The sequence below is a fragment of the Oncorhynchus masou genome, chromosome 1, assembly GCF_036934945.1.
Source record: "Oncorhynchus masou masou isolate Uvic2021 chromosome 1, UVic_Omas_1.1, whole genome shotgun sequence".
NCBI classification, from domain to species: Eukaryota; Metazoa; Chordata; class Actinopteri; order Salmoniformes; family Salmonidae; genus Oncorhynchus; species Oncorhynchus masou.
Genome location: NC_088212.1, coordinates 59,001,192 through 59,145,370, shown reverse-complemented (window position 1 = coordinate 59,145,370; position 144,179 = coordinate 59,001,192). Strand labels below are relative to the sequence as shown.

General features: G+C 44.3%; 2 protein-coding genes and 1 pseudogene across 6 annotated transcripts; 2 read left to right on the top strand and 1 right to left on the bottom strand.

Moving 5' to 3' along the window:
* The first annotated feature begins 47,424 nt into the window (after positions 1–47,424).
* Positions 47,425–54,391, top strand: LOC135547308 (adhesion G protein-coupled receptor G3-like). 4 transcript variants are annotated; one of them, XM_064976181.1, is made up of 15 exons: positions 47,425–47,495; positions 47,705–47,815; positions 48,403–48,471; positions 48,611–48,781; positions 49,055–49,358; positions 49,598–49,724; positions 49,822–49,950; positions 50,817–50,936; positions 51,136–51,178; positions 51,278–51,378; positions 51,693–51,817; positions 52,092–52,360; positions 52,541–52,631; positions 52,779–53,059; positions 53,508–54,391. In XM_064976181.1, the coding sequence occupies exons 1-15, from the start codon at positions 47,489–47,491 to the stop codon at positions 53,588–53,590; spliced, it is 2,031 nt and encodes a 676-aa protein (XP_064832253.1). In that variant the 5' UTR covers positions 47,425–47,488; the 3' UTR covers positions 53,591–54,391. The 4 variants fall into 4 exon arrangements, with proteins under 4 accessions (XP_064832253.1, XP_064832242.1, XP_064832273.1 ...); XM_064976170.1 differs by having other exon boundaries at positions 52,092–52,369; XM_064976201.1 differs by lacking the exon at positions 48,611–48,781 and having other exon boundaries at positions 48,782–49,358; positions 52,092–52,369.
* Positions 54,392–70,291: 15,900 nt separating this feature from the next.
* Positions 70,292–74,323, top strand: LOC135539924 (adhesion G protein-coupled receptor G3-like; annotated as a pseudogene).
* Positions 74,324–83,422: 9,099 nt separating this feature from the next.
* On the bottom strand, positions 83,423–135,392 carry LOC135547295 (docking protein 4-like). 2 transcript variants are annotated; one of them, XM_064976149.1, is made up of 9 exons: positions 135,104–135,392; positions 103,550–103,854; positions 94,770–94,877; positions 94,323–94,437; positions 94,093–94,212; positions 86,288–86,477; positions 85,445–85,583; positions 84,931–85,045; positions 83,423–84,732 (listed from the first exon to the last, which is right to left on the bottom strand). In XM_064976149.1, exons 2-9 carry the CDS (start codon positions 103,613–103,615, stop codon positions 84,590–84,592), a joined length of 996 nt encoding a protein of 331 aa, XP_064832221.1. In that variant the 5' UTR covers positions 103,616–103,854; positions 135,104–135,392; the 3' UTR covers positions 83,423–84,589. The 2 variants fall into 2 exon arrangements, with proteins under 2 accessions (XP_064832221.1, XP_064832230.1); XM_064976158.1 differs by lacking the exon at positions 135,104–135,392 and adding an exon at positions 122,408–122,493.
* Between the last annotated feature and the right edge of the window lie 8,787 nt (positions 135,393–144,179).

The following is a 144,179-nucleotide window of genomic DNA, read 5'->3' as shown; positions in this document are numbered from 1 at the left end:
ATGGTAGTATAGTTAGAGAACCAGAGGATATGGTCAGGGTGACAACTGATCATTTCCAAGATTTATTTAAGGAAAGGGAAATAGATGTAGAGCAGGGAAATGTGTTTTTAGAACACTTGTCCAGGCGGTTGCCGGAGGACATTAGAGAAGTGATGGAGGCCCAGATTTCACTAGAAGAGGTTGAGAGCACTCTTAGGAGGATGGGAAAAGGGAAGGTGCCTGGGATGGATGGGCTGCCGGCTGAGTTTTATCTCAAGTTTTGGGGTATACTTGGACCAGTGGTCCTCGAAGTCTTGAAGGCCATCCTTGAGACGGGGTCCCGGGGGGATCAATGGCTGTTGGTGTGCTGTCACTTTTATATAAGAAGGGGAAGTAACTGACCTTGGCAACTGGCGGCCGTTGACCATGCTGTGTGTAGATTACAAGCTACTTGCAAAGGTTTTAGCAGACCGGTTGCGCACAGCCCTTCCCTACGTCGTTCATGAGGATCAGACGTGCGGGGTAGAGGGCCGCTCTATTAGATGGAACCTACAGTTAATCAGGGACTCCATCGCTTGGGTTGAAGATAGAGGACTGCCTTTTATGGTAGCAGCGCTAGATCAGGAGAAAGCCTTTGATCGCGTGAATAGATCCTTTTTATTCAGAGTGTTAGGTCGATTAGGATTTGGGGAGAAGTTTATAGGATGGATTCGTACATTATATGTCGGAGCGGGGTGCCGAGTTAGTGTAAATAGTCACTTGGGTGACGTTTTGACCTCTCGTCTGGGGTCAGGCAGGGGTGCCCACTCTCGGCTCTCCTCTTCGTTCTGTACATGGAGCCTCTGGGGGCTGCCATTAGGGCAGACACAGGGGTGGAAGGTCTGCTGATCCCTGGAAGTGGTGGACTGCGTGTTAAGATGACGCAGTACGCCGACGACACTTCCTTGTTGTTGTGCAAGGACTCGTGCCTGACAAGGTCCCTTGCCATCTTTGGGGATTTCACTCGAGCGTCGCGAGCAGTTCTGAACCATGCAAAGTCTTCCGTCAAGTTTTTCGGAAGATGGCGCGGTAGAACGGATGTGCCTGGGGGCTTTTCTCTCTGTGAGGGGGCCCTGAGGATTCTTGGGGTCCATTTTGAGACCTCCGGCTCAGCGACGCTAAACTGGAACATGCGTATTGCAGTGGTACAGAGGAAGCTAGCAATGTGGAAAGCTAGGTATTTGTCTTTTATGGGCAAAGTCCTGGTCCTAAAGGTGGATGTGTTGCCGTCGCTTTTGTATTTGGCATACATCTACCCATTGCCGGCTTGTCTGAGAAGGCCTCTAGTGAAGCTTGTGTTTCAGTTTATGTGGAGTGGCAGGTATGAGTGGGTCGCCAGGGCACGCATGATCTGTCCCATCGGGGAGGGAGGTAGGGGGGTACCACATTTCCTCCTCAAGCTGGACACAATTTTTGTTTCATTCTTGTTAACGGAGCTTGCTCAGCCAGTGATACACCCGTCCGGTGACCTTCTGCGGGTATTTTTCTCGTATCAGGCGAGAAGCATAATGGTGTGGTCTAACACGGGTCCACGGGCGGAACAGCTGCCGTGGCACTTTGGTCATGTGGCCAAGTGGCTGCGTGCGCACCCAGAGGTTGAAGTTGCCCGAGTAGGTTTAGATCGTAGGCACCTGTACGAGGAGGTCAGAAAGGCAGAGAGTCCGGCGCCTGTAGTAGGCATCTCGGAAGTGGTCTGGGAGGGAGTGCAGGTGAGGGGTCTGGACAACAGGCTCAAGGACCTGAATTGGTTGAGCCTTCATAAGTGTTTGCCGGTACGTTCCATCTTGTACCGGTATAGTTTAGTGCAATCTCCCACCTGTCCAAGATCCTCTTGTGGCAGGGAGGAGACTGTGCGCCATGTCTTTTGGGACTGTGCCTTTGCTGGAGTAGTATGGGCTAGGGCACGGGTGTTGTTAGGTTTGGTAAAGGGGGATTTTGTATTGACGTGAGCCAGGTTAGAGAGGGGTGTAGGGAGAGCGAGAGGGACGGATAGGGACAGGTTTCTGCTCTGGCTTCTCATTAGTCTCTTTAAACGGGGGCTGTGGGAAGCAAGGCTGAACATGGAGAAGAAAGGGAGAGATTGGGGGTGGAACGGATAGTGAGGAGAGTGGAAGGAGATTTGAGGGGGAGGATGAAGAGGGAGGAGAGGAAGTGGGCCATCATGCTGCTCGGGAGAGGTGGAAGGGGGTTTTAGGGCTGGGTGTCATTTAGATTTGTAAGAGGATAGATTAGGGACAGGGAGATAGGGGAAGGTATTTTGTTGGGTGACGGGGAGGGAAGATGCTCCCCTGAGGTTTTGTTTGGGGTTTATGTTTAGTTTAATTTAATTAGTTTAATTAAAAATACCATTATTTGAGTATGTATGTAAATTATGAGTTGTAAAGAATGAATGGTTTTGATGATAATAAATTAATTTTTGTTAAAAAAAAGACAGGCTGTATAGGTTTTTCACGTTCCGTTTGTTGTTTTTGTATTTATAAGTTATTTCATGTATCGTCATTTGTTTCATTAAAGACATGAGTAACCAACACGCTGCATTTCGGTCCGACTTTCTTGCGACAAACGAAGAACGCCGTTACAGAATCACCCACCACACATGGACCGAGCAGCGTGTTAACAGGCAGGAGCCACAGGAGAGGCAACAGAAGCAGCTTCAGTGGGAGAGGCTACACCACAGAATTGGACATGGGAGGAAGAACTGGACGGAAAAGTACCCTGGGCTCAGCCTGGTGAATATCGCCGCCCCAAGGAGGAACTAGAAGCGGATAAAGTGGAGAGGCGCTGGTATGAGGAGGCAGCACGGCGATGTGGATGGAAGCCCGGGAATCAGCCCCAAAAATTTATTGGGGGGGGGGCTATCAGGGAGTATGGCTACGCCAGGTAGGAGACCTGCGCAAACTCCCTGTGCTTACCGGGGGGCTAGAGAGACCGGGCAGGCACCGTGTTATGCAGTGGTGCGCACGGTGTCGCCAGTGCGGGTGCATAGCCCGGTGCGGTATATTTCAGCTCTGCGTATCGGCCGGGCTAGATTGAGCGTCGAGCCAAATGCCATGAAGCCGGCTCTACGCATCTGGTCCCCAGTGCGTCTTCTTGGGCCGGCTTACATGGCACCAGCCTTGCGCTCAGTGTCTCCGGTTCGCCTACATAGCCCAGTGCGGGCTATTCCACCTCGCAGCACTGGCAGGGCGACCGAGAGTATTCAACCGGGTAAGGTTGGGCAGGGCAGGCTCGGTGCTCAAGAGCTCCAGTGCGCCTGCACGGTCCGGTCTATCCAGTACCACCTCCACACCCCAGCCCTCCGGTAGCGTCTCGCCACACCAGGCTTCCTGTGCGTGTCTTCGGCCAAATACCACCAGTGCCAGCACCACGCATCAGGCCTACAGTGCGCCTCGCCTCTCCTGCCCTGTCGGAGCCTTTCTTCTCTCCAGCGCTGTCGTAGCCTCCTGCCTGTTCGGAGCAGCCTGAGCTGCTAGTCTGCATGGAGCAGCTATAGCTGCCAGTCTGCATGGAGCTGCCAGTCTGCATGGAGCTGCCAGTCTGCATAGAGCTGCCAGTCTGCATGGAGCAGCTAGAGCTGCCAGTCTGTTTGGAGCAGCCTGAGCTGCCAGTCTGCATGGAGCAGCTAGAGCTGCCAGTCTGCATGGAGCAGCTAGAGCTGCTAGTCTGCATGGAGTAGCTAGAACTGCCAGTCTGCATGGAGCTGCCAGTCTGCATGGAGCTGCCAGTCTGCATGGAGCAGCCAGAGCTGCCAGTCTGCATGGAGCAGCTAGAGCTGCCAGTCTGCATAGAGCTGCCAGTCTGCAAGGAGCTGCCAGTCTGCAAGGAGCTTCCAGATCTGCCAGTCAGCCAGACTCTTCCAGATCTGCCAGTCAGCCAGACTCTTCCAGATCTGCCAGTCAGCCAGACTCTTCCAGATCTGCCAGTCAGCCACACTCTTCCAGATCTGCTATTCAGCCAGACTCTTCCAGATCTGCCAGACAACCAGACTCTTCCAGATCCGCCAGTCAGCCAGGATCTGCCGGATTCAACTGCCTGGCTGGGCTTCATCTCAGTACTGGGCTTCCTCTCAGTACTGGGCTTCCTCTCAGTACTGGGCTTCCTCTCAGTGCTGAGCTGCCTCTCAGTGCTGAGCTGCCCCTCAGTCCCGAGCTTCCCCTCAGTCCCGAGCTTCCCCTCAGTCCCGAGCTTCCCCTCAGTCCCGAGCTTCCCCTCAGTCCCGAGCTTCCTCTCAGTCCCGAGCTGCCCCTCAGTCCCGAGCTGCCCCTCAGTCCCGAGCTTCCCTTCAGTCACGAGCTGCTCCTCAGTTCAGTGGGGTTCTGGGTGAGGACTATTAGGCCATGGTCGGCGGCGAGGGTGGATCATCCCAGGACGCGAAGGGGAGGAACTATGACATTTATGGAGTGGGGTCCACGTCCCGAGCCGGAACTACCACCATGGACAGACGCCCACCCGGACCCTCCCTATGGTTTTGAGGTGCGTCCTGGAGTCCGCACCTTGGGGGGGGGGGGTTCTGTCACGCCTTGGTCATTGTATTTTGTGTTTTCATTATATATTTGGTCAGGCCAGGGGTTTATATATTGTATTTTCGTATTGGGGTTTGTAGTATTTGGGATTGCGGGTGAGTAGGGGTGTTGTATAGGCTTGGCTGCCTGAGGCGGTTCTCAATCAGAGTCAGGTGATTCTCGTTGTCTCTGATTGGGAACCGTATTTAGGTAGCCTGGGTTTCACTTTGTATTTCGTGGGTGATTGTTCCTGTCTCTGTGTTAGTGTTCACCAGACAGGCTGTATAGGTTTTTCACGTTCCGTTTGTTGTTTTTGTATTTATAAGTTATTTCATGTATCGTCATTTGTTTCATTAAAGACAGTATCCAACACGCTGCATTTCGGTCCGACTTTCTTGCGACAAACGAAGAGCGCCGTTACACAAGGTCCGATAGGAATTCAGGGAACTCAATGAGGAACGATGTATATGGCCCAGGAGGCCCTTAAGCCATTTTCACAACGTAGGACGTATCCTTGGGGTCATTGTCCATTTGGAAGACCCCATTTGCGACCAAGCTTTAACTTCCTAACTGATGTCGAGATGTTTTTTCAATATATACACATAATTTTCCTACCTCATGATGCCATCTATTTTGTGAAGTGCACCAGTCCCTCCTGCAGCAAAGCACCCCTGCAACATAATGCTGCCACCCCTGTGCTTCACAGTTGGGATGGTGTTCTTCAGCTTGCAAGCTTCCCCCTTTTTCTTCCAAACATGACGATGGTCATCATGGTCAAACAGTTCTATTTTTGTTTCATCAGACCAGAGGACATTTCTCCAAAAAGTACAATCTTTGTCCCCATGTGCAGTTGCAAACCAACTTTTTATGGCGGTTTTGGAGCAGTGGCCTTTCAGGTTTATACTTTTGTACTTGTTTCCTCCAGCATCTTCACAAGGTCCTTTGCTGTTCTGGAATTGATTTGCACTTTTCGCACCAAAGTACATTCATCTCTAGGAGCCCGAACGCGTCTCCTTCCTGAACGGTATGATGGCTGCGTGGTCCCATGGTGTTTATTCTTGCATACTATTTTTTGTACAGATGAACATGGTACCTTCTGGCATTTAGAAATTGCTCCCAAGGATGAACCAGACTTGTGGAGGTCTATAATCTTTTTTCTGAGTCCTTGGCGGATTTCTTCTGATTTTCCCATGATGTCAAGCAAAGAGGCACTGAGTTTGAAGGTAGTCCTTGAAACACATCCACAGGTACACCTCCAAGTGACTCAGATTATATTAGAAGCTTCTAAAGCCATGACATCATTTTCTGGAATTTTCCAAGCTGTTTAAAGGCACAGTCAACTTAGTGTATGTGAACTTCTGACCCACTGGAATTGTGATACAGTGAATTCTAAGTGAAATAATCTGTCTGTAAACATTTTTTTGAAAAATTGCTTGTGTCATGCACAAAGTAGATGTCCTAACCAACTTGTCAAAACTATAGTTTGTTAACAAGACATTTGTGGAGTGGTTGAAAAACAAGTTTTAATGACTCCAATCTAAGTGTATGGAAACTTCCGACTTCAACTGTATGAAACACACCCAGCCCAAAGCGGGAGGTTTAATACTTAGTAGTTGCCAACGTTCTGGAGCATGTCTTTAAGAAGAGGTATGATGATAGATTAAGCTGACTAACCTATGACAGTAACAGCTTCATAGTGCAATTACAGTGTATACACATTCATTTGTGGCATGTACGAATGTGATTCCTGCAGGTAACTTAACTTAACTTAACTTAATCAACTATTGTATCTTTAAAGAGTAAAAAATAATATTGAACTAAAGAGAGATAGAGTCCAACAGAGCAGCTGGTGAACGGCACAGGAAAGGAGAGTGTTCCTGTGATATCATGCAGTGTCACAGTAAACTGTGAGTTGAAAGAAGTGTCTTTCCTCATGTCTGTTCCTTTGAGCAAATGATGACACGAGCACAGGGACATTACACAATCAGGAACGGGACTAAAATGAGCACACTTCGACAAAACTGTCACATCCTCCAAATAGAGGCTTCAAGGGATTCAGAGGGAGAACAGTAGTAACTTACGCCAGTCTGAAAAACGAATCAAAGTTATTGGTCGCTTACACAGATTTGCAGATGATATCGCCGGTGCAGTGAAATGCTTACGTTTCTAACCAACAGTGCAGTAATAGCTAGCAATACAATAACAATACACACACATAATCCAAAAGTCTGGAGACAGTAGGGATGTGCATCTTTCCCTTTCAAGAATGTTCTATACGTATCTAGATACGTGGGCTCCAATATGATACAGGAACAATACATTTTAATTTGAAACGATTCGGCGAGATTCGGGTTGATAAGAGGAACGAATCAATGCGATTTGGTTACGATGCGATACAATTAGTTTCCCTAACATTTGTTGCATAAAAGCACGCTCCTTTTCCATCGTAAATTACAATCTGCTGCTGATGGAGCTCATGAACTGGGCTTCTCTCAGCTGGATCTGTCTGAGCTGACTTCTCTCTGTGTGTGTGTGTGTGTGTGTGTGTGTGTGTGTGTGTGTGTGTGTGTGTGTGTGTGTGTGTGTGTGTGTGTGTGTGTGTGTGTGTGTGTGTGTGTGTGTGTGTGTGTGTGTGTGTGTGTGTGTGTGTGTGTGTGTGTGTGTGTTGAATGGTTTAGACCATTTGGAAGTTGATGGAATTGGAGTGAGTTTCTCTTCTCCTTTCGCTTCAACCATGCAATGCCGGTAGCAGAAGTGATTTCCATCCTCGCTATGAAATGATCAACTTTACCATGTACTGGATATCTAAAAATGACCATAATATATACTGATTTTTTCCCATTATACATACTGATTGTTTCAAGCAGAACTATCAAAACTATTGCTGATGGTGAAGCTGAACAATCATAATAATTTCTAACGTAGCATGTAGCCTACCTACATATCCAGATAAGAGTTGTCTCCAGCGGTAGCTTAAGCTACTTTCATTCCGGTAAAACACCCTTTTCAAAAGAGCATTGGATAGAAAATGACCTAGCAAATTACATTGGTTGAATCTCAACTAATAAAGCTTATAATTGCGCAAGCCATTTTACAAACATTTGAATGCTGAAGGTGACACACAGATGTGCCAGATCAGGAATAGGAATAGCTGCACACAGCGCGCAGTATGACTAGGCTACTGATATTGCCTGGGTTTATTTGTCATGTTAGGCAGACACGAGGAGGAATTGTCTGCTGCTCAACATGCCGTTGAGACCCTGGCCGTCCAAGTCTCCGACCTCACAAGACGGGTTCACCAACTCCACCTCGATCCACCGCCCACTTCCAGGGTTTCCGAGTCTCCGGAGCCCAGGATCAACAACCCGCCGTGTTACTCTGGGGAGCCCACTGAGTGCCGCTCATTCCTCACTCAGTGTGATGTGGTGTTCTCTCTCCAGCCCAACACTTACTCCAGGAGCGCAGCCCGCATCGCCACGTCATTTCTCTCCTTACCGGACGGGCGCGTGAGTGGGGCACGGCAGTCTGGGAGGCGAGGGCTGAGTGTATTAACCAGTATCAGGACTTTAAGGAGGAGATGATACGGGTTTTGACCGTTCTGTTTTTGGCGAGGAGGCTTCCAGGGCCCTGTCTTCCCTATGTCAGGGGAATAGATCCATAACGGATTATTCTATTGAGTTTCGCACTCTCGCTGCCTCTAGTGACTGGAACGAGCATTTGCTCGCTCGTTTTCTGGAGGGTCTCCACGTCGAGGTTAAGGATGAGATCCTCTCCCGGGAGGTTCCTTCCAGTCTGGACTCCTTAATAGCTCTCGCTATTCGCATAGAGCGACGGTTTGATCTTCGTCGCCGAGCTCGTGGAAAGGAGCTCACGTTCTCCGTTGCTCCCCTCTCCACATCACTGCCACCTGCCGCATCACTGCCACCCTCCTCCGCCGGCTCGGATGCTGAGCCTATGCAGCTGGGGGGTATTCGCATCTCGGCCAAGGAGAGGGAACGGAGAATCACCAATCGCCTCTGTCTCTACTGCGGCTCCGCTGGTCATTTTGTCTCCTCATGTCCAGTAAAAGCCAGAGCTCATCAGTAAGAGGAGGGCTACTGGTGAGCGCAACTACTCAGGCCTCTCCTTCTGGATCACGCACTACCTTTCCGGTCCATCTCCGCTGGCCCGGTTCATCTGCTTCCTGCAGTGCCTTGATAGACTCTGGGGCGGAGGGCTGTTTTATGGACGAGACCTGGGCTCGGGAACATGACATTCCTCTCAGACAGTTAGGGAGCCCAGGGCCTTGTTCGCTTTAGATGGTAGTTCTCTCCCCAAGATTCAGCGTGAGACGCTGCCTTTAACCCTCACTGTCTCTGGTAATCATAGCGAAACCATTTCTTTTTTAATTTTTCGTTCACCTTTTACACCTGTTGTTTTGGGTCATCCCTGGCTAGTGCGCCATAACCCTTCTATTAATTGGTCTAGTAATACTATCCTATCCTGGAATGTTTCTTGTCATGTAACCTGTTTAATGTCTGCTATCCCTCCTGTTTCCTCTGTCTCTTCTTCACAGGAGGAGCCTGGCGATTTGACAGGGGTGCCGGAGGAGTATCACGATCTGCGCACGGTGTTCAGTCGTTCCAAGGCCACTTCTCTCCCTCCACACCGGTCGTATGACTGTAGTATTGATCTCCTTCCGGGAACTACTCCCCCGGGGTAGATTATACTCTCTGTCGGCTCCCGAACGTAAGGCTCTCGAGGATTATTTGTCGGTTTCGCTCGACGCCGGTACCATAGTCTCCTCCTCCTCCCCCCGCCGGAGCGGGGTTTTTTTGTTCAGAAGAAGGACGGGTCCCTGCGCCCATGCGTGGATTATCGAGGGCTGAATGACATAACAGTTAAGAATCGTTATCCGCTTCCTCTTATGTCTTCAGCCTTCGAGATCCTGCAGGGAGCCAGGTTTTTCACCAAATTGGACCTTCGTAACGCCTTCTCGTGCGCATCAGGGAGGGGGACGAGTGGAAGACGGCGTTTAACACTCCATTAGGGCACTTTGAATACCGGGTTCTTCCTTTCGGCCTCGTTAACGCTCCAGCTGTCTTTCAGGCACTAGTTAACGACGTCCTGAGAGACATGCTGAACATTTTTGTTTTCGTTTACATGGACGATATCCTGATTTTTTCTCCGTCTCTCTCGATTCATGTTCAGCACGTGCGGCCCACGCGTCCTCCAGCGCCTTTTGGAGAACTGTCTTTATGTGAAGGCTGAGAAGTGCATTTTTCATGCCGCCTCTGTCCCTTTTCTCGGTTCCGTTATTTCCGCTGAGGGCATTAAGATGGATCCCGCTAAGGTCCAGGCTGTCATTGATTGGCCCGTTCCTAAGTCACGCGTCGAGCTGCAGCGCTTTCTGGGCTTCGCTAATTTCTATCGTCGTTTCATCCGTAATTTCGGTCAGGTGGCAGCTCCCCTCACAGCTCCTTACTTCTGTTAAGACGTGCTTTAAGTGGTCCGTTTCCGCCCAGGAGCTTTTGATCTTCTTAAGAATCGTTTTACATCCGCACCTATTCTTGTTACACCTGACATCTCTAGTCAGTTTGTTGTTGAGGTTGACGCGTCAGAGGTGGGCGTGGGAGCCATTCTTTCTCAGCGCTCTCTCTCTGACGGCAAGGTCCATCCTTGCGCGTTTTTCTCTCATCGCTTATCGCCGTCAGAACGTAACTATGATGTTGGTAATCGCGAACTGCTCGCCATCCGCTTAGCCCTAGGCGAATGGCGACAGTGGTTGGAGGGGGCGACCGTTCCTTTTGTCGTTTGGACTGACCATAGGAACCTTGAGTACATCCGTTCAGCCAAACGACTTAATGCGCGTCAGGCTCGTTGGGCTCTGTTTTTCGCTCGTTTCGAGTTTGTTATTTCTTATCGTCCGGGCTCAAAAACACCAAGCCTGATGCTTTATCTCGTCTCTTCAGTTCTTCTGAGGTCTCCACCGACCCGGGGGATTCTCCTGACGGGCGTGTTGTCGGGTTGACTGTCTGGGGAATTGAGAGGCAGGTAAAGCAAGCACTCGCTCACACTCCGTCGCCGCGAGCTTGTCCTAGGAACCTTCTGTTCGTTCCCGTTCCTATTCGTCCGGCCGTTCTTCAGTGGGCCCACTCTGCCAAGTTAGCCGGCCACCCCGGCGTTCGGGGTACGCTCGCTTCCATTCGCCAGCGTTTCTGGTGGCCCACTCGGGAACGTGACGCGCGTCGATTTGTCGCCGCTTGTTCGGTCTGCGCGCAGACTAAATCTGGGAACTCTCCTCCTGCCGGCCGTCTCAGACCGCTTCCCATTCCCTCTCGACCGTGGTCTCACATCGCTTTAGATTTTATCACCGGACTGCCTTCATCAGCGGGGAAGACAGTTATTCTTACGGTTGTCGATAGATTCTCTAAGGCGGCTCATTTCATTCCTCTCGATAAGCTCCCTTCTGCTAAGGCTCAGATCATTATCGAGAATGTTTTCCGAATTCATGGCCTTCCGTCTGACGTCGTTTCCGACAGAGGCCCGCAGTTCACGTCTCAATTTTGGAGGGAGTTTTGCCGTTTGATTGGGGCTTCCGTCAGTCTCTCGTCCGGCTTTCATCCCCAGTCTAACGGGTCAAGCCGAACGGGCCAATCAGACTGTTGGTCGCATTTTACGCAGTCTTTCTTTTCGTAACCCTGCGTCTTGGTCAGAACAGCTCCCCTGGGCAGAGTGCCCACAACTCGCTTCCTCGTCTGCTACCGGTCTATCCCCTTTTCAGTGTAGCCTCGGGTACCAGCCTCCGCTGTTCTCATCTCAGCTCGCAGCGCACCTGGAAGGGTCAGGTCGGCACTTTGCCGTAATAGGGCGCAGACTGTGAGGGCCGCTAATAGCGTAGGACCAAGAGTCCTAGATATTGTTGCGGTCAGAGAGTATGGCTCTCCACTCAGAACCTTCCCCTTAAGACAGCTTCTCGCAAGTTGGCCCCGCGGTTCATTGGTCCGTTCCGTATTTCCCAGGTCATTAATCCTGTCGCAGTGCGACTTCTTCTCCCGCGCTATCTTCGTCGCGTTCACCCGGTCTTCCATGTCTCCTGTGTTAAGCCCGTTCTTCGCGCCCCCGTCGTCCCTCCCCCCATCCTTGTCGAGGGCGCACCCATCTACAGGGTTCGTAAGATTTTGGACATGCGCCCTCGGGGCCGTGGTCATCAGTACCTAGTGGATTGGGAGGGGTACGGTCCTGAGGAGAGGAGTTGGGTTCCCTCTCGGGACGTGCTGGACCGTTCGCTGATCGATGATTTCCTCCGTTTCCTCCTCGAGTGCGCCAGGAGGCGCTCGGTGAGTGGGGGTACTGTCATGTCTTGTTATGTCTGTTCCTGTCCTTTCTCTTCACTGCTGGTCTTTTTAGGTTACCTTCTCTGTCTCTCATTCCTCAGCTGTTCTACATCTGCCCTAACTAGCTCTTTCACTCTTCCCCACCTGTTCTCTCTTCCCCCTCTGATTAGGTCTCTATTTCTCTCTCTGTTCCTGCTACTTTCAGTGTCTGATTCTTGTTTGTGTTTTTTGATGCCAGAAGCAAGCTGTCGTCTCGTTTGCTTCCACCTTGTCCTGTCCTGTCGGAGTCTGCCTGGCAGGAGCATCCTGCACTATACTAACGTTCTTTTTGTTCCGCTGACAACGTTGGAAGAGGATTTATGCCATTCCTGTATTTTCATTAAAGAACTCTGTTTTCTGTTAAAACCGCTTTTGGGTCTTCACTCAAGTTCATAACATTATTAGGCATGCAAAATGAATATAATTACATGCTTACATGACAAGTATTTTCAGAAGGTAGAAAGAAAGTCATTTGAGCAAAAAACATTTGTGAACCTACAATTCATAACGTTTCAAACGATTTTCTGACCATGCATTGATGACCAGGTTGTGACCAGGTTGTGGATCGGGTGGCTGAGGTACTTGATGAGGCACTTATGGACCAAGCTGAATTTCTTCAGCCTCCTGAGGTTCTTCACCACACTGAAGCCATGGAGGGACCATTTCAGGTCTTCAATGATGTGCACGCCATGGCACCTGAAGATTTTAATCCTCTCCAATGTGGCCCCATCAGTATGGATAGGTGTGTGCGCTCTCAGCTGTCTCCTGTAGTCTCTGCCATCTCCTGTAGCCCACGATCAGCTCCTTCATTTTGTTGATGTTGAGTTAGAGTTTATTTTCCAGGCACCACTCCGCCAAGGCCTTGTGCAGAGCAATGGGGATTGCGTAATCTGTGGATCTATTGGGGCGTTATGCAAATTGTATTGAGTCTAGGGTGTCGGGTAAGGTGGAGGTGATGTGATCAAATCGAATCAAAGTTTATTTGTCACGTGCTCCGAATAAAACAAGTGTAAACCTTACAGTGAAATGCTTACTTACAGGCTCTAACCAATGGTGCCAAAAAAAGTGTGTGTGTGTGTGTGTGTGTGTGTGTGTGTGGGCAAGTAAAGAAATAAAACAACAGTAGAGAGACATTTGATAAAAGAGTAGCAATGCTATATACAGACACCTGTTAGTCAGGCTCATTGAGGTAGTATGTACATGTAGGTATCGTTAAAGTGAAAGATAATGAACAGAGAGTAGCAGAAGCGTAAAAAGAGGGGTTGGCGGGTGGTGGGACACAATGCAGATAACCCGGTTAGCCAATGTGCAGGAGCACTGATTTGTCGGGCCAATTGCGGTAGTATGTACATGAATGTACAGTTAAAGTGACTATGCATATAAGATAAACAGAGAGTAGCAGCAGCGTAAAAGAGGGGTTGGAGGGGGGCACACAATGCAAATAGTCCATGGGTTACCTGTTCAGGAGTCTTATGGCTTGGGGGTAAAAACTGTTGAGAAGCCTTTTTGTCCTAGACTTGGCACTCCGGTACTTAACAACCCTCTCAAATCACTTCACGATGAAAGAAGGTAGTGCTATGGGGCGATAGTCATTTAGTTCAGGTTCCTTTGCTTTCTTGGGTACAGGAAAAATGGTGGACATTTTAAAGTGGGGACAACATACAAGATACTGGGATAGGGAGAGATTGAATATGTCCGTAAACACTCCGGCCAGCTGTTCTGCTGGTCTGAACATGTCTTGGAGATGATAGGTGGAAATTGCCAACAACACACGTCATCTGGATTCTTTCCCCCCAAATGTAACACCAGCACTTTGAGGGTTAAAGTAGACTTCAGGTATCACACTCAATATCCCCCCTTGATAAATCAAAATTCACAGGTCTCTCTGAATTCCTTTACAGTGAATTGGCTTCTTCAAGGGGATATTTTAAAAGGTTGAGTTCCTGAAAGGTCAGTAGAAAGTGGTAGAAGTATGTTGGAATGTGCTGGAACAGGCAGAAACTGACACCTAACCTTTATATCAAAAGTGAAATACTTGAATATGAATCACTTGATAATTAGATTTAAGAAGGGAAAATACATTAGAACAATGCAACATTGTACTGTATGTTTTTCATCCATCAAATTATCATAATTTTACTGATATTATCAGCATGAAGACAGTCAATTTAGAACCCTTTTTGAACATGGTTTAGCCAAAAATGTCTGCGTCTTAAAAAAGGTTATTTTAGGCTTTGGGGTCAGGTTTAAGGTCATGGATAGATTTAAGGATAGGGTTAGAAGTTAAGGTTAGGTTTAGTTTGTTGTGCTATTGCGCATGTGTGCGTGACAATTTTCCAGAGCGGTGTTTTTAAATCCTGGTCCTGGGGACCCAAATGGGTGCACCATTTTTTATGTTGTCTTAGCACTGCACACCTGATTCAAATAACCAAAGCTTGATGCAGAGACGGAGGAGGAAGCCAGACATCTCCCTCGCTCTTTTTTTTTCGGATGGAAAAAGAACTAAGCAGACCAGACCCATCTTCTATGGCATTGGTACCTCTGGGTGAGCCACAACTTAAGCAGACCGGAACTGATTTTTTTTCTAATGTTAAACAGCATTTATCCACCATCTATCCTTGTTGATGAAATGATCATTTAAATCAGTTGTCTAGTACTAGGTAATAAATAAAACAAACATGCACCCCTTTGAGTGCCCAGGACCAGATTATGAAACACTGATCTACAGACTGCGTGAAGCGTCTTCCCAAGAATCTGTCAAATAATCAATTACTTCATGAAATCTACTTATCTTGTTAAGTCCCATGAGAATCCACTGAACACCTCATCTCTTTTTCATACACATCGATCACACATATTCACTTACACACAAACAGAGTGTGCGGAGTTGAGTCAGATCAATTCTGACTGCAAAAAAACACCATCTCCAGAACATTCCGATGTCCCTAACCCGTTGAAAGACCGCATTAAATGGATGGGGAAAAGTAATATAAAAACGATTTAATATATCAAGTATTTCTGGGAAACGGTTCAGTATGAGCAAGCCAAAGCAAACCTCAGACTCATTTTGAGGGTCGTTACCACAGTCTGTGTGACACTACACAGACAGGTCACAGACTGGCTTCTAGCAAGCAGACTATTTATGGAATATAATACCACACAAGCTATGATGATAATTTCTCCCATCTTATTTCCCAGCAACACTTACAGTGCATTCGGAAAGCATTTAGATCCCTTGACTTTTTCTACATTTTGTTACGTGACAGCCTTATTATCCCCCCCCCCTCATCAATCTACACACAATACCCCATAATGACAAAGCAAAAACTATTTTTTAGATTGTTTTGCAACAAATGTATCACATTTACATAACTATTCAGACCGTTTACTCAGTACTTTGTTGAAGCACCTTTGGTAGTGATTACAGCCTCAAGTCTCCTTGGGTATGACACTACAAGCTGGCACACCTGTATTTGGGGAATTTCTCCCATTCTTCTCTACAGATCCTTTCATTCTCTTTTAGGTTGGACGTGCATCGTCATTGCACAGCTATTTTCAAGTCTCTCCAAAGATGTTTTATCGGGTTCAAGTCCAGGCTCTGGCTGGGCCACTCAAGTACATTCAGAGACTTGTCCTGAAGCCAATCCTGCATCCTCTTGGCTGTGTGCTTAGGGTCGTTGTCCTGTTGGAAGGTGAACCTTCGCCCCAGTCTGAGGTCCTGAGCACTCCAGAGCAGGTTTGCTCTGTTTATCTTTCACTCAATCCTGATTAGTCTTCCAGTCCCTGCCGCTGAAAAACATCCACACAGCATGATGCTGCCACCACCATGCTTCACCGTAAGGAGGGTGCCAGGTTTCCTCCAGAAGTGATACTTGGCATCCAGTCCTTTAGGTGTCTTTTGGCAAACTCAAAGCAGGCGGTCATGTGCCTTTTGCTGAGGAGTGGCATCCGTCTGGCCACTCTACCATAAAGGCCTGATTGGTGGAGTGCTGCAGAGACGGTCGTCCTTCAGGATGATTCTGCCATCTCCACAGAGGAGCTCTGGAGCTCTGTCAGAGTGACCATCACCTCCCTGACCAAGGCCCTTCTCCCCGATTGCTCAGTTTGGCTGGGCGGCTAGCTCGAGGAATAGTCCGGGTGGTTCCAAACTTCTTCCATTTAAGAATGATGGAGGCCACTTTGTTCTTGGGGACCTTCAATGCTGCATACATTTTTTGGTAAAGGTCAGTGTTTCGAAAACAATCCTGTCTCGGAGCTGAATTTACCACAGGTGGTCGGTCTCCAATCAAGTTGTAGAAACATCTCAAGGATGATCAATGGAAACAGGATGCACCTGAGCTCAATTCCAAGTCACATAACAAAGGGTCTGAACACCTATGTACACTTTTTAACTGTGTATACATTTGCAAACATTTCAAAAAACCTGTTTTCCCTTTGTCATTGTGGGGTATTGTGTGTAGATTGATGAGCATTTATTTTAATTTTTTAAAATCATTTTAGAATAAGGCTCTAACGTAACAAAATGTGGAAAAGTCAAGGGGTCTATTTGCCAAATGCACCATATTATATTATTATTGTGCTCATCAGGCAGTTTATGTGTTATAATGTAATGGTTTTTGCTCCCTGGTTTTACCACAACCCAATTTGTGGTTCTGGACGAGTGACGAGAGCAGTAAGGTGGCACCTTGGCAGGGTCTTTGCTCTGCTCTTGCCTTCGTGTCTCTCTTCTGTTTACGTTTGGATTCCTATTTTTGGAGAGTGAAGTGACAGACCAAATCAGCAAGGGTCCTCTAGGAACTTTAAGAATGCTTCAGATATACACGGACATACAGTGTCATGTGCAAAACCAATGGTAAGAAAGAACGGCTTCAATTTCGAACCATTCGGCCATTTAGAAGGAAATGGTCGTAAAAGAGAATGGCTGTGAGTCAGTTGCAGCTCATCATGTGTACTTTAGAAGAATGGAAACTCTGTGTCCCTTCTATCTGTATGAGTAGAAAACAGGCTGTATTACCATATTTCAGCATTAGCCCAGCTTACCCACCTCACCATTTTAAGTGGGTCAAGATGAGTCACCCCACCAACCAACCCTCTCCTCTCCCCTCCCCTCCCGTCTCCTTTCCTCTCTCTAAGGCTCGGTGGATCCCTGGAGGAGGCAGCATTAGAGAGCCAGCCAGCCAGACAACACACACACACCCACAGCCCCCTGGCTCAGAGTGGCAAGTAAAACCCACAACAGAGGGGCCACTCCATTGAGACAGTCGCTATGTTTACTGTCTAATGGAATCGATCAGCAAAATGCATAAACTATAGTGTCTTAGGTATACATAGAAATCGGCTGGGGATGCTCAACCTCGTGTAAATTCTATGGTTCAAAACAAGTGATGACAATAGTGGTGTTACTATTTCACCACTGCATCCATATTACTTTACTCCAAGCACCAAATTCCAACAATTGCAGTACATTAGCCATATGAAACTCAGACCTGTATGACCTCTGAACCCTGTTTTGAAGGTGGTGGTAGTGATGGTGGGGGCTAAAACAGGAGCAATACAGAAGACCTCACCGGAAATGCAGATTTACAGTCCGTACACCAAATGTTAATGTCTCACTAGACCAAAGCCCACAACCAGTGGTTTCCTATTCCTCAACACTAGGCAGCTATGGAAAAACATTCATGGAATTAAGACTTTTTCTAACAACTCAGTCAGTCACTCAATCAGCATGTCTCAGCTGCACTGTGTGCATCAGAAAGTGCAGGCCTATGCCGACACTGTGAGTGAAATGATACAGTATGTCAAAGATTCCTTATGTAATTGTTTGAGTGTATATTTGAATTCATTTTGTGTGTCATAACACCTTATGAGATGTACTATATCTGTTTCAACAAGTACCACTGCTAGTCCCACAGAGTGAACGATAAAAGATTTGTATTTCTGCGAAATAGGAGCAAAACATGTTTTGTGAAAATATAGTCCCCCACTTTCCCTCTGCCAGCCAGGAACCCTGAATGATTTTGTTTACTTGTTATTTTGGATAAGTAAGCACGTTGGATTTCCTTAATGAGGACGCAGGGTCTTTACTTTGTTCTCATGCTGTCAACAAAATTAATTCTTCAGTAATGTATTGAACATGATGGATTTTTTTCAGGTTCAAAAGCTCTTCAAACGATCTGTCTGTACCAGAAGATTGTAAAAGTGATTGCCATTCATTATATTTGAACCTGAAGTTAAAAATCTGAAATCAGACAAGCAACAAAACCCCTCATTGACCTTGATTGACCTTGAAGGGCTCCTACATTGGCCAGTTAGAATAATTCACCAACTTTGCCACTTTGATCTCTATACTAACTCTCTGACCTCTGACCCAGTGTTGACATCTGTAACTCACATCAGAGTCACCTTATAGGGCAAGACAAACATCAATTGAAGATACTGAGGGTGAAAGGTCAGAAGACAGCTGGCCCCAAAACCCATGACTTAACAATTCCTCTGAGGGAAAGATATTACATTATTTGACACATCTAAAAGCGATGGAAGTGGTACTCTAAACACACCAAAAGGGGCTGAAGTAAGATGCTATGGCTGACCATCTGTCCATCTGACCCCTAAGATAACATGTGATAATCTCTGACAGGAAGTGACATCACCGGAGGAGAGGTGGCGCAATGGGTTCCATCCTGTCGTGGGCTGGGTTGGCAGGGACTCACAAGGAGAGGAGTACTTGGAAGAATGAACAGATTTACTCAGCCCAGGGGGTAACAGACACAACGCCCTCTACAGGACAGGAGGCAGAGTCACCTTCATACTGCAAGTCCCCTGGGACAATTGGACAGATAAACTCTCTCCTTCTTCACCCATTTCCTATTACACCTTTTTCTTTGCATCAACTACACCGTCTAGCTGCTGTTCTCTGAGTCTGAAGTACCTACATCCTCTCCTGTTTTCTGCTTTCCTGTTTGTCCTGATCTTTAATGTGTCGGCTACACCTGTGAGTCATAGTCCTGTTTATTAATTCTGAGAATAGAAGTGGACAGGGGCGCAAGTTTCACTGGGGATGGAGGGTACATGCATTTATGTCCCTCTCCCCAGTTTTACCATTGGGATGTGATACAAAACGAGGTAACATGTGCTTTAGGACCATGCGTACGCCTCCGAGTGTCGGGTAGGCTGTTTGGAATGTTTATCTGACTGGATAAAAACAATATTTATACAGTACCAATCAAATGTTTGGACACATGGACTCATTCAAGGGTTTTTCTTACTTGACTATTTTCTACATTGTAGAATAATAGTGAAGGCATCAAAACTATGAAATAACATATATGTAATCATGTAGTAACCAAAAAAAGTGTTAAACAAATCAAAATATATTTGAGATTCTTCAAAGTAGCAACCCTTTGTCTTGATGGCAGCTTTGCACACTCTTGGCATTCTCTCAACCAGCTTCATGAGGTATTCACCTGGAAAATATTTAAATTAACAGGTGTGCCTTGTTAAAAGTTCATTTGTGTTATTTCTTTCCTTCTTAATGCGTTTTAGCCAGTCAGCTGTGTTGTTACAAGGTAGTGGTGGTATAGAGAAGATAGCCCTATTTGGTAAAAGACCAAGTACATATTATGGCAAGAACAGCTCAAATAAGCAAAGATAAATTTACAGTCCATCATTACTTTAAGACATGAAGTTCAGTCAATACTGGACATTTCAAGAACTTTGACAGTTGTGCAGTCACAAAAACCATCAAGGGCTATGATGAAACTGGCTCTCACAAGAACCGCCACAGGAAAGGAAGACCCAGAGTTACCTCTGCTGCAGAGGATATGTTCATTAGAGTTACCAGTCTCAGAAATTGCAGCCCACATAAATGCTTCACAGAGTTCAAATAACAGACACATCTCGACATCAAATGTTCAGAGGAGACTGCGTTTTTGTGAGATGCAGAGTGAGTAAATGGATTATCTCCACATGTGTGGTTCCCACCATGAAGCATGGAGGAGGTGGTGTGATGGTGTGGGGGTGCTTTGCTGGTGACACTGTAAGTGATTTATTTAGAGGCACACTTAACCAGCATGAATACCACAGCATTCTGCAGCGATACTCCAACCCATCTGGTTTGTGCTTAGTGGGACTACCATTTGTTTTTCAACAGGACAATGACCCAACACACCTCCAAACTGTGCAAGGGGTATTTGATCAAGAATGAGAGTGATGGAGTGCTGCATCAGATGACCTGGCCTCCACAATCACCCGACCTCAACCCAATTGAGATGGTTTGGGATGAGTTGGATGGCAGAGTGAAGGAAAAGCAGCTAACAAGTGTTCAGCACATGTGGGAACTCCTTCAATACTGTTGGAAAAGCATTCCAGGTGAAGCTTGTTGAGAGAATGCCAAGAGTGTGCAAAGTTGTCATAAAAGCAAAGTGTGGCTACATTGAAGAATCACAAATATAAAATATATTTTGATTTGTTTAACACTTTTTTTGGTTACTACATTTTCCATATGTGTTATTTCATAGTTTTAAGTTATTCACTATTATTCTACAATGTAGAACAGAGTAAAAATAAATAAAAACCCTTGAATGAGTAGGTGTGTCCCAACTTTTGACTGGTACTGTATATTGAGGCAGATGGCAGGGAGAGGTGAGGGGAGTGATGATTGAAGGGAGATATCTTGCAGCCCACTGGCTCGACCCTCAAGCCTTATATGGACTTCCTGCCCCAAAGAGGCAAGCCTGTGCTTCATTAAGCCATGGAGTGATTGGGGATAAAAGAGGAAACGGGCTGCACAAACAGGGAGAGGACTGTGAGGGAGACATGTGTTATGGAGAGTGTGAGAAGCGGGAGAATTATCTGTGTGATTATCTATTGTGACCTGGACTGTCTGATTACCCCCACTGTGTACCGAACCAGTTTGGCTGTTTTAGGATTACCCCTGGAGAATGGAATGGATTATGGACTGTGAACTGGTTGCTGAATTCCCCCCTTTCCCACAGTGTGCAAATCTCCCTAATAAATTCCCCATTTGTATTATAGTTGTGCTTTGTGTGGGTCTTTGGTTATTGAGCTTGGTGACGTGGAAACCCTAACCTCTTGAGCCTGCTACAATATATATTATGCCCCCCCACTTCTAAAACCAAAGTTCCACCCCTGGAAATGGAGAAGTACTGCCAATCTACATGTATAATTATGTCTGATATGAGTTGCACATATAGGTTGTGCCCTATGATTGACATAAGAGTGCATCTTTCTCTATCTCTCCCCCCTAGCTCTGTCTCTCTGTCTCCCTCTCGCTGCCTGCTGAGTAAGTCCCCCAACCCCTCGGACAGTCAGCCGGACATTGTGTGGAGGAGTGGAAAAGAGGCAGGAAGTACTCCCCCCGTGTTTGGTCTCTGCAGAATGTAGGTCTCTGCTCGCCTACAGCCATCAGCAGCAATCAGTTCTGCCCCAGTTACTGACGCATCACAGAGACCAAACACATACAAACACACACACACACACACACACACACACACACACACACACACACACACACACACACACACACACACACACACACACACACACACACACACACACACACACACACATACACATACACATACACATACACATACACACACACACACAGACAAGCAGCAGACACAAATATATAATCATTAACATCCTGTGCACACATTCATGCCCATGGCCTAAGCTCATTCATATATCACACATCTCGCAGCGCATAAACTCTCATAGACACACACAGAGACACAACACAATCACTCACACACTAGGAAACTGATTATGCACAGTCAGGAAAAACCACAGTGTCAGAGACAATATCATGTGTTCATGTGGACAATATACATATATATATATATGTATATATATATATACAGTGTATACATATATACACACACACACACACACACACACACACACATATATAGAGATATATATACAGCCTAATACAGCAGTGCAGGAATATCCTTTACTGAGCAGTTGTACCAGAAACACACATAGCTTTTGAACTGTGATAGAAAGATACAGGCAAAACAGGAGTTTTCACAAAGACATACACAGGCAGATGCATTGAAACTCAGCTATACAACAGAATATGGTTCTGTTTACGATGTATCCCTGCAGGTCACTGTCCTGGTTTGGCCCTTCGTGTGACTGTCTGGGTCGGTCCAGTTCAGGTATCCAAAACAAGGACCATGTATTTCTGACCAGCCAATTGGTCTGAGGAAGGAGTCATGAGGTTATGATGCGTGTATCCCCCTCGGTCCGCAAATGGATGTTTCTTTCACTTCCAGGTCACTGCTGATTGGACTGGGTAAAGGGTCAGCCCATGTGGTCACGACTCACCAAGCATGACAATAATAAGACTACTCGGGCTATTTTTTTTAACTTGGCAAGTCAGTTAAGAACATATTGTTATTTACAAGGACGGCATAGGAACAATGCGTTAACTGCCTTGTTCAGGGCAGAACGACAGATTTATACCTTGTCAGCTCGGGTTTCAATCTCGCAACCTTGCGGTTACTGGCCCAATGCTCTAACCACTAGGCTACCTGCTGCCCAATTGATGCAGGTCATACATTTCAGAGTAGTAGATCAATCATTCTAAAGTATAATATAACCATCTGCCTAGGCCTTAGGCTACAAGAACATACTGGAGAATATGCACTCTTTTCCCAAAAAGCATAGAATATTCCAGGCATCTGTGATTTAGCACCATTATTTAAGCAAATCACATTTATTTGAACGCTACATATTGCGTCACTATCTCCGAGGCTTTGCTCAATGCAAAACACATCACTCTGGCAGATCGAAAGAACTGCTGTTGAACCTCTAAGTTCGAGCCAGAAACAACACAGTATTTACTAACACTGGCTCTATACAGCCACCTCATAGGGAGTGTGAGTGCTCTTGAGCCAGAGTGACAGGCAGCAGTTTGGGGGGGATCCGTGGACGCAAAGACAACACAAAGAGGGGGAGAAGAGGAGGAGGAGCATTGCAGAGAAACTGCACTCATTAATCTTTCACTTTCATTCACCCTGAATTATTTAACAACCCCCAGTCAGTTGTTTTATGTTGCAGTGCAATCTGGGCTCCTTTCTTTGATAAAGCAGCCCCATCCAGCCCTAATCTGGACGGGCCACTCCTGAGGTATCTCTCCTGGGATCCAGCCCTCTCAGATGGGATACGCTGCCAGCCTGCCCCCCCCCCCTTACTCGCTCTCTCTGTGCCCCCATCTTACTTGAGCAGATTAAAGGGTAAGAGGTGTCAAAGCCACCACACCGCCCCCCCCCCCACACACACACCACATCCTCTCCCCCCAAATTCTGACACATCGTTATATTTTGAGATGGTTATTCATTCTGATAAATAGTATATTTGATGTATATTTTTACACAGCAGCGCTACACATGTTTAAAACACACACAAGGTCATATCATGTTAACGCAAAGCTCCCAGGGCAATTCCATCGAATGATATTCTACTCAAGTTCCACATTATTAGACATGTATACTAAACGTGTCGATTCACTCGTTCGCATGCATAAAAACCCGTTCTGTCAGCTCGACTCGACATACCGTAGGCCTGTCCATGGAGGGAACATGTCATAACCTGTGGTCTGTTCAGATCGCCGTCGGTGGACTGTCCTATAATGTCACGCTCGGACTTCATACAGTCCTTACAGTGAGTTATAGCAGGGGAGACCTCATCTGTACCAACCTCAACTCATCTTACACATGCATGCACACACACACTGTACAGGCACACACACACACACACACACACACACGCGCACACACGCACACACACACACACACACACACACACACACACACACACACACACACACACACACACACACACAGAAGAATATTAGAATACATAAAATAGGAGGAGCATATAGACGGGTTGGTTGCTTATTAACAAACCTGATGCGTGAGCAGCCGGATTGGCTCAGATTTTTGACAGCTATATTTTGTCTCCAATGTTGATTGACAACACACTCTAAGTACATTTGCACAATAAGCACTTGTTTCTCAAATGCAATGTTACAGTTGTTGGTTAGCTAGAGAGTGATTTGTAGCCACATAACGTTGACATGAACTCGGTCAAAATACCTCAAAACAAGACAGGGTATCAAGATCAAGCTACACCTAGCTGAAACGAGCCACTTACGATTTAACACATGTTGCTAGCTATCTGGCCATCCAGTATCACAACAGACAGATTTCTGCCCCATTGAAGTGTGTGCATTGTTTTCGTGACATTGTCAGGTAATCCATCTATGAGACAGAGGACAGAGAGAATAAGATGGTGATGAGAGAGGATGAGAGGGTAACTGGCAGACAAATGCCCACTGCTTTTGTAGGCATTTGAGCAATACTGTCATATTTCTTTTGACATAGTCATTTGAACCGATCCACAGTATTGTATAAGCTAACATTGTATACCAGCCTTTTTTTTACCATCCCCTGCAGCATTTTGGGATAGTGTGTGGGTTGTGATGCAGAAACGTGTACAGTTCCAAGAAGGCTGTAGAATTAAAAGCAAAAACACCTTGCTCAGATGTCTGCAGCGTGGCCTAGATAAATCTCTGCTTCTTGATATCAAATGGGAGCATGGGATCGGATCAAAGCATTCTGAGAGAGAGAGGAAAGGAGAGAGAGCATACAAAAGACTAAGAAGAAATAGAGGGAGAAAGAAATGAAAAGTTGACAGAAAAGGCAGGCAACATCTTAAGAGTGAGAGAGAGAGAGATAGAGAGAGAGAGAGAGAGAGGGGGAGAGTGAGAGAGAGAGAGAGAGAGAGAGAGAGGGTGAGAGAAAGAAATGGGAGATCGAAAGGGTGATATAGAAAACAACAGGCAAAAGAGTAAAGAGGGCACTCTAGTCCACAACTTTAAAGGAGCTCTCAAGTTTGGAACAAAGCCTCCACCTCCGTCTCTCAGTCCATCACAGCCATGTTAATGAGCCCGGCTTGATGGCCTGTGACATTCCTCCTTGTTCAGTCAACTAAGAAATGAGAACGCAGAAAACCTCCACCTTGGCCTATCCTCTTCAGTCTCCTCTCTCTCTTAGTGTGAGAAAACCTGAAGCATCTCTATGTGTCCACTCAGGAGAGGAGACTCTATTTAGCTTCCTGAGGGCTGGAAGAGGAGGCTGCTCTAAATTGGTCCACAGAAAGAACGTTATTCTCTCAGTGTATCCCAGAGAGGAGTCTAGAGGGGAGGACCCTTTCACTGAATGAAATCCACAGGGAAGTACAGTTTAATTAGTGGAACACATCTATTTCAGAGTAGAGACAGATTATCCCAGGTCTGACTCAAAGCCAAGAAAGATCAGGAGTGGGACCTATTTTGTTTAACTTACCAGTATTGCTGTATTCTCATTACCTGCTAATATGGAATGTATAAATCAGGGATCACCAACTAGATTCAGCCGCAGGCCAACGTTTTCTTCGCCACAGGGTTGAGGGGCTGGAACATAATTGACACACCAGCTTTCGCTTTGGCTCCCCCTCCTGTCCAGCTCAGGCATTCGGCATGGCCGGCCTTCTCGCTGCTGCTGAACCTACTGCTGGCAAACGCCCTTCACTCATCAACCCCAGGCTTGTCTAGTCATCATTACACAAACCTGGTTCTAATCCCCACTCTATCACTGTATGTACAGTTAAAGTTGGAAGTTCACATACAATTTAGCCAAATACATTTATACTCCTTTTTACACAATTCCTGACATTTAATCCCAGTAAAAATTAACTTTTAGGTCAGTTAGGACCACCACTTTATTTTAAGAATGTGAAATGTCAGAATAATAGTAGAGTGAATGATTTATTTCAGCTTTTATTTCTTTCATCACATTCCCAGTGAGTCAGAAGTTTACATACACTCAAATAGTATTTGGTAGCATTGCCTTTAAATTGTTTAACTTGGGTCAAAGGTTTCGGGTAGCCTATCCACAAGCATCCAACAATAAATTGGGTGAATTTTGGCCCATTCCTTCCGACATTCCTGGTGAACACTGATATGACATTTCCCACTGAAAAGGCACAGGTGAGCCCTCGTGGACACCACATATTTAATCTTGAAGTATTTTATCCATCAACTTGATTGATTTGCTTACAGAGCCCACATACCAGGGAAGGCACAATGATTGACCTTAGGCTTCTCCAGTGTCCTGGTGTCCTTTATGCAGGTGAAGAGCAGGTTATATGACAGCATCAACTATCTCCTCCTGGATACACTCAGGGTCAGACTCAAGTCAACGTGACTGTTAGTAAGACAGCATCCAGTATGATGTCACTCCATACACACAATCCCTTCCCGCTAGGGAGTGACTGAGGGTTCCTAACCCTATGTCACGCCCTGTTCTGTTTCACCTGTCTTTGTGCTTGTCTCCACCCCCCTCCAGGTGTCGACTATTCTCCTTCATCCCCTTTGTATTTATACCTGTGTTCTCTGTTTGTCTGTTGCCAGTTTGTTTCGTTTTGTCAAGCCTACCAGCATTTCCCCCTCTGTTCTTGTATCTCGATTGTTCCTGTTTTCTATCTTTTCCCCCGGTATTGACCTTTTCTGCCCGCCCTGAGCCTGCCTGCCGTCCTGTACTTTTGCCCCACTGTTCTGGATTACCGACCTCTGCTTGACCTGACCCTGAGCTTGCCTACCGTCCTGTACCTTTGCCCCAGTTCTCTAGATTATCGATCCCTTTCTGCCTTGACCTGTCGTTTGCCTGCCCCTGTTGCTGTAATAAACATTGTTACTACAACACAGTCTGCATTTTGGTCTTACCTTGAAACATGATACCCTAAGCAGAGACCATGGGAAAGAGGTTACACAGACAAGGACTGAGAAGGCTTTAGCCTGGGACTTAACTAACCTGGCTGCTGGGGCAACTCTCTGTTCAAGCCTAGAACACATGGACGAACCCCTGGAGAAGCAGATGAAAGTAACTTTAGTTTCTAATGGTAAAACGTCTAATTAAAGGTCTCATTAGGAGTTGAAGTCTCTTATTGCACAGTAGAACCTTGAAGCATAACCTTGGCAGCAGCCACAAGCTTTATTTAACTGAGAGAGGTGTGGGCTGCTGACTGTCAGGGGGTGGAGGAGCTTAAGACGGCATCCTGCCCTTTCCAGTCTCTTCACAATCTCGTTCATCACATTAGTAGTTGTTCTATGTAAAAAAAAAAAGTTAGGATAAAGAAGGGATGCTCAGGGATAGAAAGGTTAAAGCCTGTATTTGGATACATTCATTATGGAAATAGAGAAACAGAGAATACTAGAACCAATGAGTCAAAAAAGCCACTAAATGCCATTTAAGAATGAGGACTTCAATAAACTTACCAAACTCTCTATCAGAGCCAAAGCCTTCACAAGGAAGAGGAAAAATATGTCCTTAATCAAGAGTTCACATTTCGAGACATGCGGTTTTCCTGTATACCCATACACCGTCTCCTATTTCTGCTCAAAGTCACTCTGACCTCCGAGTTCAAATATTTAGCAGGAGTGAGACCTATTTACTGCACCCTGCACCACAGACTATGTAGAGAGGTATTTAACAAAAAACTGTCTAAAAAAGGGATGATCATCCCCAAATGAACACACCTCATGGAGATACAGAAAAATTCAGACAGTGACAGGATGAAAACAACTGCCTGCAGAGAAGAGCAGTGCTCTGTCAAGGAACCAGTAGCATCTTCTGGGGATGTCCCTCATATAGTAGTCAGGGGACAGTTATTATTCTGGAGAAAGAGAGAGAGAGAGAGAAAGTGAGAGAGAGAGAGAGAGAGAGAGAGAGAGAGAGAGAGAGAGAGAGAGAGAGAGCAAGAGAGAGCACCAACAGAGCAAGGTCTACAGGAACATCTTAGCATGCATTGGGAACACAGCATCAACTGGGCAATCAACATCAACATTCAGAAAACCAGAGTCGTGATCTCCCAGAAAAAGTCCAGGAATCAGAGCAGCAGACACTCCTTCAAATGAGGAAATGCCATGGTTGAACATGCCCAATGGTGCAACTACCTGGGACAAAACAAATATGTGCCTCTGGTGAGTTTGTTCTGGCAGTGTATGCAGTAAAGAAAAAGCTTGCAAAGCAATGAACATTCTCAAAAATAAATAGAAAATATGCAAAAACATCTGCAGAATAAACCTGAATGTCTAAAAGACAGTACCAAATAACGCATGCAGAGCGGAACTCAGAAGATTTCCTTTAATTGGAAATATGAAGAAAAGTCCCCAAAATATCCTTATATTTCAAAGCACTGGAAACCCAAGAGCTGAACCCTGAAAGGAGACCCATATGTCTGTCTGCTGTTAAAAACACTAAACAACCATGTTTTCCAAAAACAAAGGGAAATCAATCAAATTGTTACAGAAATGAAAACCTCCTGTTTGACAAAACAAATTGGGATACTGAAACAAAAGAGAATAAACTACATTTATATTTGGCCCTTAAAGGAGAATACAAGTTGGCATAAAAACTCTACTCAGTCAGAGATCTAAAAGCGAGATAGATCCTGACCAAATACAGGCTCAGTGACCACCAATTGGCTACAGAAAAAGGGAGACACAAAAAGACATTCCTATCCAAAGAGGAGCATCTATGTGGTCACTGCACGACAGGGGAGGAAGAGACAGAGATGCACTTTTTCCTCTACTGTGAGAAATACTCATACTTTTTTCAACAAAAAATCTCAATCAATTCCCAACTTCTGTGCATTTACTAATGACATAAAGCTGGGAATTATTCTGGGTGAGGTAGAAACCACAAATATTACTGCCAGATATGCGTATGATTGCCATAGCCTGAGGGACATCTCATGACCATTAATTCCTTCAAGTGTTCACATTGTATATAACTTCCAAGTAATATATGTAAAAAAATGTTGTTTATTTGTAAGCTATTCTTTCTTTTTCTGTTTCTAATCTTTTTCTTTAATTAAATGTATCGACCAAAGATTACACAATACTGTACAACAGCAGTAGTGTTATACCTGTATACATGATTATATGTACTATTATTATTATTATTAATATTACTATTACTTCTACTGAAATTATTTGTATTTCATTAATTTCATTGCATTGTACTGTATTTACTGAAATTCTGTACCACTACACTCTTAGAAAAAATGGTTCCAAAAGTGTTCTTCCAAAAGGATTCTTCTTTTTGGTTCCAGGTAGAACCCTTTTTGGTTCCAGGTAGAACTTGTTTGGGTTCCATGTAGAACCCTCTGTGTAAAGATTTCTACATGGAACTCAAAAGGGTTCTGCTTGGAACCAAAAAATAGTTATCCCAAGGGTTCTCCTATGGGGACAGCGAGAGAGAGAGAGAGAGAGAGAGAGAGACTGTTGTCAGACCAGCTCCTTGTGGACAAAGAGAACATGGCTCTGGGTAGATCCATGGGGAAAGTTCATTGCATGTGTAATAATGGCTGCGGGCCTAAACACTTAAAAGACACACCCTATCCCCTCAGCCCTCAAATTAGGGCTAGGCATCCTGCTAGCGGGACAACTTCCGGTGAAACTAGAGGGCGCGCAATTCAAATAAATAGTCATAAATATTATGGATATTAAACAATTAGGTACATATAAGTGTCTTACATCGGTTGAAAGCTGAATTTCTTGTTAATCTAACTGCACTGTCCGATTTACAGTAGCTATTACAGCAAAAGCATGCCATGCGATTGTTTGTGGACTACGCCCCACATCAAAATATTTTTCCACTGGCACAGGTTTCATAAATTCACAAACAGCGATTAAATATTCACTTACTTTTTTGAAAATCTTCCTCTGATTTGTCATCCAAAGTGTCCCAGTTATAACATGTAGTGTCGTTTTGTTAGATAAAATCCTTCTTTATATCCCAAAAAGTCTGTTTAGTAGGCGCCGTCGATTTGAGTAACCCACTCGTTCAACATGCAGAGAAAGGAATACAAAAACCTACCCCTAAACTTTGTTTCAACAAGTCAAAAAATACATTTCTATTTACTCCTCAGATACCCTAAAATGTAATCAAACTATAATATTTCTTACGGAAAGAAGTATGTTCAATAGGAAACCGATTTTAGCAGGTGCGTCCTGTCTTCATGTTGTTGAATTTCCAAGACTGTCCATGTACTAAAACTGACATTTCTTATTTGTTTTGAAAGTCACAAGCCTGAAACCTTGAACATAGACTGCTGACTCCATGTGGAAGCCATAGGAATTGCATCCCGGGAGCTAATTTTCAATATGCCCTTATACATGTCATTGTAAGAGCATGGTCTCTCTCCAAGAAAAAAATATGGTTGGTTTTTCTTTGGATTTTCTCCTACCATATCTATTGTGTTATATTCTCCTACATTATTTCAACATTTCTACAAACGTCAGTGTTTTCTTTCCAATGGTACCAATTATATACATATCCTGGCTTCAGGGCCTGAGCAACAGGCAGTTAACTTTGGGTACATCATTCAGGCGGAAATTGAGAAAAAAGGGGCTTAGCCCTAAGAAGTTAAGTGGACACTTCTGATGACGTATCATGACGTCTGACGAGTATACACTTGCAGGGCAATTGGCGAGGGAGGAAGGAATGATTTTTAAATGGACCAGCCTTGTTCGGAAATTTGTCACTAGTTCATTCCGCGATGATTGTGTTTTCAGCCACTGGTAGCTTGAGGCTGCTTTTATATGCGCTACAGTCAATTATGAGTGCATGTCTACTTCTATTCAATATGTTCAATTATTAATATATGCCTACTGTATGATAGCTAACAATTGAATTAGCCAACTAACATTAGCCAGCCTAGCTGGAACTTCTGAAGAGGAAAATGTTTTATTTCTACAATTTCCATAAGATAACCAAACAAAAACATAGTTATATTTTACGAGATGTGTTTGTGACGTCATGTGCACTAGAAGAACAATTTCTAACTTATTTGCATTCATTTTTACTTATGTTGACTTCTCCATTGATGTTGTTTTTAAGTTTTCGCTGACTTTTCTTAGCGGATGTACAATCATCGCAAATTGATTTATGGGGAGTTTCAGGCCCCGGAGTGAACATAATTGTACACTCGCATAGCCGACTGAAACGAGGGCTGAGGGGCTTACGTTGCAAACTTCCCTTGCTTGGCTAATCATTTGGAGCGCCCTCCAAGAATGCGACAATGATTCTCCAAGGGCATAAGGCGAGGGTAAGTGGACGAGGGTGTCTTTTAAGTGTTTGGACCGCATCCAATGATTCACAGATATTTTGAATTTGAATATGTTTCCTGTGCTAACATGGCCATGATGTTTTAATAAGTCCCCTGCATTTCGTGGTAACGTTTCACTTTAAAGGATAGTGAATATTGAATGTTTCTTACATTGGCTGGGAAGGTCAATAGGCGGGTCCAAAACACCCAGTTTGTTGCCACACACACGTAACAGTATAGCTTCCATCCCTCTCCTCACCCCGACCTGGGCTCGAACCAGGGACCCTCTGCACACATCAACAACAGTCACCCACAAAGCATCGTTACCCATCATGCCACAAAAGCTACGGCCCTTGGAGAGCAAGGGGAACAACTACTTCAGGTCTCAGAGCGAGTGACGTCACCGATTGAAACGCTATTAGCGCGCACCACCGCTAACTAGCTAGCCATTTCACATCGGTTACACTCACACACATGCATGCACGCACACACACACACACACACACATACACACACACACACACACACACACACACACACACACACACACACACACACAGGTGAACGTGACAAACGACATATAGCCTCCGTTAACCGATCCATGACTAAGACGGGAAGAGAGGTGGAGGCCAACCAGCTTTCTGCTGAAGCCAGGATTTCCTTTCAACCCCAGCTACATCATCCCCTTCTTCTCCTCTCATCTCCCTTTCATTCACTTCCTCCACATCACACTCTCTGTGTCTCTGTATCAGCTCAGAGAGGATGGCGAAGGATGTGGCTTCTTTCATAAGAACACCAACACTCATCTGCACCACGAAAGACCAGAAACACTGCTGCTCAGTGCTCAGTTTAACATTCCAACCAGCAGACCCTCGTAGAACAAACACACAGTGTCTCTCATGCGGCCAAGCACTTCCTCTCACCCTGACACACACACATCGTACCGCATGCAGCTAGGCCAAGGAAGCAGTGCAGTGTCGTCATGACAACTGGCAAGAAAGTGAAGGCCATCATCAGCATGCGTGTCAACGTCTCTGTCTCTATATTTCTCTCCCTTTCTCTGCCTCTTGGATCCCTGCATGTACTACGATCCCTCAAGCCTTTAAGAGCTTAATAATATGTCTGTCAGATGAGGACTGAATATTGCTTGTCGATGTGTCTGTGTGTTTAGACGTGCACTGAAGTGAATTTGAGTGTCCATTATTGCCCATTAGTGTGTGTGTGTGTGTGTGTGTGTGTGTGTGTGTGTGTGTGTGTGTGTGTGTGTGTGTGTGTGTGTGTGTGTGTGTGTGTGTGTGTGTGTGTGTGTGGGAGCAGAGCCCCCCCCCCCCCCACCACCACCTGCCCCCTTATTCTCACAATCATTTAATGGACTCTTTTCTCAACTGCAGTGAGACACTAGTGAACTCTGAACCCCTTAGCCCACCACTTCCTACCAGAGCTGAAGTTTGCAAACAGTTGAGGAGCCGGAATAGGGGCACTTCACTTCCACAACACAGCCATCCTTTCCTTCTACCCTACAGAATGAAATATGTTTGAGGCGGGAATATAATAAAGATGTACAGTGGCTCTTCCTGTAAACGTTGCGTAATTCTGCAGCACACCTTGCGGACTGCAAGGACAGAATTCTATGGTACGTTATTTAAGTGTCAGCCAATGTTGCCATTAATGCTAGTTAGTGCTAGTTTGACCCCCAGAGGGCATCTTTGAGAAGCATTTGACCGTTTTAATTTTTATGTAAGAACATAGTATATGGGATTGATTTTAAGAAATGTAGCTTAATTAATTTGATTAATATTATGGTGTTTCTAGTCCAAGAAAAACCAAAAATGACACCCTCAGTGTTTATGTCACTGTACAATGTGACCGGTCGTGAGTAGGCTACAGTTATAAGAGCAGAATAATGCTAACATTTCCACACCCTAATTGTCATCTATCCAATACCCAAATGGAGATTCAGTGAAAATAAAAATCGCATTGATTTATCAAGATCAGTCCCCATGCTTACAAAAAATAAATGTATTTTTTTATTTGCATTATCTTTTGCCAGATCTAATGTGTTGTATCCTCCTACATTAATTTCACATTTACACAAACTTCAAAGTGTTTCCTTTCAAATGGTATCAAGCATACGCATATCCTTGCTTCAGGTCCTGAGCTACAGGCAGTTAGATTAATGTAACGGTTCTCGTCTGGTGAAGGAGAAGCGGACCAAAATGCAGCGTGGTATTTTTGATACATGTTTAATGACGATGAAAAAACACGAACAATAAAAAAAAAACAAACGGAACGTGAAAACCTATACAGCCTATCTGGTGACAACAAACACAGAGACAGGAACAATCACCCACGAGGAGTAGCTCGGGACTGAGGGGAAGCTCGGCACTGAGGGGAAGCTCGGCACTGAGGGGAAGCTCGGGACTGAGGGGAAGCTCAGGCAGGTAGTTGGATCCGGCAGATCCTGGCTGGCTGGCGGTTCTGGCAGATCCTGGCTGACTGGCGGATCTGGAAGAGTCTGGTTGACTGGCGGATCTGGAAGAGTCTGGTTGACTGGCGGATCTGGAAGAGTCTGGTTGACTGGCGGATCTGGAAGAGTCTGGTTGACTGGCGGATCTGGAAGAGTCTGGCTGACTGGCGGATCTGGAAGAGTCTGGCTGACTGGCGGATCTGGAAGAGTCTGGCTGACTGGCAGATCTGGAAGAGTCTGGCAGACTGACGGATCTGGCTGCTCCATGCTGACTGGCGGCTCTGGCTGCTCCATGCTGACTGGCCGCTCTGGCTGCTCCATGAAGACTGACAGCTCTGGCGGCTTCTTGCAGACTGGCAGCTCTGGCGGCTCCTTGCAGACTAGCAGCTCCTTGCAGACTGGCAGCTCCTTGCAGACTGGCAGCTCTTTGCAGACTGGCAGCTCTTTGCAGACTGGCAGTTCCTTGCAGACTGACAGCTCCTTGCAGACTGACAGCTCCTTGCAGACTGGCAGCTCCTTGCAGACTGGCAGATCCTTGCAGACTGGCAGCTCTTTGCAGACTGGCAGCTCCTTGCAGACTGGCAGCTCCTTGCAGACTGACAGCTCCTTGCAGACTGACAGCTCCTTGCAGACTGACAGCTCTGGCTGCTCCATGCAGACTGACAGCTCTGGATGCTCCATGCAGACTGACAGCTCTGGCTGCTCCATGCAGACTGACAGCTCTGGCTGCTCCATGCAGACTGGCAGCTCTGGCTGCTCCATGCAGACTGGCAGCTCTGGCTGCTCCATGCAGACTGGCAGTTCTGGCTGCTCCATGCAGACTGACAGCTCTAGCTGCTCCATGCAGACTGGCAGCTCTAGCTGCTCCATGCAGACTGGCAGCTCTGGCTGCGCTGAACAGGCAGGACACTCCAGCAGCGCTGTAGAGGAGGAAGGCTCGGGCAGCGCTGGAGAGGCGAGGTGCGCTGTAGGCCTGATGCGTGGTGCTGGCACTGGTGGTACTGGGCCGAGGACAGGCACAGGAAGCCTGGTGCGGAGAGCTGCCACCGGAGGGCTGGTGTGTGGAGGTGGTACTGGGTAGACCGGACCGTGCAGGCGCACTGGAGCTCTTGAGCACCGAGCCTGCCCAACCTTACCCGGTTGAATACTCCCGGTTGCTCTGCCAGTGCAGCGAGGTGGAATAGCCCGCACTGGGCTATGCAGATGAACCAGGGACACCGTGCGCAAGGCTGGTGCCATGTAAGCCGGCCCAAGGAGACGCACTGGGGACCAGATGCGTTGAGCCGGCTTCATGGCATTTGGCTCGACGTTCAATCTAGCCCGGCCGATACGCGGAGCTGGAATATACCGCACCAGGCTATGCACCCGCACTGGAGACACCGTGCGCACCACAGCATAACACGGTGCCTGCCCGGTCTCTCTAGCCCACCGGTAACCACAGGAAGTTGGCGTAGGTCTCCTACCTAGCGTCGCCATACTCCCTGTGAGCCCCCTCCCAAGAAATGTTTGGGGCTGACTCTCAGGCTTCCATCCGCGTCGCCGTGCTGCCTCCTCATACCAGCGCCGCCTCCAGTTCTTCTTTGGGGCGGCGATATTCTCCAGGCTGATCCCAGGGTCCTTCTCCGAACAATTCGTCCTCCCATGTCCATTCCTCTCTTTGTTGCTCCTGCTGTTGCTGTTGCCTGTTACCACACCGCTTGGTCCTGTTAGGGTGGGTGATTCTGTAACGGTTCTCGTCTGGTGAAGGAGAAGCGGACCAAAATGCAGCGTGGTATTTTTGATACATGTTTAATGACGACGAAAAAACACAAACAATACAAAAACAACAAACGGACCGTGAAAACCTATACAGCCTATCTGGTGACAATAAACACAGAGACAGGAACAATCACCCACGAAATACTCAAAGAATATGGCTGCCTAAATATGGTTCCCAATCAGAGACAACAAGACACATCTGCCTCTGATTGAGAACCACTCCAGACAGCAATAGACTTTGCTAGATAACCCCACTAAGCCACACACCTAACACCCCACAAAACCACAAGACAAAACACACCACAATAAACCCATGTCACACCCTGGCCTGACCAAATAAATGAAGACAAACACAAATTATTACGACCAGGGCGTGACAATTAGGGTATTTTAGGCAAAAATGTTAAAAAAGATGCCACAATGTCACAAATAATTGAACACAAACAATTCTTAAAACTCTGAGAAAGGTAATACAAGGTTATCTGCACTGCATATTAAACAGACATTCTTACTGCTATATTCCATGTGTTACTGTGTGTTTCAATTCTCTCTTCTTCTCTCTCTCTCTCTCTCTCTCTCTCTCTCTCTCTCTCTCTCATGCACACGCACACGCACATGCACACGCACATGCACACGCACATGCACACACACTTGCTGTCTTGACCTCTGAGTGCTCGGCTATGAAAAGCCAACTGGCATTTACTCCTAAGGTGTTGAACGGTTGCACCCTCTATTACCACTGTTTATATTATTTGACCCTGCTGGTCATCTATGAATGTTTGAACAGCTTGAAAAATGATCTAGCCTTTATGGCCAGGTACTCTTATAGTCTCCAACCAGTTCGGATTTAAGTATAACTTTTGTATGACTGACGCCTTTAGTGAGATGTCTAATACTTTAATATTTAGTCATTTCTGCCCTCCGAATTCATATTCATTGTATAAATAGGCTCATGTGCACCTTGATGTTTATATATACACTACCGGTCAAACTCTTTAGGACACCTACTCATTCAAGGGTTTACTATTTTCTACAATGCAGAATAATAGTGAAGACATCAAAACTATTAAATAACACATATGGAATCATGTTGATTTGTTTAACACTTTTTCTGGTTACTACATGATTCCATATGTGTTATTTAATAGTTTTGATGTCTTCACTATTATTCTGCAATGTAGAAAATAGTAAAAAATAAAGACAAACCCTTGAATGAGTAGGTGTCCTAAAGAGTTTGACCGGTAGTGTATATTAGTCATATTGGTCATATCTCCTGAGGGGCACATTACTCGATGGCACTGCATCTCAGTGCAAAAGGCATCACTAAAGTCCCTGGTTCAAATCCAGGCTATAAAGAAAACCCTTGAATGAGTAGGAGTCCTAACACTTTTAACCGGTAGTGTAAATATTGTTTTTCTTCTTCAGAACATTAACCATGTGTGTCCTCTTGTTTTGTACTGTTCTGTAGTTTTCGACCCAATGATTCATCTGATAAACAAAGAACTTTGCTTAAAGATGTTGATGAAGAAGCCACATTTGCCTCAGGGTTTATCCCAGTTGATATTCTGTGGAACCATGCGTTTTTCTTCGGTGCGGCCCATTGTCTAGCCCTTTGTCCACTGATCTCCACGGATGGTTGTTGGCACGGTTGTATGCTCTGCAAAAACACATTCACATTTTTAGTACACAATTATCTATATTATTACACAGTATGCCTACACATTGATAGGCTAAATATATATTTTTTAAAGAAAATGTACTGAAACCAAAATGCCTCTAGTTTTAGTGATCCTCTCAGCCCCGGCTCATTTTCAAGTCCTCTGGTGGTTACAGTCCTAACCCTATTGAATGAATGCATTAATTATAGTCATTTACCATTCTCATTCTCGGACTGGAAACGTTGTTGCAGAGTTCACAATCTCATTTTCAAGCCCTTGTTTAAAAATAAAGTTTTGGGGATGATTTCGTTTTCAAATAACCAAAGAGAGCGGTTATAATCTGAATAAAGGGGAAAAGGCCATTATTGAACATGGGGTGAGACAATAGGCCCTTTTTATTTTGTCTGGCTTGCCATTCCAAATAAAATGTAATCCGCCAATGCAGCCTGGCAATCAACCAAAAACACATCATCTACCGGGGTATTCCATTTCCAGCCATACTATTCAAGCCATCGACTCACTGATGGAAAATGAGCGATCGGCAAAGGCGATCTGGAATCTGCATGCTGCAAAACCAGTTCGGATTTAAGTATAACTTTTGTATGACTGACGCCTTTAGTGAGAGGTCTAATGTTTTAATATTTAATCATTTCTTACTTCCGAATTCATATTCATTATATAAATAGGCCCATGTGCACCTGTATATAATACAGTTGCAGCCAACTATATTGGCACCATTCCACTTTTCTTTAATAATTCCCTATTTCTTCCAAAATAAGTAAAAAACATAAATAAAATCATCTTTTGGCCACCACACCTTGTTATTGGATATTCAACATTGCAGAACCGATTTTATTTTTGTAAACTTAAGTTTACAATTTTTGTTTCGATAATTAAGAGAAAAGGCATGGACAAAATGATTGACACCCCGGAGCTAGAACTTAGTTGCACGGTCTTTGGCCAAGATGCTTATTGTAGCCATCAATGACCTTGCTGCACCTTTCTAATGGCAAGTTGGCTCCTGAGTGGTGCAGAGGTCTAAGGCACTGCATCTCAGTGCTTGAGGCATCACTACATACACTCTCCCATAGGTCAATACACAATTGTCCAGGTTTGGTGGGTGTAGGTTTCATTGTAAATAAGAATTTTTTGTTTGTTTTATTTGTTGGTCACACTAAAAGTAAACTGACAAAAATAAATTAAACCTGATTTAAGATGTCAGTAAATTAAATTCCACAAGGGAATCCAATCAGTAGCATTGTTGTTTATCTTGTTTGTCTGTGGGTTTGGTCATGCTAGTCGTCATGCTGACACTCCCTATGCACTTGCATTGACACACCACTAGAGGACAATGCTAACTTGCAACGGAACAGTTTCTTCCTTAACGGTTTCTGTTTTCTATCTCAACAGACACCACTAGTCAAATTTCTCTCTCTTGACTTCACAGTCTGCACCTTTAAGACCTCACCTGTGAGGTGGAAAGTGTTGGAGATGTGGAGAGAGCAAAGATGTAGAGAATAAACAGTCATAGCCGTGTCACTTATTTGAAAAGGACATACAAAGAGAATCAGCCAGTCTGGTGAATCACAGGTGTGGGTGGAACAAAAGATTAGTAATTGTTTTAGAAAATCCAACATCCACTAACGGGCCATCTACCTACAGAGAGGTGATAACAGGTGACAAATAATAATTTGATTGTCTTTATTAAGACATCCTCTTTATAAAATTTCTGCCAGTCCGTCCAGCCAGCCCGAGCCGCCTGCATGCTCGACCACCACCAGTCTAGTCAATAACCCTACTCTCTCCCAACACAATTTCCTTCCCACTTTATAAAAAAAAAAGTTTAATAAAAACACTCATTTTTTCGTACTGTATTCAATATACGGCATCCAGACTACAGTTGCCCAGTATACCCTAAATCCTGTAAAAATCTAGTGATACATAACCTTCCAACCTTCCAATTAATGGCAATGCATTTCTGAACACTATAAATACTACGTTACACAGTTTTCTTTGATAACAGTCTCCTGTATCAGAATTTCCATACAAACAAAAACAGGGAGAAGGGATAATCTTTGTAGACATGCTGAGATAAAAGAAGAAGAATTGAGCTCAGGTGCATCCTGTTTCCATTGATCATCCTTGAGATGTTTCTACAACTCGATCGGAGTTCACCTGTGGTAAATTCAATTGATTGAATATGATTTGGAAAGGCACACACCTGTCTATATAAGGTCCCATAGTTGACAGTGAATGTCAGAGCAGAAACCAAACCATGAGATCAAAGGAATTGTCTATAGTGCTCCGAGACAGGATTCTGTCAAGGCACAGATCTGGAGAAGGGTACCAAAAAATGTCTGCAACATTGAAGGTCCCCAAGAACACATTGGCCTCCATCATTCTTAAATGGAAGAAGTTTGGAACCACCGAGACTCTTCCTAGAGCTGGCTGCCCAGCCAAACTGAGCAATCGGGGGAGAAGGGTCTTGGTCATGGAGGTGACCAAGAAGCCGATGGTCACTCTGACAGAGCTCCAGAGTTCCTCAGTGTTGATGTGGAAAAAAGCAATTGAATCCATTTTAGAATAAGGCTATAACGTAACAAAATGTAGAAAAAGTCAAGGGGTCTGAATACCTTCCGGTTACACTGTAATGTATTGTGCCACTTTTGTTGTAAAAAGGAATAGAATATGTAATGTATTGTGTCACTTTTGTTGTAAATAAGAATAGAATATGTAATGTATTGTGTCACTTTTGTTGTAAATAAGAATAGAATATGTTTCTAAACACTTCTACATTAATTTGGATGCTACCATGAATATGGATAATCCTGAAAGAATCGCAAATATTGATGAGTGAGAAAGTTACATAGGCATAAATATCAAACCACCCCCCTCCCCCCAAAAATGCTTACCTCCCCTGTTATTTTAATGGTGAGAGGTTAGCATGTCTTGGGGCAAAAATAAATTTCACAATGTGGGGGACCCCCCCATCCCCATATAAATTTGCATCCCTGCATTCAATGTAGACCCACTTGCACACCTGCTCCCCCCCCCCCCTCCCTGGCACTCTATGGCACCAGGCTGCCCATCATTACGCAAACCTGTCATCATCATTACGCTCATCAGCGCTCATTGCACTCACCTGGACTCCTTCACTTTGTTGATTGCCCCCTCTATATCTGTCTGTTCCTTAGTTTGTTACCTGTGTCAGCATTATTTTCGTATTGTTGTTTTGTTACCCCTTTCCAGATGCTGTTCTTGTTTTTGCTAAATGTCCTTTTATCCATTAAATGTTCACTCCCTGTATTTGCTTCTCGTCTCCCAGCATCTGTCCTTACAGAATGCTGACAACACTATTTGTTTTTTTGTTGGGGTTCGTGACGTTTGGTCCGGGTGCCGCTGCCGAAAGAACCGGGGGTGCCTCAGCTGGCCTATGGGCTTCCATCCCTTAGCTGGCTCGGTTGGCTCGGCAGGTTCCCATCCCACGTCATGCCTCAACCGGCTCGTCGGGCTCCCACGCCTCAGCCGGTTCATCAGGCTCCCATCCACCGCCTCAGCGGTATCGTCAGGCTCTCACGCCTCAGCCGGCTCGTCAGGCTCGCCCAGGTGGGATGCCAGGTGGCGCCCCTAGAGGGGGGTACTGTCAAGCCTGCTCCGCTCCCCCTCCCTGCCGCTCGAGTGCGCCAAGATGCCCATCCTTACACACACATGTCACCATCATTGCATGCATGAGCGCTCATTGGACTCACATTCACTTTGTTGATTGCCCCCTCTATATCTGTCTCCTTAGTTTGTTCCCTGTGCCAGCAGTATTGTTGTATTGTCATTTCGTTACCCCTGTCCAGACGCTGTTCTTGTTTTTGTTATATGTCTGTCTATCCATTAAATGTTCACTCCCTGTATTTGCTTCTCATTTCCCAGCGTCTGTCCTTACACCCACACACTTTCTGAGTGGTTATGATGTTGCTTAGGGGAGGATGTTTCCACCCAGAAAGGAGATGGGGTGGGTTTTCTCTTGCTGCTTATACTTTTAATAGCTTGCACTCTACATGTACAACATTATTGATATACTTTATACTAATAATGAGACATGTATTGTAATTTAATTATGTTTTGATAGAAAAACAACAGGCTTAGTTTGATCTTGTCATCTTGTACACTCCATGGCCAAAAGTATTTGGACACACCTTCAAGTAAGTGGATTCGGCTATTTCAGCCACACCCATTGCTGACAGGTGTATAAAATTAAGCACATAGCCATGCAATCTCCATAGACAAACATTGGCAGTAGCATGGCATGTACTGAAGAGCTCAGTGACTTTCAACGTGGCACCGTTCCTACAAGTCAGTTCGTCTAATTTCTGCCCCGCTAGAGCTTCAACTTTATGTACTGTTATTGTGAAGTGGAAATGTCTAGAAGCATCAACGGCTCAGCCGTGAAGTGGTAGGCCACACAAGCTCACAGAACGGGACCTCTGAGTGCTGAAGGGTGAGGCGTGGAATAATCGTCTGTCCTCGGTTACAACACCCACTGCCGAGTTCCAAACTGCCTCTGGAAGCAAAATCACCATGCGCAATGACAAGCATCGGCTGAATTAAAGCTCGCTCACTTTGGACTCTGGAGCATGTGGAAACACATTCTCTGTAGTGATGAATCATGCTTCACCATCTGGCAGTCTAACGAATGAATCTGGGTTTGGTGTATGCCAGGAGAACGCTACCTGCCCAAATGGATAGTGGCAACTGTAAGGTTTGGTGGAGGAGGAATAATGTTCTGGGGCTTTTTTTCATGGTTCTAACTAGGCCCTTTAATTCCAGTGAAGAGTCATCTTAACCCTGCAGCATACAATGACATTCTAGACGATTCTGTGCTTCCAACTTTGTTCGAACAGTTTGGGGAAGGCCCTTCCTGTTTCATCATGACAATGCCCCAGTGCACAATGCAAGGTCCAGAAAGGGTTTGTCGAGATACGTGTGGAAGAACTTGACAGGACAGCACAGAGCCCTGACCTCAACCCCAAAGAAACACATTTTAAGATGAATTGGAATGCTAACTGCAATCCAGGCCTAATCGCCCAACATTAATGCCCGACCTCACTAATGCACTTGTGGCTGAATGAAAGCAAATCCCTGCAGAATTGTTACAACATCTAGTGGAAAGCCTTCCCAGCAGAGTGGAGGCTTTTATACCAGCAAAGGGAGGACCAAATCCATATTAATTCTCGTAATTTTGGAATGAGATGTTCGACGAGTAGGTGTCCACATTCCTCTGGCCATGTAGTGTATATTGACACCCTTGCCCTTTTCTTAAATAATTTCCTATTTCTTAAAAAAAAAAATTGGTCTCAACATCTTGCTATTGTATTTTCAACATTCCAAAACCATTTTTTTTACATTTAAGATTATATTATTTTATTAGGAAATAAAGACAAATGTCATGGACCAAATGATTGACATTGCGCAGCTAGTCCTTGGTTGCACAGCCTTTGGCCAAGATAACTGCTGGAAGACCCACAACCTTTAACAGAGACTGGGTTGAACATTAAACTCCAAAACACCTTGATCATCTGCTGATTTCACGATGTCTTGCACACATTCAAGAGCCCCAGTACCAGAGGCAGCAAAGCAACCCCACAGCATTATCAAACCTTCCCCATGTTTGATTGTGGGGAGGGTGTTTCTTTCTTCTGATTCTTCCTTTGGTCATTGGTAAACATAGGAAGACCCCACTGCTGAAGGAGACACATTAGAGCCTGAATTAACTTTTCATAAACCCACCTAAACAAGCATAAATCCTATGTAAAATGTTCCGTGGACCAATTAAACAAAATTAGAGCTCTTCGGCAATAGAAACCAGCTGTGTTTATTGAGGACCAAATGAATCATCTAATGAAAATAACACCCTCCTTACAATCAAAGATGGGGAAGGTTTGATAATAACATGACGTTTCTTTGCGGACTCTGGTACTGGGAGTCCTTGAACTGTAAAACCCACAACCTTAAACAGAAGGTTTTGTGATTTATAACATTGTAATACTGTATTGCTTAAAGGGTAACTTCAGCACTAGATACTTGTCTCCCTACATACCTCTGAGGAAAGGTGTTTCAGACATAATCATACACTATAGCAGTATTGTTTTATTTTCACACCGGGAGAGTTCAACCAGTGACATCATCGGTTGATTGAGCCTGCTGTCTAAAAATGTATGGAGTCATGTTTTGCAGCAATTAAATATGTCTGTCCTTGTTCAATAAAGCCATTGGACTTGTCTCAACAATGTCCTCTGCCAGGACATTGCAGGATATCTAGATTGACTCATTTAACCTTCCTTTGTAAAGACTACAGCCGGACGTGAGCGCTATTACCTTGTCCAATTGTGTTCCCACCCTCGAAGGTGGGCTTTTCATAATGGGGGTGGTAATAGTTTCTACAGGTTCACAGGAGCCGTGTCTATCCGCGATTGCTAAATAATTACAATGGCTGCTTCTGACTATTCCTTTTTCCAAGAAGAGCTGGACGACAATAATACAGCGATATTTATTTGAGCTTGAAAACACTGAATAGGAGTTGAGACAGCAAGAAACACTATTACGAGGCCAGCAAGCAGAGGTGGCAGACTAGACCAGCTGGACCAGGAGGACGAATGACAAACAAGTAAGTTATTTTGCTGTTGGTAGCTAGCTAGCAATATGTTCCCTATTCAATGATCACGCGGACTGGAATATGTCCCGGGTTGCCTCTGAGAATAGCATTAACGTATACACGGACACAGTGACTGAGATCATCAGGAAGTGCGTAGGGGATGTTGTTCCACACTGTGACTATTCAAACCTACCCAAACCAAAAACCGTGGATAGATGGCAGCATTCGAGCAAAACTGAAAGCACGGACCACTGCATTTAACCACGGCAAGGTGACTGGGAATATGGTTGAATACAAACAGTGTAGTTATTCCATCCGTAAGGCAATCAAACTGGCAAAACGTCCGTACAGAGAACAGAGTCGCAATTCACCGGCTCAGACACGAGACGTACTTGGCAGGGTCTACAGACAATCACGAACTACTAAGGGAAAACCAGCCACGTTGTGGACACCGATGTCTTGCTCCTGAACAAGCTAAACATTTTCTTCGCTGCCACCTACACAGCCCACACCCAAGGACTGTGGGTTCTCGTTCTATGTATCCGACTGTGAGTAAGACCTTTACAGACCAGCTGGCTGGAGTGTTTACGCACATATTCGATCTCTCCCTATCCCAGTCTGCTATCCTCACTTGCTTCAAAATGTCCACCATTGTTCCTGTACCCAAGAAAGCAAAGGTAACTGAACTAAATGACCATCGCCCCATAGCACTCACTTCTGTCACCTCAACCTTACCTGACACCCTAGACCCACTTCAAAATGTCTCAACTCGGCGCAAGCTCAGGCAACCCTCGCCGTTATACGGGCTCCTGACCAATTCTGCTATTTTGTGTGGTTTTTTGTGCCACCATCGTTTCTGAGGACCGAAAAAAACTTCTGGACATCAGCATTGACTTACCTCGATCTGGACGAAGACTTCTACGTCTATGAGTCTTCGACACGGGAGATACTCCTTACCTCAGACCAGGCACTAATCCCTGACACTTGAAAGAGGAAATTATGTCGCTATAGAAGTTGCCATGTGGGCATATTGATGAGACTACGGAACCGCACCTACCTTCTGTTCTACTGGTGCATGTGCAATCACTGGAGAACAAACTGTAGGAGCTTGATTCAAGAATATCCTATCAACGGGACATTAATAACTTATTTGGGATAGGGGGTGGTATTTTGACATCCGGATGAAAAGTGTACCCAAAGTAAACTGTCTGCTACTCAGGCCCAGAAGCTAGGATATGTATGTAATTGGTATATTTGGAAAGAAAACACTCTAAAGTTTCTAAAATTGTTAAAATAATGTCTATGAGTATAACAGAACTTATTTGGCAGGCGAAACCCCGAGGGCAAACTATCCAGTAAAATTTGATTTTGAGTTCATTGGGTTTTCAATTAGTTTTCTATGGGAATCTAGATTTCTGAGGCACCTTGTTGCAGTTTCTATGGCTTCAACTAGATATCAACAGTCTTTAGAAACTGGTTGATGTTTTTCTTTTGAGTAATGAAGAAGTAGCCCTTTCCTTTCTGAGTGTCGAGCCTAGTGGACTGTTTTGTTTGGGGCGCGCAAACTGAAGCTCACTCCACTTTCATTTTATTCGCTATTGAACACAGTATATTCTGTCTTAAATGTATTCGATTATTTATGTTTCAAAATACCTAAAGTTGGATTAGGAAAGTTTTTTGAAATGTTTGGACCAAGATTACAGTTAACTTCTTAGATAATTTGTAGTCATGTTGGGCGAGTTGGAACCGGTGTTTTTCTGAATCAAACGCGCCAAATAAATGGACATTTTGGGGATATAACGACGGAATTTATCGAACAATAGGACCATTTGTGATGTTTATGGGACATATTGGAGTGCCAACAGAAGAAGATCTTCAAAGGTAAGGCATGAATTATATTGTTATTTCTGAGTTTTGCGTCGCGCCTGGCAGGTTGAAATATGATTGTCGTGTTTGTATGATGGGGTGCTGTCCTCAGATAATTGCATGGTTTGCTTTCGCCTTAAAGCCTTTTTGAAATCTGATATGGTGGCTTGATTAACAAGAAATTAAGCTGTATTTTGGTGTATTGCACATGATTTTATGAAAGTTAAATATTTCTAATAATTTAATTTGAATTTGGCGCTCTGCCATTTCACAGGATGTTGTCAAATCTAAAACTACCTCTTTCCCTACTGTATTTAATTAATGTATTTATTTAGCTCCTTTGCACCCCATAATTTTTATTTCTACTTTACACATTCTTCCATTGCAAATCTACCATTCCAGTGTTTTACTTGCTATATTGTATTTACTTTGCCACCATGACCTTTTTTGCCTTTACCTCCCTTAGGGGTTTGTGCTTAGTCCCCTCCTTTACTCCCTGTTCACCTACGGCTCAGTGGGTGCGCACGACTCCAACACCATCATCAAGTTTGCCGATGACACAACAATGATGTGCCTGATCACCAATGACGATGAGGCAGCTTATCGAGAGGTCGTCAGACACTTGGCAGGGTGGTGCCAGAACAACAACCTCTCCCTCAACGTGAGCAAGACAAATGAGATTGTTGTGGACAATAGGAAAAGGAGGGCAGAACACGCCATTCACATCGACAGGGCTGCAGTAGAGTGGGTCAAGAGCGCCAAGTTCCTATCATGGTCCAAACAGACCAACACAGTCATGAAGAGGACACAACAATGCCTCTTCAACCTCAGATCCTCAAAAAGTTATACAGAAGCACCATTGAGAGCATCTAGACTGTCTCTATAATCGATTGGTATGGCATGGCTCTCCTGGTCGCTGCCGGTTGCAACAGAGCCTGGACTCAAACCCAGAATCTCGAGTGGCATAGCTGAACAAAAAGTAATATTGACTACGTCCATCCTAGCTTGCTCATTAATGTCTTAATCGACATTACGGATTGCCTCTTATCCACTCATCGTCCCCTTACGCCATAGTTTGTACATCTCAAATGGAAATGAGGCTGAATTAACTGTTTCACTGCCAGACAAGGCTCTGCTGATAGCCAGGTGTAGCATTGGTAAGGTTTGTTATTGTTATATTGCAATTAATGTATTGTCCTTTGTATTGTCTTTGCTGGCATGCATATTTTAAAAAATTGAGTTCGTCCCACCAAGATTTACATGCTTAAATCACCACTGTTGCTGGCTCCAGAAAATAACATTTTTTCCGATCATGTATAATTACAAAAAAATACTGGGTTCATATTTGTATCCAGAAAATTGCCCATTTCTGTTATGGTATTTGGTGTTTTCAGACTCCTCGGCACACCGCCTGAAATTTCATTCTGTTTTGGTGGGATGGAGTTTTGTTCTGCACTCTTAGAAAAAAGGGTTCCAAAAGGGTTCTTCCGCTGTCCCCATAGGAGAACCCTTTTTGGTTCAAAGTACAACCCCTGTGTTCCATGTAGAACCCTCTGTAGAAAGAGTTCTACATGGAACCCAAAAGGTTCTACCTGGAACCAAAAGGGTTCTTCAAAGGGTTCTCCTATAGGGACAGCCGAAGAGCCCTTTAAGGTTCCATTGTTCTCAGAGTGTGCTTGGTGACATCAACGGGTGGTAAATTAGTTCATAAACTATTAAGAAAGAAAGTACCAAAGCTCTCTGACAATAACAGATAGTTTTCAGTTTCTACTCCCTACTCAGATGACTCCTAAGCAGTCCTAGTACAATTCTTGCCGGAGTAATTGCTATTTTTGTTTCTTTTTGACCATTTTAATTGAAACCAAACACAGTAAGGTACTTCATTGTGAGCCAGAAATGATTTGATGTTGAGATAAAAATGGCTGCATTGGACCTTTAACCACCACATGCAAAACATGACATTTTTCCTCCTTTGATACTGACTTCTCTTCGTCAGAGTCACAGAGCGGTGCGAGTGCGGAGCTTGATAGGGATCAAATCATATGAAAGGTAAGTTGAAAACCTTCTGCAACGTGTTTCTGTTAAGTTGACTAACAAAATGTACAGCATGCATACCGCACATGAATATGACACTTTACGTAAGGTTATGTACCACTGAAATATGGCTCACGTGTGTATGTGTCTGTGTAGTTCCACTGCGGCCAGCTAATTAAGGTCTTTCCTGAAATCTGATAATGTGGTCTTCTTCTAATTTACAGTTCCATCTGCATCTAATATGTTTCAAATTTCACAATATGGCTATGGCGTTTTTGTGTTGGTGGTTTATTTTTTTGTGTTGGTGGTTTATAAAGCATCATCTTCCCAACCTGGTGAGTATAGACCAATGTGTAGACTAACTAACTAGGCTAATGTATTGAAATGTCTCTTCTCACTCCTAATTCACAATATTCAAATATTTTTTCTTCCCTGGATGTTTAGTAAGTCTTTTAAATAGAACAATTTGTGTGTATTACAGTATTACAGTATAAACAATGGATGTTTAGTCATGTTTATTGGTATTCCAATTGCAAGTGATGCCATTTTGTGCTCAATTTGCTGAATTTTCTAGGTCTATTGTTGATTAACATGCCAAATAAAATACCTATATATGCTGTAATGTGTTACTTTGACTGATATTACATTTGCATGTTTTATTTTTAAAAATCTGTATTCGTCGTATACATTGACAACAGCTTTCATGGTGGTGGACTATGTAACTTTTTGTAGTCCAGTGGTGTTCTTGGCAAACAATTTAGTACTTATTATTAAATGATTAAATACATTACATGAGTGTATATTGTCATTGGGACTGTTTCATAATTTAATGAGCATGAAAGTATTTTTTGTGTTTAGTTTGTATTAAGCTGAAGTAAGTCATGGAATACTGTTCAGGGATCGCATCAACTGTTTGTTTCAGATTGTATTGGTATTTGTGAGTCCCGAGGAAAGGATGCAACAGAGAAGCCACTTTGTTTGGATGAAAAATGTAAGTAAAAGCCTACAAATCAATTCTAACATTAGGTTCAACTATATTCTAACTAGATTTATTGTACCCCGTTTCTCTCGCAAGAGAAACAGGACACATGTGAAACTCATCTGTGCTAAATTTCTTGCCATGCTTCCAGGGCATGAATGCTTCTGCACTTATCAAATTTCCAGTCTTACACGGACGTGTACTTTAATAATGGAAATAAGTCATATCCAGCAGTGCATCGATTTATACTCAAGACAGGTGTCATTTTCATTCACATGGAACACAACCTGCAAACTTCCTAACTTGTCGTCTGGATTTTCAGGTAATTCTGATACAGCAAAGTGCCATTTCTCGAACCTTGATGTCCAGCTGCTGAAAACACTATTACAAATCTGAGTAACACATTTGCATTAATTTATTTCAACTTCGTTCAGGTTATTCTCAAATGTTTGAAACAAACATGGCCCATTTGCCCCGAGAGGAATCGTGTGTAGATGATCTAGTCTTCTACTGTCATTAACCAAAATAAAGCATGTGTTTTTACTCAGTGTATGTTGATTTGACCAATAGCCTGGACTCTGTTCTCTACTTACAGATTGCGCCATCAACATCAAGCTGCCATATGTTGACAACTGCAAAGACAGACCTCAAATAAAATGTGTGGATCAATTGACCTTTATTAAAATTACAAATCAGTCCACTACTGGTCAGGCAACTACTATTAGAATTGAAAATAAAGTCACAACCAAAACCTCACACATTGCGAGAGAATGTGATTCTGAAAACATTGGACTGACTTATGCAAATAATAACCTGATCTCTGTTGATGCATTTGTCAGAAAATGCATAAGAAATGCAAAAAAAATAATGAATGGTCAGCAGTTATGTTCCATAAAAAAGTGAGTCCACGTATAATTTGAACTGAAATCAGGGCCGGCCCTAGCCTTTTGGGGGACCTAAGCAAAAGTGTGTTGCTTATGTCACCTATGCCTAGGGCCGGCCCTGACTGAAATGTATTTGTAATGTAATTTGAGCTATGTCAATGTCTGACTGAAAGCTAAACATATTTTAATGGATTCGTTTTGGGCTGGATTATTCATAAATGTGATTTTTTTTAAATATATATTCCATACAACAGCATATTTCAGAACATTACCAAGCAGGGACCTCAGAAAGTGATCCTCGACAGCATCAAAGGTTCAGTGACATCACATCAGAAGAACAATTTGCTAAAGTTTAGAATGGCTCTACCCTCCACCAATAATGTAAGCATCAATGAAATGGAGTGATGGAAAGAGGTCAAAAGCAAAATAGGGAGATAGTCAGTAATCACATGTATAACTCTTTCCCCATCTCCACCAGGCCACGTTGGAGAAGATGGATGACATTTGGTTGGAGATTCCTACTGAGGCTTTGAATGCTATTCTGGGAGACATGAAACAGGAAGTTAACCTGGGAGCATTTTGGTTTGAGAATGACAGCCTGTTCCCGGTAAAACAACAGTAACAACTACAACATCTCAGAGATGACTAATGAAACAGTCCTGCAATCATAACACACAGACATATTTCAGGACATCTTGATTTTAACAAAAGCACAGAAAAACATCTGTGGTACTTTCTCATTTAACACCAGTTTGTGAATCATGTGTTGACAACACATTTTTATTGATTTATTTCACCTTTATTTAACCAGGTAGGCTAGTTGAGAACAAGTTCTCATTTGTAACTGCGACCTTGCCAAGATAAAGCGTAGCAATTTGACACATACAACAGCACAGTTACACATGGAATAAACATTTAACATTTAACATTTAAGTCATTTAGCAGACGCTAAACATACAGTCAATAATACAGTAGAACAAAAGAAAACAAAACGTCTATATACATTGGTACCAACATTATTTGATGGAGTGCACATTTCAATGAAGCCCTTAATCAAACTGCATCGTGACAGCCTGCTATGGAAAGTAGCTCTATGAGCACGTTTACAGTTTCTCGGAAAGACCCAGCAACCACTTGTATCGCTGTCATCTGTGTATAGTTACAATGCAAACTGACTGCCTGATCTCCTACTTCATTCATTCATTGTCATGCTATTAGGCTAGCTACCAGTAACACTATGCTCAAAATACACTACAACACAACTTGTGGACAAAACATCAGATAAAAGACAACATGTTCACTGAGTAATACGTTGTTGCGTGTTGTTGTGACTCAAACATCATACCCAGTGCCTATAGAAAAAGATATCCTTGAAAGTATTTGGTTCTGAGGAGAATTGTAGTCCTCACTGACATTTTTTATTAACTTGTATCTTTAGAGAGAATCTACATCTTCTGTTCTGATCCCTACTAGGTGGAGGAGAACAACACTGAGCTCCTAAACAGTCGAGTGGTATCCATCGATGTGGGAGAGGACATCTCAGGCCTCAGTAACTATTTTAAGATCACGTTCCTCTTCCAGAATGCATCAGTGGTTAGTGAGCAGTGCATATCTACATCACAATCAACTGTCACGCTCTCTTTTTAAAATATTTGTTATGTTTTTGTTCTGTCACCTGTCAAAAATCTATCAATCGCTTTACATCTCCAATAATTCATGTTTATGATATGGTGTGGATTGGATTGGATTGGAATAGAAGAAGGGTCTAATCAGGTTCTATTCTCTCTGATAGGAAAACAAATCACTAGCATGTGTGTTCTGGGATCTTGAAAATGGTAGTATTATTTATTATCTAAACAAAATAGTTTTATGATGCACTATATACAACTAAATGAAATGTTGAAAATGTTTCACTGTATCTCTTTGTTTCACAGATACTGTTGCACATTGGAATTCCGCTGGATGTGTCACTGAGACAAAGGAAAATGAAACAATGTGCTCTTGTAACCACCTTTCATTCTTCGCTGTACTTATGGTGAGAAATAACTTCTTAACCTATAACTCTTAAAATATGTTGTGACCTCACTTTAACATTTGTTTGATCAATTGATTAAGGGCTTGATTCAAACTGTATTAGGGAAGATCTGGCATATTGCACCACTGAGAGTTCAGTGCAATGTTCCCACGTTCGCGGAGGCTGCATTCACGCTAAGTGACTTGTTTGTCCCCTCAATCGGAAATTACCTTTCATTTTAAATCGTGCTGTATCACGATACGGATTAATTTCAACCCAAAATGAAACACTCAACCAACGTGTGATCTAGCCACTGTGTGTTTTGTTGATGGCAGTCTCCGGTCAGTGGCTCCAGTGCCAGTCTGAGCTCCTCCTCTGTGTGGTTGCTGACGTTGTTGTCCAGGGTGGGCTGTGGAATATCCCTCTGTTTCCTGTGTCTGGCTCTCCTCATCCACCTCAGGTCAGATTATACTGAAAACGAATACTAACAGTATGTCCACAACATGCAAACAACGAGCCACCACACACAATGCCACTCAAACAGAACATCCTCATTGGAAAAACTCATTTTTCTATTTTAAGTACACTTTTTACATCAGCAGTTGTCACGCAGTGCTTTTACAGAAACTTGACCCAAAGAGGAAGCAGAATGAACCTAGAGAGGAACTGCCTTAACAATGAGCTTTGCTATGTTGTTGATTTTGAAAATAGATTTCAATCTCTTCTTCCCCCAGAAGGGGAAAATCTGATGATTCCCTGTGCATCCACATCCACCTGTGTGTGGCGCTGCTGTGCCTCAACCTAACCTTCCTCATCAACGACAGCCTAGCCTCTCTTGGTGTCCATGGCCTGTGTGTTGCTACGGCAGCAGCCACCCACTACTCCCTGCTATGCACCCTCACCTGGTTCTCCCTGGAAGGCTTCCACCTCTATCTGCTCATCATCCGGGTCTTCAACATCCACGTCAACAGATACCTCCTCAAACTGGGCCTGGTAGGATGGGGTGAGTGCAGTAAGTCAATGGGGAGGACAAGTATGACTGGACTTTACCTGATTAATGAGAAGTGAAACTGTTTCACCAAGCTGCACATGGTATTGTCCTTGTGGTATTGTCCATGGGATCTTTGGATCCTTCCTGCTTTCATCGCTTTAAGGACTCAACAGGGAACCACATCTCTTTCAGGAATACCTGGCATAGTAGTTACCATAATTGTTGCTTGTGGCAAATATGGAGAATACAGAATATACCAGCAAGACGGTGGTGCTATTCAAATGTAAGTTATATCATGATATTGATAATGATGTGTTTTCAAATCACCAAAGACTCCCTTACTCTCTGTAAAACATTTACTGAATGTGTCCCGGTCTGTGTATGTATGTGATTGTGTCTGTGACACGTCCGTCCGTCCGTCCATCCGTAGGTGCTGGCTGACTGACTCCGCTCTGAACACGGTGTCCTTCTCGTACTTCGTGCTGACATTCGCGGTGAACATGCTGTGTTTTGGGTCTGTGACAGTGAAGGTGGTGAGGGCCCACCGTCAGAGTCCTGTCCTGAGGGAGAGGGGTATGAACAGGGGGACAGTACTCAGTCTGCTGGGTCTGGCCTGGCTCCTGGGGGTCTCCTGGGGGGTCCTGCTCTTCCAGTTTGGCCCCCTGAGGGAGACAGCCTTCTACATCTTCTGCACCATCAACTCTCTCCATGGTGAGATAAAATAAGCCCTTATTCTCATTCACATCAGGTACACACATGCACACATACATACACAGTAGTCCTGTGTACGGGAGCACAATCTCATGAAAAGTCAATGATAAAAATCTCATGGTAATTTAACTGCTGATATTGCAATAGTACATACACTACAGGTCAAACGTTGTAGAACACCTACTCATTCAAGGGTTTTTCTATTAATTTTTACTATTTTCTACATTGTAGAATAATAGTGAAGACATCAAAACTATGAATTAACACATATGGAATCATGTAGTAACCAAGAAAAGGTTAAACAAATCTAAATATATTTTATATTTGAGATTCTTCAAATAGCCACCCTTTGCCTTGATGACAGTTTTGCACACTCTTGGCATCATTTTCCATCATCTTCCAAGAGCAGCTCTTGTAATTCAGTAAAAATGTTTATTGCACCCTACAGGCCTCTTCCTCTTTCTACGCTATTGGGCTTTAACTCGGCCAGAGAAGGCATCTATCTCCATGGCAACCACTGTATCTTCTTGAACTGAGATGCATCCAGCTGAGAGGCCAGTCCCTGACTAACACGGTTAAACCTTCTACTACTAATACCACTGCTTCCATTTTATTACATAAGTACAATATTTAGTATGTTGGTTTATAACTTTCACTATAGGCAAACCTAAACATACATTATAAATCGTAATTGTTTCCAGGTTTGCTCGTAAGCTTACTTTGCTCATAATACTTTTTTTAAACTTTTCAAAGTTGTGCTGTTTATTGCACTTTGTGTGCATTTTGCTGTATGACCCACCTTCCATGCATATTCAGTTTTGATGTGTATAGTCCAAGGCAAACATCTATTAGGTTCAAGTGATTTTCATCTATGAAAATAATCAAAAAAGTTTGGATACCCAATCGATCACTCACCGTCGTACACGAGGGTAAGATGATGTAGTCAACTATGAATTGGTGCCTTTCTGTGTCTTTGACTGTTATCAAAAACCCTCTGAAAGATATGCTCTTTTTTTAGTCCATCTAACATTTTGGAGAATTTTAATTCCCTTTTGGTTTTTGCAGAAAAGGCGTACAGTATATAACCTCCTAGCCTATGGGCTACCTGAGAGAACATTAGGCCTACAAGTAGATAGTACCTTAGCATAACACCATATTTGCAGGGATAGAAAATCAATGTTTAGAAATGAACATTTTTAGATTGTGTAAACCTTTTCTTTGTGTAAATAACTACCTCTTCTGCACATGCTGTTTTTGTTCTCCTTTTACTTTGTGATCATATTGTTTTGTATTTTCTTGTGTGCCATTTAAAAAAAAAGGAAATAGATATCCTAGAGGCCTACTGTGTCATTAATATTGAGGGGGTTCAATTGAAACCTATGACTACTTTCTCCCCTCCCAAACATCGAAATCATTATGTGGAAATATACTGCTGGATTTTGGAATATGAGGTAAAGGTTCAGTGTGAACATAATAAAAGAATGAAGAAACCCAACCTGAGCAAAGAGGAGCTACAATCTCTGAAAAAGCTACAGTCAGAACCAAACATTGCAATTTAACAGGCGAATTTCGTACACAATTGATTGTTTCCGAATTCAAAAGGTAATTTGTCAGACCAACACTTCTACATGCCACTGCCCTCTGACCCCATTTCCACCTACATTGAACAGATCAAAGAGACATTGTTTGAAGGAGTCAATCATAACACCCCCCCTATACTACATGGTGCCTAAGCGACATTAGAATCTGGACGACCCTCCGGGAAGACACATTGTGTCAGGGATTTGGAGCAGAACTGAGAACATCTCACTTTGTCAACCATCACCTGGAACATGTTTTTTTCTTAACTCATAGACGGCTGACTGTAAAACTCCTGACTGACATTGATACCAGAATAGGTTTTCTTAGTCTTTTTTGACATTCAATCTTTGTACACAGTCATTCATGGTTAACTAGGAACAGAATTTGAGCTAATGTGTTAGTTTATTAACTCAACTTTTTTAAACTCTTGCTGAGTAAAATGACAAATTCATGTTTGGCTTTGAAAGGCAACACTGTAAAAAAGCCAAATTAAAGGTGAAGTTATTTTTCTTTCAACCAAAGTTTATAATGTAAATGGAGTGTTATACAAGGAAAGGGTTTTTTTTGAGATTTCACTTGTTTTTGAGAAACGTAGGGACAGATATGCAATAGGCTATCTAGCAATCATACCACACATTAAATCATTAAAATCTGCCATGTGCGTCATTACGTAAGAACAGTAAAGACACGCAGCTCAAAAGGCTCCCCTATTAATCTTGTTTAGGGATAATACAAATATCCTAAAACATTACATTTGGATAAGTTGCGGGTCTACTCTGGACATTATAGAAAGGCACTGTAGCAGGCCCGTGTGTATTTTTACATCCTGAATTCAAAATGTATTATGTATTAAATACGAAAAAAATTCACCCAACTACACACAATACCAAATCATGACAGAGTAAAAAATATGTTTTTAGAACATTTTGCAAATGTTTTAAATTAAATACAGAAATATCTCATTTACACAGGTGTGCAACATTGCTACACAATCTAATTCTAGCAGTCTCTGAGGAACAAATGGCCACAGTCATCTAGCTACAGTAGGTAAGAGATTAATATGTTTGTTTGATTGATAAGACTGAACTAGATCAAAGGTAATTCAATAATCAAGATTGTGTTGTACCTTTTAACCAAAAGCCTAACTAATGAACAATTCTCAACCCTCATTCTGTGTTCCGGTCGAATTGGATTCATTTGCAAGTTTTCTCTCTGAAAAATGTAGTTAATTTAACCTGATTGTCATAAGTTTCCAGGACTTTGTCCACGCAGGGCATCTGAACACACAAAATACATTTTGATGATTTTCATAACATTTTGGGTGTTTTATTTAACTTTTGTACACCTGTGGTGTTCCTGGTCAAAAATGACCGGTCATTAGAAATGAATGGGTGAGACTACAATTAGCGTATAAAACTGAGTTCAGGCACACGCCCATTTATCAGATGGACACACTTCCTCTCCCAGACCCCCACATGCAATTGTGTTTGAGCGCACACACACACACACACACACACACACACACACACACACACACACACACACACACACACACACACACACACACACACACACACACACACACACACACACATACACCTCACTCCCCTTCTTGGCTTCCATGGCAACCCCCACGGGAACCTTTCCCCAGTAGAATCTTTCCGCCACGGGAACAACACCTGTTGGCATTCTCACAAACAATCACAACATTGTTTCAATAATATATAGATCTTTTCTCGCAGCTCTGGTATATAATAAAGCCTTTTTTGAGGCCTTGCTCACAATTCATTCTGTGGCATCACAATGACCAAATGATATACTATATGTGAGGCTCTTGATCATATCTTTGATCATGACACTGGTGAGGAGGAGAGAGTCCTTGTTAAACTTTGACACAAGCAGTCTGTGATAAATAGCACAATATGTAGCACAATATGTATGATAAATAGCACAATGAGTATTTGTTATAGTCAAAAAATCCATACATTATGCTTTTTTTTAAACTAAAAATGAGTTGTATGAGCTCAGGTCAATGAGGCCAACAGGCCGTAAATAGCAAATAGAAGTTCACAATAACTTAAGTTGATAAAAGATCTAACACAACATTGGGTGATTAATATATGTATTATTAGTGATTTTATAATCAGCTATAATGAGGCGGTCAGTTTGAACAGGGAACACACAATTAATTAACATGAAACAAACACAACAGGAGGGTTAAGACATCCTCTATTTCAAATTTCAGTCAGACCACCCAGCCAGCCCGAGCCGCCTGCACACCAGTCTAGTCAATAACTAAACTCTTGCCCCAACACAATTTCTTTCCCACCTTTTTTTCCCCCAGGGAAAGTTTTGGAAAGAAAAGTAAAAAATAAATTAAATAAACTATTTTTGTCATACTGTCATTCCACATAAGGCATTCAGACCTTATAAAAGTTTCCCAATGTACCCTAGTAATACGTAACTTGACATTCCTGCAATCCATTGTGACATTGTGGGAGGATAAACAACCTTCCAATTATTGGCAATGCATTTCTAGGCAGCTATAAATGCTAGTTTACACAGTTTCTTCTGATAACAGTCTCCAGTATCAACATTTCAGCACAAATGAAAACAGGGAGAAGGGAGAATCTGTAGACATGCTGAGATAAAAGAACATCCTCCTTGCCAGAATTCAGCCAGAATTCAGCCAGCCTTCAGCCAACCTTCACAAGACCATAACATATACAAATAGAGGGAGCTCAAAAAGTATTGGGACAGAGACCATTTTTGTTGTTTTGGCTCTACTCCAGCACTTTTGAAATTATACAATCAGCATGCGGTTAAAGTGCAGACTGTCAGCTATAATTTGAGGCTATTTTCATCCGTTTCGGGTTTAGAAATTAAAGCACTTTTGTACATAGTCCCCTTATTTCAGAGGACCAACAATATTGGGAAATGCACTTATATGACCAAATAATATTGGGAAATGTCACTACATGACCAAAAGTATGTGGACACCTGCTCATCGAATATCTCATTTCAAAATCATGGGTATTAATATGGAGTTGGTTGCCCCTTTGCTGCTATAACAGCCTCAGCTTCCACTCTTCTGGGAAGGATTTCCACTAGATATTGGAACATTGCTGCAGGGACTTGTTTCCATTCAGCCACAAGAACATTCGTGAGGTTGAGCACTGATGTTTTGTGAATAGGCCTGGTTCGCATTTGGAGTTCCAAATCATCCCAAAAGTGTTCGATGATGTTGAGATCAGGGCTCTGTACAGGCCAGTCAAGTTCTTCCACACCAATCTCAACAAACCATTTCTATATGGACCTCACTTTGTGCACAGGGGCATTGTCAGGCTGAAACAGGAAAGGGCCTTCCCCAAACGTTTGCCACAAAGTCGGAGGCACAGATTTATCAAGAATGTCATTGTATTCTATAGTGTTAAGCTTTCCCTTCACTGGAATTAAGTGGCCTGGCCCAAACCATGAATAACAGCCCCAGACAATTATTCCTCCTCCACCAAACTTTACAGTTGGCACTATGCATTCGGGCAGGTATCATTCTCCAGGCATCCGCCAAACCCTGATTCGTCCGTCGGACTGCCAGATGGTGAGTCCAATGGAGGCAAACTTCACACCACTCCTGGCGACGCTTGGCATTGCTCATGGTTGTCTTAGGCTTGTGTGTGGCTGGTTGGCCATGGAAACCCATTTCATGAAGCTCCTGACAAACAGTTATTGAGCTGATGGTGCTTCCAGAGGCAGTTTGGAACACAGGAGTGAGTGTTGCAACAGAGTACTGCACCTACCACTTCGCAGCTGAGCCGTTGTTGCTCCTAAACGTTTCCACTTCACAATAACAGCTCTAGCAGGGTAGAAATTTGACGAACTGACTTGTTGGAAAGGTGGCGTCCTATGACGGTGCCACTTTGAAAGGAACTGAGCTTTTCAGTAAGGCCATTCCACTGCCCAATGTTTGTCTGTGGAGATTACATGGCTGTGTGCTCGATTTTATACAACTTTCAGCAACGGGTGTGGCTGAAATAGCCGAATCATTTGAAGGGGTATCCACATACTTTTACATATATAGTGTACCTTAAACCGATGAAAGCGGAAGAGATCCAGAGACCCTTCCAGCTCAGGGCCGTAACTACGCTTAAAAAAAACATAAACATAACTTCTAAATTGTTGGTCCCATGTTTTATGAGCTGAAATAAAACTTTACATTCGCAGAAAATGCTTATTTCTGTTAGTGAGCATTTCTCTTTTGCTAAAATAATCCATCCACCTGATACCTGTCCATATCAACAAGCTGATTAAACAGCATGATCATTACACAGGTGCACCTTGTGCTGGGGACAATAAAAGGCCACTTTAAAACGTGCAGTGTGTTCATTTCTCTACCATAAGACGCCTCCAATGTTGTGTTAGAGAATTTGGCAGTACGTCCCAACCGGCCTCACAACCGCAGACCACGTGTAACCACGCCAGCCTAGGAACTCCACATCTGGCTTCTTCACCTGCAGGATCATCTGAGACCATCCACTCGGACAGCTGATAAAACTGAGGCGTACTTCTATGTAACGCCCAGGCCATAGAGAGGTTTTTATTCTCTATTTTGGTTAGGCCAGGGTGTGATTAGGGTGGGCATTCTATGTTTTCTATTTCTTTGTTTTTGGCCGGGTGTGGCTCCCAATCAGAGGCAGTTGTCTATCGTTGTCTCTGATTAGAAATCATACTTAGGCAGCCTTTTTCCCACCTATGTTTTGTGGGTAGTTTTCTGTTTCGTGTCATTACCTGACAGAACTATGCACTTTCGTTTTAAATCACTTGGTTATTATGTTCGTGGTTTTTGGCAAATAAATAATCATGAACAACTTTCCACGCTGCGCTTTGGTCCACTCCTTCCGACGACAGGCGTTACATTCCATCTGTAATAAAGCCCTTTTGCAGGGAAAAACTCATTCTGATTTGTTTGTTGTCATGGCAAACATAGTCTGACAATGAATGAATAAAGACGTGGGAGAGCAGGCCAAAGTTGGCATTACAATTTAACATAGATGACAGAGATACAAGTGATTGTTGGGTCTTTCCAGGGAACTGTCAACATGGAGAAAATGCCCTTCAAACAAATCGAGCCACTTTCCATGGCAGGCTGTCACAGTGCAGTTTGTCTAAAGGCCAGTGATGTGAAAGTACCCAATTGTCATACTTGAGTAAAAGTAAAGATACCTTAATTAATCACTCAAGTAAAAGTACAAATCAGCCAGTAAAATACTAATTGAGTTTAACTCAAAAATGTATTTGGTTCTAAATATACATAACTATCAAAAGTAAAAGTAGAAATCATTTCAAATTCCTTATATTAAGCAAAGCAGACGGCACCATTTTCTTTTTTCTTTTTATTTACGAACAGCCAAGGGCTCACTCCATCACTCAGACATCATTTACAAACAAAGCATGTGTGCTTAGTGAGTCCGCCAGATCAGAAGCAGCCGGAATGACCAGGGATGTTCTCTTGATAATTGTGTGAATTAGAGAATTTTTCTGTCCTGCGAAGCATCCAAAATGTAACTGTTACCAATGGCCATTAAAGACTGCAACACTGGAGCATGAATGAGAGCATCAGCTGTTCCGGACGACTGTGTGATCACGCTCTCCGTAGCCAATGTGATTAAGACCTTTAAACAGGTCATTATTCACAGGGCCAGATGGATTACCAGGACGTGTACCCCGAGCATGCGTGGACCACCTGGCAAGTGTCTTCATTGACATTTTCAACCTCTCCCTGACAGAGTCTGTAATACCAACATGTTTCAAGCAGACCACCATAGTCCCTGTGCCCAAAAACACTAAGGTAACCTGCCTAAATGGCTACCGACCCGTAGCACTCACATCTGTAGCCATAAAGTTCTTTGAAAGGCTGGTTATGGCTGACAACACCATTATCCAAGAAAAACTAGACCCACTCCAATTTGCATATCGCCCCAACAGATCCACAGATGATGCAATCTCTATTGCACTCCACACTGCTCTTTTCCACCTGGACAAAAGGAACGCCTACAGTTGAAGTCATTAAACTCGTTTTTCAACCACTCCACAAATTTCTTGTAAACGAACTATAATCTTTGCAAGTCAGTTAGGACATAATTTTTCCAACAATTGTTTACAGACAGATAATTTCACTTATAATTAATTCACTGTATCACAATTCCAGTGGGTCAGAAATGTACATACACTAAGTTGACTGTGCCTTTATACAGCTTGGAAAATTCCAGAAAATGAAATCATGGCTTTATAAGCTTCTGATAGGCAAATTGACATTATTTGAGTCAATTGGAGGTGTACCTGTGGATGTATTTCAAGGCCTGCCTTCAAACTCAGTGCCTCTTTGCTTGACATCATGGGAAAATCAAAAGAATCAGCCAAGACCTCAGAAAAAAAAATTCTAGACCTCCACATGTCTGGTTCATCCTTGGGAGCAATTTCCAAATGCCTGAAGGTACCACGTTAATCTGTACAACCAATAGTACGCAAGTATAAACACCATGGGACCACACAGCCATCAAACCGCTCAGCTAGGAGATGCATTCTGTCTCCTAGAGATGAACGTATTTTGAGGCGAAAAGTGCAAATCAATCTGTTGTGGTCTGGGTGTAGCTGGTGCAAAGGAGTCAGGTGCAGGACAGCAGAGATGAGTAACACAAGTAACTTTACTCAAATATTCCAATAACATGTCGTAATACCGAGCCGACAATAATGGACCGAACATACATAAAACAATCACGCACAAAAACCATGGGGAAAACAGTGGGTTAAATAATGAACATGTAATTGGGGAATTGAAACCAGGTGTGTAAAACAAAGACAAAACAAATGGAAAATGAAAAGTGAATCGGCGATGGCTAGAAGGCCGGTGACGTCAACCTCTGAACGCTGCCTGAACAAGGAGAGGGACCAACTTCGGCGGAAGTTGTGACACAATCCCAAAACAACAGCAAAGGACCTTGTGAAGATGCTGGAGGAAACAGGTACAAAATTATCTATATCCACAGCAAAACGAGTCCTATACCAGCATAACCTGAAAGGCAACTCAACAAGGAAGAAGCCACTGCTCCAAAACCGCCATAAAAAAGCCAGACAATGGTTTGCAACTGCACATGGGGACAAAGATCGCAGTTTTTGGAGAAATGTCCTCTGTTCTGATGAAACAAAAAAATAACTGTTTGTCCATATTGACCATCGTTATGTTTGGAGGAAAAAATAACTTTCACGGTCGTCCTCCTCTTCATCTGAAGAGGAGAGGCGAGAAGGATCGGAGGACCAAAATGCGGCGTGATATGTGTTCATGTTGAATGTTTTAATTCAAGAAAGAACTGAACACAGAAACACTATACAAAAAACAGTAAACAAAATAACAACCCTGAAGCTAATGCGAGCTGCGCTGAAACAAGCCATCAACATAGACAATCACCCACAAACAAACAGTGCAACCCAGGCTACCTAAGTATGATTCTCAATCAGAGACAACTAATGTCACCTGCCTCTGATTGAGAACCATACTAGGCCGAAACATAGAAATCCCAAATCATAGAAAATCAAACATAGACTGCCCACCCAACTCACGCCCTGACCATACTAAATAAATACAAAACAAAGGAAATAAAGGTCAGAACGTGACAAGAACACCATCCCAACCTTGAAGCACGGGGGTGGCAGCATCATGTTGTGGGGGTGCTTTGCTGCAGGAGGGACTGATGCACTTCACAAAATAGATGGCATCATGAGGAAAGAAAATGATGTGGATATATTGAAGCAACTTCTCAAGACATCAGTCAGGAAGTTAAAGCTTGGTCTCAAATGGATCTTCCAAATGGACAAGGACCCCAAGCATACCTCCAGAGTTGTGGCAAAATGGCTTAAGGACAAAATGAGAAAAAAATTCCAGAAAATCACATTGTTGGATTTTTAATGAATTTATTTGCAAATTATGGTGGAAAATATGTATTTGGTCACCTACAAACAAGCAAGATTTTTGGCTCTCACAGACCTGTAACTTCTTCTTTAAGAGGCTCCTCTGTCCTCCACTCGTTACCTGTATTAATGGCACCTGTTTGAACTTGTTATCAGTATAAAAGACACCTGTCCACAACCTCAAACAGTCACACTCCAAACTCCACTATAGCCAAGACCAAAGAGCTGTCAAAGGACACCAGAAACAAAATTGTAGACCTGCACCAGGCTGGGAAGACTGAATCTGCAATAGGTAAGCAGCTTGGTTTGAAGAAATCAACTGTGGGAGCAATTATTAGGAAATGGAAGACATACAAGACCACTGATAATCTCCCTCGATCCGGGGCTCCGCGCGAGATTGCACCCCGTGGTGTCAAAATGATCACAAGAACGGTGAGCAAAAGTCCCAGAACCACACGGGGGGGACCTGGTGAATGATTTTCTGGATTTTTTTTTTCTCATTTTTTCTGTCATAGTTGAAGTGTACCTATGATGAAAATTACTGGCCTCTCTCATCTTTTTAAGTGGGAGAACTTGCACAATTGGTGGCTGACTAAATACTCTTTGCCCCACTGTATGCACATTTTCTCTACCACTAAACATACAAATATGTATTTTACATTTATAAGGTAAAATCTTATAGTTAGTCGTTTTATAATTTGATTATACTATATTTAGAAAGCATACAAGTAATTTCAAGCCTTGTTCATATTTTTGTTGAATAGGAAATACATCATAAAATATGTGTAACGGCTTTCTTCCAACTCCTCCTCTGACGAAGAGGTAGATCAAGGATCGGACCAAAATGCAACGTGGTTCGTTCGATACATCTTTAATGTTGAAGAACACGAACAATTACAAATCAACAAACGTCGAAAACTGAAACAGCCCTGACTGGTGCAACAAACACAGAGACAGGAACAATCACCCACAAACACACAGTAAAACCCAGGCTACCTAAATATGGTTCCCAATCAGAGACAACGATAATCACCTGACTCTGATCGAGAACCGCCTCAGGCAGCCATAGACTAATCTGTACACCCCACACAACCCCAAGACGAAACACACTACAAACAAACCCATGTCACACCCTGGCCTGACCCAATAAATGAAGATAACATAATAAATATAGACCAGGGCGTGACAGAACCCCCCCCCCCCCCCCTAAGGTGCGGACTCCAGGACACACAACAAAAACAATAGGGAGGGTCCGGGTGGGCGTCTGTCCATGGTGGCGGCTCCGGCTCGGGACGTGGAACCCACTCTATGAATGCCTTAGTCCCCCCTCCTCGCGTTCTAGGATTGTCCACCCTCGCCGCCGACCATGGCCTAGTAGTCCTCACCCAGAACCCCACTGGACTGAGGGGCAGCTCGGGACAGAGGGGCAGCTCGGGACAGAGGGGCAGCTCGGGACAGAGGGGCAGCTCGGGACAGAGGGGCAGCTCGGGACAGAGGAGCAGCTCGGGACAGAGGAAGCCCAGCACTGAGAGGAAGCCCAGCACTGAGAGGAAGCCCAGCACTGAGAGGAAGCCCAGCCAGGTGGTTGAATCCGGCAGATCCTGGCTGGCTGGCAGTTCTGGCAGATCCTGGCTGGCTGGCGGATCTGGAAGAGTCTGGTTGACTAGCAGATCTGGAAGAGTCTGGCTGACTGGCAGATCTGGAAGAGTCTGGCTGACTGGCAGATCCTGGCAGACTGACGGCTCTGGCTGCTCCACGCTGACTGGCTGCTCTGGCTGCTCCATGCTGACTGGCGGCTCTGGCTGCTCCATGCAGATTGACAGCTCTGGCGGCTTCTTGCAGACTGACAGCTCTGGCTGCTCCATGCAAACTAACAGCTCTGGCAGCTCCTTGCAGACTGGCAGCTCCTTGCAGACTGGCAGCTCCTTGCAGACTGGCAGCTCCTTGCAGACTGGCAGCTCCATGCAGAATGGCAGCTCCATGCAGACTGGCAGCTCCATGCAGACTGGCAGCTCTGGCTGCTCCATGCAGACTGGCAGCTCTGACTGCTCCATGCAGACTGGCAGCTTTGGCTGCTCCATTTCGACTGGCAGCTCTGGCTGCTCCATGCAGACTGGCAGCTCTGGCTGCTCCACGCAGACTGACAGCTCTGGCTTCTCCATGCAGACTGGCAGCTCTGGCTGCTCCACGCAGACTGACAGCTCTGGCTGCTCCATGCAGACTGGCAGCTCTGGCTGCTCCATGCAGACTGGCAGCTCTGGCTGCTCCATGCAGACTGGCAGCTCTGGCTTCTCCATGCAGACTGGAGTTGAGAATGTGTCCTCAAGTTACTACACCTCAGCAATTTATTTATTTAACTATTTTTACCAGAAATGTGATATTTTAACTTTTCTTGAAGTATGCAACATTATTTGTTATTGTTTATGGCCTTCATGATAAATAATACGTTTTGGGGATTACGTAGATTACATTGAACTGATTTTAAGCCGCAGACTCTGGCTAACCACTCGTTTTTTTTATTTTTTTTATTAAAATGTCAAGTAATGGTGTAATTTTGACAGCTAAAATATGGCAACATATGGCATAATTAAAACATCCAGCCATGGCGTAATTACGTTACCGCAGTCACACCACGGGTTGCAGATTTATTTGGAGATTTGGGTTGAAAACGTGATATGCCAATTTTTTTAACCAAGCACTGTTGGGCTATGTCAGTGGTCACCAACCTTTTTTGAGTTGAGACCACTGAGTCAAAATGCAAGCCGAGATCTACAGTAAATGTTTCATGCTTGACTTAAAAAATGTAAGCCTATGCAACATTAACCTATTAAAAACACTACTGTAGTAATGAGGTTTGTGCAGTAGACTATAGGCCCAAAACATTATCAACGCAGATTGGCTTTTCTTGAATTGCCCTGCCAATGCATTGTTGTTCTTCTCAGCCTAGTTAGAAATAGATATATTTAAACATTTGAGCAGTGGTGTAAAGTACTTAAGTAAAAATACTTGAAAGTACTACTTAAGTAGTTTTTCTGGGTATCTTTACAATTTATATTTTTCACAACTTTTACTTCTCCATTACTAAAGACAATATTGTACCTTTTACTCCCATACATTTTCCCTGACAACCTGACAAGTACTCATTACATTTTGAATGTTTAGCAGAAAAGGAAAATTAGTACCTCGGGGACAAAGACATAACAAGCTTTTAGTAGACAGCCAAAATGGATAAACGTTGGAGAGACTACTTTCATTTCAATATGTAGCTTCCTGCACGCAGTACACTGGTGGTGGGAGAAACACTTTCAGGACGATGTGGGTTTTTTTGTATCTGGGCGGTGGTGGACAAAGACAATGTTAACCCAGTTTTGGTGGAGAGTCAAAATGGATAGCCTAAGCTTGGATGAACAATTGAGACACTCCAATCATTTAAAAAAATGTATCTAGCTATACATTACATTCGGAAAGAATTCAAACCCCCTCCCCTTTTCCACATTTTGTAACATTACAGCCTTATTCTCAAATAGATTAAATAACAAATATTCCTCAAATCTACACACACTACCCCATAATGACAAAGCGAAAACAGGTTTAGAGACATTTTTGCAAATGTATAAAAAATGTCAAATTGAAATATTGAGGATTTAGTCCCTTTGCTATGACACTCAATATTGAGCTCAAGTGCATCCTGTTTCCATTGCTCATCATCGATATGTTTCTACAACTTGATTGGAGTCCACCTGTGGTAAATTCAATTGATTGGACATGATTTGGAAAGGCACACAGCTGTCTTTTTAAGGTCCCAAAGTTGACCGTATATGTCAGAGCAAAAAGCAAGCCATGAAGTCGAAGAAATTGTCAGTAGAGGTCCAAGACAGGATTGTGTCAAGCCACAGATCTGAGGAAGGGTACCAAAACATTTCTGCAGCATTGAAGGTCCCCAAGAACACAGTAGCCTCCATCATTCTTAAATGGAAGAAGATTGGAACCACAAAGACTCTTCCCAGAGCTGGCCACCCTACGGTGAAGCATGGTGGTGGCAGCATCATGCGGTGGGAATGTTTTTCAGTGGTAGGGACTGGGAGTTTAGTCAGGAGAGGGAAAGATGAATGAAGCAAAGTACAGAGAGATCTTGATGAAAACTTGTTCCAGAGCACTCAGGATCTGAGACTGGGGCGAAGGTTTACCTTCCAACAGGACAATGACCCTAAGCACACAGCCAAGACATTGCAGGAGTGGCTTCGGGACAAGTCTCTGAATGTCCTTGAGTGGCCCAGCCAGAGCCCGGACTTGAACCCAAATGAACATATCTCCATTCAAGGGGTCTAAATATTTTCAATGCACTGTAACGTTAGCTGCCCAAAAGTAATTGTCTGCATCCAGACTGATTAGCTAGCCAGCTAGCTAGCTAACTCAGAAACATTTAGGCAACAAGTAAAATATATAGTAACTGAACCACAATAATAGCCTGAGTAATAATAAGCTTGCCAACTAGCTACAACCATGTTAAATTAACTCAGACAGGGAATAGGCCTAGCTAGCTTAGTAAAATCTATATGTAACTAACGGGTCTAACGTTAGGCTAAATTATTTAGCTACCTACCTGGTGTGAAAGAATGCACCACACAGTAATGTTAGGCTTTCAAGAGACAAGCTTTCTACAGCTACTGACATAGCCAGCTAGCCAAACTTCAACAAAAATCTAACATTTTTGTTACCACGCAGCACAGGAAAATAGCTTGTTGGCTCAAGCTCAAGCTAGCAGGCATGGGGATGTTTGCTAAAATTGTCTAAAATTGTCAACAACAGATACAGTATGTCATTATGATAGCTAGGTCTATTTAACCTGAATGGATAATTAGTAATGTTAGCTATCTTAGCCTTTCTAGCTTTTTACTCACAGTTTTTGGTCAGCTACAACACCTTGCACATTGCAATTCCACTCAGCGCAGGCTGCACTGTCGGGTAGACTTGCTACACAGCTGCAACAATCCTCATTGATGAGCTTACCGGATCACTTTGATCTTCTGGATTTTGTGGGAGAATTAACCCACCCACTGGGCAAATCTCAATCACCCAACATCAGTAACCCAGCATTAACAACCCAACCTTGCTCTTTGTAACGAAAACAGCCCAAATAAGTGACCCAATGCCTGTAACCCAGTGAATGGGTTGAACAAACAACCTAATGTTTTTTAGTGTCATATCCAAAACTGCTATATCTAGAGCCATGTATTTAGAGAGTTGGGCTTGAGGTTTCTGTATAATGATACATTTACATGACACTGCAACATTCTATGGCTGTCCAGTTGTAAATTAGGTTTCTCTAAATACTTTTTCCACACTTAGGAACATAAAACATCAGATCTTTATTTTAATTTAACCCCTGGTTTAGGGCTAGATTCAGGGCTGGATTCAATCTGTATCACCAAACTAGGCTATGACAGATAATCTTGGGTGATACCAACTGAATCCAGCCCTGAATCTAGGTTTTATAGCTGGATTCAATTCCATCCATTTTAGGGTAATATCCAATTGAGCCGACATTTGTAGTGTTTATCGTGAAGGGAAACAACCTATTAACTATAGCCTATCGGCTGCAAACGAACAGCAGGCTGTGTCACTCCAACAATAAGAAGTCATCCATCCTTGACTGTCACATTAATTCCGACAGACTTTCAATGTCCTTATATCATTGCCTAAAGTTTATATCATCAAACTGAAAAAGCTTCCCTTGATTTACCCTAACAAAATAAACTGTAAACCCCCCCCCCCCCCATTAAATTATTCCAAAAGTTGCTTGAACAAAAAAGAGAACACACTTTACAATCTGCTGTCACGGGAATTAGGTTCTCAATGTTCATAAACCCAATTGAATGAATTACTCAGCCTGAAACCCAGGATTTGTAAGAAACTGGTTGAAATTAATCAGACGGAGGCCCAGCTTCAATAGTCAGAAAATGTATTTACGAGAGCGCGCTAGCCTGTTGTACAAAAAAAAACAATTTATTTTATACTGGCTTCTCACGCACACATTCACACAAACATATGCACACACATTCACACAATGTCCTGCTACCCAGCCGACAAAGATTAGGGACCATGAAAACACAGTGATAATCACTCCCTGTCCTCTCCCCAATCTCTCAGTGGCCCCTAGCCAAGGTCGGCCCCGAATCTTGTTCAGACAGTCTGTGCTCAAGACACTATAATAGACATATTGTCTGACTGACTGAAACTACACACATCATTAATTATAACTTTATGATTCGAGTCAATTTCTACAATTATATGGTTTCTGAGTGGAGTATTCTAACCATTCCTTTAAAGCTATGAATTCCATCAACAGCTGCTCACTCTGCATAGAATACATTGGCTAGGTGATGTTAGATAAAAACAATGTATTATTGTATTATTAAATGTATGATTTGTATATTTATTTAGGCTTTGTATTGATCATTTATTTGTAACTGTTTGAAACCCAACTGGGATACTTTTTATATTGTTCTGTTATTTGAAAAGGATATATAGCGTTTTGCCACAAAACATTTGTCTCCCTAAAATAAAATAACCTTCCAATATACTGTATTTCAACCTACCTCATGGCTGTCTTTTCACTAGCCCATGTCATAGTAAAATGAAAAAGAACAGCTCTATATCTTTCACAAGATGATTTTTTACCGACATTTCTGAAAAGGGATATAATGCATTTTGGAATAAAACTCTTCATACATTAATGTTTAGATTATCTAGTCTCATACTGTCATGAATGAACCGTAACAAAGCATGTGTTTCCATTCCGTGTAAGTTGATTTGACCAACACCCAGAACTCTGTTCTCTGCTTACAGACTCATCAACATCATGCAGCCAAATTATGAAAACTGCAAAGAAATGCCTCTAAAGAATTGTGTGAATCAATGGACCTTTATCACTATAACAGATATAAGTCAGAACAGCACTAATATAGCTCAAAAATAAAATCACAACCATCACCAATGAATTGTTTTTATACAGTTTGACAGCATGTGATTGTGAAGGCATTGAATGGAAATATAAAGATAACGACCTAACCTTCTCCCCTCTGATAACTTGAACAGAAAATGTAAAGGAAAGGAAAGGAAGAAACAGTTTACCGTTGACAGAAGTTGCATTCCATGGAAATGTAAGTCCACTTAATAGGACTGATATGTATTTTACTGTCGTTTGAGCTATGGCATTATTTGACTGACAACTTAAAATAATTTCATGGCATCTTTTATTGGCATGAGTTGTGGTTCTTTATTTCATTACAACAGCACATTTCACAACATTGCCAAGCAGGGCTCTCAGAAAGTGATCCTGGACAGCATCAAAGTCTCAGTGACATCACATCATTTACATATTTCAGGACATCCTCATTTCACGCAAAACACAGAAAAACATCTGCGGTACATCCTCATTTTAACTCCAGTATGTGAATCATGTCGTGACAACACATTGGTATTAACATACACTGATGTTATCAGTGCACATTTGAATGAAGCCTAAACTGCAATGTGACAGGCTGCTATGGAAAGTAGCTCTATTTGCATAAATGGGATTTGGGCACGTTGAGAGTTTCATGGAAAAAAACAATAACCCGTTGTATCTCTGTCATCTATGTAAAGTTACAATGTAAAGTTCTGTTCTCTCTTCGTATCCTTGACGAGATGGAGGAGAACGACAATGAGCTCCTAAACAGCCGAGTGGTGGCCATTGATGACGGAGAGGTCATCTCAGGCCTCACTAACCATATAAAGGTCAAGTTCCTCTTCCGGAATGCATCACTGGTTAGTGAGCAGTGCATATTCACACCACAATCAACCGGTCACAGTCTCGTTTTAATTTATTTTTGTATTATTATTATTAGGATTATTTTCCTGTCTGCAATACAAAAATGTCTTTAGAGCCTCAATCATTTATGTTCACATGTACATTTTGTGATGTGGATTGGAATAGGTCAGTGACTAATGAAAATTGTAGTATTATTTATTCACGAAACAAGAGTTTTATGATGCACTATATACAACTAAATGAAATGTTGAAAATGTTTCACTGTATCTCTTTGTTTCACAGATACTGTTGCACATTGGAATTCCTCTGGATGTGTCACTGAGACAAAGGAAAGTGAAACAATGTGCTCTTGTAACCACCTTTCATTCTTCGCTGTATTTATGGTGAGAAATAACTTCTTAACCTATAACTCTTAAAATATGTTGTGACCTCACTTTAACATTTTTTTGATCCTTTAAATGAAACTCTCAATCAAAGCGTGATCTAACCACTGTGTGTTTTGTTGACAGCAGTCTCCGGTCGGTGGCTCCAGTGCCAGTCTGAGCTCCTCCTCTATGTGGTTGCTGATGTTGTTGTCCAGGGTGGGCTGTGGAATATCCCTCTGTTTCCTGTGTCTGGCTCTCCTTATCCACCTCAGATCAGATTCTACTAAATCAAATCAAATCAAATTATATTTGTCACATACACATGGTTAGCAGATGTTAATGCGAGCGTAGCGAAATGCTTGTGCTTCTAGTTCCGACAATGCAGTAATAACCAACGAGTAATCTAACCTAACAATTCCACAACTACTACCTTTACACACAAGTGTAAAGGGATAAAGAAAATGTACATAAAGATATATGAATGAGTGATGGTACAGAACGGTATAGGCAAGATGCAGTAGATGGTATCGGGTACAGTATATACATATGAGATGAGTAATGTAGGGTATATAAACATAAAGTGACATAGTTTAAAGTTTCTAGTGATATATGTATTGCATAAAGATGGCCAGATGCAGTAGATGCAGCAGTTTAAATGAGTACAGCATATACATATACATATGAGATGAGTAATGTAGGGTATGTAAACATTATATTAAGTGGCATTGTTTAAAGTGGCTAGTAATACATTTTTACATCAATTTCCATCAATTCCATTATTAAAGTGGCTGGAGTTGAGTCAGAATGTTGGCAGCAGCCACTCAATGTTAGTGGTGGCTGTTTAACAGTCTGATGGCCTTGAGATAGAAGCTGTTTTTCAGTCTCTCTGTCCCTGCTTTGATGCACCTGTACTGACCTCGTCTTCTGGATGATAGCGGGGTGAACAGGCAGTGGCTCGGGTGGTTGTTGTCCTTGATTATCTTTATGGCCTTCCTGTGACATTGGGTGGTGTAGGTGTCCTGGAGGGCAGGTGGTTTGCCCCCAGTGATGCGTTGTGTAGACCTCACTACCCTCTGGAGAGCCTTACAGTTGTGAGCGGAGCAGTTGCCGTACCAGGCGGTGATACAGCCCGACAGGATTTGTGAGTGCTTTTGGTGACAAGCTGAATTTCTTCAGCCTCTTGAGGTCTGTCTGTGTGGGTGGACCAATTCAGTTTGTCCGTGATGTGTACGCCGAGGAACTTAAAACTTTCCACCTTCTCCACCACTGTGCCGTCGATGTGGATAGGGGGGTGCTCCCTCTGCTGTTTCCTGAAGTCCACAATCATCTCCTTTGTTTTGTTGATGTTGAGTGTGAGTGTGAGGTTATTTTCCTGACACCACACTCCGAGGGCCCTCACCTCCTCATTGTAGGCCGTCCCGTCGTTGTTGGTAATCAAGCCTACCACTGTAGTGTCGTCCGCAAACTTGATGATTGATTTGGAGGCGTGCATGGCCACGCAGTCATGGGTGAACAGGGAGTACAGGAGAGGTCTCAGAACGCACCCTTGTGGAGCCCCAGTGTTGTGGATCAGTGGGGTGGAGATGTTGTTACCTACCCTCACCACCTGGGGGTGGTCCGTCAGGAAGTCCAGTACCCAGTTGCATAGGGCGGGGTCGAAACCCAGGGTCTCGAGCTTGATGAAGAGTTTGAAGGGTACTGTGGTGTTAAATGCTGAGCTGTAGTCGATGAACAGCATTCTCACATAGGTATTCCTCTTGTCCAGATGGGTTAGGGCCGTGTGCAGTGTGGTTGCGATTGCGTCGTCTGTGGACCTAAACATACCAGCCAGCTGGTCTGCGCATGCTCTGAGGACGCGGCTGGGGATGCCGTATGGGCCTGCAGCCTTGCACGGGTTAACATGTTTAAATGTTTTACTCACGTCGGCTGCGGTGAAGGAGAGCCCTCAGGTTTTGGTAGCGGGCCGTGTCAGTGGTACTGTATTGTCCTCAAAGCGAGCAAAAAAGTTATTTAGTCTGTCTGGGAGCAAGACATCCTGGTCTGCGGCGGGGCTGGTTTTCTTTTTGTAATCCTTGATTGACTGTAGACCCTGCCACATACCTCTTGTGTCTGAGCGGTTGAATTGCGACTCTACTTGTCTCTATAACGACACTTAGCTGACACAGCTAATACTTACGTTCACTACATGCAAATACCTAGCCACCACACACAATGCAATTCAAAGAGAACATCCTCGTTGGAAAAACAAATTTTGTGATTCAAAGTACCCTTTTTATATCAGTAGTTGTCACATAGTGCTTTTACAGAAACCTGACCCCAATGAGGTAGCAAAAGAAACGTAGATAGGAACTGCCATAAAAATTAGATTTACTATATTGTTAGATTTAACATTAGATTTAATCATAACTTCTTCCCCCAGAAGGGGAAAATCTGATGATGCCCTGTGCATCCACATCCACCTGTGCGTGGCGCTGCTGTGCCTCAACCTAACCTTCCTCATCAACGACAGCCTAGCCTCTCTTGGTGTCCATGGCTTGTGTGTTGCTACGGCAGCAGCCACCCACTACTCTCTGCTGTGCACCTTCACCTTGTTCTCCCTGGAAGGCTTCCACCTCTATCTTCTCATCATCCGGGTCTTCAACATCCACATCAACAGATACCTCCTCAAACTGGGCCTGGTAGGACGGGGTGTTTAACTCTGGGGCAATTAAAATGTTCCTAATCTCTTTCAGGAATACCTGGCATAGTAGTTACCATAATTGTTGCTTGTGGCAAATATGGAGAATACAGAATATGCCAGCAAGACGGTGGTGCTGTTAAAATGAAAGTAATATCATGATAATGATATTTCTACGTGTTTTCATATTACCAATGACTTCCTTTCTCTCTGTAAAAAAAACTGACTGGGTATGAACAGGGGGACAGTACTCAGTCTGCTGGGTCTGGCCTGGCTCCTGGGGGTCTCCTGGTGGGTCCTGCTCTTCCAGTTTGGCCCCCTGAGGGAGACAGCCTTCTACATCTTCTGCACCATCAACTCTCTCCATGGTGAGATAAGATACAGCCCTTATTCTCATTCACATCAGGTGCACACATGCACACATACATACACAGTAGTCCTGTGTACGGGAGCACAATCCCATGTAAATTCAAGGATAAAAGCTCATCATGACAATTGAATGTTTCTATTTAATTAGTGTTTTGCTCTTAATGTAATTTACGTAGATCTAGTAAGTAAAGGCATGCCATTATAAAACACTGTGTGTTATAAAACACAATGTCCTGTTGTGGCATTGATACAGGATTAACAACCCAGTCTGATACTATGGTCTATGGTCAGGAGCTTGGGTATATTACACCACTGGGTGTCACTATTGTATACAAAGACAGACATTTTTCAAGAGCAGCTCTTGTAATTCAGTCAACATGCTTAGAAAAAGGGTTAGGGCTAGCTAAAATGCTCTCCTAACCTGCTACGAAAAGTCACTAATATCTAGTCAAAACCGCTTATTACAACCTACAGGACTCTTCCTGTTTCTACGTTAACTTGGCCAGAATAGGCATCTATCTCCACGGTAGCCACTGAAGTGTGTTCAACCCCGAGATGCATCCAGCTGAAGCACAAAACTAAAAAAAAAATGTGTTTCCAGGTTTGCTTGTAAGATTAGGGCCAGGTTCAATGAGTTCTGACAACTGCAGAGCAGTTTTATTTTTATTTGGGAGATGTCGGAGGTGTAACTGCATTGGAGATGTCAAATCAGCAAACAGCTCTCGGTTTTATACCTCTTGTGGACATTGCCATTGGATGTCCTGAGTGGCATTAATAATAATAGTATAGCGACCCGCACAGACAGCTATGTGTTATGCGTTATGCTGTTTTTTTGTTGTGTTGTTTGTCTGGACATTTGTTCATTTATGATCTAGCCAGGGCATTACATTGGTGTCAGAAGTAAAAACGTTGATAAATACTAGCCAACTAGCTAGCTGACTACCATGGCTAGCAAACGTTGAGTGGAGAACGGAGGTTGAAAATGCTTTGAGGGAATCCGATAGTGAAGGAGGAGCCAGGGGACGATTATGGCCAAGGAGGTGCATGTGCATGGATGTCGGAGGATCTTGCAGATGGGGGCGCCTGGGCATCGAAGGGCAGAGGCCGTTTGTGGGAGAGTGCTAGAAGGATGGCGGCTGAAGCGGACATAAGTGCTTTGTCAACTGTGCTTTGCGCAGATTCTGGGGGGCAGACCGAAGGGGTGACGTCGACGCTGCATGACGAGAGGCTGGAGCTCAGGATGTAAACAAACATGGCGGCGCCCTGTCCCCGACTGCATCTGTATCTGTTAAGACCCCGAAGTAATCCGGTAAAGGGGATTGGGAAGCTTGTCCTGCTCAGTTTGAACTATTAGCTCATGCTGGCCTCACGGATGATGCTCTGTCCTGTTTGATATTGATTAGCCCTGCAGACGTGATTATGTGGATTTAGTTGGAGCACTGAGGAGGCGCTTTGAATAGTGTGTACAGCCCGCACTTCTGCGCTCCGAACTGAGTCATAGACGCAGGCAGCCTGGAGAGCTGCTACGGGTGCTAGTTAATGACATTGAGAGCCTCTCTCAGCGGGCATATGCTCACATGCCCCCCTCTGTGCAGAGCGAGCTAGCACGGCACCAGTTCATACAAGTGCTCTCTCCTATGGAGCTGCGCATACAGACCCAGCTGGCTCATCCTGAGTAATTTCAGATAGCCTTGGAGAAGGCTTTGGAGAGGGAGCTCCTGTGGGCTGGGACTTAGGTGGGGCTGCATGGAGACACCCACTGTGAGGGCTGTGGTGCAAAGCAGCCCAGGGCCGGAAAAGCCTGCATGGGTGGCTGAAATTACTGAACTCATTCGTGCCGTGTCGCTAGAGGTGGCACAAAAAAGGTGAGCTGGCACCCATGAAACAGAAGGGAATAATTTTTTACATTTTTTTTTTTACCTTTATTTAACCAGGCAAGTCAGTTAAGAACAAATTCTTATTTTCAATGACGGCCTGGGAACAGTGGGTTAACTGCCTGTTCAAGGGCAGAATGACAGATTTGTACCTTGTCAGGTCGGGGGTTTGAACTCACAACCTTCCAGTTACTAGTCCAACGCTCTAACCACTAGGCTACCCTGTCAGTAGGGGGCAGGACAGTGCATTATCCTGTGTGGGTAGCGGTTGAGCACAAGCTGCCAGTTAGACCTAAATGGGTGGAATTGCAATCTACTGTAGAGGTCTATGCCCAAACAGTTCGAGCTTCTACTTTTAAAGCTCCATCTCTCCAGAAATAAGTCCCTCGCTGTTGCTGCTTGTTATAGACCCCCCTCAGCTCCCAGCTGTGCCCTGGACACCCTATGTGAATTGATTGCCCCCCATCTATCGTCAGAGTTTGTACTGCTAGCTGACCTAAATTGGGATATGCTTAACACCCCGTCCTACAATCTAAGCTAGATGCCCTCAATCTCACACAAATTTTCAAGGAACCTACCTAGTACAACCCCACATATGTAAACATGGGCACCCTCATAGATATCATCCTGACCAACTTTCCCTCTAAATACACCTCTGCTGTTTCCAACAAGGATCTCAGCGATCACTGACTCATTGCCTGCATCCATTATGGGTCCACGGTCAAACAACCGCCACTCATCACTGTCAAACGGCCCTAAAACACTTCTGCGAGCAGGCCTTTCTAATCGACCTAGCACGGGTATCCTGGAAGGATATTGACCTCATCCCGTCAGTAGAGGATGCCTGGTTGTTCTTTAAAAGTGCTTTCCTCACCATCTGAAATAAGCATGACCCTTTCAAAAAATGTATAACAAAGAACAGATATAGCTCTTGGTTCACTCCAGACTTAACTGCCCTTGACCAGCACAAAAACACCCTGTGGCATACTGCACTAGCTTCAAAAAGTCCCCGCAATATGCAACTTTTCAGGGAAGTCAGGAAACAATACACACAGTCAGTTAGGAAAGCAAAGGCTAGCTTTTTCAAACAGAAATGTGTATCCTGCAGCACTAATTCCAAATGTTTTGGGACACTGTAAAGTCCATCCAAAAGTTTTGGGACACTGTAAAGTCCATGGAGCCTTACAGCTGCCCACTGCACTGAGACTAGGAAACACTGTCACCACTGATAAATCCACGATAATCAAATTTCAATAAGCATTTCTCTACGGCTGGCCATGCATTCCACCTGGCTACCCCAACCCCGGCCAACAGCTCTGCACCCCGAAGCAACTGCCCCCCCCCGATTGGAAAGTGGCTGCGGTAATCCCCCTCTTCAAAGGGGCAGGCACTTTAGACCCAAACTGTTTCAGACCTATATCCATCCTGCCCTGCCTTTCTAATGTCTTCAAAAGCCAAGTTAACTTCTTGGATATAGGGGGCGCTATTTTAATTTTTGGATGAAAAACATTCCTGTTTTAAACAAGATATTTTGTCACGAAAAGATGCTTGGCTATGCATATAATTGACAGCTTTGGAAAGAAAACACTCTGACGTTTCCAAAACTGCAAAGATATTGTCTGTGAGTGCCACAGAACTGATGTTACAGAAAAAAAACAGATAAAAATCCAATCAGGAAGTGCCGCATTTTTTAAAATCGCCTCATGCCAATGACTCCTTATATGGCTGTGAAGGAGCTAGGAGTCAGCTTACGTTTTCCACGTTTTCCCCAAGGTGTCTGCAGCATTGTGACGTATTTGTAGGCATATCATTGGAAGATTGACCATAAGAGACTACATCTACCAGGTGGTCGCTTGGTGTTCTCCGTTGCAATTATTGCGTAATCTCCAGCTGCAGTATTTTTCCGTTTGCTTCTGATGAGAAGCCAACTGCCACCACTGATAGATTATCGAATAGATATGTGAAAAACACCTTGAGGATCGATTCTAAACAATGTTTGCCATGTTTCTGTCGATATTATGGAGCTAATTTGGAAAAAAGTTTGACGTTGTAAGTGACTGCATTTGCCAAACTTTTCTTAGCCAAACGTGATGAACAAAACAGAGCTATTTCGTCTACACAAATAATCTTTTTGGAAAAAATGAACATTTGCTATCTAACTAAGAGTCTCGTCATTGAAAACATCCGAAGTTCTTCAAAGTTAAATGATTTTATTTGAATGCTTTTCTTGTTTTTGTGAAAATGTTGCCTGCTGAAAGCTAGGCTTAATGCAATGCTAGACTATCAATACACTTACATAAATGCTTGTGTAGCTTTGGTTGAAAAGCATATTTTGAAAATCTGAGATGACAGTGTTGTTAACAAAAGGCTAATCTTGTGTTTGAATATATTTATTTAATTTCATTTGCGATTTTCATGAATAGGAAATGTTGCGTTATGGTAATGAACTTGAGGCTATGATTACGGTCCCGGATATGGGATTGCTCAACGCTAGAGGGTAACAAACAGATCACCGACCATTAAAATCCCACCGTACCTTCTCCGCTATGCAATCTGGTTTCCGAGCTGGTCACGAGTGCACTTCAGCCACGCTCAAGGTCCTAAACGATATCATAACCGCCATCAATAAAAGAAAGTAATGTGCAGCCGTCTTCATTGACCTGGCCAAGGCTTTCGACTCTGTCAATCACCACATTCTTATCGGCAGACTCAACAGCCTTGGTTTCTCAAATGACTGCCTCGCCTGGTTTCACTAACTACTTCTCAGATAGAGTTCAGTGTGTCAAATCGGAGGGCCAGTTGTCCGGACCTCTGGGAGTCTCTATAGGGGTGCCACAGGGTTCAATTCTTGGGCTGACTATTTTCTCTGTATATATCAATGATTTCGCTTCTTCTGTTGGTGACTATTTAATTCATCTCTACGCAGACAACACCATTCTGTACACATCTGGCCCTTTGGACACTGTGTTAACAAACCTCCAAACGAGCTTCAATGCCATACAACACTCCTTCCGTGGCCTCCAACTGCTCTTAACTGCTAGTAAAACGAAATGCATGCTCTTCAACTGATCGCTGCACGCACCCACCCCACCCGCCTGACTAGTATCACTACTCTGGTCGGTTCTGACTTAGACTATGTGGACAACTATAAATACCTAGGTGTCTGTCTAGACTGTAAACTTTCCTTCCAGACTTACATTAAGCATCTCCAATCCAAAGTTAAATCTAGAGTCAGCTTCCTATTTCGCAACAAAGCCTCCTTCACTCATGCTGCCAAACATACCCTTGTATAACTGACTATCCTACCGATCCTTGACTTCAGCGATGTAATTTACAAAATAGCCTCCAACACTCTACTCAGCAAATTGGATGCAGTCTATCACAGTGCCATCCGTTTTGTCACCAAACCCCCATATACTACCCACCACTGCGACCTGTATGCTCTCGTTGGTTGGTCCTCGCTACATCTATAAGTCTTTGCTAGGTAAAGCGCCGCCTTATCTCAGCTCACTGGTCAACATAGCAACACCCACCTATAGCACGCGCTCAAGCAATTATATTACACTGGTCATCCCCAAAGCCAACACCTCCTTTGGCCGCCTTTCCTTCCAGTTCTCTGCTGCCAATGACTGGAACAAATTGCAAAAATCACTGAAGTTGGAGACTTATATCGCCCTCACTAACTTTAAGCGTCAGCTGTCAGTGCAGCTTACCAATCGCTGCAGCTGTACACAGCCCATCTGTAAATAGCCCATCCAAGCAATTGCCTACCTCATCCCCATATTTGTTTTTCTGCTCTTTTGCACTCCAGTATTTCTACTTGCACATCATCATCTGTACATATATCACTCCAGTGTAAATTTCTAAATTGTAATTACTTTGCCACTATTGGCCTATTTATTGCCTTACCTCCTTAATTTGCACACACTGTATACAGATTTTTCTATTGTGTTATTGACTGTACGTTTGTTTATCCCATGTGTAACTCTGTTGTTTTTGTCGCACTGCTTTGCTTTATCTTGGCCAGGTCGCAGTTGTAAAGGACAACTTGCTCTCAACTGGCCTACCTGGTTAAATAAAGATGAAATAATCATCTGATTGAATCTAAGCCTAAGTGTACTCATAATATATATATAGATATATTTTTGTAAGTTTTGCTATTTATTAAACTTTCTGTTTTGCTTTTTTCCCCTAATAATTGTGTGTTTCATTATTGAAATGCCCATATAGCTTTTGTAAAAATAAAAAAAAATCAAGAATTTAAGAATTTGTTCTTAACTGACTTGCCTAGTTAAATGACAAAAAAAATACACCAATATTGAAATGATAATGTGATGAGGCAGGACAAAAACAAGCCACAACCAGTCTTTACAGTGTATTTCTTTTATAGTAAAAACTTCAAAATGTTAATACCACAAACATTACAGGACACACATGGCATTTTGATAAAGGAATTCATGCAACAGGGGTTTCAATGGCAACATGCTCATAGCATACCTACATCAGGGTCCCAGGCACTGAGTCCACACAAAACTATAATCCTAATATGTCCTGTTTAGTGTGGTCTCCCTAAATCACACCACGTGCCTCACCCAAAGGAAATGCACCGAGCACAGAGACAGAGCAAAGTATGTTACGAGGCAGATAACAATGTATCGTATTAATGTTTTTAATTTCAAGATCAATTTAAGCACTATTCCCAATGTTCCAATGACTGTGTGGGGCTGTAACTTCCAGATTGATGAGAAGGTTAAAGTGTTGTTTTCTCTGTGCTCTCAGAGAAAAGTAACACAGCTCTAGCTGGGAGAAACCCTGGCAGAGAGGAGTATTTCAACTTTGTTTAATTGAATGTGCCATACAAATAAAGGCAATTTAATTAATTATTTGAAGAGTGACTTGGTCCTCCTTTCTTTTTGAAGAGGAGGGGAGGTTGGTTTGAGAAGTCCTCCATTACGTGCCAACTAACCTAAACAGATACCAGGAATAGTACAATGAACATAAACCAATCATTTGTGGTGAATGTCTGAAATAAACCATTTTCCTACAGAACACAAACATCTTTGCCTCTGTAAAAATGCTTTTGACTAATTAAACTCTTATCAAACTTGCTGAACGCACATTCAGCAGATGTATGATTAACATGGAGGAGGAACATGTTTGGAGGTTGAAATTTGGGTACCTCAGCTTGTCCAAGCCATTCCTCACCAGCAGAAATAGGTTTCTGAACCTAACAAGAGTATGCTGGACAACTGGAAAACAAAGATAGCAAAATATGTTTTATATTTTTCAAACATCCTGGTGAAATTGAATATTTGTAGACAGGTGGCTTGGCTTGGCCCACAATCTAGTCCATTAGCAGTTTTAAAATGTAGTTAAAGTATTGTTAAATACACAAACGTGCAAGTGAATTGTATGTGACATGTGAGGTAAAGTTTGCATTTGTGTGCCTGCTATGCAAATAAGTACTGGTGTTGATGTTGAGTAACATGTACGTTCTGTGGAAACAACCCAGTATCAACCACAAAGCTAAGGAGTGATCCAAAATGCCTGTGAAATTATTACAAACATTGTAATAAAACAACATTTTCACCACCACAATAAACAGATGTTCAATTCATCATGAGATATCCAGTCCTATTGCAATTCTTATCCAGGAGGGATTTGGCCGATAGAATTGTTATGAAAAATATACAAGCAGTTTCTGTAACGTCGCTCGCTGTCTGATGAAAACCAAACAAAACGTTTTGCCAAATGTTTTATTTTTTACATGTATTTAAAGCACTAACTCCCCTCAATGTACTCTGAACCTTTCATGACTCTGGGACCAATAAATCCTATTCGAAATAGCTTTGGGAGTTTCATAATTGTATGTTTGTTCGTGGGGAAATGTTCTAATCTTTTCAATGTCCTGAAACGGTTCTGATTTGGAGATGCGGTTTTCACCAGACAGCGATGATAAAAAAGAGAACCAAGAGAAAGAGCAGCGACGGAAACGTGAAGTCTAAGGCAAAATAGCTTCAAGGAGATGAGGGAAAGGGGACGAAATCTAATGAAACGTGGTAGTTTCGGACCCATGGAGGGAGTATGAAGACTCCTCCCATTCCAGAAGAATTGTATCAATCCTTCCCCTCCATACATCATCCCCATGGTAACATCTCTCTTTCATCCAATCAGTAAATCACTTCGATGACCCCATGATCAGGTGAATCGTTGTTCTTTATTTCCTTGTGCCAAGTAAACGTCTGTAAAAAAAACCTTCACCCGCATATCTGGACGAACAAGTCCACAACATTTCAATCTTACCATCGTTACGCAGTATAAAAATGTGTAGAGTACATGCATTTCAAAGAAACGTCCCCCAGACAATCCCTGTCACAGAACATTCAGCCATACACCGCACACACTCTCTCACAAACACACACATCTGGAGACCAAACGATGTGAAATAAATAGCTGTATTTTCAAGAGCCCAAGGGGGCAGCAACAACAACTCATGTATGTACACAAACACAAATACATAGGGTAAAGATTATGTTCAACAAAAAGCTTAGCCCTTTATGTTAACATGAGATAAATAAGCTGTAAATGTGTGTTTTATTGGATTCCAGCATTTAACAAGTAGCCTTAGACATCAGACTGTCCCACTCTGGCCAACTCAAATAAATAACATTACACCTAGTCAAGGAGATTAGAAAATTACCTCATTTTATAAGCTTCACATATAATAACTTTAACAGTGGTGAAATACTGTATATATATATATATATATATATATATATATATATATATATATATATATATATATATATATATATATATATATATATATATATTTCATATTAGTCCAATCTCTAACTACATGGTGGTATTAGTTGGGCCATATCCAAGTGTCACAAATGAATACACAGTTGGAAAGTCTTAGTTCATAGTCAATCAAATCTGCTAATGTTGAGACGGATTGAAATAATTAGCATTATTAGTTATAAACCCAATCTTATGTAAGAACTGTGTAGAGGGCAGGTTTTATACTTCCAGCTATAAAAACATGTGTTTCTATCTTTGTGCAACAGTCATCTACTAACTAACCCACGAGCAGTATCTAGGCTACACCCCTAAAATGAAAGGACTCCATGTGAGGGTCTCTGAGGCAGGTAACTTATGGACCCTCCCTAGATCTGTGCTTATCCCTCACATCACCCAAATTAAGAGCAATGGCTCCTGATTGATCAAAAACACATTTTGTTTTTTAAGAAGGAAAAAAAAACAAGTGCAAACATGTCAAGAACCATTTTGGTCAGGCGATAACCCACCCCCACACACCAGAAAGTCTGTGAAGCTACAAACACAGGACATTAACAATGGTTATCACAACTTCACTAGTTCATTATACTCTTGTGCCTGACAGGAAACTCAATGAGGAGCCACACTATGACACAGTCCGTGGTGTCTCCCTCAGACCAAGGACCTCCACAATAATGATGAGGTTTGAGGGAGTGGCTACATCTTTGTGACGTCTATATATATTTTTTAAATCTAGCTTATTATTTACCATGTCTAAATTCTCTCTTAACATAGGTTTTAAAGTGGCCAAATGACATTAACTGTGTATCCCATTCATGCAGTGTACACACACACACGCACACACACACACACACACACACACACACACACACACACACACACACACACACACACACACACACACACACACACACACACACACACACACACACACACACACACACACACACACACACACACACACACACACACACACACACACACACACACACACACACACACACACACAGGACAGGGTTCCATTACCATATTATGAACAGCCTTGGATGTCTTCACAACCCAATGGCAGGAAACCAGGAGAAAACAACAAACGAAGTCATGACTTCAGAGGCATATGGCTCTCCCTCCCTCTCATCACTGCCTCCCTCTATCCTCCCAGACAAATCGGTCTATTTTCTTTATCAGACAGAACAGTATACAAGGTAAAGTCAGGTTGTTAAGTCTGCTACAAGTTTATTTTTAAAGAAAGAAAGATGAAAGACAAGTGGTCCTTTGTTTCTCTGTGGAATTAGACCAGGTGTTTGCTTGGATGATAGTCCAGGGACAGTCCCTCTTCCACCCACACACAGTTGAAGAAGGAAGCCAAGGCCAGTTCTTGGGAAGAAGCTGTTGTCCTACATATATGTCTGTCAGATTGAGGTTATGGGTTGGAGCGAGCGCCACAATCCTTATCATGCTGGAGAGCAGGGATGGTAGGAAGGGGTCCTACTGTTCTGCCCCCAATAAGAGCTGTATGGGGACGTCCTGAGCCCCTAACATTGAACTTTGCTAAGAGCTGGCATGAGGTACATGAAGAGGTCTGTCGCGAAGGGGGTTGAGGTGATGGAGAGCTGACTGAATCCCATCAGAAAATAAGATTTCACAGGGGTTAGAGAGGAGACTAAATCACATCCTTACAGCTCACACCCATCCTCCTCCTGTTCCTCCTCCACACCCACAGCAGAGCAAAGAGAGATGCACCATGCCACAATGTCAGCTCACTAAGAGGCAACAAGCCACTGCTGGCTCGCACAATGCACTTTGCCCCCACCGTGAGGGATTCTGGGAGTTGAAGTTCCTTCAGGTAACCAGCCTTTGGAAGAAGAAGAGAAGACCAGAGGCGCTGTCACATCCTGCTTCACAAAGCTCCCAGCTTTAGGGGAGGTCCTATGACCCCATCTTAGAGCCCACTCCCCACAACCCAACCTGATTGGCTGGAAGGTAGATGAGGGGGCGTGGAGTTGAGGTAAGCACTGCAGAGAAAGGAGAATAGGAGGAGTGCGGTGTATAGAGTGGAGGAGGCTAGGGGTCTGCAATGCACCCCTGGGATCACTGGCTGGGGTAGGTGGGGTAGCGGGCGGGGGAGTGTCGGCTGTGTGCCAGGGGCATGGTAGCGTGGCGTGGCTCTGAGGGCAGCCGGGTGGAGAGCAGGTCTGCATCAGCGCCAGTCTGAGAACCACCAAACATGTCACCTACAGGACAGGACAGGACACAAGAGACAGACGAGAAAAAGTCATGTCTACAGGTGCAGCCTACTCTATAAGCTTCTGTATGATTCGTTAAAATCCAGACCCCATGTTCAAACGTTTACACTTTCCATATTCAGACCAATGTTCCCACTCTAGCCCCAGTGCTGTGTGGTTGAGATTGTAGTCTAGGCTGTGGTTTACCATGGGCTGGGTCCATGCCCCCCTGGGTGCCAGTGATATGGTGCCAGAAGGCACTGCGGGGCAGGATGGCTGTGGGGGTACAGGGGTAGGAGCCCGCCTCAGAACCTTTAGACAACTGACAGAGAGAAAAAATATATTAATTTAACCAGGCAAGTCAGTTAAGAACAAATTCTTATTTTCAATGACAGCCTGGGAACAGTGGGTTAACTGCCTGTTCAGGGGCAGAACAACAGATTTGTACCTTGTCAGCTCGGGGGTTTGAACACGCAACCTTGAACTCGCAACTCGCAACACTCTAACCACTAGGCTACCCTGCCGCCCAGTATGATATAGTATCACATACTGTATTAAACAGTATTATATATTATCACATATTGTATTACACAGTATTATATAACCATTATATAACCACCAGGGAGAATACTGTGTGTGTGTGTGTGTGTGTGTGTGTGTGTGTGTGTGTGTGTGTGTGTGTGTGTGTGTGTGTGTGTGTGTGTGTGTAACTGTGCCCTACTCTGCTGTTCTTCTCCATCTCCATCAGAACTCTCTTGTGCTGCTCAGCGATGGCCAGGGTGGAGGAGTGGACTCTCTGGTAGATCTGTTCTCCCTCCCGCGTCTGGAATGTGTACAGGCCTTCTCCACTGTCACACATCCTGGAACACACCAACACACACTACTCAGTACAACATGCATGTGTATACAGGCCATAATAGGTCATATCAACAAATCATCTTATATAGCTGTGTTTTTGCAAACAGTCCTTTTGCACACACTATTCACCACAAATTGTTCTCAAGCAAATAGCAGCCAATAATACTGCATCCTAAACATCACTAGGTGGCAGTGTGGGACTACGTTCTTCCTACTGACAGTGCATCACTCTTATCTTTGTCCTTTGGGGGGCACCCTGCAAGTGGACCGAATCCTTTCTTTTCAAGTTTATCAAAGCGCAGGAGGAGATAAGAACGCCTCGCTCACCATTGATTTTCCTCTAATCTATTCAATCAATCTCTTTATGAGGCTCTGCCGGACAGGGCTCCTGTCTGTCTCTCTGTGTGTGTGAGCGTGTGTGTGTGTGTGTGTGTGTGTGTGTGTGTGTGTGTGTGTGTGTGTGTGTGTGTGTGTGTGTGTGTGTGTGTGTGTGTGTGTGTGTGTGTGTGTGTGTGTGTGTGTGTGTGTTTTGTGCGCGTACGTGCGAGCATGAGTGTGTGTGGTCTGTATGTGTTTTTCATCAAGCGATCTATGGGCTAGTCACAGACAACTGGTTACACAGTCCTGCTTTCCTCCAGCTTTTGCATTCTTCTCCCCATCCCTCACTCTCCATACTCCTCCCTCCCTCAGTGAGTGTCTCCCTCACCGTCCAGCCTCGAAGGTGAAGCGTGTGGCATCTCGTCCGTAGCGGCGCAGGGAGCAGAGAGGCCAGGTGACCAGTTTGGTGCGAGGGTTGTGGATGTCCCACAGGTAGATATTCTCATGGGTGATCTGCATCATACACTCTCCATAGATGTCCAGGTTAGGACAGGGCAGTAGGAACACATTGAAACGCTCTGTCAGGGAGACAGGAAGGGATATTACTAGTCTTAGTTCAGCATGACATACCACACATTATAAAGTGACTTGTAGAAAGCCAGGACCCGTATCCACAAAGCATCACAGAGAGTTGAAGTGATGATCCATTTTGCAATAATAATAAGAGACTGGTAGCAGCAGCTGTATTGTGTGTGTGTGTGTGTGTGTGTGTGTGTGTGTGTGTGTGTGTGTGTGTGTGTGTGTGAGTGAGTGAGTGAGTGAGTGAGTGAGTGAGTGAGTGAGTGAGTGAGTGAGTGAGTGAGTGAGTGAGTGAGTGAGTGAGTGAGTGCGTGTGTGTGTGTGTTAAGGTGCGGAAAGTCAGTGCAGGTGGTCAGTCTAGTTTAAGTGTTCAGCAGTCTGGTGGCTTGTAGTTAAAACTGTCTCTGAGCCTGTTGGTATCAGACCCCACGCTTCAACGGTAAAGGAGTGAACAACTCATGGATATATACACAGTATACAGTGCCTTCCATAAGTATTGCCTTCATTAAGATCCCTTGACTTTTTCCACATTTTGTTAACTTTACAGCCTTATTCTAAAATGAATTTGTAAAAAGATTATAATCAGCAATCTACACACAATACCCCGTAATGACGAATCGAAAACAGGTTTATAGAAATGCTTGCAAATGTATTTAAAATTATACACAGAAATACCTAAGGCAAGAAGGGCCTTGGTCAGGGAGCTCTAGAGTTCCTCTGTGGAGATGAGATAACATTCGAGAAGACCAACCATCTCTGCAGCACTCTACCAATCAGGACTTTATGGAAGAGGGCCAGACAGAAGCAATTCCTCAGTATAACTCACATGACAGCCCGCTTGGAGTTTGCTAAAAAGGCACCCAAAGAATCACAGACTACAAGAAACAAGATTCCCAGACAACACAAAGATTCCTTGATGTCCTTCCAGATTTCCTCTGTCTACCCAAGGACGCCAGAGGACAAAAATCAGTTAACCACCTAACTGAGGAACTCAATTTAACCTTGCGCAATACCCTAGATGCAGTTGCACCCCTAAAAACATTTCTCATAAGAAACTAGCTCCCTGGTACACAGAAAATACCCGAGCTCTGAAGCAAGCTTCCTGACAATTGGAACGGAAATGGCGCCACACCAAACTGGAAGTCTTCCGACTAGCTTGGAAAGACAGTACCGTGCAGTACCGAAGAGCCCTTACTGCTGCTCGATCATCCTATTTTTCTAACTTAATTGAGGAAAAGAAGAACAATCCGAAATTCCTTTTTGATACTGTCGCAAAACTAACTAAAAAGCAGCATTCCCCAAGAGAGAATGACTATCACTTTAGCAGTGATAAATTCATGAACTTCTTTGAGGAAAAAATTGTGATTATTAGAAAGCAAATTACAGACTCCTCTTTAAATCTGCATATTCCTTCAAAGCTCAGTTGTCCTGAGTCTGCACAACTCTGCCAGGACCTAGGATCAAGAGAGACGCTCAAGTGTTTGAGTACTATATCTCTTGACACAATGATGAAAATAATCATGGCCTCTAAACCTTCAATCTGCATACTGGACCCTATTCCAACTAAACTACTGAAAGAGCTGCTTCCTGTGCTTGGCCCTCCTATGTTGAACATAATAAACGGCTCTCTATCCACCGGATGTGTACCAAACTCACTAAAAGTGGCAGTAATAAAGCCTCTCTTGAAAAAGCCAAACCTTGACCCAGAAAATATAAACAACTATCGGCCTATATCGAATCTTCCATTCCTCTCAAAAATTTTAGAAAAGGCTGTTGCGCAGCAACTCACTGCCTTCCTGAAGACAAACCATGTATACGAAATGCTTCAGTCTGGTTTTAGACCCCATCATAGCACTGAGACGGCACTTGTGAAGGTGGTAAATGACATTTTAATGGTATCGGACCGAGGCTCTGCATCTGTCCTCGTGTTCCTAGACCTTAGTGCTGCTTTTGATACCATCGATCACCACATTCTTTTGGAGAGATTGGAAACCCAAATTGGTCTACACGGGCAAGTTCTGGCCTGGTTTCGATCTTATCTGTCGGAAAGATATCAGTTTGTCTCTGTGAATGGTTTGTCCTCTGACAAGTCAACTGTAAATTTCGGTGTTCCTCAAGGTTCCGTTTTAGGACCACTATTATTTTCAATATATATTTTACCTCTTGGGGATGTTATTCGAAAACATAATGTTAACTTTCACTGCTATGCGGATGACACACAGCTGTACATTTCAATGAAACATGGTGAAGCCCCAAAATTGCCTTCGCTAGAAGCATGAGTTTCAGACATAAGGAAGTGGATGGCTGTAAACTTTCTACTTTTAAACTCGGACAAAACAGAGATGCTTGTTCTAGGTCCCAAGAAACAAAGAGATCTTCTGTTGAATCTGACAATTAATCTTAATGGTTGTACACTCGTCTCAAATAAAACTGTGAAGGACCTCTGCGTTACTCTGGACCCTGATCTCTCTTTTGAAGAACATATCAAGACCATTTCAAGGACAGCTTTTTTCCATCTACGTAACATTGCAAAAAATCAGAAACTTTCTGTCCAAAAATGATGCAGAAAAATTAATCCATGTTTTTGTCACTTCTAGGTTAGACTACTGCAATGCTCTACTTTCCGGCTACCCGGATAAAGCACTAAATAAACTTCAGTTAGTGCTAAATACGGCTGCTAGAATCCTGACTAGAACCAAAAAATTTGATCATATTACTCCAGTGCTAGCCTCCCTACACTGGCTTCCTGTCAAAGCAAGGGCTGATTTCAAGGTTTTACTGCTAACCTACAAAGCATTACATGGGCTTGCTCCTACCTATCTCTCTGATTTGGTCCTGCCGTACATACCTACACATACGCTACGGTCACAAGACGCAGGCCTCCTAATTGTCCCTAGAATTTCTAAGCAAACAGCTGGAGGCAGGGCTTTCTCCTATAGAGCTCAATTGTTATGGAACGGTCTGCCTACCCATGTCAGAGACGCAAACTCGGTCTCAACCTTTAAGTCTTTACTGAAGACTCATCTCTTCAGTGGGTAATATGATTGAGTGTAGTCTGGCCCAGGAGTGGGAAGGTGAACGAAAAGGCTCTGGAGCAACGAACCGCCCTTGCTGTCTCTGCCTGGCCGGTTCCCCTCTTTCCACTGGGATTCTCTGCCTCTAACCCTATTACATGGGCTGAGTCACTGGCTTACTGGGGCTCTCTCATGCCGTCCCTGGAAGGGGTGCGTCACCTGAGTGGGTTGATTCACTGATGTGGTCATCCTGTCTGGGTTGGCGCCCCCCCCTTGGGTTGTGCCATGGCGGAGATCTTTGTGGGCTATACTCAGCCTTGTCTCAGGATTTTAAGTTGGTGGTTGAAGATATCTGCTGCTCCAGTTTAAACTATTCTGCCTTATTATTATTTGACCATGCTGGTCATTTATGAACATTTGAACATCTTGGCCATGTTCTGTTATAATCTCCACCCGGCACAGCCAGAAGAGGACTAGCCACCCCACATATGCTCTCTCTAATTCTCTTTCTTTCTCTCTCTCGGAGGACCTGAGCCCTAGGACCATGCCCCAGGATTACCTGACATGATGACTCCTTGCTGTCCCCAGTCCACCTGGCCGTGCTGCTGCTCCAGTTTCAACTGTTCTGCCTTATTATTATTCAACCATGCTGGTCATTTATGAACATTTGAACATCTTGGCCATGTTCTGTTATAATCTCCACCCGGCACAGCCAGAAGAGGACTGGCCACCCCACATAGCCTGGTTCCTCTCTAGGTTTCTTCCTAGGTTTTGGCCTTTCTAGGGAGTTTTTCCTAACCACCGTGCTTCTACACCTGCATTGCTTGCTGTTTGGGGTTTTAGGCTGGGTTTCTGTACAGCACTTTGAGATATCAGCTGATGTACGAAGGGCTATATAAATAAATGTTATTTGATTTTGATTTATTTGATTCTCTGGTCTTATGAAACCAAGATTAAACTCTTTGGCTTGAATGCCAAGTGTCATGTCTGGAGGAAACCTGGCACCATCCCTACGGTGAAGCATTGTGGTGGCAGCATCATGTTGAGGGGGTGTTTTTCAGCGGCAGGGACTGGGAGACTAGTCAGGATCAACGCAAAGATGAATGGAGCAAAGTACAGAGAGATCCTTGATGAAAACCTGCTCCAGGACAATGACCCTAAGCACACAGCCAAGACATTGCAGGAGTGGCTTCGTGACAAGTCTCTGAATGTCCTTGAGTAGCCCAGCCAGAGCCCGGACTTGAACCCGATCAAACATCTCTGAAGAGACATGAAAATATCTGTGCAGCGACGCTTCCCATCCAACCTGACAGAGCTTGAGAGGATCTGCAGAGAAGAATGGGAGAAACTCCCCAAATACAGATGTGCCAAGCTTGAAGCGTCATATCCAAGAACACTCGAGGCTGTAATTGCTGCCAAAGGTGCTTCAACAAAGTACTGAGTAAAGGGTCTGAATACTTATGTAAATTATGTATTCTGTTTAAAAAATTATAATAATTAGCAAACCTGTTTTTTCTTTGTCATGATGTGTTTTTGTGTGTAGATTGATGAGAGGAAAAAACAATTGAATACATTTTAGAATAAGACTAACGTAACAAAATGTGGGAAAAGTCAAGGGTCTGAATACTTTGAAGACACTGTATATATATAAAAAAAATATTGTCACGTCCACCGGATAGGTGCAGTGAAATGTGTTGTTTTACAGGGTCAGCCATAGTAGAACGGTGGCCCTGGAGAAATCAGGGTTAAGAGCCTTTCTCAAGAGCACATCGACCAATTTTTTTCCTCTTGTCGGCTCAGGTCTAACCGCTAAGCTACCTGATGATGATGCAGGCTTTCCTCAGGCACTGTTTTGAGTAATTGTCCTGGATTGATGGGAGCACGGTCCCAGGGATATACCAGGCCGTCTTCACCACCCGCTGGAGGTGCCATCAGTCATGAAAAGAGTAATTCATGTACCAGGCTGTGATGCAGCTGGTCAGGACGCTCTTGATGATTTTCTTCAGCCACCTTAGGAAGTAGAGATGCTGTTGTAGCCTCTTGACAAGAGTGGTGGGGTTGTTGCTACATGTCAAGTTCTCGGTGATATAGACGCAGAGGAACATAAAACTGCTGACTCTCTACAGTTCTGTTGATGTGGATCAGGGCATGTTCCATCTTCTGCTTTCTGAAGTCAACAATCAACTCTTGTTTTGCTGACTTTTTGGGAGAGGTTGTTTTCCTGGGACCACAATGACAATTAATTTACCTCCTACCTATAGGCTGACTCATCTTTGTTGGTTATCAGGCCTACAGCCATGGTGTCGTCAGAACTTGATGATGGAGTTGGTGCCATGTCAAGTCGTGGATGAACAGGGAGCACAGCAGATGGCTGAGGACACACCCCTGGGGGACCCCTGTGTTAAGAGTCTGTGTGAGGGATGTGTTACAGTCAGTGGTTTACAAAAATACAGGTTGAAGATGTCAGAGAAGACGCCCACCAGCTGGTCAGCACACACTCTGAAGACCCCGTTTTGTGAGTATTCACTCTTTTGAGAGTTTTCCTCACGTCAGCCTTGGAGAGCGAAATCATCTTGTCGTCTGGAGCTGCGAGAGTCTTCCTGGACGGCTCGGTTTTGTCTGCCTCAAAGCGAGCATAGAATGTGTAAAGCTTGTCGGGAGGGAGGCTTCGGTGAGAACCACACATCTGGATTTGTCGAACATCAATTCAAGGTTGTGTCTGTATTGTCTTGTACATGTCTCACACCACCAAGTCATCTGGGTTTTGTTCTTCTGACATTGAATGTTGCAGTATGGGTTCTCAGCATGGTAGGATATTTCTATATTTCTAGGGGTATTTTTGGATTTTTATTGTGACTGACAAATCTGGGTTTGGCAGATGCCAGGAGAACACTAGATGCTCCAATGCATAGTGCAAACTGTAAGGTTTGTTGGAGGAGGAATAACGGAAAGGGGCTGTTTCTCATGGTTCAGGTTAGATCACTTAGTTTCAATGGCAGGAAATCCTAACAATACAGCATACAATGACATTCTAGACGATTTTTGTGCTTCCAACTTTGTGGCAAACGTTTGGTTAAGGCCCTTTCCTGATTCAGCATGACAATGTCCACGTGCACAAAGTGAGGTCCATACAGAAATGGTTTGTCGAGATCGGTACGGAAGAACTTGACTGGCCTGCACAGAACCCTGACCTCAACCCCATCGAACACCTTTGGGATGAATTGGAACGCAGACTGCGAGCCAGTCCTAATCGCCCAACATCAGTGCCCGACCTCACTAATGCCCTTTTGGCTGAATGGAAGCAAGTCCTCGCAGCAATGTTCCAACATCTAGTGGAAAGCCTTCCCAGAAGAGTGGAGGCTGTTGTAGCACCAAAGGTGGGACCAACTTATTAATGCCCATGATTTTGGAATGAGATGTTTGACGAGCAGGTGTCCACATACTTTTGGATTGGCCAAAGTGGGGGTGGGGGATGGCATCACGGATGTTTGTATATACAGTGCATGGTTCAGCACGTTGTTTCCTCTTGTGGGACAGGAAACCTGTTGGTAATACTTTATTTTGGAAGAATGTGTTTTAAACTATCTTGGTTAAAATTACCCACGACAATAAAGACTGCTTCCGGGTGTGAGGATTCTTGCTGGCTAATGTTCATGTACAGTTTGCTGAGTGCCGCTTTGGTGTTTGCTTGTGGCGGTATGCACACAGCTGTGATAATAACATGCGTGAATTCCCTTGGCATTTAGTGGGGTTGGCATTTTAGCATCCGAAACTCCAGGTCAGGTGAACAGAAGCTCTACATGTTTTCAACTTCGGTACACCAGGAATTGTTGATGAGGAAGCATACACCTCCCCCTACTCTTAACTGAAGCTGCCGTTGGATCCATACGGAGAATGGAAAAGCCATTTGGTTGAATAGCAGAGTCCAGTGTCCGTAAACCATTCCACTGGGCACAAACTGTTTGAATCAATGTCGTTTCAATGTCATTTCTCAATGTATTGTGATGTGGAATCTACAGTACATGGAAAATACATTTAATTTGACTTTTTTCAAAAACCACATTTCTATCCAATATTTTAATGTGAGTAAAGTACATGTCCGATTTAAAACAAACAGCACGACAGGCCTGATGGAAACAGCAAATTTGTCTGTCAACTTTCCAAATGTCGACAAACCAAAATACGCTAGACAAGGTGGAATCTTCTTGTGTCTGTAAAATGAATTATGCGAGAGATGGCAGTGGAAACACCTTTATGAGCAACGAGAGAGCAAGTGCCAAGACCAGAGTGGGCACATTTGCTATAGCCTAAACGCTCCTTTGTTTTGTGGCAAAACTAGCAGAGTTGAAAATGCGTTGAAAACACTACGTCACCACACACTGCTTTTTATCCATTTGATGTAAACATCTCTGGTGGGAAAATGGTTGTGTTGTTCTTATTCATATTTTTTAATATTCGCATGAAATTCTGACACCAGTTAGATGGAAACATTGCTAACTGTTGTTTTGAGGATGAGTAATAAGTAATAATGCATGCAAACATAACCATAAAGCAAAGTCGAGCAGGACTGTGTCATGGTGCTAGTGAGTCAGACACTCACCTGTATGTTCACACTGAACACCTGCTGCCAACAAGTCCGGCTCTCCTAGACTGATGTCATTGAGGCGGGTCCCCAGGCATTCGATTGACAGAGTTTTGAACCACTCCTCTGCTTCTAGCTCTGAGTTTAGACCAATGGGATGTAAAGAGAGACGTCATAAAACAGGAAACTTTAGCGAGAATTGTATTCTGTGAGAAAACATATATTACAATACAGTAGGTGTGGAGTACCTGATTCACAGGTGAAAGTGCGCGAGGTGTCATCGGTAAAGACGATGGCTACCGCCTGGCGCTTGGTGTCCCTTGGGAGCCTTGTGACATTCTTCACATTGCTGATCTCTGTCACCTAGGCAACAGGAGAGGTCAAGAGTTCAGACAAACACAGAGAGGTTGAAAGGATTTTTAAAAAGCTGTCAAAATACTGTACTGCCACCGCTTGGTCAAATTCAGTTTTCAGAAAGAGGGAGTGTTGTAGCCAGGTGTAGTGGGGGCCAGGGTGTTCTGGAGGAGGGCACCCCATTCTCCCCCCCCCCCCACACACACACACACAGATATATCACACACTCACAGTAATACCATACGCGCCACACACAGACATCATACTTCAAACTGACATTTGCCAATTGAAACGTGACTTATCATGCAGCACTCTCTGGGGTGGGTGGGGGGGGGGGGTACCTTAGGACAGACTCTGATGTAAGCAGACTTCTCATCAGTGTACTTCTCCAGTCTGCGTGGTCCTTTACTGGACGACTTCTTAAACACCAGCCAGCAGCGACGGTAAATCTCAACACACAAAAAACAGTCAGTTAACATACTGCAACCAGCCACCCGAAAGCAAAGCCAATGTTAACATATCAACCCCATTCAATCCTAACGATTTACAATCTTTTGCTATCAAGAGCAGGCACACAATGGTTGCCTCTGCTTTACCTGATCAATGAACCAGGAAGCGTTCTAAGAAAAATCAAATAGCATTTAGTGATTAGCAATGTGAAAGAGAGACACAAGAGAGAACAAGAGAGACAGAGACAGGTAGAACATGAGAAGGAGCGCACCCGGTCCGTGTCATGGAGTCTAACATTGTTCATACAAGACAATTATATTATGCATATGATATTGAGTTAAGAGGCAGACAAAGACACAAACTCTCCTGGTGGAATAATGAGAAATCCATCGCACGCACGCACGCACGCACACGCACACACACACACACACAAACACACACACACACACACACACACACACACACACACACACACACACACACACACACACACACACACACACACACACACATCAATATGAGCGCTATTGCTTTAGCGACATTTATCCCCCTTATCTCTGTTATAAAAGGCAGGGCCTTTATTTTATTGATGTTCCACGGTCCTCCTGTTGCCAGGGCAACCCCAGGACCTGTACAGTACAGGGCCAGCCATCCCTAAACCAATCCCCACATTCCTCTTTCCCTAACCCATTATCACACCCCTGTTTATTAGCTAGGGGCCACAGAGCCAGTGAAATCCCTTAGTGCACTGACTCAGTTGTAATGAATACAAAGACCCCAAACTGAGTGACAATGTCTCACTGCTGTCCACCGACAAAACACCGGTGTCACCGTGACAGAGATAACAAGACCAATTAAATATGCAATTGTATTTTTCGAGACATTAAACAAGAGCGCCATTAACAAAGGCACACCACAATGTGAGCGTGCTCAAATGGAGACCTGGTGAAAGGAAAATGCGTTGCTCTGATGTGTCATTATTCTTTTTTTAATTGGTGCAAAGAGTTTACACCTTGAGGAGAGCGGAAGCTCTATCGCTGCTCGCCTGTCTGATCCTGGCGTCAGCGGGATGAAAGCGCTACCTTCAGTGGGACAGCTGACGGCGAGGTGAGAGCAGGTGCTCACCAGTCCATTGTGTCTCAGCGATATCAAGCTGTTCAATGGAGATTTACCTCTATGTATCTGCCACCTAGCTCCTGATTCTCCACAATGCTTTTCCAAACCAATGGGCTCCGTTCTTCATTGGAGCTGTGTGCGAGTGCGTGTTGGCAAGCTTGCAGTCTACTATCGTGTCCCCCTCCGTTCTCCCCCTCGCCCCCTTCTTCTCCGCCCTCAGCTCCAGTGCTCAGAGCAATCAGGCCTTGCCAGGCAAACTGACTGTGAAACCTGGTAATTAAGCTAGTGGGTGGAGGAGCAGCAACATAGAGATGAAAAAAAGAAAGGGAGAGAGAAACAGAGGATATGGTACACAGGGAAAGAGGGGGAGAGAGAGAGAGAAGAGTGGGAGCTGTGAATTCTGCTGCGATAGCTTGGTATGAGGTTCATTGGTTCATTAAATATGAGGAAGTGATGGACGTCACATCGTTCAGAACTGAACTGAATAGTCATATATCAGCCTACCTTTCTTCAAAAAAAGATACATTGAAGCAATCAAAAATCAATGTCTCTCTGATCATACTATGTGTTCAGAGGCAGGTAAAGCCCATCTAGACACACAACCACCACCACCACCTGAACACAGCAAACCCAAGATCACAGGCCTGCCACATGATCCACCTCTGCTGTCACCAATTTCAAGGGTCTTTGTCCCCCAGACGAGAGGAGCGACGCTCCCTGTCCTGTCGACCCAGGCCTAATGCATTTTACAAAACAGACTGACCCAGCCAAGTCAAAAAGCACAGATCCTGACAGCACCCCTACAGGGAGAATTACTCTGGCCACCACGTACAGAAAGACAGACAAAGAAAGAGAGAGCGAGAGAGAGACCTTTTGTCCCAGCCTTTATCTGTTGAAAGCAAAGGTCCCTGTAACAATGAGATTTGTGGAGATGGTCTCCCATTCTATTCCAAATGTCCCTTCTCCCATGCCATTTCTGAACAGCGAAAGGGCAGTATTTTGTAGGTTGCCATTGATATTCCAGACAGGTAGACATGGATTCCTTGTTTGCATGGCTCTCTCCCCTGAGGTGGAGCTAATCCCCTGTAAACAGGCTGGGAGGCGTGAGTGAGTGAGTGAGTGAGTGAGTGAGTGAGTGAGTGAGTGAGTGAGTGAGTGAGTGAGTGAGTGAGTGAGGGAGTGAGTGAGTGAGTGAGTGAGTGAGTGAGTGAGTGAGTGAGTGAGTGAGTGGTGGTGGTGGTGAGTGAGTGAGTGAGTGAGTGAGTGAGTGAGTGAGAGAGAACCTTGCATGAGTAAGGAACTATTGATCTCCCCAGTGTGCCGATAAGAGAATGTGAAAAGTCAAGTCACACACTTACTGAGAGTGAGCTCGGCATTCATGAGGGTTATCAATGATCAATATCGTAACCATTACACCCTTTAAGAACCCTTTCAGAGATTGATATCGGAGCTCTTCTTTGGACACACTGACGGGAACACAAAGATCCACATACAGTGTAGTGTGCAAATACATTACACACAGACCCACTAATGTATCTTCCCTGTACATTCCTTCTGCTACTGCACTCAGATTGCCTTCCTCAGTCTAATTGTCTCCGCCCTGGTTTTCCTCCCCATCCCTGGCTCCCGACTGCCCCAGAAGGGGCCAGAGGCAGTTAGCCTATATTAATCCCCCTAGCTCCCAGGAGATCCTGCCTGTCACAGCAGCCCAGTTGGGACGAGCCCCACCCCAGCCTGGTCCCAGGATTAACCGGCTAATTTGAAATAAAAAATAAATGTAACCTTTATTCAACTAGGCAAGTCATTTAAGAACAAATTCGTATTTACAATGACGGCCTACCCCGGCCAAATCCAGACGACGCTGGGCCAATTGTGCACCGCGCTATGGGACTCCCAATCACGTCTGGATGCGATACAGCCTGGATTCAAACCAAGGACTGTAGTGACGCCTCTTGCACTGAGATGCAGTGCCTTAGACCGCTGCGCCACTCGGGAGCCCAATAACGCTAACAGGTTGACACCACGCTTATATCCAGCTTATTATACAACACACAGGACAACACAAATGCACACACAGGACAACACAAACAGGACAACACAAACACACACAGGACAACACAAACAGGACAACGCACAAAATCAGGACAACACACACAGGCATCAAAACACACACAAACACACACACAAACACAGGCTGTGTGGTTCAGAATATGAGAAATGTGCAGGTCTGAAATGAAAATGAATGGGAATGATTGGCACCATCTTATTCAAAACCAATTCACTTAAATTCACCTAGAAATCTGAAGGGGAAACATGAGTCAGCATCCAATCTTTCTAAGCTGATCCCATTGGAAGCTCACAATGACTGGCTCCTCAGGGGGGCTGGCTCAGGTAGAGAAATAAGAACGGGGGATGAAAAAGGAGAGAGACAGGAATAGAGGAGAGAGACAATAAGAGAGAGATCTGTCACTGTAGCTGTGGGAACAGGCTCAGAGAGGCAGGGGGATTGTGAGGTGAAGGGAGTCTGCTTGATTCTCAAAGTTGAACCATTTGATTTCTGACTCTTGTTATTATTTTCAGCTCCATTCTCCCATAGAAACAGTAGTTTGACCGTAGTTTGACCTAACTCCGTTAGAATTGTCTGAACTTGAGAAAACAACATTCTGAGGTTTTTCGCTGGCAATTTTCCACAACCGCTGACAGTTACACGTGGTGAGGAAACAAAACCACAAATCCGTCGTGTGTCAGTGTAATATCTAGCTGGAGGCAATCTACGCATCATACCGTCGGTTATACAATGGAAAGTCACATGATCCTACTGACATTCCTAGACTAGACACACGGGGGTAGGTCAAAAAACAAGGAGAGATCAGGACAAAGATACCGAGCTGTTATTCCAGAAGGTTCTGTCCAGTCTGAGTGAGTCAGAGTCAGTCAGTTCAAATCAGCCCTATCTCTTTCAGGTGGGATTAAACATTTAACTCGTCCTGGCTGACATTGTGTTTATCTAAACCACATCTCCTCAGACCTTTTCCATCCTCCCTGATCAACCGTCCTCCCTGATGTTCCTGCTCATCAAAAAAAAAACAGGGCACAGTCAAATAGGATGGCTGCGAAGCAATTAGGGCTGTTCCTCCACCGAGGCTAGAGGAGGCCAGCTAGTACAACGCTACCGATAGCGAACGAGAGCTAACAGAAGCGGAAGCAGCCTCTTATTAGTCTGATTGGACTGCTGCGATATAACTGAAAAGCAGCAGGAGGGAGAGGCAGAAAGGGAGAGTGAGGAGATGAGGGAAAAAGAGAGAGAGTTAATTAGCCTAACCAGAGGACTGGAGGAGTCAAGGGTCTTCTGGGGAGAGAGGGAAAGTGAGAGCTGGAGGGTAGGAGGAAGAGGGGATAAGGGGGAAGGAGAGAGGAGAGAGGAGGGGGAGGGCAGAGCAAAGAAGAGCAGCGGTCCGGAACAGCTCTGATAGGCTATAGAGGAGAGACAGAGATGGCGAGGCCAGCTGTCCAGCCTTACAAGGCCAGAGTGGCAGTAGACTGGCAGGGTTTTGGCAGGAGAGGAAGGTGACTGTCTGGGTACACATTTGACAGGGGAAAAAAAGATAGTGTGTTTGAGTGCTTGTTCTGGCCTGTGCAGACAGAGTGTGCTCGTATGTGATAAGAGAAGTGGACAGCATTTTGTGTTTATACATAGTGTTTCGGCTAGAGTATGTGTGAATTCGTGCACGTTTGCTTTTTTAGGGTGTGTGTGTGTGTGTGTGTGTGTGTGTGTGTGTGTGTGTGTGTGTGTGTGTGTGTGTGTTTTTGTGCGCGTACGTGCGAGCATGAGTGTGTGTGGTCTGTATGTGTTTTTCATCAAGCGATCTATGGGCTAGACACAGACAACTGGTTACACAGTCCTGCTTTCCTCCAGCTTTTGCATTCTTCTCCCCATCCCTCACTCTCCATACCCCTCCCTCCCTCAGTGAGTGTCTCCAGTCAAAAGTTTGGACATACCTACTCTTTCAAAGGTTTTCTTATTTTTACTTTTTTTTTATTTTTACTATTTTATTTCTTGTAGAATAATAGTGAAGACATCAAAACTATGAAATAACACATGTAGTGTGTAGTAACCAAAAACGTGTTAAATATAAAATATATTTCGATTTGTTTGAGATTCTTCAAAGTAGCCACCCTTTGCCTTGATGACAGCTTTGCACACTCTTGGTATTCTCTCAACCAGCTTCATGAGGTAGTCACCTGGAATGCATTTCAAATAACAGGTGTGCCTTCTTAAAAGTTAATTTGTGGAATGTATTTCCTTGTGTTGTGACAAGGTAAGGGATATACAGGAGATAGCCCTATTTGGTAAACGACCATGTCCATATTATGGCATGAACAGCTCAAATAAGCAAAGAGAAACAACAGTCCATCGTTATTTTAAGACCTCAATGTGGAAAATGTCAAGAACTTTGAAAGTTTCTTCACTTCGAACACAGAATACAAAAAGAACAAGAGAAATAAATGACAACCGAAATTTTTCTGTATGGTAAAACACAGAAAACAACTACCCACAACCCATAGTGGGAAAACAGGCTGCCTAAGTATGGTTCTCAATCAGAGACAACGAACGACAGCTGCCTCTGATTGGGAACCATACCAAGCCAAACACAGAAATACAAAACCTAGAATACACAACATAGAATGCCAACCCCAACTCACGCCCTGACCAAACAATGACAAGGGCTTAATCAAATATAAACTACAATATCAGGGAATTATTTCAGAGATGAAAGACAGAGCACCAACTGGACCATAGTCTTCAGAAATCAGGAGTCGGAGTTGTCGGGCGGCTGTCCACTGAAGCTGGCGCTAAAACAGCTAACGAACACAGGCTTTGTTTCAACTGCTAATGCGGACTCACATGTTACATAGCAGAACTGGAGGAGAAGCGGGAATATGGCTGTAAATAGCATTAGCGCCACATAAGCGGGAGTTTATGACATTGTGTTGTTATTCCGCGCAGTCATAATACAGAGCAGCTGGGGGGGGGGGGGGAATCTACTTAAAACAATGACAGAGTGAAGGCCTCTGATTTCACTTTGTGTGCTCACTGCAAGGAGATGCAGCAAGACGGAGAAGAAAACAGGGGGAGATGATGAATGGTAAAAAAGAAAGAAGATAAGAGATAAAGGCAGAAATGAAGGAGAAAATAAGGCATGAAAAAACATGCAGTGACAAGATTCCAGAGAGAGAGAGAGAGAGAGACACAGCGAGAGACAGACCGAGAAAGACAGAGACAGAGAGAGAGTGGACAGAGAGACAGGGAGGGAAAGACAGAGAGACAGAGAGAGAGAGAGCGAACAGAGAGACAGAGAGAGAACAGAAAGACAGACAGAAAGACAGAGACAGAGAGAGTGGACAGAGAGACAGAGAGACAGAAAGACAGAGAGACAGAGAGAGAGTGGACAGAGAGACAGAAAGACAGAAAGACAGAGAGACAGAGAGAGTGGACAGAGAGACAGAGAGACAGAAAGACAGAGACAGAGAGAGAGTGGACAGAGAGACAGAGAGACAGAGAGACAGAAAGACAGAGACAGAAAGACTAAGACAGAGAGAGTGGACAGAGAGACAGAGAGACAGAAAGACAGAGAGAGAGTGGACAGAGAGACAGAGAGACAGCGAGACAGAGTGAACAGGGAGAGGAGGGTGTAAAACCAAACTCAGGTAATCCACTGCTTGCCTTCCCCTGGGGAGCTATGTGTCACAACCCCATGCTACCACGGTAACCGCAATCCTGCTGAGTGCACACTTCCTAGCGACTCCACCACAGAGGCATGGAGGAGAGAGAAAACGAGGCAGGGAGGACATAGAGAGTGAGAAGCCTAACTACTGTGGGGGTGCTCTCCTCAGGTCAGAAACCCAAGACCCTGCCTCCTGTAATAATTACAGCCACAGAAGAGATGAGACTTCATGCCATGAGACAGAGATAGAAAGCGCTGGAGGGACGCATGAGGCTCATTGTACAGGGTTAGCAGGGCTGGGGTATGCTGAAGAAGGGATTATGTGGGTGGAAGAGGTGGTAGGACCGGATATATGGTTAGGGGGAAGGATAGTCCCATTATCAACACGTATGCACACCACAATAAGAGATACTGGGCCAAATACCAGCTGAGAGAGAAACCAGTGTGTTGTGTTGTGTTGTGTTGTGTTGTGTTGTGTTGTGTTGTGTTGTGTTGTGTTGTGTTGTGTTGTGTTGTGTTGTGTGTGTGTGTGTGTGTGTGTGTGTGTGTGTGTGTGTGTAGCATATCAAATCGAGCCTAGAGGGGGTGCACAGCTGTAAATCCACTGTCTCCTCTGGGTAGGTAGAGAGATACAGACATGGTTAATCTCTCCTTAGAGCTCCCGTGTCTGTAACTGAGTCTGTGCATCACAGAGGACTGCCGCATCACACTGACACTAAGCCTGTGTCTTTACCCTTGAGCACAGCAACACAACCACAGGATTAAACTACTACTGCACAAACTACTAGCCTAATACTCTTTTTGGTTCCAAGTGAACCCTTTCACAACTAAAAGGTTCTAAGTAAAACCTTGTCTGGGGTCTACCTGGAACAAAAAATGGTTCTATGGGGAAAACGAAGAAGACCATGAGAGGACCACACAGAGAATAGCCCTGCCATACAAATCTAACCCTTCTTTTTCCAGGCATTTTCTCACAGAACAGGTTGAAGCCAGTTCATTATTTCACAGACACACAACGTGTCAGTCTTCTTCTGATAACGCCTGGACTTGACATCAGCATGAGGACACACCTCAGTCTGGCCTCACGCCAATACAGGCAAAACAATACCGCGAAATGAGGGAAACCAAAACGAGCCATTTATGGAGAATTTTACCTGAATAAATAAAACAAATGTAATTATTGAAACCACTGAACATCCTCTACAGTTTCAAGGAGAATCAATACAACTAAAGCAGATAAATTGTGCTTGGCAGTCGTTATGATGACTGTAGAAATACTGGAGGCTAAAATGTCAAATGTAAATCAGGCAGTCTGTGCCATACTGACTAATATTCATAAGTGTATAATTAAAACATTTCATTTGTGTTCATTGACATATAATTCATCTGACTCATCCCCAAAACACTAATTCCAACAACCAGATGTACGTCATTCAGTTCTGACTCATAAGCATTACCATACTTCATTACCATACTGCATGTTCATATTCATGGCTTGAAGCAGAGGTGAAGAGAAAATGTATGAATACATCAACCCAAAAACTTTTTCCATTTCTCTTTCGTGAGATACAAAGAGTTGTTTTGTATCATCTTTTGTTTTGTTTCAAAAATGATCTTTATCTTTCCCTTGGGCAGACATGGAAAAAGCATACACAAGTAGACAATCACACGAGCACACACACACACACACACACACACACACACACACACACACACACACACACACACACACACACACACACACACACACACACACACACACACACAACCCCCTCGCAAAGACCAGAGACTCCCACAATACCCCCAGTCCAGTTTGGGGCTCCACTCACCCCCAGTTTCCTGCTACGCATGCGGACGTATCCCTGCTTGACGATGTCGTTGAAGTTGGAGGCCATCTCTGTGGGAGCTGGGACCTGCTGGGGCCTATTGAGGCTAGCATCCAGTCCTTCTGTCCTCCAGTCCAGCCCTGCACCTAACCCCCCTCCCTCCCCTCCTCTTTCCCTCTTAAGTCCTGGGGTTACCTTCTCCCTCCTCTATATCAGCCAAATCTTCCTTTTCAGATCCTGTTGCCCTCAGACTGCACTCACTCCTCTATTGCAGCTCGTTGTCCCCCATCGTCCTTTCGTTGCAGTCCCTAAAGAAGGAGAGAAGGAGAGAGGAGAAGAAACAGGGGATCTATTATTCATTAAAGTGGCAGGAGAGAATGGTAGTGGCTTGCAGACATACAGAACATTATCCTCCATTATTCATTGCTTTGGCAGACACCATTATTGAGGGCAAGTAGGTAGCATGGCTTCTGTGACACATCATTATGTATAGTGTACAGCACAGCCTCTGTCTCGGAGCTACTGGAACTACCATTAGATCGGGCTTGGAAACAGAGGCTCTTCCGGAGACCATCCTTCCCAGTCAAGCAGGAAGGAAACAGAGTAACGAGGAGAAACTCATTTGAAGTTCAGCCGGACAGCTGTAAACCAAAGCAGACTTTATGACTTCGTCATTGTTTCTAATGCTCTTCTGACAAATCCCAAAAGCTACTTCAATAACAACTCAAATCAAAAGAATGTCGGTTGGTTAAATGATCCGTCATGGAGACTGTTTGACACAGTATTGAGAGCAGCCATGTGATATGCAGAGTGAGGGAGATGGGGTGAGGGGACTGTAGTTCCAATGGCATCAATGCCCCTATTCAGACATTCAAACACACACTTGTACACTCACTCGTAGAGATGCAATTTAAGCATGCACACAAGTACACACACAGACACATCACAAACACCATTGGAGGCATTGCAGAGTGAGACAGACAGGCAGGCAGAGTATCTCCTGAGACCATATGATGCCATTCTCAGGGTTCTGCTCTAGTGGTGCGCGTGTAAGCGGTTTGTTCACCCGCACCCAACGCAATTGCTAATAACCCATCTGCAACCACCCGACTATATGTGATACAGTATCCCACCCTAACTCGATAATATAGAATATGCGCTATAGGCTAATCAGATTGGGTGAAAATAACATTTGACAGGGGGCATAGGATTTTATTTGCCTGATTTAGATTATGTTTCTGCTTATAATTTCCGACATTTTGGTAGGCTATTTAGTCAAACTGTCTATAATTAAATACATGCAGCTTCTCTTCTGTCATTATAGCATAATGTCATAAATCAATAGAATGAATCTGATCTATCTAGTTGATGTCGGTAAATTTCTCTGTCATCTCGAAAAAAAAACGGTTTTCTGTGCAAAAATGTCCAAATGACACCAGTTTGACCGGTTGTAAGGAAATAGAAGCTGTGAAAATGACCCAACATGTTTCTGATAGGATTTCAGTTCGGCTTGGATGCATATTTTATGTGGTTGAAATACTATCAGCTTTTATGATGCTGATAAAGACAGCACCTCTACAGATGGCATCTAATTGCACATTCTCTCAAGATGCTGAAAGAAAGAAATCATATTTCTCCACTCATGTTCCCAAATAGTAATTTAGCCTACATTTGGTGTATCATTTTACTACAAGAAATTCTTAATATTAAGGCTGTGAAAGGTTATAGACCTACAGTCAGTGTCCAGACAGTTTTCATTTAACCCATCAGAACAGCAGGCTACAGTTCCCTTGACGTGCCATTTAAAGTCCCCATCTTGTGACTGTCCAATTTGTGTAACACCCAACAATCACCACACATAACACTGCTATCATCCTCTTTTACCACTTCACCAAATCTTTCCCAAACATTGACTTTTCTGGCCCTCCCTTCTCTTCATTTTCAACTCTCCCTTTCGCAGCTTTTCTCTTATTGAATTAAAACTCAGACATTGTCCTTTTTTTGCCTCTGTGGATCGACTTTGAACTTTTTCTGCCCGTTCCCAAAAGCATTTGGCGATTGCCGTGTAGGCTGCTTGGCGCGCGTACAGTTGGATCCTGAAGCCTAGGCATACATGCTGACCAGACCTGGACACGTCGCATGCACAAGCATCGCAAAATACATTTAGAAATCCATGTTATTCAATTATTGCACCCACACTGCTCGCGCGCAAACGAGCATCTGCGTTGCCAAGGGCTAAAATAGAAGTCCTTTCTATTTCTGACGCAGATCACACTGAAAGTCCTGCCTCTCCCATCTCCTCATTGGTTTATAGAAGCAGGTACACACGTGCCATCTCCTCATTGGTTATACCCACGTGGGTAATTGAAAGACGAACTGTTTTTGCCGGAAGTCGTGGTAATACTATGAAAGTTTAGATGCCGATCACCATATAAGTTCAAAGATGAAAAAGCCTGGAAGGAGGAGAGATGACTAGAAATGATTCGGTTGGCCGTTTTATGTGTGGATTAATTGGCAGAGTAGAGGACCTTGTGCATTTCAGGTAAAATAACAACTCAATGTTTATATACCAGGGCAAATTAGCTAGCAACAGCAAGCTAGCTAAATATGACAAAATAGCTAGCAAGTGCAGGCTAACTAGCTAAATTTCCATACATGTTTAATGCTTTTCGACCTGTCCCCAAATTAATGTCATCGGTTCAGAGTTTGTTTTGATATTTTGACCTGCGTGTCGTGATCTCGTTTGGTGTAGGGGGACAAAATAAATTTATGCACGATAGCGCACGATGGCGCACGTGCGCAGCCGGTTTGGGTTCCGTGTTATGCACTCCAGATCGCCTAAAATAATGAAAGGAAAACCTCAATGTAGCCTATAGATATAAATCAATGTAGCCTATAGATATAAATCAATGTAGCCTATAGATATGAATCAATGTAGCCTATAGATATAAATCAATGTAGCCTATAGATATAAATCAATGTAGCCTATAGATATAAATCAATGTAGCCTATAGATATAAATCAATGTAGCCTATAGATATGAATCAATGTAGTCTATAGATATAAATCGCACAATAATTATATATGGATTTTAAAGTATTGTTTTGTCTTGATTCAACCGGCCGGCCCGCCACCCACCCTCCCTTCATCCACACAATATTTAATGATCCTAAACACACCCACCCAGCGGATATAACCGCGGGGACTGCGGGTTATAAGTCAACCCCTGCATCACTATTCTGCTCGCTGGGGGGCAGAAATCAGTGTGGTGCATCTTCTCCCTGAGGAACTGGCGCTAAATCTCCCTGACAATGGTGGAACAGAGACATTAAATTTTAACAAGGACCTCATTAACCAGGACAGAGTCAGGCTAATCGCTCACAGCACTGTTGTTTTAGAGAAGTGGCTCACACACACTGGGGAGGGGGCTAACACATATACACACAAACACACACACCTTACAGACAGACAGACAGACAGACAGACAGACAGACAGACAGACAGACAGACAGACAGACAGACAGACAGACAGAAAGACAGACAGACAGACAGACACACCTTACAGACAGACAGACAGACAGACAGACAGACAGACAGACAGACAGACAGACAGACAGACAGACCTTACAGACAGACAGACAGACAGACAGACAGACCTTACAGACAGACAGACAGACAGACAGACAGACAGACCTTACAGACAGACAGACAGACAGACAGACAGACAGACAGACAGACCTTACAGACAGACAGACAGACAGACAGACAGACAGACAGACAGACAGACAGACATACAGACCTTACAGACAGACAGACAGACAGACAGACAGACAGACAGACAGACAGACAGACAGACATACAGACCTTACAGACAGACAGACAGACAGACAGACAGACAGACAGACAGACAGACAGACAGACACACACACACACACACACAGAGCTAAACAGCTGCAGACTGGCTCCACTGTTGCCCTCTGGGACTGCTGGTGTCACCGTGGTGGGTAACCTAGCTTGCCAAGCTCCTAACAGCATTCTAAGAAAGTAGTACCTGGCAAAGACACACGGCTGGGAACAAGAATATATGTCGGCTGAGCAGAGGATCCTTATGTGGATGGGATTGGCTCAATGTTAGCATAGTGGGAGTGCTTGAGACACACTTGATGTGCCATTATATCTTGGAGCACAATTGGAAAGCGATTAAATCCCATGAAAGCTATTCAAATGAGACAAATGTGCACCCCGGTGAGATAAAATAACTCCCAGGGTGATGCTTAGTTAAACAGAGCTTCAATAGAGTACGTATGGAGGTGATTGAGGAATCAGGAGGGTTTGCACAACTCTACACATTACACATGCTGTATTACAGATCTATTCAACATCCATGGTCAGCAGTGAATAACCTGGAGAACAGGGATTGCTGTCTGCAGCCAGAGGTGGGCTGGTGTGCGAGGAAGATCAATAAAGAGTGCAAGGGTGCACACAATGGAGGATCAGCTTGTCAAAACCCAACGTCAAAATAAAAAGACATGCCATTGATTCTGATCCTGCACTGACTGATTCTGTGCTCGCCTCTACAGTGAAACACCAGGGCCCCGTTCCCCCTCCACCCCCTCTCCACCCCATAATCATTGAGATGTGCTGATTTACCTTTTTTTTCTCCACGATCGATACACATCGGCAGCTTTTCCCCCCCTGAGACGGACAGTAAACGGCCCGCGGGTGATGTATCACTGAGCAACACATTAGTATTAATATACGTTCCGTGTGTGGAGAACACATTGTACTGACAGAAACAAAGCCATATCACGCCTTGTGTCAGCACAGGAAACCACTCCATTGTACTCTGCTTGTTTTACACGACGGCGCATCGCCACTAGGCCGGCACAGAGCCGGGAGTGGGATTCTAGGAACAGACAGACAGACAGACAGTATCGTCAGTCACTACTTCATAATGTGTGTTTATGATAGAGGGGAACACAGGAGTGTCTTTCGGGACCCAGGTGCCGGGGATGGTAATAGGCAGATAATGAATTCAGAGATTAGTGAATCCCACTTCGCTCCTCTCCCAGTGAACGAGGAACAAACAGCTTGTTAAAGAAGGACGTGAGGTGAGACGGCGGGGGTAACAGTGCTTTAACGAAGGCGAGGCAGGAACAACTGTTCTGGCTGGAAGTGTAGGTTGAGACAAGAGGCTGCAGACAGGCCTGTCTCTGGGAACAGAGCGACTTGATAACAAGCGGCTTTGAGGAGGGCCTTTCGGGTGTCGTCTGTTCTCTACTTTCTTTAGGAGGACACGTTAGATCACACAGCTGGCTGCTAAACCTCTTCTTAAATCCCATCAGCTCCTCTCAGCCACACATTTAGGTAGGAACCTGTGGTTCCAGTGTATACACATGACTATAAAGGACAATGTGTACAAATTAAGAAGGAGAATGCAACTGTGGAAAATAAGCATGTTTCAGATGGTTAAAAAATGGTGATGATGGTACATCCACTGTAACCATGGGAACCTAAACGTGTATCCCCCAAAAGGCCTGTCTGCGCTATGGGAGAAGAGAGGAGACAATGTACGGCTCCCTGACAGAGAGAACAGAGATATGCCATGCTCGGAATAACAATAGGGAACCGTGTCTGTGAGCTTGATCTCATATCTCATTCACTATCACCGAGTCATTTAAAGGGGCATATCATATCAGAAGTCAGTTGTCAACGGAATACTTGCACACGTCAGTCACGCAAAATCTACCGTGACTGATCCGTGAATGTTGTTTTACTAGATCGTTTTTTCCCCCAATATTGTCATCTTTGAAAAACCAAGGTGTGTCACGCCCTGAATTAGAGAGCGTTTTTATTCTCTATTTTGGTTAGGTCAGGGTGTGACTAGGGTGGGTACTCTAGTTTGTGTATTTCTATGTTGGCCTGGTATGGTTCCCAATCAGAGGCAGCTGTCTATCGTTGTCTCTGATTGGGGATCATATTTAGGCAGGCCTTTTTCCACCTGTTGTGTGTGGGATCTTGTTTATGTATTGTTTCTTGTGAGCACTGCATAGCTTCACGTTTCGTTTTGCCCTTTATTGTTTTCTGTGAGTTTCATTTAAATAAACATGTGGAACTCTATGCAGGCTGCGCCTTGGTCCAGTTATTCCAACGAACGTGGCAAGGTGAAGCTTGCCAATGTTCACTCCCCAAAAAATGTCCGTCACTGAAATTTCACATCTGCTAAACAAGCAAACGTGAACAATGTTGTTCAATGTAGGCCTACATTCCTTGAGACTTTAAAAAAACATGTAGGGATTGACATTAACCTGCTGATCCACTTGTCTTTCAGACAAGGAGTTGACTGAAAATGTTGTGTTGTTTGATTCAAGAAACCACTTTACAAAATACAACTCATTATTATTCCCATACCATTATAACAGAGAATCAGACAAATTATGCTGCCCTCTGCCTATTGGCTACTTAGCTTATTCAAGACTGTCTCAAAATACAACACTGCCCCTTTAAAAATCTCTTTACCTTACTTGCTTTCAAAGATGTCTAGAAATGCACACGTTTTGTGCTCTTGTGGGATGCAACCACTCCCCCATTGCTGACTAGAAAGTAGCTATAACTGGGATAATACCTCACTAACTAGCAAAGAATATGAACAAATGTGCACAGGTGGCAAGACGCAGCTCTCGCTTTGATCTCAAAACAAGCGCATCTACTCACGCTGTAAACACAGTCCAGCTCAGTATGGGCCTGAGTCATGCCATTAAATGCAATAGAATCCTACACCAATGTGCTCTGCCTACAAGAAAATATCTTGCATAGTTTGTTTTGTTTCAGGATGTTGGTTTGAGCACAATTCGCACAGTAGTGTTAACTAAAGGGGAAAACTATACATTTTTGTGAAGTTCAATCTGATGCTTCTCCGCGCGAGCTGAAATGTCTTCTGCGAAGCAGTCCTGGGGGAGCTGCGCCGCCCGATTGCAGCTTTGAGAGAACAACGAGGCCAAATCTACCGTATGGCTGTCTTGAAATGCACTTTCCTCTCTTCTCGCCTGATAACTGACCCTTCCTGCTCCCTCTCTCCTCTCTGCGTTGTATTGTTGATGTCAGAGTTCGATATGGATCCCACTCTGCCTTGTTGCTGGAAGATGGATTGAACCACACACACAGAGCCAGCAGCTACATGGACCTCCTGACCTGTTGAGATGTGAGGGAGGTGTGGTAGCTAGAGGCAGGGAAGTGTGTTAAACCACAGATTATTATGTTATCCATTATGCATATATTTCCCAGATACTCAAGAGGCTGCTCTAACAATGAAAATAAAATGTCTTCAAAAATGGAAGGCAGTCGGGAGGAGGCAGGTGGGACCATTCTAGCCAATGAGAAGGCAGATACCGGTGTGAACAACAGGCACAACTTCAATAGAAAGTGTTTTTTTTTTCAAAGTTGTCCTACTCCGATCAATACACTCGTAAAAACATAAACATTACACAACTTCCGTTCGATCAAATAAGCCACAGGTAGCAAATAAGCTATTCATTCAAATACTACACTCTCATTGACCTCCTTACAAAAACACCTTGTTTGGTGGGTGGGGGAAAAAACGAAGAACCAAAAAAAACGCCACCTGCAGGAGAAGACAGATTTTGGGCCCAGTTATTCCTCTCGCTTTGCCGCAATCCTCTCTGGTGAAACACATATCGGTGCTCCTATCACCATACCACGAGCCTATCAGCACTGAATCACTCGCGGCCGATCGTTTGCCGGGGCTGGCATGAATAAAGGTCACACACTGGTAGAATATTATACCAGCAACAGTAAAGCAACAGTAAAGTAAGAGACACTGCACATATCTGACATCTGTATTCAGGCAACAGGAGTCTTAGGCAGGGCAGAGAATGCAGGAGAGCTGCTTAGCTGACAAGAGGAGGAGAGAATGCAGGAAGTTTGTGTTTGCTGGAGGCTAAATGTGTCAAGGCAAAGAGGCCTGTGTCAGTTTGAGTTCTTATGAGCGAGGGCATGCTTATTGTGATACTGCCTGAGATAGCTTGAGGCTAAGAGGCAGATCGTGTTAGAGAGCCTTGGCTAACTGGAGTCGAGAGGAATAGGGGAGTTAGTAGCAGCATACAGAATGTAACCTAATGTGGAAAGGGGAGTGACTCCACTAGCATCATGACGTTGGTTGTAGTTACAGACAGACGCCTCAGCATCTGTACTCCAACAGACAGACCTTCTCTCTGTGTGTGTGTGTGTGTGTGTGTGTGTGTGTGTGTGTGTGTGTGTGTGTGTGTGTGTGTGTGTGTGTGTGTGTGTGTGTGTGTGTGTGTGTGTGTGTGTGTGTGTGTGTGTGTGTGTGTGTGTGTGTGTGTGTGTGTGTGTGTGTGTGTGTGTGTAAATGAGTTAACAGCTGAGCTGTAGAGCAGCACAGCAGCGCTCCCTGCAATGTGTACCAGTTGGAACTGCTGTCTGGTGAATCCAATCCCCCGTATCCTCTCTCTCAGCTGTGCCTATCTCAGCCTAATCAAATCCCCAGAGCACCAGGTGTGCCCAGGGCAGGTTAATCTAATGACAGGTGTGCCCATCTCAGCTGAATTAGATCATGCTACATTAGGCGCAAGACAGATCCAGATATGTCATCTTCTCTCTGGGAGCGACACTGGGCGAGGGAGGGAGGGTGGGAGGAAGGGAGAGAAAAAAAGTGAGTGCGACAGAAAAAAGGGGTTGATTGTCAGTGTCAGGTCAATTTCATGAGCCACTTCACTTCCATTCCCTTGGAGAGGTTAGTGAGGTGAAAAGAATGGAGCATTCCAGCCATCGATCAGGTGGGGAGGGGAAGGAGAGAGAGCAGATCGACTGCAGTGTAATGATATGAGTGTGGTTGTGTGTGTGTGTGTGTGTGTGTGTGTGTGTGTGTGTGTGTGTGTGTGTGTGTGTGTGTGTGTGTGTGTGTGTGTGTGTGTACGTGCACACATCTTCATAGGGTTAATAACTTCAGCTCTGTGTGTTTGACAGATTTTCTCAGATTTGCTATGTGATGTTCAACAGCTTCAACTTGAAGACGGCATCCATTTAGGGGGCGACAAAAACGACCACAGAGCTTCATGTTCTCTCGCATTCTGACTTCCTCTTCCACCCACACGTCAATGTCACCCATCGCTCTCCTTTCACCATTGATTATACAGTATGTCTATCTCTGTTTTTACCCCCATGTCACTCAGCCTATTCTATAAATGGGACCTTTATAATAATGAGTCATCCTCACCCTCCACAATCTGAGGGCATCATGTGACAGCCATTCACCAGGAGAGAGGCTTTGCGTGCTGGGGTGGCATCCTCCCCACGGAGCAGACGGCTGTCTAACACACAGGGGGCAACAAGCAGCTGGTACACAAGATGGTAGAGGAGGTACCAGCCAAGAGGGAGGATCAACCAGTAAAAATACCAATGACTGTTCCATTACATGAAAGAGAAAATATGGAGGAAAAGACAGGCAGACAGACAGACAGACAGACAGACAGACAGACAGACAGACAGACAGACAGACAGACAGACAGACAGACTCAGAAAGAGGGCAAATGGTAACTTCCACTTGTGAAGGTTAGTGAGTTATTGTTGTTGCTCCAGTAAGAGCCAGTGTTTAGGGGCTCATCAAGCTTACTCCACCATCTTGATATCATTAATGGAGTCAAAAGAACACCCCAGACAGGTACGTCACTAAAGTCTCACAAGAGAAACTCTTTCAACCTGCCAAAATCTCTGTATCTCATGAGCTTTCGTCAGACTGTGCAGTTTCTTCAGACTACCGGTATTACTCCTTGTCCACATACGCACGCACACCACGCACTCACACACACACATAAACACACACCACGCACTCACACACACACACACATAAACACACACCACGCACTCACACACACACATAAACACACACCACGCACTCACACACACACATAAACACACACCACGCACGCACACACACACACGTAAACACACACCACGCACACACACACACACATAAACACACAACACGCACGCACACACACACATAAACACACACCACGCACTCACACACACACACATAAACACACACCACACACGCACACACACACATAAACACACACCACGCACTCACACACACACATAAACACACACCACGCACGCACACACACACATAAACACACACCAATTATTATTTGACTCCACAAACAGACCCCCTGGGAAGAGAGCTGGGAAAAGGCCCAGGGAACGCCCCCTCCCTCCGTCTACTCCCTCCATCTATCCCCTCGCTTCATGAGGACAGACAGACTGCTGTGAAGAAGGGATGAGGTCAGGGGAGGATGTGGGCAGGAAAAGGACAGAGAGAACAAAGATGGAGAGAAGGAGGATAAAAAGGATGAGAGATGCTCCTTGGGGTGATAATAGGCAGCTCTGTCACAGTAATGGCTAATGAAATGCCACACCAAGTTTCAGAGCTCGTTTCATTCTTCTTTTCCTTCGTTGAGTCTGACACATACACCTTAAACTGTCTTTAAAAATGGGTAGCGGAAAAGGACATTCATACCATGTGACCGTCTGGCGAATGGATCAGTGTGTCGATACAAGGCTGGCTAAAACGATTGACAGAGGACATGACAGAGACTTGACATCGAATGGCTGTTTTGGACATTGTCCTGGGACCGTTATTCTCAGAGAAACTATGGTCGATCTGAATCAGCATGGGGTCACATAACGACCCCGGCCAAAAACAGACCACCAGATCAACTGTGGACCGGGACCTGCGCTTATTAAGTTTAGCCAATCACGGCACATTAACACAATTGATCCCCCGCCTATGCAAGATAAGAATAATTTATCATTGATCAAGAATCAATTGCCCCACTCTATTTGGACTCTATTTCTATTATTATTTATATTTCTTCCTCTCTATTTCTGCCAGTGGCTGTGAGTCTTGAGGTCATTGTAGGATACAGTGTCCAATTCAATCACAAAGCCAGCTTGCCCCCCTGGGATCCATAGAGCCAATGAAAGGTGGATGTAGAAGTGAGAATCAATGAATGCACAGCAGTTTATTAAACTACCATTTTACGCTCTGGTATGATATCGACGGACAAAATGGAGCACGGTATTAAGTTAGGCTGTCTGCTCATTCGACAGGAGCCCGGGAATTGGCAATGCAAAGCACTTCCCATAGAGAACTGTTCAAAAAAAAATATAGACTCCATTTTATGGTATCAACTATTGGTTTGACTGAACAATAACTCGAAAATGGAGTCCAAGGAGACAAACCAAGCAAAGGCAAACAACAGAACGTCAAATAAAAGACTGCTGGCTGTGCCAAAGGGTTCAGGGGCAAGGACAAGGTTGAAGAGAATAAAAGCAGCCGAGGACTACATTTGGAACGACAGTGGGGAAGGATGAGAGAAAGAGAAAAAGCGAGAGGGCAAGGTGCATTCCACTCTGTTGTTTCCGCATGTCGTCCACTCGGCCATGTTGTGGTGAAGGACGTTTCACGGAGCTCTCTAGACAGGGGGCTTTCTGTCGGCCTGGAGCTTTTTGTCTCCACTGTCAGCACAGAGAGAATTACCTGCAGTCGCAGCGCTGACCTGGACACAGATAAAACACGATGAGGACAGGGAGAAAGGGGGAACATGGAAAGAAAAGTGAATGACATCTTCACGGATGTAATTATGGTAAGGTCCAGACATGTTATTTGGTGTGATTTCTTTCTTTCCTTTGGTTATCATCTGGGATGAAATCTGTCGTTCTGCCCCTGAACAGGCAGCTAACCCACTGTTCCTAGGCCGTCATTGAAAATAAGAATTTGTTCTTAACTGACTTGCCTAGTTAAATAAAAGTCAAATAAAAAATAAGAAATGGGTGTGGGAAATTAGCGTGAGCTAGAAACACTAGTGCAATGCGTCAGATGATTGTTTGTTCAATGTGTCTATGTGTTTGTACTTGTCCCTATCCAAATAAACTAGACAAAAAAGACAAAATCAGGCATAACGTGAAGAAAGAAGACTCAGCTGGCCGCGTGATTGGTTGATTGAATTTCCCCCATTTCTCTGGCAGGCTGCAGTGAGTCAATAATGGCTCCTGCCACCCCTACTGCTGAGTCAACTGATATCGTGTGGATGTGTGCGAGTGTGTGAGTGTGTTGTCTCACCGTGTGTCTTACGGATTCAGGATGTAGGACACCGCAGAGTTTACCCTGTAGCTTACACTTACACAGCTCCTCAAAACCCAACTTCATGCCAGAAATCAAATACTTTGTGTTTTGTCGCAGTACCATTACGGAGGAGTTTTGGGTGTGTGCGCGGGTCACCTCACATGCCCCTTCAGAGTTCCCCCTGCCCCAGTAACACTCCTTTCGCCGGCCCTCCCTCCCTCCCAATTCTATCTCATCTTCCTCATCCTCCTAAACCTCCTATCACATCGTGCATAACCCCCCCGGCTCATAATCCTTGTATCATATCCCATTAAACCCCCCCCCCCCAAAAAAAAAATATCTGCTGAAGCTCCCATATAATCGCACACACTACACACACACACACACACACGCACACACACACACACACACCTGCTTATCCTCCACAAAGAGAATAAGAAGGAAGAGGGGATTCAATCTCACTATATTCTCTGATTCTCTGCCCTAGGTCTTTATCCCCAGTCTTTATCCCCAGTAGGAGGCTGGAGGAAGCAATGCCCAGGGCTAAAGGAACCCAGCTGACTTCAGAAACAAGTGAGAGGTCGCTCTTAATTAATACAGCTTGGCTACTGCTGGCGGGGTTTAACCCACCATGCCTGGCTCACTGGGAGAAACACAGGGAGAGAGAGAGGGGAGGGGGGAGATTCTACACTATGAGCAGGCCGGAAAAAAAAACAAAAATCTAATATGTTCTGACCACACAGTCCACCGAGAGAGATGTTCTTAGAACATCTCAACGTTTCCATCCCCCGGGGCTGGGAGTAGTGAGTGGGTGGAAGGCTGGATCATTCTCCCACTCTTGAAAAGGATGGAATAAGGACGCGAAATTACCCGAAATTAAGCCAGTGCATGAGCAGTTCTCTGGAGAGGTGAGGTACTAGCAGCTATGACAAACAGTAGCATCCACACCCACAGTAAACACGAACACAGTGAAGGAACACACCATCTCTCCCCCTCTGCACCGTGAGCTCCTCCAGTCCGGCACTCTGGCACATCCAATACCTTCCTCTTCCCACCTCCGACACAACCCATAACGCACTGCTCCGTCATCATCAAAAACCACTCTGAGAATGAGGGCGAGAGAGAGCGAGAGAGAGAGAGAGAGAGAGAGAGAGAGAGAGAGAGAGAAAGAGAGAGAGAGAGAGAGCGAGAGAGAGAGAGAGAGAGAGAGAAAAGAGAGAGAGAGAGAGAGAGAGAGAGAGAGAGAGAGAGCGAGAGAGAGAGCGTGAGAGAGAGAGAGAGCGAGAGAGAGAGAGAGAGAGAGAGAGAGAGAGAGAGCGAGAGAGAGAGAGGGACAAGGGGAGAGCACGCACAAAGTGCTAAACGAGCAATAAAGTTGACAGCAGAGAGAGGCCATTCATCTTGCCGCCAGAGAAGAGGCTCCAGAGTTAAGACGCTGGCTAGCACCGTATTCACACCATCTATCAGAGGACAACACACACAGTACATCACTACAACCATAACACAGCACTATGTGGACAACAGTGGAGGCTGTGGAGGGGAGGACGGCTCCTAATAATGGCTGGAATGGAGCAAATGGAACGGCATCAAACACACAAGAACCACGTCTGATGTATTTGACACGATTCCACTCATTCTTGCAGGCAGGAGGGAGGGATCGTGTCACTGGCAGGGCTGGGACAGGAGGGACTGGAGCCCAGGCAGCAGGAGTTGTCCCCCAGGTCCCCCCTCACCTGTCTGTGACCCCAACTAGACAGACACACACACCCAACCTAAACCAACCTCGGTTTCAACCTCTCCATGGCCCTACTGAGGAAGAGTCCTGACAGCAGACATACATGGACAGGCATATGTACAATGAGGGATGCTGGCACAGATGCATGAATGCACACAGACACATAGTCTTGCTCTGATTGGGTGCCACCGAAAGAGACCTCTCCTCTCTCTTTCTCACACACACACACAGAGCGAGAGAGAGAGAGAGAGAGAGAGAGAGAGAGAGAGAGAGAGAGAGAGAGATATTTCGCCTGAAGCCAGCACTAGGGAATGACGACAGACGTGACGCCCTGTCTGCTCACGTCTACTATCTGTCACAGATAACACACACGCACACACACACACACACACACACACACACACACACACACACACACACACACACACACACACACACACACACACACACACACACACACACACACACACACACACACACACACACACACACACACACACACACACACACCATCCTCATAGACAGACACCAGACACTCTGTCTGCAAGCGCGTCCTATCAGACAATGCCCCATAGCCAGCGAGCTCATACACACACACACACACACACACACACACACACACACACACACACACACACACACACACACACACACACACACACACACACACACATAATATATATATATACACATTACACACACACACACATTACATACACATACTAACAGTGAGAAAATGGAGCCTTTATCTAGGCGGAGGATAAGAGGACTATTGACTAGGGAGATTGCTAGAGGCTGGCAGGCATGCACACTCCAGCCTATCACTGGACATAGTGTATAAATCCCCACATATCCTAAACCTACAAACACACACAATAAAAAAAATAACACATAACAACTTCATAATCCCATGCAAACCCATTTATGACTGATAAAAGAGTATCTTCTTCCCATCCTAATACTTCAGGGTGTTTTGGACATGGAGTCTGGGCTGCATTGGGAGCTGATAACCATCGTTAACCCTTGCAGTGACAGCACACACACACACACAGATCGCCATCTGAACCCTTTCGGTGCCATGAAAACACACCCTCGGGTCATTACCAGCAGAGGGGTGTGGGAAAGAGACACAGGTAGGGGCCAGGTGACAGACACTAACTCTGTGTTCTAAACGGCACGATATTCCCTGTGTAGTGCACTACTTTTGACCAAGCCATTTGCTTGTATGCCAAGGCATCATCGCAGTTTTGTACTTCTTAGTTTTTTTGTGATCATCCATAACTTGAACCTGTCATAACATCATATTGCAGCACACAATCACGTTTACATTTTACAATCTAGAGATGTTTTCTGTCAGAAGAAACCCACAGATGATACACACTTAGAACGAAAACGGTTCCAAAAGGATTTCTCGGCTGTCCCCATAGGAGAACCTTTTTTAGTTCCAGGTAGAACCCCTTCTGCTTCCAGGTAGAACTCTTTGGGTTCCATGTAGAACAGTCTGTGTAAAGGGTTCTACATGGAACTCAGAAGGGATCTACCTGGAACCAAAAAAGGGTTCTACCTGGAACCAAAAAGGGTTCTCCTATGGGGGACAGTCGAATAACCCTTGTAGGTTCTAGATAGCACCTTTTTCTTTCTATTAGGGTACGAGAGAAGGGAGATTGAATTCCAACCCAATAAAACGCTCCCTAGAACAAAAGTACAGTGAAATGTAGCCGTGTTCTTCATTTGGAACCAGTGATATTTGCTTTCCAGTGCTGCGGGTGTTTTTTTCCATCTCTCTCTCTCCATCAAGACGGGATCCGTTTATCTCGCAACCAACAGATGTTTGAATTGTCTAAGAGAGGATTTTAAAGTCAATTGAGTCCTTCCGACATTTTTTGTTGTTGCCCTCAGCAAGCTGTACTACTTTCTAGAAGAAAACACAAGTCACTTAGCAGTCAGAGCCCAAAATGCACGCACACACGCACACACGCACACACACACACACACACACACACACACACACACACACACACACGGTCTGTTTGAATACACACATTCTGTCTAAAGAGTTCCTGTTCTGAAGAGTTATACAGTAAATCACATAATCTGAGCAAATACTAATCTGGTGAGCAGTTTAATCCTGGGATCTGGCTTGCCTTTTCACTTGACTGTCTGATTTGCATTTCTCCTTAAGAAAGGTAACAGATCTTAGAGCACACAAAGCATCCATTGAGACAATAAGCCAGCCTCAATAAATACAGAGGTGGTGTTTATTAAAGCTGCTCAAATCTACTGCTGACCCCTTGAGATGTGGATTCTGCTGCTACTGCAAAATGAACAGTTTGGCCTGACCAAGCCGAGAGAAGGCGGCGGTGGTGGTGGTGGTGGGGGGGCAATGCAGTTAGAAATAGGATAGCAATAACTGGAACAGAAAGGGATGAAGAAAAGAGAGAAAAAGAGAGGGAGGTCACAGAGGGAGGTAGCGCTGGAAAGAGCTTTGATGCTACATTATCTTTTCACCCTTGCTGTGCTGCCCCAGGTTGTGCTCTCCCCTCAACACAAGAGGCTCATAGTAATGGCCGGAACGGAGCAAATGGAATGGCATCAAAACACCTGGAAACTGTGAGTTTGATGTATTTGATATCATTCCACTGATTCCGCAACGATCAATACCACCAGCCTGTTCAACCTATTATGGTGCCAGCGACCTCCTGTCCCCCTCAACAGACACGCACTGCATGTGACACGCACACACACCACACACACCGCCTGCAACATAGACACACATGCGTACACACGTGCACCACCCCATGAACATACAGTCGTGGGGTAACTACGCAGATGTCTAGGGAACACTGCACCTCAGAATCTGTGCTCCAGTCACTGTCAAACTATCAGCCCTTTTCTCTCCCCATTCAACTCAATGAATACCATCTGCCAAGCCAGGGACAGAAAACAGAACAGCCCACAGACCTTACAGAGAGACTGGCGCCTTGAGGATGTGGGTTTATGTGTGTGTGTGTGTGTGTGTGTGTGTGTGTGTGTGTGTGTGTGTGTGTGTGTGTGTGTGTGTGTGTGTGTGTGTGTGTGTGTGTGTGTGTGTGTGTGTGTGTGTGTGTGTGTGTGTGTGTGTGTGATAATCTCTGACGCAGTGTCTAATTTCTAACACAACCCAGAGCCTTTTGGTCAAGCCCTCGTCCAAATTGGAGCCAGGCCAGGTCAATGTCTGGGGGAGTACAGGACCCTGCTCCCTCCTCTCTCTTCACACACACCCTCCACATACCCCCCACACAGCCCATCACAAGACCGTCTCCACAAAAATAATCTATTCGTTCTCCTTATCTCTAACAAACAGAAATTATCATCTACAGGTTGTGGTACCACTGAAGAAAAACAAAATACACATTTTATTCACCGAAGCACTTCAGGCAAATTGAGAGGAAAAAGAGCAGTTGCTGTCATCTAACAGACAGTTATTCGATTTTAACTTAATGCGCCATAACCTTGCAGTCTGCCTGCAACGCTTTCTGGGGACTTTATATCATTAGGTTGTTGAGTTTTTTGTAATTGCCTTGGTGAAGTGAGGAATTCTAACAAAGTGGTAGGCAGGCCCCAACTCCCAGGGTCTCCTTAACAGCGCTCCTGTGAATAAACATCAAAGACAAACAGCTGCCAGCAAGAGACTGTGGGAGAGAGAGAAAGAGGGAGGAAGGGTTTACACTATCAGTGTGTGTGTGTGCGTGCGTGTGTGTGTGCGTGCGTGTGTGTGGGTGTGTGTGTGTGTGTGTGTGTGTGTGTGTGTGTGTGTGTGTGTGTGTGTGTGTGTGTGTGTGTGTGTGTGTGTGTGTGTGTGTGTGTGTTGAATGCCTCTTCACTGCATCATCTTTTACTGGACTAAATATAAACACAGAGGACGAGCGGAGCCACAGAGAGCTCATGGGAGGAAGACAATAGCCTGTCCCTGACATCATCCACATACATACTTTTTATGTTACACACATTCTATGTTGTAAGTACATAGCGACATTGACTAAAATGTCAACAAATTGTGTCTCTCAGAGAGAGAGAAATATATATATACTGTATATATAGAGAGAAATAGAGAGCAGGTCTCGTCATGCCTGGGGGTTTGGGGCTGGCTGGGGCAACATCCCTCAGCTCGACAAGGCCAGCCAGACTGGTGAGTAATGGTAAAGGGCAGGGTACTGAGGGCATACCTTCAGATAGAAATGTCTAGACTTTAGAGATACAGTATAGTTAGGGTTTTCCCAACATCTCAATCTCCATGGGCCGGTATGACATGAATATCTAACCATCACAAGGACAAGGACAATCACACAACCAGTAGTACCACGACGGGAAAACACTCAGCCACACACACGCAGTCAGCCACACACACATCCGCGTACCGATAGACATGCACACACACACTTCCTTGGAGACAAATTGAGAGCCCGTGAGCCAAAGAGCAGCAGAGGAAATGTAATGAGGCCAGATTAGCATCAGAACAGTTGATGCTAATCAGAAGAAACGCGCCTCGACACATTCCCACGGCAACATCACACACACAAACAGCAGGAGGGTAGAAGTCAAAGTTCTAGTAATCAACAAAAAAACATGACCTGTCAGTCCATCTCTATTCCCTGAGGTGTGTTGCTGACCGCATGGTGCAAAACTCTTCAGCGACTGCTAATGAGCGTCGAACATCTCTGACGCAAGAGCTAAAAATACATTATCACAAAAAACGACTCGCATTTTGGAAAATATTGGAAGCTGTCAAAGAATAGAGCTGAGTGGAACTTTGCATGTGCCTCATGGGTGATCCTTGGACGTCCGGACCTCTGAATGTAGCCAACGGCTAAAGTTCCACTGACTAATTTCCAGTTAAAAGGAGAATGAAACATTGGCATTAGCAGGGTGAAAGAGACAGAGGCAGAGACAGAGACAGAGAAGAAAGGTAATCATATCTCACCAGCGGATGGACCAGCCCCAAATCCCAGCATTGTTGCAGACAAAGACCGTGTTAAGCGTATGGATGAGGGAGGGAGGTGACCGCTGTACGGGCGTTGTGGGCCGTCAGATCTGTCTGGCTCATGTGGAGACCAGGAAGTCAATCTGGAGCCACAGAACCAGACCTGACTTCTTTCTCTCTTTTTTTCTCCACACTCTTTTAAAGAGTTGTTTAGAGGCAGGGAGCCGGAGAAGGTCAGTGTGTGAGAGATCACAGGACAGAATTTACAGAGTGATGACACTCCTACAGAGGCTAATCTGTGTTGCTTTATAGGGGGATCCCAGTGGGAGGGCTCTCTAGATGGTCAATGGAGGCATGCCCTTGTTACAACACAATGTGTTTACAAACCGCTCAACTTTACTGATTGAAAGTCAATATTCAAAGTATCTCTGCTGATGAGACACATACACTCAAATCACCAGAAATCTACCCTCTCATAGACATACAGACTCTCCGATCTTGCTGGCAGGCCGACGTGTGACAACACAGGGTGGATGTGTCTAAAAATGGAGACCTTAAGAGATGTCAGAAGAGGTGTGATGTCACTGACTGCTTCTAAGTGCAGAGAGAGAGAGAGAAATAGAGAGAGAGAGAGAGAGAGAGAGAGAGAGAGAGAGAGAGAAATAGAGAGAGAGGCTGAGTACATATTTTCCACGGGTTGTGTTTCTCTCAGCAGAGCAGCAGTGCAGAGAGGAGTGGCAGGTCTGGAAAAGCAGGTTTGAGCTCCACAACATAACAGATGATGAGGAAACTAACTCACATATGGTGTAAATGAGTCTACATCCCCTCCCTTGACCTATACAGACTCCACTTGGCCCTCATAAATACTACATCCAATGGAGAATTTAAGCACTTGTCCTCTTGGAAGGAAAGATCTGCTGTAAATGTATCTAAATACTTCAATGCACAGAATGGCATATCAAAACCTCTACCCTCTACACACCACCAGCCAACACATAGCCTCCCCATTCTGCTGACATGTAAGTTTAATGCGAACACATTGTGATTTCAGTGTGAACTTCATGTGAACTGCAGATAACACACCAGACTGTAGATCTGCTGTCACACAAGGTGGTAGGGGCACTATGAGTATGGCGCCGCCCTTGTGGTTGTGATTAGAAGATACAATTTGAGGCAGACACACACACACACACACACAGCATAGCTCCCTGTTAAAATAAAGGTTAAACACGCACACACACACACACACACACACACACACACACACACACACACACTAGAGACAGAAGGAAACAGAGATCGGGGGAAAGAGAAAATGTATTTTGAAGAGCCAAAAATGATACTGAAAACAAAAACCTTGTACACGCAATTACCTGAAACGAAGGGCTGAACTCGCCTCTTCTCTGCATAAAATGCTATAGTTAAAAGACATTCAGGGAGGCGCGTGCAAAAAAAATGACATTCAGACAGACAGGCAGGGGGCCGTGAACAATGCAGAAAGGAATCTGGGAATACAGGGCCGAGGTGAAAAGATGAAAGACGAAGGTTGTAAGAAAGAAAAGCTACCAGCTTGTGGAGTTAAAGGGCGTGGAGTACATGCACAGCACAAAGACACACACACACACACACATCTCTGTGTCAACAGGATAAATGATTCAAGTTTAGCCTGATCCTCTATAAATGCTTTGGAGCTCTCAGGAGATCCACTCTTCAAGTCTGTTAAGTGAGAGAACACAGGATGTAAGAATGAACCAGTCTCAGAGTACAACTGCTGTCCCTCTGGGCTGATATATGTGCTGAGAGTACCTAAGCCCTGATTCAGGAACAGTATTTTTCCTCTAGTTTCCCCGTGGGGGTTGAGCTAGGACACAGATCCTGGATCAGCAGTTTGGAACAGATCATACCGGTATCATAGTAAACCTCCCCCTTTGGTGCCTGAAAAAAAAAAAAGGAGCCGATATGTCCACATAGTTCTCATTACTCCTGGTGATGACGTCATTCTAGAGCAGGAGTAACTCCTGTGACCATCACACCGTGCAGGTGGCCTGGCGGTGAGAACGTTGAGCCAGTAACCCGAAAGGTCGCTGGTTCAAATACCTGAGCCGACAAAGTGACAAATCTGGCGATGTGCCCTTGAGCAAGGCACTTAACCCTAATTTGCTCCAGGGGCGTGTTACTACTACTGGCTTACCATGTAAAACAACATTTCACTGCACCTCTCTGGTGTATGTGACAATACAACGTTATATATATTTATGGAGGAACTGGAGGAAAATCACATAACATTAATGCATCTCCAGCAACGTTATACATTATATATTTATGGAGGAACTGGAGGAAAATCACATAACATTACTGCATCTCCAGCAACGTTATATATATTTATGGAGGAACTGGAGGAAAATCACATAACATTACTGCATCTCCAGCAACGTTATATATATTTATGGAGGAACTGGAGGAAAATCACATAACATTAAGGCATCTCCAGCAACGTTATATAGATTTATGGAGGAACTGGAGGAAAATCACATAACATTACTGCATCTCCAGCAACGTTATATATATATTTATGGAGGAACTGGAGGAAAATCACATAACATTACTGCATCTCCAGCAACGTTATATATATTTATGGAGGAACTGGAACATTACTGCTGGAGGAAAATCACATCATTACTGCATCTCCAGCAACGTTATATATATTTATGGAGGAACTGGAGGAAAATCACATAACATTACTGCATCTCCAGCAACGTTATATATATTTATGGAGGAACTGGAGGAAAATCACATAACATTACTGCATCTCCAGCAACGTTATATATATTTATGGAGGAACTGGAGGAAAATCACATAACATTAAGGCATCTCCAGCAACGTTATATATATTTATGGAGGAACTGGAGGAAAATCACATAACATTACTGCATCTCCAGCAACGTTATATATATTTATGGAGGAACTGGAGGAAAATCACATAACATTACTGCATCTCCAGCAAAGTTATATATATTTATGGAGGAACTGGAGGAACTGGAGGAAAATCACATAACATTACTGCATCTCCAGCAACGTTATATATATTTATGGAGGAACTGGAGGAAAATCACATAACATTACTGCATCTCCAGCAACGTTATATATATTTATGGAGGAACTGGAGGAAAATCACCTAACATTACTGCATCTCCAGCAACGTTCCACTGGAAACACTTTTCCGGATATCCACTGTCAGAGAGACTGGACAGGGAGTCTGTTGAACTGTGGGACAGTGACAGTCGCTGGGAACTGGGTACCGTTCTGCCATCCATCAACAAAGGCATACTAGTGGTACAGGCCGGGGTCAAATGGAGAGAGTGTCAGGAAGAGAGAGAGAGAGAGAGAGAGAGAGAGAGAGAGAGAGAGAGAGAGAGAGAGAGGCGGAGCGGTCCCTGTCAGCTCACTTTCGGGTGGCAAGCAGACAGAGCAAGTGCTCCATCAGGCGGGCAGGCTCCCCAGACAACCCCCCAACAGGGTCACCATCTCAGCCTGGCCAGGCCTCATCCATCAGCCCAGACAGCTGTCCCATTAGCACCGCCTCAGCCTCAGACACAGAGACGCACAGAGGACACATGGCGACGCGGCACACCGGGGGAGCACACAGGACATGCACACAGACACCGGGGGGGCTCTCACTCTTACTCACAGACTCACTAATCCACACACTCACAAACACTAAATGTTCCTTTCCCCACCCGAAAACAAAACCACACCCATTTAAACTACGCAAACTTCTTCTGCTTGCCTCTCTGAAGAGAAAGGATGTGCATTCACACTTAATTGAGCCGTGATGACGTTATCCATTCATACGTAAAGACGTTTTCCATTTTACAATAGCACAGCCCCTTTTCCCTTAAAAATACTTCTGAGTTAGTCTGCACCCGCAGATGCACTGTACATTCCTCAGCTGACATGGGAAAAGCTAGTCATACTACACATAGGGAAACAGACACGCTGCTGCATGGTCGCTCCGTCCCTGGCCTTGCAGGGCGTCTCGATGTGGGCCGGCTGCGGCCCGCCACCATGGAGGACTGAAGTTAAAAACAAATCAATGAAGCCCAGACCCAGGGGAGGTGAGTGGAGTAGGGGAGCCTTTTGCTCCAAATTACAGCATGAAAAAAAGAAAACGCTGTGGATGTGATGTGGAATAAAACAAGAGGCAACACAGCTCCGCCTAACAGTAGGCCTGACCTCACAGTAGCAGACATGAGAGAGAGCTAGTGAGGAGGGGATGAGGGACAGAGATGGAGAGAGAGAGAGAGAGAGAGAGAGGGTAGAGAAAGAGTGAGTGCAAGGAGTGAAATGCTGGAAGCATTGAGAAAAAATTTACCCACACAGAGAGGGAGCGACAAGTGGATATAGCAAGAGGGACACACACACGTGCAGAGAGAGAGAGAGAGAGAGAGAGAGAGAGAGAGAGAGAGAGAGAAAGAAGACAGGACAGGACAGGGCAGGACAAAATAAAAACCCTCCAAACCAAAAAGGCATGTGGTTTTGATGGTATCCTTAATGAAATTATAAAATATACAGACAACAAATTCCAATTGGCTATACTAAAACTCTTTAACATCATCCTTAGCTCTGGCATCTTCCCCAAAATTTGGAACCAAGGACTGATCACCCCAATCCACGAAAGTGGAGACAGATTTGACCCCAATAACTACCATGGGATATGCGTCAACAGCAACCTTGGGAAAATCCTCTGCATTATCATTAACAGCAGACTCGTACATTTCCTCGATGAAAACAATGTACTGAGCAAAAGTCAAATTGGCTTTTTACCAAATTACCGTACAACAGACCATGTATTCACCCTGCACACCCTAATTGACAACCAAACAAACCAAAACAAAGGCAAAGTCTTCTCATGTTTTGTTGATTTCAAAAAAGTCTTCGACTCAATTTGGCATGAGGGTCTGCTATACAAATTGATGGAAAGTGGTGTTGGGGGTAAAACACACAGCGTTATAAAATCCAAGTACACAAACAACATGTGTGCGGTTAAAATAGGCAAAAACACAAACATTTCTTCCCACAGGGCCGTGGGGTGAGACAGGGATGCAGCTTAAACCCCACCATCTTCAACATATATATCAACAAATTGGCGCGGGCACTAGAAAAGTCTGCAGCACCCGGCCTCACCCTACTAGAATCTGAAGTCAAATGTCTACTGTTTGCTGATGATCTGGTGCTTCTGTCACCAACCAAGGAGGGCCTACAGCAGCACCAAGATATTCTGCACAAATTCTGCCAGACCTGGGCCCTGACAGTAAATCTCAGTAAGACCAAAATAATGGTGTTCCAAAAAAGGTCCAGTCACCAGGACCACAAATCCAAATTACATCTAGACACCATTGCCCTAGAGCACACAAAAAACTATACATACCTTGGCCTAAACATCAGCGCCACAGGTAACTTCCACAAAGCTGTGAACGATCTGAGATACAAGGCAAGAAGGGCATTCTATGCCATCAAAAGGAACATAAAATTCAACATACCAATTAGGATCTGGCTAAAAATATTTGAATCAGTCATAGATCCCATTGCCCTTTATGGTTGTGAGGTCTGAGGTCCGCTCACCAACCAAGATTTCACAAAATGGGACAAACACCAAATTGAGACTCTGCATGCAGAATTCTGCAAAAATATCCTCCGTGTACAACGTAGAACACCAAATAATGCATTCAGAGCAGAATTAGGCCGATACCCGCTAATTATCAACATCCAGAGAAGAGACGTTAAATTCTACAACCACCTAAAAGGAAGCGATTCCCAAACCTTCCATAACAAAGCCATCACCTACAGAGAGATGAACCTGGAGAAGAGTCCCCTAAGCAAGCTGGTCTTGGGGCTCTGTTCACAAACACAAACACACCCAACAGAGCCCCAGGACAGCAGCACAATTAGACCCAAGCAAATCATGAGAAAACAAAAAGATAATTACTTGACACATTGGAAAGAATTAACAAAAAAACAGAGCAAACTAGAATGCTATTTGGCCCTAAACAGAGAGTACACAGTAGCAGACTACCTGACCACTGTGACTGACCTAAACTTAAGGAAAGCTTTGACTATGTACAGACTCAGTGAACATAGCCTTGCTATTGAGAAAGGCTGCCGTAGGCAGACATGGCTCTCAAGAGATGACAGGCTATGTGCACACTGCTCACAAAATGAGGTGGAAACTGAGCTGCACTTCCTAACCTCCTGCCCAATGTATGACCATATTAGAGACACATATTTCCCTCAGATTACACAGATCCACAAAGAATTCGAAAACAAACCCTATTTTGAAAAACTCCCATATCTACTGGGTGAAATACCACAGTGTGCCATCACAGCAGCAAGATTTGTGACCTGTTGCCACAAGAAAAGGGCAACCAGTGGAGAACAAACACCATTGTAAATACAACCCATATTTATGCTTATTTATTTTCCCTTGTGTACTTAACAATTTGTACATTCTTACAACACTGTATAAATAGATAAAATGGCATTTGTAATGTCTTTATTATTTTGAAACTTCTGTATGTTAAATGTTTACTGTTAATTTTTATTGTTTTTTTTATTGTTTTTTTATTGTTTATTTCACTTTTGTATAATATCTACCTCAATTGCTTTGGCAATGTTAATACATTTCCCAAGCCAATAAAGCCCCTTGAATTGAATTGGATTGGATTGAGAGAGAGAGACGTTTCCCATGCCAATAAAGCCCCTAAAATTGAATTGAAAGAGAGAGAGAGAGAGAGAGAGAGAGAGGGAGAGGGAGATGGGGGGGGGTCTGGATAGGATCAGCCAGTCGAAGGCAGAGAAGGAAAAGACAGGGTTGTATGGCAGGGAGCTGGACGCTCTATCGGCTCAGCAGACAGACAGGCGGGTAGGTAGGCAGGCCACTACACTCTGTAATTTACAGATGTGGAATGTGGCAGCCAGCCCCTGGTGCTAATTACAGGCCCTCTCTTTCTCCTTCCCTCACTCTCTCTCTCTTTCTGCTGTCAGAGTGGGGCTGGGCCCTGGCTGCCTGCTGGAGACTGAGCCAGAGCCAACCAACCAGAACCAGACTACTCCCACAATGCCCTGCTCTCTCCCAGCCCCAGTCCCCAGATACAGCAGCAGCAGCAACAGTGAACAGCAAGTCAGCTAGTCTCCACTGGAAACATACTGCACAAACACTGTCGGTCAGTCTACAGTATATCTCTGTATGTCCGTCCTCAAGTGGCTGGCAGTCTATTTTAATGTTGATCATATCTGTGCATGCATGTGAAAGGGTTGGTATGGTAGCTCATATTGGGGGTGAAGGGGTGTTGTATTCAAACAGATGACTTTCATATCAGGAAGGGGAAGGGGGCACTTTATGGCAAAACAATTATCCGCATCCATCTTTCATCCTACTCTATGCATCCCTATCGTTCTTAACCTCCACCCATCTATCATCCTACTCTATGCATCCCCATCGTTCTCAACCTCCACCCATCTATCATCCTACTCTATGCATCCCCATCGTTCTCAACCTCCATCCATCTCCCTCTGTTTGTCTCCAGGTGCTGGTTACTGCCACACATAGAGTACACCCCCCCCCCCCCCCATCTCTTTCGTATCGTCTGAGATCCCCAAAGATTGGAAAGCTGCCACGGTCATCCCCCTCTTCAAAGGGGGAGACACTCTAGACCCAAACTGTTCCAGATATCATAACCGCCATCAATAAGAGACAATATGTTGCAGCTGTATTCATCGACCTGGCCAAGGCTTTCGACTCTGTCAATCGCCACATTCTTATAGGCAGACTCAACAGCCTTGGTTTCTCAAATGACTGCCTCGCCTGGTTCACTAACTACTTCTCAGATAGAGTTCAGTGTGTCAAATTGGAGGGCCTGTTGTCCGGACCTCTGGAAGTCTCTATGGGGGTGCCACAGGGTTAAATTCTCGGGCCGACACAATTTCTCTGTATACATCAATGATGTCGCTCTTGCTGCTGGTGATTCTCTGATCCACCTCTACGCAGACGATAGCATTCTGTATACTTATGGCCCTTCTTTGGACACTGTGTTAACTAACCTCCAGATGAGCTTCAATGCCATACAACACTCCTTCCGTGGCCTCCAACTGCTCTTAAATGCAAGTAAAACTAAATGCATGCTCTTCAACCAATCGCTGCCAGGACCTGCCCGCCTGTCCAGCATCAATACTCTGGACGGTTCTGACTTAGAATATGTGGACAACTACAGATACCTAGGTGTCTGGTTAGATTGTAAACTCTCCTTCCAGACTCACATTAAGCATCTCCAATCCAAAATTAAATCTAGAAATCGGCTTCCTATTTCGCAACATAGCCTCCTTCACTCATGCTGCCAGACATACCCTCGTAAATCTGACTATCCTACCTATCCTTAACTTCGGAGATGTCATTACAAAATAGCCTCCAACACTCTACTCAGCAAATTGGATGCAGTCTATCACAATGCCATCCATTTTGTCACCAAAGCCCCATATAGTACCCACCACTGTGACCTGTACGCTCTCGTTGGCTGGCCCTCACTTCATATTCGTTGCCAAACCCACTGGCTCCAGGTCATCTATAAGTCTTTGCCAAGTAAAGCCCCCCCTTATCTCAGCTCACTGGTCACCGTAGCAACACCCACCCGTAGCACGCGCTCCAGCAGGTATATTTCACCGGTCACCCCCAAAGCCAATTCCTCCTTTGGCCGCCTTTCCTTCCAGTTCTCTGCTGCCAATGACTGGAACAAATTGCAAAAATCACTGAAGCTGGAGACTCATATCTCCCTCTTTAACTTTAAGCACAGCTGTCAGAGCAGCTCACAGATCACTGCACCTGTACATAGCCCATCTGTAAACAGCCCATCCAACTACCTCATCCCCATACTGTTATTTATTTTTTTGGTCCTTTGCACCCCAGTATCTCTACTTGCACATTCATCTTCTGCACATCTATCACTCCAGTGTTTAATTGCTAAATTGTAATTATTTTGCCACTATGGGCTATTTATTGCCTTACCTCCCTTATCTTACCTCATTTGCACTCACTGTATATATACTTTTCTATTGTGTTATTGACTGTATGTTTGTTTATTCCATGTGTAACTCTGTGTTGTTGTTTGTGTCACACTGCTTTGCTTTATCTTGGCCAGGTCGCAGTTGTAAATGAGAACTTATTCTCAACTGGCCTACCTGGTTAAATAAAGGTGACATAATGTTGTTGTTTTTTTAAATAGTATGCCATGCACTCTAACCTACATGTAAAACACATATCTTAGCTCTTGCACCGCCCTCATTGCACAGAACATCGCTCTGAATGATTTATGTGGTCCTTTACAGTAAATTCTCTCTCTCTCACCCACATAGACATTTCCAAAACAACACAAAGAGGAACAGAAAAAGACAATACCTTTTTCTTTCATACCCACACGCATGTCCACACAAACATATTGTGGATAAAAAGCAGCCCAAAGCGCCCAGAAAACAGCACAGGCCGTGGTGACATTGACACACAAGTCATTGTTTCCCTTGATGGAAACTGAGTACCCTTCTTCCCCCATAGCAACAGCAGCAGTCCGGCTCCACATTGCCCTTTCTGACTCATTTCACAGTAAGACAGGAGCATATTGATCATACAGAACGCTACTAAATCCTACTAAGCCATCTCTGCCAGCATACACACCAACACAGACACACAACATGACCACCTCTGCCAAAAGACCAGGGGGGGCAAACATGGACCGTTGGAGTGGGAGGACAGCACAGATGTGCCTCCTTTTTATTCCTGCAATCTCCCAGAACCCAATCCAGTCTGTGTGTGTGTGTGTGTGTGTGTGTGTGTGTGTGTGTGTGTGTGTGTGTGTGTGTGTGTGTGTGTGTGTGTGTGTGTGTGTGTGTGTGTGTGTGTGTGTGTGTGTGTGTGTGTGTGTGTATGCGTGTGTGTGTGTATGCGTGTGTGTGTGTATGCGTGTGTGTGTGTGTGTGCGTGTGTATGCGTGTGTGTGTATGCGTGTGTGTATGCGTGTGTGTGTGTGCGTGCGTGTGTGTGTGTGCGTGTGTGTGTGTGTGTGTGTGTGTGTGTGTGCGTGTGTGTGTGTGTGTGTGTGTGTGTGTGTGTGTGTGTGTGTGTGTGTGTGTGTGTGTGTGTGTGTGTGTGTGTATGTGTATGCGTGTGTGTGTGTGTATGCGTGTGTGTGTATGCCTGTGTGTGTGTGTTCAGAGGGAGCTAACTGGCTATACCCAGAGCCCACACTGTCTGAGTTTATTTGCATGTTTGACTGTCTGTAATAACAGCAGACAGTAGGAAACAAAGTGATGACATTTCACCGTAAAGTACCACAGACGTCAATGTAAAATAACCCCCTGAACCACTGACCCTGGACCTGCCATACTCTAATATACACACACCCAGCTCTGTTAAACACCAACGAGCGGCCCATGATGGTAGCGCCAGCAAAGAGAGACAGAAAGAGAGAGGGAGGTGAGTCAGAGAGACCATACCATGTGAAGGGTTGCGGTTACATGAATCAATGAACACGGACCTGTCCATTCCACAGTCGTTGAGAACCCTGAGTGAAAGAGTGAATGTAGGCAGGTCCACAGTCATAGATGTATCCAAAGAAGATTCGTGACTGCCGTCCTCGTACCGTCCTCACACTGTTCAGTATGGCAGGGAGGAGATATTGGTGGGGGTGTGGGTGAGGCTATAGGCTAACGTAGTGTTATATCCACTGGCCTGCCTATCATCCCTCCTCGGTTTTTTTTTTTTAGAGCGGGACACAGTATTGACGCCCACTTGAAGACATCGCCGGTTGGCATGCAATTTGTGCCAGGCAGCCAAGGCCTGGAATTGGCTAGAATCATTCAGTGTACGGCAGCTGGGAGAGAAAGTGCTCTTTGTCTCTGCGGCAGCGCTGCTAACGGTGAATTGCCTTGAATTCTCTCCTCATTGTCGATCTTCTCTAAATCGAACTATTATTTAGTGTGGTTCCAATAGAGCTGTGGTCACACCGGGTTAGCGTTGGAAAAAACGCTAAACGTCTGTCTCTATACCTTGACAGCTGTGCCACGCACACATGCACACACGCGCACACAAACAAATCGTAAGCAGTACAGTAGGATATACAAAAATGGTAATATAATCATGTCTCCGCATCATTCATAACACATCAATAATCACTCTCCCTGCGGGAGTTCAGCTATGATGCAAACAAACCCCGACAGCGACCCGCTGTGTGTGTTACAACAAACAGCTGTGTGCGCACAGAGACAAGGCACGGTCCCTGGAACCTCGCATCGGACGCAAGTCAACTCTGCAAGGCCATTTGACAAGGCCATGTCTGACATGTTGCCTCTCATCTCCACAGCTTCTCATAGAAATATACTGCATGATTTCTATTTTCCTATAACATACATGGTCATTGTTCATTAGCGCCACACGCAGTCGCAATACAATGTTTACACCCACTAAGCCTATAGAACAATCGAAAGAGAATCGTTTGATTTTCCGGCCACAGGTTAATGTTTTCATACTGTCAACTATATCTCAAAGCGGTTTACCAAAGATTACTACTGCAGGAAACAACCACTGTGGACCTCACTCGTGCCAGAGATTTAGCATTATGTTGAACAGATTCATCAAGCTAATTTATTATGCGTTCTGGATGACTTGTTTATGACCAGCGAGATAAGAGCAGACACGGTTTCATTAGCTGGGTGAAACATGCTCGTTGATCTGCAAGAGAAAAATACAACTAAAGGTACTATTTCAATTTAATTAGGCTAATTGTCTTGGGATTTACATGGTGCCAGGCAATTCCACATTGAGTTGTTATTACACCTTTAGTGGAATTTGCTAAATGTCACCAATCTAGATAGGCCTACTTTAAGTCTTTTTTCCCCCATTAAACAAAAAAATTATAACAGGCCCCAACATTTTGTTAATTTCACATGTAGGCTACAGTAATTCAATCTGAATTATTTAGATCTGTTCTAAATTCATTTCATTGATGCAATACCCCTCATTATTTCATATAAATATACACCTATAATGTGTGTAAAATATTCATGTGACATATCTCTTTCTCTCTCTCTCTCTCCGCACACGCACACGGTTTTTTTTATACATTGCTTACTGCCAAACGCCCACTCTCAATCAATAGGTCTTATCCGATGTAGAGAATATAAACTATCAGCCCAAAGCCATACCCGTCAACTATTTATGTTTTAAATGTATATAGCCAATAGTTAAAAATAGCCATATAATCTTGAATATGCTTAGAGGAAAATTCAGTTAGTCTTATTACATGTAGCCTAGGCAAAATAATTTTGGGTTTATGCAGTCTACAATTGGCGATTGGAGATGGATAATGGTAAAATATATATATATATATATATATATATATAAAAAAATGATATACATTTACAATAACAAGCATACTTTTCCAAAATAACTCCCTCCATATGCAGAATTAAAACAAGCTGACATAGGCTATACTTTCCAGTTGCAGTAGACTTTAAAACAAAATAGCATTATAGAATCATCTAATATCATCCACGTTGCAAGCAATGCAACTTAGTAAAAGCAACACCTCAAAACAATTGCTCATTATACACACAATGTACACCATGTTAATCGATTTAACGCTCCAAAACATTTACCTGGGTGACGAAGTCCTGAAGGGGCGCGGCGGTCGGTGCTGAGCAGCTCCGCTTGTGACCTTCAGGCAGGATGGGTAGAAGCCACAACTATCGAACTGAATTGGTAATAAATGCAACCTACGCCACCTGACAATAATTCCATGAATCGACAGAGAATAGGCTGCCTTCTGGCTGTGTGGTTTTATTTGTGACGAACGCGCCGAGGTGATTCGCTCTTCACGGATAACTGGCGGCGATCTCTTCTGTCCAGTCCGGCTGGCGCTGCTCAGAGCTGTACCAATGACTGTATAGGGCTGTACGGAGCGGATCAGAGCCGCCAACAAAATAGACACAATTTCAGCCAGCCACGTTTCAGCAGCCACCATTTTACCGTAAAACTCCAAGAGCTGTGCACATATCATTTATTCATACTTTCCAATTGGGTACTCATTCACAGTGAGAGCAGCATTTTACCATATTTGATACATCTTTCTCGGAAATGCAAAATTTTAAGCATCTTCAAATATTTAACATGTAGCCTACTCTGCGTGTTTCGATATAGGCCTACCAAGTTCGTGGTGTGTGCTCTGTGCAAATTTAGTACAACAAATGTATCATATAGTTTACAGGATATTAAGTCGGAATATTACCTGTCACAAAGTGGTGAGATGAACCCGAATATAAAAAGTGATGTATTTGCATTGCCTTTATGCAACAATGATATCACCAGCAATCCTCTATTTACATTTTACTAAGCAAGTCAGTGAAGAACAAATTCTTATTTTCAAGGCAGCCAAGGAACAGTGGATTAACTGCCTTGCTCAGGGGTAGAACAAAATATTTTTACCTTGTCGGCTCAGGGTTCCGATCTTGCAACCTTCCGGTTACTAATCCAACGCTCTAACCACTAGGCTACCTGCCTATGTAGTTCAAAGGCTGACTGTTTCACCATCTATCATACCTCGTATCCTTACTCAAATATCACAGAAGACAATGTGGGTGTGACCGCCGCTAGTGTGTAATTGTGACCGGCAGCCTTTAACTCCCCACTTCGCCGGGGCACTACTAGAAAGTTTTAAAGGGGTCAACCCGGGGAGACCCAGGGGGGCTGTACCACTTATGACGGAAGTGATGGATTATTGTTGGACCAGCTCGCTGGTGTTGCGAGTGTATTGTAAATGCTCATGCTGGCAATGCTCCACTGTACTGTACCAGCAGAGGATATCCTCATCAGTCACTATGAAGGGTAATCAATCTCTTGGTGAATCAGGTGAGAATATTATCATAGAAATGCTAAATAATTATAGGATACTGACAGGTCATCAAGACAGGTACACCTGAGCTGTTTCACTTAGGCATAGTCCTTTGTGGGCAGCAAGGATATTTCAGGTGAATTACATGGAGGCTGCACACCCAAACAAACCATAGAAATTCACATACTTGTATGCACACTAAGGAAGGTCAAGCTGCACAGAACGGGGCTTTCTGCTCTTGCAGGAGACTGAACAGGGGTGATTGGAGCTGAACAGCTGCAGTCGGAGTGACAGACTGAAAGTAGAGATAGGCAGAGACAAATGAGAGAGGAGCAGAGTGCTGATAAACACAGGAAGATGCTGGTGATTCATATCCATTACAGACAGTAAGGATAAACAGATATAGATGATACCTCTCCAGTCAAAGACAAACATCTGACTCACTAGAGCATACAGTTAAACAAAGAAACCAGGCTTGTGGTGCAGGCAATTTAACACTTGTGTTTGTCCGTGCATCATACTGTGTCAGACCACAGTTTATCTGTTAAAGGTCTGTTCCTGTAATAGAGGTACGGGGAAATAGGAGGAGGAAGAGGGGGGTAGAAATAGTTTGCTTGGTTTAAGGAGGGGGTTCCTGACTTTTTGTAGGGGTTAAGGGATCCAGGGTTAGAGCGGAACAGAAAAGTGATGACACTGGAAACTTTAACCCCCCACCCCTCCTCCTGCCTGGCGTCCATCCTGACAACAGAGAGGCGCAGGAAGTGATGTGCAACAAAGCAGCAGAGTCTCACGAGCTCAGAGGATACAGGCTTCGCTGCTGGTGATGGAATGACCCCCCCCATACCCATCCTGTCCTGTCCCAAACACACTGAACGGTGTCCTCTGGTGACCTCTTGAACACATTTCCCATTGTGGACCCAACCTCTTAGTCTCCCTCTGTTGAGTGTCTTACATAATGGTGGTTTCTCTTACTAGAGTAGTGTCTCAACAGTTTTAAGTGGCTCCTCTGCATTGATTTTCAGAGGCATAAATGCAGTCAGGGAAGATTTCAACACGAACAAAAAAAAGTGGTATTATGTGCATATTTCTGTGCCAAACTACCAACACCGTGCCTATTAGAGCTCAGGGATCATTCATCCAGAACAACAACAAAAGAGATGTATGCAACATTGCTTGATCAAACAGTCCAAGTCTGTTGTTTTCAGCCTGACATACAGTACCAGCCAAAAGTTTGGACACACCTACTCATTCAAGGGATTTTCTTTATTTTTGACTAGTTTCTACATTGTAGAATAGTAATGAAGACATCAAAACTATGAAATAACACATGGAATCATGTAGAAACAAAAAAAATGTTTGGCCCACAATTGGCCCAGTGTCGCCCGGGTTAGGGAGGGTTTGGCCAGCAGGGATATCCTTGTCTCATTGTGCACTAGTGACTCCTGTGGCGGGATGGGCGCAGTGCACGCTGACCAGGTCGATAGGTGTACGGTGTTTCCTCCGACACATTGGTGCAGCTAGCTTCTGGGTTGGATGTGTGTTGTGTCAAGATGCAGTGTGGCTTGGTTGGGTTGTGTTTCAGAGGACTCATGGCTCTCGACCTTTGTCTCTCCCGAGTCCATACGGGAGTTGCAGCGATGAGACAAGACAGTAACTACTACCAATTGGGGAGAAAAGCGGGTAAAAAAAAGAATAGTGTTACCAGCCTCAGAAATTGCAGCCCAAATGCATCAAAGAGTTCAAGTAACAGACACATCTCAACATAAACTGCTCAGAGGAGACTGAGTGAATCAGGCCTTCATGGTCAAATTGCTGCAAAGAAACCACTACTAAAGGACACCAATAAGAAGAAGAGACTTGCTTGGGCCAAGAAACATGCGCAATGGATATTAGACCGGTGGAAATCTGTCCTTTGGTCTGATGAGTCCAAATTTGAGATTTTTTGTTCCAACTACTGTGTCTTTGTGAGACGCAGAGTAGGCGAACAGATGATCTCCGCATGTGTGGTTCCCACCGTGAAGCATGGAGGAGGAGGTGTGATGGTATGGGCTGCTTTGCTGGTGATTTATTTAGAATTCAAGGCACACTTAACCAGCATGGCTACCACAGCATTCTACATCGATACACCATCCCATCTGGTTTGCACTTAGTGGGACTATCATTTGTTTTTCAACAGGACAATGACCCAGCATACCTCCAGGCTGTGTAAGGGCGAATTGACCAAGAAGGAGAGTGATGCTGCATCAGATGACCTGGCCTCCACAATCACCCTACCTCAACCCAATTGAGATGGTTTGGGATGAGTAGGATCGCAGAGTGAAGGAAAAGCAGCCAACAAGTGCTCAACATATGTGGGAAGTCCTTCAAGACGGTTTGAAAAGCATTCCAAGTGAAGCTGGTTGGGAGAATGGCAAGAGTGTGCAAAGCTGTCATCAAGGCAAAGGGTGGCTACTTTGAAGAATCTCAAGTATAAAATACACTGCTCAAAAAATAAAGGGAACACTAAAATAACACATCCTAGATATGAATGAATAAAATATTCTTATTAAAACTTTTTTCTTTACATAGTTGAATGTGCTGACAACAAAATCACACAAAAATTATCAATGGAAATCAAATTTATCAACCCATGGCGGTCTGGATTTGGAGTAACACTCAAAATTAAAGTGGAAAACCACACTACAGGCTGATCCAACTTTGAGGCTCAGTAGTGTGTGTGGCCTCCACGTGCCTGTATGACCTCCCTACAATGCCTGGGCATGCTCCTGATGAGGTGGCGGATGGTCTCCTGAGGGATCTCCTCCCAGACCTGGACTAAAGCATCCGCCAACTCCTGGACAGTCTGTGGTGCAACGTGGCGTTGGTGTATGGAACGAGACATGATGTCCCAGATGTGCTCAATTGGATTTAGGTCTGGGGAACGGGCGGGCCAGTCCATAGCATCAATGCCTTCCTCTTGCAAGAACTGCTGACACACTCCAGCCACATGAGGTCTAGCATTGTCTTGCATTAGGAGGAACCCAGGGCCAACCGCACCAGCATATGGTCTCACAAGGGGTCTGAGGATCTCATCTCGGTACCTAATGGCAGTCAGGCTACCTCTGGCGAGCACATGGAGGGCTGTGCGTCCCCCAAAGAAATGCCACCCCACACCATGACAAACCGGTCATGCTGGAGGATGTTGCAGGCAGCAGAACGTTCTCCACGGCGTCTCCAGACTCTGTCACGTCTGTCACATGTGCTCAGTGTGAACCTGCTTTCATCTGTGAAGAGCACAGAGCGCCAGTGGCGAATTTGCCAATCTTGGTGTTCTCTGGCAAATGGCAAACGTCCTGCACGGTGTTGGGCTGTAAGCACAACCCCCACCTGTGGACGTCGGGCCCTCATACCACCCTCATGGAGTCTGTTTCTGACCGTTTGAGCAGACACATGCACATTTGTGGCCTGCTGGAGGTCATTTTGCAGGGCTCTAGCAGTGCTCCTCCTGCTCCTCATTGCACAAAGGCGGAGGTAGTGGTCCTGCTGCTGGGTTGTTGCCCTCCTACGGCCTCCTCCATGTCTCCTTATGTACTGGCCTCCATGCTCTGGACACTACGCTGACAGACACAGCAAACCTTCTTGCCACAGCTTGCATTGATGTGCCATCCTGGATGAGCTGCACTACCCGAGCCACTTGAGTGGGTTGTAGACTCCGTCTCATGCTACCACTAGAGTGAAAGCACCGCCAGTATTCAAAAGTGACCAAAACATCAGCCAGAAAGCATAGGAACAGAAGTGGTCTGTGGTCACAACCTGCAAAACCACTCCTTTATTGGGGGTGTCTTGCTAATTGCTTATAATTTACACCTGTTGTCTGTTCCATTTGCACAACAGCATGTGAAATGTATTGTCAATCAGTGTTGCTTCCTAAGTGGACAGTTTGATTTCACAGAAGTGTGATTGACTTGGAGTTACATTGTGTCGTTTAAGTGTTCCCTTTATTTTTTGAGCAGTGTATATTTTGGTTTGTTTAACACTTTTTTTGGTTACTATATGATTCCTTATGTGTTATTTCACAGTTTTGATGTCCACTATTATTCTACAATGTAGAAAATTGTACTAATAAAGAAAACCCCTTGAATGAGTAAGTGTGTCCAAACTTTTGACTGGTACTGTACTTTGCATTGAGATTGAGAATGGAGAATTTCAACCTCCCTGTTATAATTATAGGGCAACACCCTTCTCAGTCAGGCTCAGGTAGATTTCAAAGACATGTAGTCATTAGGCATACAAAAGAGTACGCACATTTACATCCTTCAGCGTAAATGCATTGTACTATAATGGATCTGTTCTCCCACAATACATCTCTGCTTACGTTCTTTAAAAGATGCCCTTGAGTGCTATCACATGGTGGCGCTGGCGGAGGCAGGGGAGGGAAGTGGAGGCCTGGGGAGGGGTTGGACGGAGGATGAGTGGGTGTTCAGAAAGGAATCTGTCCAGAGAGAGACTGGTGCCGCTGAGTTGATAAGCGTCTGTGATAATGCTGACAGGGGACAAAAGACAGACACCAGGGCATGCACTGACAGGCCTCTGTCTGCTCACACACACTAGCATGCATGCAGGCAGACACGTGCACGCACACACATACACACACAAACACACACATACACACACACACAAACAGCACAAAAACAAACACACAGACAGTGCCGAAGACGTCGTCCCCACAGTGACTGTACGCACATATCACAACCAGAAGTAATGGATTATAGGCAATATCGAGCTAAAGGCTAGAGCTGCCGCTTTCATGGAGCGGGACACGAATCCGGACGCTTATAAGAAATCCCACTATGCCCTCCGACGAACCATCAAACTCGCAAAGCATCAATACAGGATTAAGATTGCATCCGACTACACTGGCTCTGACGCTCATCGGATGTGGCTGTGCTTGAAAAGCATTACGGACTACAAAGGGAAACCCAGACGCGAGCTGCCCAGTGACGCGTACCTACCAGAGGAGCTACATGCCTTTTATGCTAGATTCGAGGCAAGCAACACTGAAGCATGTACGAGAGCACCAGCTATTCTGGATGACTGTGTGTTAACGCTCTCAGTAGCCAATGTGAGCAAGACCTTTAAACAGGTCAACATTCACAAGGCCGCCGGGCCAGATGAATTACCAGGACGTATACTGCGAGCATGCGCTGACCAACTGGCAAGTGTCTTCACTGACATTTTCAACCTCTCAATGTCCAAGTCTGTAATACCAACATGTTTTAAGCAAACCCCCACAGTTTCCTGTGCCCAAGGACACTAAGGTAACCTGCCTAAATGACTACTGACCTGTAGCACTCACGTCTGTAGCCATGAATTACTTTGATCCTAAATACAGGGGCCCCTCAGGGGTGTGTGCTTAGTCCACTCCTGTACTCCCTGTTCCCTCATGACTGCACGGCCAGGCATGACTCCAACACCATCAATAAGTTTGCAGATAACACAACAGTGGTAGGCCTGATCACCGACAACGACGAGTCAGCCTATAGGGAGGAGGTCAGAGACCTGGCCGTGTGGTGCCAGGATAACAACCTCTCCCTCAACGTGATCAAGATAAAGGAGATGATTGTGGACTACAGGATAAAGAGGACCGAGCACGCCCCCACTCTCATTGACGGGGCTGTAGTGGAGAAGGTTGAGAGCTTCAAGTTCCTTGGTGTCCACATCACCAACAATCTAACATGGTCCAAGCACACCAAGACAGTCATTAAGAGGGCACGACAAAACCCATTCCCCCTCAGGAGACTGAAAAGATTTGGCATGGGTCCTCAGATCCTCAAAAGGTTCTACAGCTGCACCATCGAGGGCAACCTGACTGGTTGCATCACTGCCTGGTATGGTAACTGCTCGGCCTAAGACCACAAGGCACTAGAGAGGGTAGTGCATACGGCCCAGTACATCACTGGGGCAAAGCTTCCTGCCATCCAGGACCTCTATACCAGGCGGTGTCAGAGGAAGGCCCTAAAAATTGTCAAAGACTCCAGCCACCCTAGTCATAGACTGTTCTCTCTGCTACCACATGGCAAGGGTACAGGAGCGCCGAGTCTAGGTCCAAGAGGCTCCTAAACAGCTTCTACCCCCAAGCCATAAGACTCCTGAACATCTAATCAAATGGCTACCCAGACTATTTGCATTGCCCCCCCTTCTTTTACACCGCTGCCACTCTCTGTTGTTATTATCTATGCATAGACACTTAAATAACTCTACCTACATGTACATATTACCTCAATTGCCTCGATTAACTGGTGCCCCTGCACATTGACTCTGTACCGGTACGTGCCTGTACATAGTCTCGCTATTGTTATTTTACTGCTGCTCTTTAATTACTTGCTACTTTTATTTCTTATTCTTATTTGTACTGCATTGTTGGTTAGGGCTCGTTAGTAAGCATTTCACTGTAAGGTCTACACCTGTTGTATTCGGCACATGTGACTAATAACATTTGATTTGATTTGCCACCAACAAACAAGCTTTTTCACGCCAGCCTTTAAAATGGGCCTTGATGTGTACCTCATGTGAAGCGTTATTTCATTTCTGTTTGTGTTCATTAATCTTCATCCCAGTCTGTTGTAGGAAGCCTTCAGCTATGTCTGATACTGACAGAACCACAGCTGGTTCTGCCTTCTCCTTCTAGTGGTCTAGAGAGGACAGCTCAGGCTCTGTTTAAAGAGAGTGAGTGGGACGGCCCATTCTTTCATCTATATTAGCAACAGCAACATCATAGACAACCTCAGGGTACTAGTACATGTGTCTCCCTCTGGTAACCTTTAAAGAGGAAAACGTGCGCACGCACACACACACACACACACACACTTCTAATTGAGTGCAGAGGACAAACACTTTGGAGACGCAGCAGCAGACTAAGCATCCAGTGTGTGTGTGTGTGTGTGTGTGTGTGTGTGTGTGTGTGTGGTGTGTGGGTGGGGGGGGGGGGGGGACTTTCATAAATGAGTTTAATCGGGGCCATATGGCAGCATTTGAGAGCTAGTGCTGAGTGTCTGGGAGAAATATGACTCGCTGCTCCACATTTCACACGCCACTGCATTATCACACGCCCCCCCCCCCCGTAACCCCATCACCAACTCCATCCCCTACGGGGTTAAAGACGCTATTTTCCCGACAGAGGCTGAGTGCGTGATGTTTATGTTAATTTAAACATCCAAGCTACAGCCAGGCAGTGAAACACACAACTGTTTATTTCACACAGAGAGGGAGAGAGAGAGAGAGAGAGAGAGGGGTAGGGGGGGAGTGAGAGAGAAGAAGACATCATTCTGATTTTATAGAGAAGAACACCATGGTTGAAAATCTTTTTTTCTCTCATAATGTCATTTGTGTTTTTCTCCACTGTGTCTGGGAACCTTATCAGGTTCTTGCATGCATGTTATTGTTATGGAATATGAGAAGGCTGCTCCTTGATTCCGCAGTATGGTGTGCGGGGGCAAATGTCACTTGTATTGATGACTGGTGTGTAGTATAAACATGTCAGCAAAATACAGAAACAACATCCTCAGATATTTTATACAAATCCTTCTGTCTGTTACACTATCAAAGAATACCCCACCCAGTGCCCGGTCCACAGACCACACGGCTGATATTGCAATGTCCCTGTGTGTATGTGTGTGTGTGTGTGTGTGTGTGTGTGTGTGTGTGTGTGTGTGTGTGTGTGTGTGTGTGTGTGTGTGTGTGTGTGTGTCTGTGTCTGTGTCTGTGTCTGTGTCTGTGTCTGTGTCTGTGTCTGTGTGTGTGTGTGTGTGTGTGTGTGTGTGTGTAGTCCTTCATTGTGTTCTCCCTCCGACGTCCAACTCTACCGA

What these genes read in the sequence shown, in the direction of transcription:
- LOC135547308 (XM_064976170.1), top strand. An exon ending in CTTGTCGTCTGGATTTTCAG is followed by an intron (nt 48,782 to 49,054) that starts GTAATTCTGATA and finishes CTCTACTTACAG; the next exon opens with ATTGCGCCATCAACATCAAG. An exon ending in CTCTACCCTCCACCAATAAT is followed by an intron (nt 49,725 to 49,821) that starts GTAAGCATCAAT and finishes CATCTCCACCAG; the next exon opens with GCCACGTTGGAGAAGATGGA.
- LOC135547295 (XM_064976149.1), bottom strand. Translation starts at nt 103,615, where the DNA reads ATGGCCTCCAACTTCAACGACATCGTCAAGCAGGGATACGTCCGCATG. An exon ending in TGCGTAGCAGGAAACTGGGG is followed by an intron (nt 94,878 to 103,549) that starts GTGAGTGGAGCC and finishes TTGTGTGTTGAG; the next exon opens with ATTTACCGTCGCTGCTGGCT. An exon ending in ACATCAGAGTCTGTCCTAAG is followed by an intron (nt 94,438 to 94,769) that starts GTACCCCCCCCC and finishes CCTGTTGCCTAG; the next exon opens with GTGACAGAGATCAGCAATGT.